The following is a 144,179-nucleotide window of genomic DNA, read 5'->3' as shown; positions in this document are numbered from 1 at the left end:
GGCAGGAAGTGGTTAAGAGGGACACCTCAAAGGGCTTGAGAAAAAAAAATGAGGTGTGCGAAGTGTGCTGTCAAGAGGGCATGGCGGTACATCATTGGTGTCAGTGAGAATAAAATAAACCCCATTATTCGTGTCCGTGGGATAAACTAACTGCTGTCACTGGTGTTAGTATAAGAAAATAAGTCCTATCATTGGTGTCAATGAGAATAAAATAGGTGACATTAGTGTCAGTGATATTAAAATATGTTCAATAATTGATGTCAGTGGGATAAAGTACAATCCATCATTGCAGAATTATAAATACCACCATTAGGGTCAGTTGAAAAAAATGAGTCCCACCATTGGTGTCAGTGGGATAAGTCCCATTGTTGTGTCACTGGGAATAAAACAAGTCCCATCATTGGAGAGAGAGCAAAGGGGGGACAAGAGTGGAAAGTGATAAACAGAGGGGGAAGAGAACTGAAGAGATTGGGGGAGGGGAGAGGAGGCCCCCAAAAGAAGACAAACTATGACTGGGGTAGGAATGGAAAGATGAGCCCACACCTGACTTCTGGGGTGGGGCCCGCTGATCCAACTGGTCATCCAACTGGTCAAAGACAAAATCCCTGTGCACTAGTCATAGATGCATTCCTTTGCTGGTGTCAGGCTCTCCTCTTCCTACATGATATGGATATGGAGCTGTGGTGGGTAACTGGGTCTCTTGGCTTTTCTCCTAGGCTAACTTTTTATCCAATGTGACAGTTCGGGAAGAGGAAGGAGGCGGAGCAGCTGCAGTAGCACCTCCTCTGTGCTTGAACATGGGCAAGAAAACCAGGCAGATGCCCAACGGATGGGGGTGCTTAAAGTGGTTGTGAAAGCAGAAGGTTTTTTATCTTAATGCATTAAGATAAAAGCCTTCTGTGTGCAGCAGCCCCACTAATACTTACCTGAGGTCCCTCTCTGTCCAGTGTCCGAGACTCTCTCTCCTGATTGTCTGAGACACAGCAGTGGCGCCATTGGCTGCTGCTATTGTCAGTCAAACTCAGCTAGCCAATCAGGGAAGAGAGGGGATGGAGCCGGGTCAGGGCTCTGTCTGAAGGGACATGGGGAGCTGTGACTCAGCTCGGGTGCCCCCACAACAAGCAGCTCAACAGAAGGGAGATGCCAGGAGCAGCAACGAGGAGGGACCCAAGAAGAGGGGGGATCCGGGCTGCTCTGTACAAAGTAAAAAACACACACAAGACTAGTGTGAAACTCAGCACTAGAACCCAAGAACTGCAAAGTGGTGAATAATAAAGCCCATGAATGGGCTTTTTATTTGTCCTGCAAGCGCACCGCTCCAGTGTGAAAGCCCTCGGGGCTGTCACATTGGAGTGAATTGAGCGGCTCTTTCAGGGCGCTTTTTTTTTAGCACTTTAGCGCCTGCAAAGCGCCTCAGTGTGAGAGTAGCCTAATGGTAAATAAGTTATAAAGAGTGAGTAACCCTCAGAAAGTTTGTGTAATGTTGGCTGCTGGCGATGGTGAGGCTGCTTCAGGTGCGGGCTGGGGACCCAGTAACTGTGAAAAGAAGAGGGCTAGAAAGGAATAGGAGAGAAGCGCCAAGCCAATCTTAGTTTAGCATCATTTTATTAAATGGTTAAAAAAACATAACAGTGTGAAGTGGGGTATAAATTGCACTCACATAGTGCTCTGTAGGTGAAGGCTTGCCAGGTGCAGCGGTGGAAGAAGCCGCCGGTGGATCCTGTGTTTAGCCAAGAGCGTCGGGTGTCAGCTGTGTCTGCAGCCTCGAGTGGACTCGGGAAGACGCCGGCTTCAACTCTCGGCATGGAGGGTTTCCAGAGCTGTCAACCATGGCGCCGCCCACTGTAGTCTTTCCCCAATCAGAACTCGTTTCGGAGGCAAGGCTTTCCTCTGAAACGCGTTGTTTGGCCAAAGACTGCAGTGGGCGGCGCCAAGGTTGACAGCTCTGGAAAACCTCCATGCCGAGTTGAAGCCAGCGTCTTCCCGAGTCCTCTCGAGGCTGCAGACACAGCTGACACCCGACGCTCGTGGCTAAACAACACAGGATCCACCGGAGGCTTCTTCCACCGTTGCACCTGGCAAGCCTTCACCTACAGAGCACTATGTGAGTGCAATTTATACCCCACTTCACACTGTTATCTTTTTTTAACCATTCATTAAAATGATGCTGCAGTAAAATCGGCTTGGCGCTTCTCTCCCATTCCTTTCCAGCCCTCTGCTCTGTGCAAATCCACTGCAACAGAGCACAAAAGTATAACATGTTTATTATTTTTACAAGAAAAAAAAGGAGACTTTACAATCACTTTAACCACTTCAATACCAGGCACTTAGACACCTTCCCGCCCAGCCCAATTTTCACCTTTCAGTGCTGTCGCAATTTGAATGACAATTGTGCGGTCATGCTACACTGTACCCAAACAAATTTTTTATCATTTTGTTCCCACAAATAGAGCTTTCTTTTGGTGGTATTTGATCGCCTCTGCGGTTTTTATTTTTTGCGCAACAAATAAAAAAAGACCGAAAATTTTGAAAAAAAAGTTTTTCTTTGTTTCTGTTAAAATTTTTTGTAAATAAGTACGCTTTCTCCTTCAATGATGGGCACTGATATGGCTGCACTGATGGGCACTGATATGGCGGCACTGATGGGCACCGATGAGGTGGCACCAATGAGGTGGCACTGATGAGGTGGCACTAACGGGCACTGATGATGGGCACTGATAGGCGGCACTGATGGGCACTGATAGGTGGCACTGATAGTTGGCACTGGTATGCGGCACTCATAGGTGGCACCGATGGGCACTCATAGGCGGCACTGATGGGCACTCATAGGTGGCATTGATTGGTACATATGGGTGGCACTGATGGGTACTTATGGGTATGTGTGGCACTGATGGGCACTGATAGGTGGGCACTGATGGGCACAGATGGGCACTGACAGGTGGCACCGATGGGCAATGACAGGTGGCACCGATGGGCAATGACAGGTGGCACTGATAAAACATTGCTGGGCAGGTCTGGGCATTGCTGGGCAGATCAGTGACATAATGGTGCCAATCAGTGCCCATTTGTGGGCGCTGATTGGCACAGATTGGGCAGATGTGGATAGCCATGGGGTACATACCTGGCCATCCACGTTGCCCCTTCCCTGGTGGTCCTAGTGGCATCCCTGGTGGTCCAGTGTGGTGATCTGAGGGGGGGCTGCGCTGATAAACAATCAGCGCAGACCCACCCTGCCAGGAGAGCCGCCAATCGGCTCTCCTCTACTCGCGTCTGTCAGACGCGAGTGAGGAAGAGCCGATCAACGACTCTTCCCATTGACAGCGTGATCAGCCGTGATTGGACACGGCTGATCACGTGGTAAAGAGCCTCCGCCGGAGGCTCTTTACCAAGATTGGTGTAGCGGTGTGTCAGGCTGACACACCGCTCCACCAATCGCCGCGATGCGCGCCCCCATCCCCCGCCCCCGTCATATGACGTCCAGTCAGGACAACAGAACCACTTTCCGGACGTCAATCCGCTATAGGGCGGGCGGGAAGTGGTTATCCACTTGCCGACCAGCCGCCGCAGTTATACTGTGGCAGGGCGGCTCTATTGCGCAAATCGCCATACCGGTATGGTGCGTCGAGAAATAGATACAGTGGGCATGTGCGGCGCCGGAGCCGATGCGCGTGGTCGGCAGCCATGATGTCCGCCGGCCACCCGCGATCGCTCCACAGAGAGTCAGAACAGGGATCTGTCAACGTAAACAAGGTAGATCCCACCCAACATCTTGTGCCTCTTACCGCCCAATTGTGCTACTAAACAATGACTTTAAAATTCTAACTAAATTACTAGCCCTTCGTCTATATCCTCTTCTCCCCTCCTTTATAGATTCTGACCAAATTGATTTTATGCCCCGTAGATCCACTGATGTAAATCTAAGAAGGTTATTTACCAACATCCATGCACACCACCACAACACGGGGACAAGAGCGATAGCCTCACTCGACATAGAAAAGGCTTTCGATACCATAGAATGGCCCTTTTTATGGGAAACATTACGAAGGATGGGATTTCCTTTAGTGTTCATTCGATGGCTTCAGGTGCTATACAAATGCCCCACCTCGTCGGTAAGATTGGGAGGAGGATTATCTGCCCCCTTTGAGCTGCACAGAGGAACTCGACAAGGCTGCCCTCTCTCCCCGGCCCTATTCGCTTTAGCCATCGAACCAGTGGCGGAGGCGTTACGCACCTCTCCACACATAAGAGGTTTACGTATTGGCCAATTGGAGGAGAGGGTAGCCCTATACGCTGATGACATGCTGCTATTCCTCAATGATGCTGGCCCATCCCTGCAGGGCACGCTGACGGTACTAAATACTTTTACGGAAGTCACTGGACTTAAGGTGAATTGGTCCAAATCCTTACTATTCCTAGTAGATCCAGCGGCTAGGTCTACATCCTCCCCGGACTGTCCCTTACAGTGGGTAGTCACCTTTAAGTACTTGGGGGTTCACGTATCTACACTAGCCTCAGATTTTATCTCTTTAAATCTAATACCACTGCTTCTAGACACTAAAACAAAACTTAATTCATGGCGTAAATTACCTTTATCCGTCTGGGGACGAGTGAATCTTATTAAAATGAAAATCATCCCCAAATACATTTATCTTCTCCGTCACTCCCCACAATGGATACCCAGATCCTTTTTTACAAGACTTAACCAACTATTCACATCTTTTCTGTGGGGTTCTTCGCCATCTAGATACAGATTGACGACCTTGATGAGGCCGACAACCCAAGGTGGTATGGCATTTCCTGATTGTTACAGATATTTCCTGGCTACCCAGCTGGTAACGGTGGCCTGGTGGCTAAACCCTGACAAAACAAATTCATCCACGGCCCTTGAGGCCACAGTAGTGGGTTCCCTGGAGGCCCTTCAGTTTCTGGTTTTTAGAGGCCCTCGTGCCCCTTATCCTCTAACACCCTCTATGTGCACCACCCTGAGAGTATGGCGAGCAGGCCTAGCAATGGAAAAATATAAATTGACAGAAAATTCCCCTAATGCTCCGATATGGCTAAATCCCAATCTGCCACACTTTTATAAACTCCCAGATCCCTATGCATGGACCAAATACAACATAAAAAATCTTTCACAAATAGTATCACAAATGTCCTTATTACCATTATCACAGCTTTCCTCCTTATATAATATTCCCCAATACTATCAATTTCGTTATCTTCAATTGTCTCATGCCTTTGAGGTACAATTTCCAAATTCCACGTGTACCATAGTCCAGTCCGGGCTGGAGAGAACACTTAGAACTAACTGTGACGAGAAACCTACCTCGCATTTATATGCCCATTTGGTCTTAATATCCTTGCCTCCTCTAGATAAACTCTGGACTCGCTGGCAACGAGATATACCCACCTTAGATATTGATGATTGGGATGATGTGTGGGATTTCCCTTTTCGCTCTCTAGTCTCTATACGAGATAGATTAGTACAATTTAAAATAATACACAGAGCTTATTACACTCCACATAGGCTTCACACTATGAACCCTGCCTGCTCCGCTGAATGTTGGAGGTGTGGAATCTCACCAGGAGATATCACGCATATTTTCTGGCATTGCCCTAGAATTCAGAACTATTGGAGGGAGGTACTTGACATGATAAACAGAGTCGCATCAATTACAGTGCCACCAGTAATGGAGGTTTGTCTTCTAGGACTGATTGAAACGCTGATACCGACTATAGCAAAACGCACACTGGTGGGGCTACTTCTTTTTTACGCCCAAAAGCAAATAGCCATGCAATGGAAGAAACCCAACCCTCCCTCCTTGACACAATGGAAACGTTTGGTTAATGGCAATCTTCCTCTTTATAAGGACACATACATGAATAGGGTGTGTCCAATGAAATATGAAAAGGTCTGGAAAAAGTGGTTAGCTGAACCAGATACGGCTTAGCTGGGGCAGAGAAGTATTGTGATGATGTGATTTGAGTCAGTATTTTGAACAGGAGAGGGTATCCAAACATACGAGACTGTGAGTTGGGAATGGGGTGCCCGCACCACTTTGATGACTAATGCTGTTATACCCATCGAATGCCCATGAAATGTACTACTACAGTATGTTTGAAATGTAATACGATTGTATCATAGCACTTGTGTTGTATGTGTTTGTTTGTATTGAAACGCAATAAAAAATAATAATAAAAAAAAAAAAACAAGGTAGATCCCTGTTCTGTCAGGGGAGTACAGTGTGATTGTCTGTTCCTAGTGATTAGGAACAGCGATCTCTCTGTACTCCCAGTCAGTCCCCTCCCCCCACTAAGACATACTTAACCCTTTGATCGCTCCCTTGTGTTAACCCCTTCCCTGCCAGTGTCATTTATACAGTAATCAGTGCATTTTGATATCACTGATCGCTGTATAAATGTCACTGGTCCCATAAAATGTCAAAAGTGTCCGGTCTTTTCACCGCAATATCGCAGTCCCGCTAAAAATCGCTGATCACCACCATTACTAGTAAAAAAAAATAATAATCATAATAATAAAAATTCCATAAATCTATCTTCATATTTCGTAGACGCTATAACTTTTGCGCAAACCAATTAATATACGCTTATTGTGATTTTTTTTACCAAAATTGGCCTAAACTGATGAAGAAATTTGTTTTTTACATATTTTTTTATATTTATTATAGCATTTTTTCAAAAATTGTTACTCTCAAATGCAAAAATAAATGACACCATAAAGCAAAAGAGAGGGCGCACTAGGCGAGTGCATTACCCTTAAAAGATAACTTTATTACTTATAGAGGTGATAAGTATTATAGTCACAAAATGGAAAATTCGTTAAAAGCTCATCATATCGAAAAACAGCAAAATCCAGTCCACGATTAATCATATAACATGGCAGGACAGTTTGACATCCAACAGGCTAATGCGTTTCGAGGACATGCCTCTTCCACAGAGCCAACAAAACAGTTTCCTCCTTCTCCCCTTAAATAGTGCGGTGACATGGCTGCTTGTCAGATATGGGAGTCCATTATCCACCCCGAGGGTAGAGACTGGCCGCCAAACATGTATCTATACCCAACTATCTTCAGAACCCATATGCATTACGGATGTTCTTAGTCAACTGAAACTCATTTTAACCACTTGTCGCCCGCCCACCGTCAAATGACAGCGGGGCGGTGCGTCTCTCGTTCTGGGTGGACATCATATGACGGCGCCCAGAACAGCCACTCTCACGCTCGTGGGGGCGCGCATCGCCGAGAAGGGTGGTGCGGTGTGTCAGTCTGACACACCGCTACACCGATCTCGGTAAAGAGCCTCCCTCTGATGGAGGCTCTTTACCACATGATCAGCCGTGTCCAATCACGGCTGATCACAGTGTAAACAGGAAGAGCCATTAATCGGCTTTTCCTCACTCGCATCTGACAGACACGAGTAGAGGAGAGCCGATCGGCTTCTCTCCTGACAGGGCATCTGTGCTGATTGTTTATCAGCGCAGCCCCCCCCTCGGATGCCCACCCAGGACCACCAGGATGCTGCAAGGACCACCAGGGATTGCCACCACACTGGACCACCAGGTGTACCACCCTAGACCACCAGCGAAATGCCAATCAGTGCCCAGGCAGCTGCCAATCAGTGCCCATCCCCAATGCCTGCCAGTGCCATCAGTGATGCCTATCAATGCCATTTATCAGTGCTGCATATCAGTGCCCATCAATGCCACTTATCAGTGCCCATCAGTGCCCCCTACCAGTGCCCATCAGCGCCCCCTTATCAGTGCCCATCACTGAAGGAGAAAAAAAACTTACTTATTTACAAAATTTTATAACAAAAACAAAAGAAAACCTTTTTTTTTTTTTCAAAATTTTAGGTATTTTTTTATTTGTTTAGCAAAAAATAAAAACCGCAGAGGTGATCAAATACCACCAAAAGAAAGCTCTATTTGTGGGAACAAAATGATAAAAATTATGTTTGGGTACAGTGTAGCATGACCGCGCAATTGTCATTTAAACAGCAACAGCGCTGAAAGCTGAAAAATGGCCTGGGCAGGAAGGGGGTGTAAGTGCCTGGTATTGAAGTAGTTAATGATTTTATGAATTTTTATATATTGGTTCTGAGAGTGTACACAGTGGTTGCGCTATCATCTTCTGTGGTGTGCGCCGAGTCAGATACATACCAGTGGGAGACTACGCACAACTTATACGCACTTCTTTACTTTAACCGCTTAACAACCGGCCCATAGCCAAATGACGGCTACAGGGCGGTTGTTTAACTCTGGGAGGACGTCCAGGGACGTCCTCCCAGAATTCTGCTCTCGCGCGCCCCCTAGGGCGCGCACTCGAGAGCATCCGTGACCGCCGGGTCCAGAGGACCCGGCGCATCACAGATCCCGGTAAATGGCCGCTGATCGCGGCCGTTTACCATGTGATCGCTCCGTCAAATGACGGAGCGATCACATGTAAACAAACCGGCGTCATCTGATGACGCCGGTTCCTCTCCTCCCCTCTGTGTACCGATCGGTACGCTGTGAGCGGAGAGGGGGATGGATGGATGGCTGCAGCATTGTGGGCTGCATGTGTAGTGCCCACAGCGCTGCACAGAGACATCCAGCCATCCATCCATCCATGCTCAGCCATCCCCACTACTATGCATGCCCTGCAATGCCCTCTGCAATGCCCCACAGTACTCTGGTATGCCCCACAATACCCCTGCAATACTCTGCCATACCCTGCAATACCCCTGCAATACTCTGCCATACCCTGTAATACCCCTGCAATACTCTGCCATACCCTGCAATACCCCTGCAATACTCTGCCATACCCTGCAATACCCCTGCAATACTCTGCCATACCCTGCAATACCCCTGCAATACTCTGCCATACCCTGCAATACCCCGCAATACTCTGCCATACCCTGCAATACCCCGCCATACTCCGCAATACCCCACCATACTCCGCAATACCCCGCCATACCCTGGAATACCCCGCAATACTCTGCCATACCCTGGAATACCCCGCAATACTCTGCCATACCCTGCAATACCCCTGCAATACTCTGCCATACCCTGCAATACCCCGCAATACTCTGCCATACCCTGCAATACCCCGCAATACTCTGCCATACCCCACAATACTCTGCCATACCCTGCAATACCCTGAAATACCCCGCAATACACTGCCATACCCTGCAATACCCCCCAATATCCCGCAATACTCTGCCATACCCCGCGATACCCAGCCATACTCAGTGATACCCAGACATACTCTGCAATACTCAGTGATACCCAGCCATACTCTGCAATACTCAGTGATACCCAGCCATACTCTGCCATACCCAGCCATGCTCTGCAATACCCCGCAAAAATCTGCAATACTCTGCCATAACCTGCAATACTCTGCAATACCCCGCAATACCCAGCCATACTCTGCAATACTCGGTGATACCCAGTCATACTCTGCCATACCCAGTCATACTCGGCGATACCCAGTCATACTCGGCGATACACTGCAATACCCAGCCATGCTCAGCCATACTCGGCCATGCTCAGCCATACCCGGCCATGCTCAGCCATGCTCAGCCATACTCTGCCATACCCAGTCATACTCGGCGATACTCTGCAATACCCAGCCATGCTCAGCCATACTCGGCCATGCTCAGCCATACCCAGCCATGCTCAGCCATACTCTGCCTCTGTATGTGGCCAGGCTGTGGAAGTCTCACACATGTGGTATCGCCGTACTCAGGAGGAGTAGGAGAATCTATTTTGGGGTGTCATTTTTGGTATGTACATGCTATGTGTTATAAATATTGTATAAATGGACAACTTTGTGTTAAAAAAAAAAGCGTTTTAACCACTTCTGGCCTTCCGTCATACGACGTCCTTGACTTTGTGCGGGGATATCTGAATGATGGGTGCAGCTACAGGCATCATTCAGATATCATCTTTTTCAGCCGGCGATTCCCTACACCATAAGAATGATCATAGCGGCTGTTACACTGCTTGATCGTTCTTACAGGAGGCGAGAGGGGACGTCCCCCCCTCCCGCCGCCCTCCGGTGCTTCTACCGACTCACCGCTACGATCGATGCCAGGATCTTTTTTTTTTTTTTTTAATTTCAGGCACAGCCTAGAGGTGAGATTTGGGGTCTTATTGACCCCATATCTCACTGTAAAGAGGACCTGTCATGCCATATTCCTATTACAAGGGATGTTTACATTCCTTGTAATAGGAATAAAAGTGATCAAAAAATTTTTTTGGGGGAAAAAAGTGTCAAACTAAAATAAATAAAGTAAAATGAACAATAAAAAAAAAAAAAAAAATTTTTAAAGCGCCCCTGTCCCTGTGTGCTCGCATGCAGAAGCAAACGCATACGTAAGTCCCGCCCACATATGAAAACGGTGTTCAAACCACACATGTGAGGTATCGCTGCGATCGGTAGAGCGAGAGCAATAATTTTGGCCCTAGACCTCCTCTGTAACTCAAAATTTGTAACCAGTAAAAAATTTTAAAGCGTCGCCTATGGGGATTTTTAAGTGGCGAAGTTTGGCGTCATTCCACAAGCGTGTGCAATTTTGAAAGGTGACATGTTAGGTATCTATTTACTCGGCGTAACTTCATCTTTCATATTATGCAAAAACATTGGGCTAACCTTACTGTTTTGTTTTTTTTTTAAAGCAAAAAACATTTTTTTTTCCAAAAAAAACGCGTTCGAAAAATTGCTGCGCAAATATCGTGCGAGATAAAAAGTTGCAATGACCGCTATTGTATTCTCTAGGGTCTTTGCTAAAAAAACATATATAATGTTTTGGGGTTCTATGTAATTTTCTAGCAAATAAATGATGATTTTTACATGTAGGAGAGAAATGTCAGAATTGGCATGGGTGCTCCAGAATGCCTGAAGGTGCTCCCCTGCATGTTGGGCCTCTGTATGTGGCCACGCTGTGTAAAAGTCTCACACATGTGGTATCGCCATACTCAGGAGTAATAGCAGAATGTGTTTTGGGGTGTAATTTGGGGTATGCATATGCTGTGTGTGAGAAATAACCTGCTAATATGACAATTTTGTGAAAAAAAAAAAAAAGAAAAAAAAAAACTTGATTTTGCAAAGAATTGTGGGAAAAAATGACAACTTCAAAAAACTCACCATGCATCTTTCTAAATACCTTGGAATGTCTTCTTTCCAAAAAGGGGTAATTTGGGGGGTATTTGTACTTTTCTGGCATGTTAGGGTCTCAAGAAATGAGATAGGCCGTCAGTACTTCAGGTGTGATCAATTTTCAGATATTGGCACCATAGCTTGTGGACGCTATAACTTTCACAAAGACCAAATAATATACACTAATTTGGGTTATTTTTACCAAAGATATGTAGCGGTATAAATTTTGGCCAAAATATATGAAGAAAAATTACTAATTTTCAAAATTTTATAACAGAAACGAAGAAAAATTAATTTTTTTACAGATTTTTCGGTCTTTTTTCTTTTATAGCGCAAAAAATAAAGAACCCAGCGGTGATTAAATACCACCAAAAGAAAGCTCTATTTGTGTGAAAAAAAGGACAAAAAATTCATATAGATACAGTGTTGCATGACTGAGTAATTGTCATTCAAAATGTGAGAGCACCAAAAGCTGAAAATTGGTCTGGTTATTAAGGGCGTTTAAGTGCCCAGTGGTCAAGTGGTTAAAGTGGTGTTCCGGCCAAGCTTAATGTATTCTAGTAAAGTTAGTCTGTAAACTAAGGTCCATTTTGTTAGTTTATAGCAGTAGTTTGTTATTTTATAAACTTACAGCAGGCCGTGGCCATCTTAAGTGTGGGCATCTGAAGGCAGACTGTATTTCTTCCTGGATCTCAGCCTTGCAGATCTCGCACATGCTCAGTGCAGCACAAGCAGTGTAATAGGTTTCAGGTCAGGTTTCCATAGCAACGGCAGTGTCAAAGGAAGTCGCCGCCCCTTTCTAGAAGGCATTGCAAACAGGAAATGATGCGATGGGCCACGGCCAGGGAGGAAGAAGTGAAAAATGAATACAGCAGATATACAGTAGGTGCTGAGAAAAAAAATAAAAAAATATCCAATTCGTTTACAGTGCACAGTTTAGTGAGGGATGCTGAAGAGTTGTAAAAGTGGGTGGAACTCCACTTTAATTTGTTTTAATATTCCATCATCCTCTCTATTGTGAGTTATTTCCCAAAGTTTCAGTGCAACTCCCTGTCTCACCACTGGGAGCGCACACTCGCAGCCTAAATGAGTCCACATCCCTGCTGTGTATGCAGCATTATTATAGGCTCAGCTTTGACAGTTTTAATCTACTTGAGGCTCCTGTCCTCGCACTGCGCTGTTCTGTTCAAAGTGCCGCTGTCCGCCCCACACTGGAGCGCATCACGTGACCACCGGAGCTTTAGTGGATGTAGTCGGGCAGTCGGTGGTGCTGTTTCCACCTCCGGCCACTGGAGGCTCCAGCTCGGTTGTGGCTCTACATGCCGCTGTGCGTTCCATGCCGGAGCGCATCACATGACCACTGTGGACGGACAGCTGCAGTCTGGTATCCGGAGGTTTTTGGCGTTAGCTGGAACGCACAGTGCGTCGTACTTCTGGCATGGCGGCCCTGGCGTGTGTTACATTTAGTAGTATCTGTACCACAGAGTAATTGCAAATGTGACTAGAGGCCAAATCATTGTACATTACACCTACCTCCCGACTTTACATCTTGAGAATGAGGGACACCTGAGAGAGGACGTGTCCCTACGTGCGCAAAAATGGGTGTGGCCAAATGCTCTGGTGTAACTCTGTTACACCACTTGTACCTACAGGTAAACCCATAATAAGACTGACCTGTAGGTACTGTGAATATCTCCTAAACTGGTCTGGCTTACAGTGCAGGACCTTCAGAGCGCGTGACGTAAACAGCGGCTACCATGCGCATGACGTCATCACGCCCCGGCCACTCGTGTAGCTGGAGGCCGCGAACCCAGAAGGAAGACCAAGGGAAGAAGTCAGCCCCGACATCGGTGACCGCGCGGCGCTGAAGGGCTTCTTTCTAAAGGAAGTTTCTCATAATGTGCTAGTATGCGATGCATACTAGCACATCATGACATTGCCTTGTAGGGACACTTTTTTTTTTAACCACCTGGGATTTACTACCGCTTTAAGAGTGGGAGGGGCTTTAGTTAAACAAAACCCGGGCTTTCTTGTACCTATAAATAATTCTATGATTTCTGTCACAGGCTGGATTCTCACAGACACAATCCCAACACAATCATTTATAAATAAGAATAAAAAGCTTCTATTACAAATGGTTTTACACAAAGTGTGGAAGGATTCAGGGGTGCGTTACATACAGTGTCACTCAGGACATGCTGGGGGTTGTAGTCCTCCTGTCAGTATGGTCATGCTGGGGGTTGTAGTCCTCTGTCAGTAGGGTCCGGCGGCATGATTACTCACTCACCCGCCAGCTCACCTGCTCGTATGTTCTCGGGGGGTGCAATTGCTCCGTTGCCTCCCCCGGATCCGCCCCTGCTGTCAGTATGGTCATGCTGGGGGTTGTAGTCCTCCTGTCAGTATGGTCATGCTGGGGGTTGTAGTCCTCCTGTCAGTATGGTCATGCTGGGGATTGTAGTCCTCTGTCAGTATGGTCATGCTGGGGGTTGTAGTCCTCTGTCAGTATGGTCATGCTGGGGGTTGTAGTCCTCTGTCAGTATGGTCATGCTGGGGGTTGTAGTCCTCTGTCAGTATGGTCATGCTGGGGGTTGTAGTCCTCTGTCAGTATGGTCATGCTGGGGGTTGTAGTCACTCACCCTCTCCCCGGCTTTGGTGATAATGCCCCCTCACAGATTACTCCTGTCCTCGGTGTTCATAGACTGCAGGGTAAGGACCCGGCTCCGCCACACTACTCCTCGTCCTCGGGGTCCTCCACTCTCCTCAGACAGCCGCAGACTAACGACTTTACCGGACTCCTTATGTCACCCGGAGACAACCGCTCCATGGTGGGCGGGGTAAAGAGGAGGGACAAGGCTCCGCGGTGGGCGGGGTCAGGAGGAGGGGCAGGGCTCCGCTCTGTGGTGGGCGGGGTCAGCAGGAGGGGCAGGGTGCTGCTCTGTGGTGGTTGAAGTAAGGAGGAGGGGCCGGGCGCCGGTCTATGGTGGGCGGAGTCAGAAAAATGGGCCGGGCGCCGGTCTATGGTGGGCGGAGTCAGGAGGAGGTAGCGCGCAGGGACCACGGTAAGTTAAACCGAGAAAGAGCGCGAGGAACCCCTGGCATGCAATGCGTGCCTGACAGGAATTGGCGGGAAGAGCTTGGGGGGTGTGGTCATGCTAGCACTAAGTGTGAGGAGAACTCTGAGGTACAGAATTGTATAATAATAAGTACTACCAGGGAACTAATAAAGGTTTAAATCAGAGTCCATCTGACCAGACAGTCTGCATTGTATTCTCCATGTGATGAGGACATTTATTTTTGTATAGACTGCCTAATACAGATCACTGCACTGTAGTGTGAACGGTCCATTGACAGTCATCACCGGAACAGATGTCCCTTGCGGAAGGATTTTCTCTTAATTCCTGTTTAGGTGGCACAAATAAAAAATTAATCAGCGCGAAGTGGTATACAACTAGAACAGCAGCTGAACACTAGGGCCAAAATTCAAATCCCTCAATAAACATCAACAAACAGACAGTGCAGCGCTTAATAAATGAAAAATAAAAATGAGGTAGAACACAATACAATCCACCACAGTGTGTAGACAAAACAGTCCATAAAATCAGGTCCAAATAGATCTTCAAGGTAGAAAGGACTGCATATTTGCAAAAGGTGATTCCAGGAGCCCACCACCACGGAAACAAATGGCCTCTCACCTGATGTTGTGGACCCTTTAATTATAGAGGGTCAGAAAACGCCTTTAGCATATAATCAAATAGTATGCAGCTTAAATGAATCGTCATCAAGGACCCAGTACAGGACACTCCGATAGGGACATATAAGAAATAAAAGTGGCGAAAAATAGTGCTCTCCGTATGCAATAAACTTTATTTCAATGTAGAAAATCATAAAAAACACTCACAAAAGAAGTGCTTGGTACAGGCAGACAAGCAGTGATAACGATCTCCTGTTCCTCCGAACAGCAGAGCAGATGCGCAGTGGCCGCGGGTGACGTTACGACGCTACCTCGTTCTGGACGCGTTGCGTCCCAGTGGGCGGGGACTTCATCGCATCTGCTCTGCTGTTCGGAGGAACAGGAGGTCGTTATCACTGCTTGTCTGCCTGTACCAAGCACTTCTTTTGTGAGTGTTTTTTATGATTTTCTACATTGAAATAAAGTTTATTGCATACGGAGAGCACTATTTTTCGCCACTTTTATTTTGTCTACACACTGTTTTGTCTACACACTGTGGTGGATTGTATTGTGTTCTACCTCATTTTTATTTTTCATTTATTAAGCGCTGCACTGTCTGTTTAGGTGACTGTAACTTTTGGATTCCCGTCACTTGCTGTCCGGGGAACAATGCTCACCGAGATAAGAGGAGGGAATTCATCAAAGTTGGAGCAATTCTACCTGGTAACCAATCAGATTCTACCTTCAGCTTGTATAGATAAACTTTATAAATGAAAGATAAAAGCTGATTGGTTGCCATGAACCTTGTAACTGACCATTGAGGCATTAGGAGCAGACATATTGTTGGAATTCAATCTATACCCAGAGCTGAAACTAGGGGGGGACACGTGGGGGACCCTGGGGGGGGGGGACGAACTGATTCTTTGCCCCGGGTGAAAGAATATCTAGCTTAGCCGCCATGTATACCCATACATAGCGATTTTACCCCCTTGGCACTGTCACCCCCTTCCTGCCCAGGCCAGATTTACCATTCAGCGATGTCGCACTTTGAGTGACAATTGCGCGGTCACGCATGCGCAGTAAGGAATCAGCTGTGAAGCCAAAAGCCTTCACTGCCGGTTTCCCTTAGTGGAGATGGCGGCAGCCGGGAGCCTGTCCAAAAATCAGCTGGGGTCCAGACATTGCAGGCTCTGTGAACAGGTAAGTGTCCGTATATTAAAAGTCAGCAGCTACAGTATTTGTAGCTGCTGACTTTAATTTTTTTTCTCCACCTCTTTAAAGCGGAGTACCACCCAAAAGTGGAACTTCCCCTCATTTGTCTCCTCTCCCCCTCCGGTTCCACAATTGGCACCTTTTGGGGAGGGGGGGGCAGGATACTTGGCTTTGCCAGGTATCCTGTTCCCACTTCCGGGAATCCGCGGCCCATGACATCACCGCTCGGCTCCCTCCTCCTCCCCCTGTCGTCGGGCCAGTAGGAGAGAGGAGCGGTGCCTCACACATGTGCAGTAGAGTTCCCGCCGTGAAGCCATAAGGCCCTTACCCGCAATGGCAGCGGCAGCACCCGACAGCTGATGGAAACATCAGCTGCGGTGCTGACATCGCTGGACTCCAGGACAGGTAAGTGTCCCTATTATTAAAAGCCAGCAGTTGCAGTATTTATTCACCACTAATTTTTTAAATTTTTCGATCGGCTCTCCCGATCAGCGCGAACCGAGGAATGCCATTTACCGCTACTTCCTGGTTCACGCTGTGATTGGTCACAGCTGATCTCGTGGTAAGAAGCCTCTGACAGAGGTTTCTTATCACAATCGGAGATGCGGGGTGTCAGATTGACACGCCGCACTCACGATCGCCGCGCTGTGCGCCCCCCCCGCAGGCGCGCGCCGGGATGTTATCCTGCTGGACGTCATGTGACAATCTGCTATAGGCCGGGCGGGAAGTGGTTAATCGAAATCAAGCTATCTCTCCGTCCACAACAACAACACTACACAGGGCCCCCATGTAGGCAGCCTTATATAGTGTGGGGTGTGGACTTAGTCCCTCTGAGCCATGATTGGCTAAAGGCACCCTGCCTTTGGCCAATTATGGCTCTCTTAGCAGAGGGCGCTGGGACTGGCAAAAGCATGCAGGTCATGGTGCATGCTTTGGCCAATCATCATACAGCAATGCACTGTGATCACTCAGTGCATTATGGGGCGTTCAAATTTGCCGCAAACGCCCCATAATGTTCGCTCTTCTGTGAACGGGCGAACACCTGATGTTCAAGTCGAACGTATGTTTGACCCAAACATCAAGCTCATCCCTACTACTGATCATAAAAGAAAAGGCATATCCACTAAAAGGGGTACAAAGCAGAATTGTGATCGTTTCGTATTCACTGTAGGTCCAGCTTTTGACTCCCCCCCCGGCCAATCACCCCAGACACTGTTCTACATAAATATCAGAAATATTTAGAAACAATCTTACATAGAGTGGATTGTATTGAAAAGCAGAACTGGCCAAATAAGGCTTCATAGAAAAACTTAAAGCTGAAGGTCAGGTATGGATATTTTTCTATAGTTACATTGGTCCTGCCTGGAGTAATGCAAGTATGTGCCAGACCTGGCTGATCTTTGAAGAAGCTGGAAATCATTGAAGTAGGCACATCTACTACACATCTACTACAGTGATTGCTGCAAGATTTTGGGGTCCCCTGCTGCTTAGTGAACACAGGAGGTTGCTTGCTTGGCACAGGCATTGTTCAGAGAACACTTTGCATTTTCTCAATGAATGCAAAGTGTACTCTGGGTACACGAGGTGGAGATTGTGATGTCACTGTCCTGTCTCTCCACCTCGTCCAATCAGAGAATGCTTTGCAATCACTGAGAAAATCCAAACTTTTCTCTAAATGGCACCTGTGCCGAGCAAGCGAGTGACCTCCCGTGTTCACTAAGCAGCAGTGCAGCTGCTTGGCACAGGACCCAGAAACTAATGGGGATCACTGTAATAGTGGTGTAGATAGGTCAGTTGTAGGTAGGTCAGTATACAGAGGCCAGTAGTATGTAGGGCAGTGTCCAGAGGTGAGTAGACTGTAGGGCAGTGTACAGAGGTCACTAGGATGTAGGGCAGTGTACAGGGTGGTCAGTAGTAGGTAGGGCAGTGTCCAGAGGCCAGTAGTATGTAGAGCAGTATACAGAGGTCAGTAGTAGGTAGGGCAGTATACAGAGGTTAGTAGTATCTAGGACAGTATATAGAGGTCAGTAGGATGTAGGACAGAATACAGAGCTCAGTAGTATGTAGGGCAGTGTACAGAGGTCAGTAGGACATAGCTCCCAACTGTCCCTGATTTCGAGGGATTGTCCCTGATTTGGAACAAGGTCCCTCTGTCCCTCTTTCCTCTTCATTTGTCCCTCATTTTGGTCTGATCAATATAGTTGTATACAAAATGTACTTTCAAAAGTATTTTCCAGTGCTAAACCTTTCATCCAGCTTTTAAATTGCTGGATTTGTAACTGTCAAAAGCCAATATAAAGGAATAGTAGTGGTAATAAAAAAAATTTGTGAGTTTAACGAATCATTTTTTTGTATAATTCTCCTTTACGAAAGTGTGACAGGGGGTGTGTCCTATACTTACATACTTTTGCTAATAGGTTTCCCTTGTTTCCATCTCAAAAAGTTGGGATGTAGTAGGATGTAGGGCATGGGCGGATCCAGAGCCTAGTCTCAGGAGGGGCACTGGCAGAAAATACAGTAACTGACCACCATACTACACTAACTGACCACCATACTACACTAACTGACCACCATACTACACTAACTGACCACATACTACACTAACTGACCACCATATTACACTAACTGACCACATACTACACTAACTGACCCCCATACTACACTAACTGACCCCCATACTACACTAACTGACCACCATATTACACTAACTGACCACCATACTACATTAACTGACCACCATACTACACTAACTGACTACCATACTACACTAACTAACCACATACTACACTAACTGACCACCATACTACACTCAGAGCCGGTTCACACGGGGGCGACTTGTCAGGCGACCTAGCCGCCTGACAAGTCGCCTCCCGTTCTGTGCAATGGAACCATTGCGTCGCTCCGACTTAGAAAAAGGTTCCTGTACTACTTTGGGGGCGACTTGAGGCGACTTGCATAGACTTTTATACAGAAGTCGTTTTGCAAGTCGCCGTGGCAGTCGTGTGCAGGTCGCCTCGGTGAGTAGTGTGAACCGACCCTAACTGACTACATACTACACTAACTGACCGCCTCTCTTTCTCTCCCCCCCCCCCCCCCCGGGCCAGTAACAGGACTGTCACAAGGGAGTCTCACTCACCTTCGTGTCTGGGGGTCATGTGCGGAGGTGGGACTTCAGGAGCAATCACGGACAGGCCAGCTCTACGCTTCACGTGACCGCCATACGCCCAATCACAAGGCGCCGGACACTGAACATGGCGGCCAGATCCCGGGGACACAGGAAGATGAAATTAGGAGGAGGCAGCCAGTGACACATACTGGGGCCTCCCTAAATGTCACGCCTGGGACCACGGCACCCCCCACGCTAGGAGCTCACTCACCTGCCAACTCCCGCTGACTGGCCCGCCCGCACACTCGTCCCTGGGCCCTGACTGGCCTGTTCATCACACTAATTTCTCGGAGGGGGCAATTGCCCCGTTGCCCCCCCGGATCCGCCCCTGATGTAGGGCAGTATACAGAGATCAGCATACTTACCATCTGTCCCGAATTTCCCGGGACATTCCCGGGATTTGGACCTTTTTCCCGATTTTAGCGTTTCCCGGGAAATGTCCCGGGAAATGATTTTTTTCCCGATTTTTCGCAGCTCCCCGCCGCCTCCGCTGGTGGTCGGCGGCCCTGCCGGCTGCCATTTTACCGAAGACCAAGAACAAGAGACGGAGCCAGCCCGGTAGCTGACAATATAATTTGAGCTGCGGCACCGCCCACTCCCCGATCCCCTGCCGGTCCGTTTGTGACCTGTTGTGGAAAAGGGCGAGGGGTGGGCGGCGCTGCAGCTCAATTTCTATTGTAGCCACTTTGCCGGCTCTGCCTCTACCTTGATTACCTCGGCCTGTTACTAATAATGTACGGTAATGGCGGCGGAAACTCCGCTGCAGGCACACCGGATGTAAGGAGGGGCTCCGCTGGGGACACCTGATGTATGGAGGGGCCCAGCTATGGACACCTGATGTATGGAGCGGCTCCGCTGGGGACACCTGATGTATGGAGGGGCTCCGCTGAGGACACCAGATGTAAGGAGGGGCTCTGCTGGGGACACTAGATGTAAGGAGGGGCTCCGCTGGGGACACCAGATGTAAGGAGGGACTCCGCTGGTGACACCTAATGTAAGGAGGGGCTCCGCTGGGGGCACCTGATGTATGGAGGGGCTCCGCTGAGGACACCAGATGTATGGAGGGGCTCCGCTGGGGACACCAGATGTAAGGAGGGGTTCCGCTGGGGACACCAGATGTAAGGAGGGGCTCTGCTGGGGACACCAGATGTAGGGAGGCGCTCCGCTGGGGACACCAGATGTAAGGAGGGGCTCCACTGGGGACACCTGATGTATGAAGGAGCTCTGCTGGGGACACCTGATGTATGGAAAAAGTGTTAGAATGAAGGGCCTTCGCGCTACTGTGATGTGTTCAGAAAATGTCTAATATGATAAAATGAAAATGATTTAAGATAATAATAAAATCAATACAAATAAAATCTCCCACAAAATTGTGGTAAGATAATCAAAAGTGCACAATGTGCAATGAAGGTGCAATAAAATACAATAGAGAACTGTCTGCAGCAGGGTCTAATAGCGTTCACATCACACTACCAAAATAAACAAATAGATCTATAATGATCCCGCGCTACAGTAATAACATTGTAAAAAACTATAAAAAGTGCAAAACGTGATACATAAATATATTATTCGTATAATAATTAATACATAAATCCAGGGACATGTGAAATAAAGAATGACAAAATGCCATGTGGTGATTAGAAAATTCTCTTCTACTCAGGCATCTCTCTAATTAATAGTTTGTCCAAATTGCTCTCATAAATAGGTTAATAGAGGTGTATCATCCAGGAAATGAGCTCACAGAACTCTCACCTTAATTTCTTGAATTATCGGCATGTATTCCTACTAAAAGATCTGTTCCGCTTTTCCGACATTAACCACCAGGGGGTCCTCCGTTTCAACATATGGTGTCCTTATATGGATGCTCTAAATCCCCGCCTTCGTAATGCTGTCATACTCCCAGGGGGGAGGAGGGGGGGGGACAGGAGAAAGAGAGACCTCCAATAGTGTAGTATGTTCAAAACCACAACTAATTTTATTAAGAAAACGAGCTGGACTCTTACATCAATACTGAATAAAAACCACTTAAAATCGTAACAATGTGGAGTTAGTATGCCGTTCTCACGTCACTTCCGGTGTTTACTCCATTTCCACTTCTGGCTACTCCCTATGCGTTATGTCATCACGTGACTTCATCAGGGGACTCCCCCCGATTTTAAGTGGTTTTTATTCAGTATTGATGTAAGAGTCCAGCTTGTTTTCTTAATAAAATTAGTTGTGGTTTTGAACATACTACACTATTGGAGGTCTCTCTTTCTCCTGTCCCCCCGGGAGTATGACAGCATTACGAAGACGGGGATTTAGAGCATCCATATAAGGACACCCTCCTCACTCACTAGAGCGCTGGGCTGTGAAGGGGGCGGGAGCAGGACTGCTCAGGACCTCAGCGGCTTGCAGAGAGGCTGAGCCAAGTGCCAGTCCAGGCATATGGGAGCAGATCCTGGCTTCATGTTGCGACCTTGCTCGAGCCTGGGACCGGCTCTGTGACATCAGCCGACAGCGGGCTTCAGCCCACTGTCAGCTGAAAATGGGTCACAGGAGTGCAGAACAAACTACACCCCTGTGATCAACAGGAGAAGTACAGCCAAAGGAGTTTTGGATGTGTGTTTTTTTTTCCTTTTAAAGCCCATCTCCAGATAAAATTTTAAACTGTCAAAACTTGATTGGTCGTGATGCCCTGATTTAAATTGGCACTGAACTCAGCTGAGTAAGGCTTAGGGGATGAAGGTGAGTGGCCAAGCTTGAAAGTCAGCGCTGATGTTCCATGCAACTGAACTGATGACAATGCAAGTGTATGTTTCTAAACGTATGGATGGGTGGACTGTAATTTCTATTTTTTTTTAATCACCTTGTCAAGGGTAGAGGACTCTTCCTATCAGAGTCCCAGATGTGACATAGAACAACAGAATTTATTACTGTGCTAAATAGACATTTTGTAACTAGGAAGGTAAGTAAGATAGTTGAAGTAAAATTAAAACAGACATACAGAGAACAGCATCTCAAGGTCTTTCAAAGGGCACGTATGGTTTTTGACCAAATGATTTACTGACAATATGGGTTGGGAGGATAAGCAATGGATAAGCTTTTTTGGCTTCTAAAGTTTTTATTGTTATTGGATATCACTTTTAAAAAGTCTAGCTTGTTAAAGACTTTTTGGGGGGGGATTTACTAAGACTGGAGCAGGAAATGTAAATACATGCCCCAGAGGAAATCTACTTTTAAATGTACAGGTTTGACTTAAAGCCCATCTCCAGATAAAGCTTTAAACTGTCAAAACTTGGTTGGGATGCCCTGATTTAAATTAGCACTGAACTCAGCTGAGTAAGGCTTGGGATGAAAGTGAGTGGCTATGGCCACGCTTGAAAGTCAGCGATGATGTTCCATGCTACTTAACTGATTACCTCAGATTACATTGCAGCTGTGGGGGGCTCTCTGCATAAAACGCTGGCCCATTGATCCCCCTCAGACCTGCCATTTGCCATTCAAACAGACCGTTAAACTATGCTCATGCATTGGCACTGGCTGACAGGAGTAGAATGGAAATTGTACAGCACACTGGGAATGTGTCCTGAACGGTAGGTATATTTTTCCAATATTTGAGCATTGGACCCTTTAAGGTGAACAGTTTGAAGTCATGGTTGAGTACTTAGGAATTCTCACCCATGCAGGGTGAGGGGTTCTATGGTAGTCGGGTTTGAAAGAGGGGACTGATTGTCATTACTCTCTGAATTGAAATGCTTATCAGGGACCCGGAACTTTGGAGCGTGGAAGAGTCTTGGGAGGGAAGAACCTCCAAACCCTGACTACAAGGATTCTGGACCTGAAGGGGTTAATCTACAGAAAATGGAGTCTTGAAAAGCAGCCACAAGGGATCAGCACCTGTGTCAATAAGGCAGAGTGGATTGGTTCACAGGTTGTGAGCAAGGTGAAACCTCTGGCAATCAAGACGCCTGTTGCTGAACCCCTGTGGCCTGTCCAGCACCCTGATACACAGAGGAACCCTAACCCAGTGTGGGACGGAAAGATTGATGGTGAGCCTGTGATGTGCTCCTTTTTGTACCAGAACTACGCACTGTTTTGTTTTATTTTTGGCTAAAGTTTTTTGAGTTTATTTGTTCTGGAGATACCAATAAAAGGACTGCTTGCTTTTACCAGCTCAACTGGCTGATGTTCCCGGGCTACCTCATATCACAAAATATATGACCTCATCAATCTGCTGCTGCTCTTTCATTGTCTTATCAAAGTGTTGGAGCCAGGGGACAAACAAGCTGCACTGCCTAACTGTAGTAGAGAAAAGTTAGCAATCTACCTGCACTGCCGGCAGTGTAAGCCTTGAGACTAACTGGACAAAATTACAAATCCATTAGCATGGAAAAATGTTCTTGTTTATGTATTTCAATGGTGTATTTAGCTGTTTTACTGCAGTTCATCTAAAGGGCTTGTTCACACCAGCAAGCCAAGTGCAGAGCTGCTGGCGTGCATTGGGAGAAAACAGCAATGAGCCGCACATCGTACTGTTTTATTTTTTTCTTTCTTAAAACTTTATTGAAAAACTTTATTGAAGTGACGTTTCATTCAGTCCTATTTTTCCCAGCAATACAGTGCAAGGCAGTAAATTACAGAGCATCACGTTATGTTGAAAGAAAGTACTGCATGCAGCACTATTTTGCAGTGCACACCTACTACATACTGTAGCTACTGACTTTTAACATTAGGACACTTGCCTGTCCTGGAGTCCGGAGATGTTGGCACCGTTCGGGTGCTGCCACCGCCATTGCGGCTGGGTCCCTACTGCGCGAAGCACGCTGCGCTCTCTCACTGGCCCAGCAGAAGAGGAGGGAGTCTGAGCTGCTGACGTAATTCACCACAGCCCGGTCTCCCAGAAGTGGGCACAGGGTACCTGTAAGAAACGGGTACCCCCCCCCCAAAAGGTGCCAAATGTGGCACCTGAGGGGGGAGGAATCAGATAGGCAGAAGTTCCACTTTTGGGTGGAACTCCGCTTTAAAGAAGAATTCCATCTTTCCACATACTATGTCCCTCACTAATCTGTGAGGCTGCTGGATGTGTGATATAAACTATATGTAGTTGCGGCTACATACAGCATACCGCACTGTGTTCTGGCTGCGAGCCGAAAATTCCAGTCTCATACCCGGAACACAGAAAAGTCTACTGCAGCAGTTCTCAGCCGCTCAAAGCAAGCAATATATTCTATCAATGAATACAAAGCTTCCTCTGATTGGCTGAGTCAGAGAGGTGGGCTGATGACGTCACAATCTCTGACTCAGCCAATCAGAGAAAGCTTTTTATTCATTGATAGAATATATGTTTGCTGTAAGCGGCTGAGCCCCGCTGCGGTAGACTCATCTGTAGACTCTTCTGTGTTCTGGGTATGAGACAGGAAGATCTCAGCTCGAACCCGGAAAACAGTGCTATATGCTGTATGTGGCTACATACAGTTTATACCGCAAACCCAGCGGCCTCACAGTTTAGTGAGGGACATAGTTTATTTGGGCCAGCTTGGAAAGATGAACAATAGATGCCTATGATAGCGCTGGACCAATAGAAGGGAAAATGGGTTCTGATGCATATACTGTAGGGTGCCTTTTCCTTTAAAGAAGCAGATCTGTGATGAAAATATTGTGTGGTTGGACCATGTTCTTGTCTTAGGCTGCTACTTTGATTGCGACAAAGGGAGTACTCAAAAGACGGTAAATTCTTGGATGTGTCCTGAGGAGCGCTTGGTACCATAAAAACTTGAAGGTTTTTTTGAAATGTTTAAAAATGTTAAATACCAGGTGCTCCTCAGCTACCTTTCCAAGAATTGACCATCTGTTGAGCACTCCCTTTGTTGCAATTGTAGGGAACAAAGCTTTTTGCCCCGTCTTGCCTTAGGACTGCGCTGGGCAAAGCTGCCCAGCAGAGTTCCAATGCACCTGGTGTGAACAAGCCCTTAAAGTGTTCCTGATGGTTATAAACAGTAGAGACAGCCATTTTATAGGCTAAGTCCATGTTTTTGAGGCCAAATTACATGCAGCCAGTAACACAATGGAGATATGTATGAATCACTATCTATTTTTACTTTCTACTTTGGGGTTTTCGATTCAACCTTTCAGTGCTTGCAGCAGTGTAGTTTTTATCTATTTAGTGGCGCGGGGATATGTTACTTTCACATGTATGAATCACTGCCTATTTTTAACCTCTGTAGTGTCAATTTCTACTACTGAATTATTCCGTGAAATATTTATTCAACATTTTGTTTGTAGATGGCAGATACACAATATTACATATAAAGGAACAGAGGAGAATGAAAGGTGCTCTAGAGACCTTAATCAGGCTCGTCTAGGCAAAGATCTATATGTAGTAACCAGTAGCTACGAATTATCTTTTATTGACCTGACACTAGAAAATGAAAATCTGGGTTATTACATTTTGCACATCATTGACGCACATCGCACCGCCTTGTTTAATATGCCTGGATGAGATAGATAGATCTCATCAGCTAGAGCCGGGTTGTTAAAAAAATAAGATACAATGAAAGCAGAAGGACAACACAAATGATTCTTCTCTCCTTGCCCTCTCAACCCCTAATAACCCCACACAATACAAATGATTTTCCTCTCCTTGCCCTCTCAACCCCCGAAAAAACCCCATACATGCCATGAGATTTCTCCAGGGATGTTCATGAAAAGCCAGGTGCCTGTTAATAACACAGACCTGGGCAGGCAATTTATCTTCCAGGTTCCTCGGAGATATCCAGAGATAGGAAAGCATCTTAAAATAGGCCATAAACTACAGTCCCAGCTCTACACTAATTAGTTTCACAGCTTAATGCGGAAAACTTTCAGTCTATGAGCACCGAAGACATGAAGCCCCCTCATTACAGCATGTCATACAGCTCCTGATGTGCCTGTAATCATGACGCCCAACAATAAACAACAATAAAAGATACTCCATCTCTCCCATTTTTCTTCTTTTATGTCTTTGAGTTTTTCATGCGGTACAATTGCAGGGTTGTGCATTTTAGATGGGTTTCATATGTATGACCATTTATGCTCATGAAAGGCATGGTATGCAGGAATGGGCTTCAACAATCCAGCAAACCATGGCACTAAAACTCTATATGGCCAATGCTTGGCTAATATTTTTGAGTTCAAGTGTTTCCAGTAAAGGTTCATTTCAATGCTACAGCACAAAGACATTTTAGAAAATTGTGTGCATCTAACCTTATGACAACATTTTGGGGAAGCCTTCTTTTCCAGTATTATTGTGCCCTTGGTCCACAAAGCCAGGTTATAAAGACGTGGTCTGATGAATTTGGCATAGATGAACTTTAAAGCAAAACTTTGCTCTCCCTAACTCCCCCCCCTTTTTTTTTTAACCCCACTTACCTGGTTGCAGGTCCTGCACATTTAAGGTACTTACCTGCCCAGCGGATCCAGTGCTGCCATCTTGTCCTGTGACATCATTGGTAAGCTGCTCGCTCTTCCAGGTTAAACCGCTGGCTTCGCTGATGACATGCCGCCTGACCTCGCCCCTTCCTCTTTTCCCAGTGAAGGACTATGCCTCCTGGGATTTGAGACACACATATCTCAGGAGGCGATGTGCATGTCATTTGCCTAAACGAATGACGTGCATGGGGGGGGAGCCTGCTCACCTCCAAGAATGGGGAGAAGCGCATATACTGTATATCGCCCAGAGTCCCAGCACATCAGAATCAGTTTTTCACTCTTCTTCCCCTTGCTTCAGCTAGCTGCTTCTTATAACTCCTCCACACCGCTCACATATCCATAGCTGGATTATAAAAAAAATATAAGCACAGAAACATAGTGTACACCGCAAAACAAATATGTTTATTTCTACACAGCAAATGCACTTACTAAAAACAAACTTGTACAATGCACCAAAGAAATGATCATCAGCCAAATCAGCAGCCAGGCATGAAAAAGGCATGACGTCAAGGGCTCAGCTCCTCCCTAGATGCGTTGTGCCCTGTGATTGGACTTCTTCAGTAGGTATTCTGTGTGGGAATAAACATGTTTTTTAGCGGTGAACACTATGTTTCTATGCCTTATATATTTTTTTATAATCCCGCTATGGATATGTGAGCGCTGTGGAGGAATTATAAGAATTAAGAAGCAGCTAGCCGGAGCAAGGGGAAAAAGAGTGAAAAGCTGGTTTCAATGTGCTGGGACGATATTCAATGTATGCACTTCTCCCTATTCTGGGAGGTGAGCAGGTTTTTCACCTGGTGAAGGATAAGCACGGAAGTTTGAATATTAATGGAAGATACTGGGGTAGAAAAATTCTCACCGCACAGGCATAGATCTACTTCCAGGTATCAAGTCAGTTGTCTCCCAGAATAAAGAGCCCCAGGTGCTGGCTAATGCTGAGTCATGCTGAAGGTGAATGAGAAAATCCGGACAGCCGCACTCCAGGAAGATGTAATTCAAAAGTTATTATTGTAATAAATTCTTGAGCATACAGCATACAAAGCACTGTGGCAGAAAGTACAGGCAATCAGCTAACGCGTTTCGCGCTTATACCAAGCGCTTACTCATAGCTCATAGATACTGAGGTGTTTGTTTAATATCACCAAGATTGACATGCAGTATTTATAAATATAGATATTTGACAGTGGATATATTTGGCACTTTTGGACTATTGCAGACTATTATAACACATACACTCTTTTTTTTTATATTTTTGTATATTTTTGTTTATGAGCTAACTTGGAAGTTATGTGTGATATGTAAACTTTTTGGGGGAGTTGGGCTACACTATATCTATTTGATTTATCTGCTGTGGGTGAAATTGCCATTTAGTGTTTTAGCTGGCAACCTGATGTGGAGAAAACCTTTTTTCACTTTTTGAATAGTAATCTTTAGAATTTTATTTTGATTGCGCTGATTGATCTGTTTCACTTGATATGCATCCTGATCTAGTTAACCTGGACTCTAAGTCTGTTTAGAATAATTAGTGGGGACTGGTGAGGAAAAGCCCTCTTCAATAGAGAAGTACTATCAGCTCCTCTTTCCTATTGACTAGTACCATCAGCTCCCCTCTTCAAAAGGCAGTACCATCTGCTCCCCACTCTAATAGAGTAGTACCATCAGCTCCCCTCTACAACAGGGCAGTACCATCTGCTCCTCACTCTGATAAAGTAGTACCTTCAGCTCCTCTCTTCAACACAAAAGCTCCCCACTCCAATAGGGCAGTATTCTCTGCTCTCTACTCTGATAGAGTAGTATCAATCATCAGCTCCCCTCTTCAACACAGCACTAGCAGCTCCCCTATCCAACAGGACCATATCATTAGCTCCCCGCACGCAAAGAGCAGTGCCAACAGCTCCCCTCTTCAACACAGTAGTACTAGCAGCTGCCCACTCCAACCGTTCCATATCATCAGCTTGCCTTTCGCAAAAAGCAGTACCATCAGCTTTCCATCAGCAGAGTAAAGACCAGCCGTTCCCTTCCCAATGGAGCAGTACTCTCAGATCCTGCTCCAACAGAGTAATAAAATCAACTCTCATCCCCAACAGAACAGTATCATCAGCTCCCCTCTCCAACAGAGTAGTACCATCAGCTACCCTCCCCATCAGAGAAGTATCATCAGCTCCCCTCTCCAACACAGTAGTCCCATCAGCTACCTTCCCCAACAGAAAAGTTTCATCAGATTCCCTTGCCAACACAGTAGTACCATCAATGTCCCTCCCCAACAGAGAAGTATCATCAGATTCCCTCTCCAACAAATTAGTACTGTCAGCTCCTCTCTCCAAAAGGTCAAGACCAGCAGCTCTCCTCTCCAGCAGAGTAGTACCATCGTCTTCCCTCTCCAACAGGGCAGTGCCATCAACAGTGTTAATTTTGTCGATGAAAATATTTTCATCGACTAAATTAACACTATTTTAGTCGACTAAAACTAAGACAATTCAGATGACTAAAATACGACTAAAACTAAAACTGCATTTTAGTCAAAAGACTATGACTAAAATGAATGTAAAAATTAATACTGCACTACCACATAAGAATGAGTAGGGGGCATCTACTAAGCTGCTGAAAGAAAAAAAAAATAAGAAAAAAGCTTTTCTTATTTTTTTTTTCTTAATATTTAATTTTGGTAATATAGTCAGGAAAATTTGGGCAATGACGTTACAGCCAAAAAAAAATTTGGGTTTTTTTTCTTATATTTTCAGAGTTGCACTTCTGTTTGTCAAAAAGCAATATTTTTGTTTCTTTTTCAAACTTGGTTTTATTTATAAAAAGCGCTTTTGAGGCATTAGCGGTGCGCTTTTTTAAAGGTCACGTGACTCAAAAGAACCATTTTGAGGCGCTTTCAAGCGCTTTTTGTGTGCTTTTCAGGCGATTTTGAGGTGCTTCCCATTCATTTCAATGGAGAGAGGTGCTTTTGAGGCACTTTTATTAGTGCTCCAAAGATGCTGCTTGCAGGAGTATTTTTCACCTCCTCGCCAGCGCACTGCCCCTGTGTGAAAGCATTCATTGATCCTAATGGAAATAGGTTTTCGTGAGCTTTTCAGGCTCTTTTTTTTTTAGCACAAAAGCACCTGAAAAGCACCTCAGTGTGAAAGGGGTCTAATGCCATAAATAATAACGTTATTAGATTTTTACTCCAGGAGTACATAATGAGTTTGGAAATTCTAGAGAAATGCTTAAATGCATTACAATTAAACTAAACACATTAGATTTTAGTCAACGAAAATGTACTGGAGATTTTTGTTGACTAACACTAAAATGGAATTTTTGTAAAAAGACTAAAATATGACTAAAACGGCATTTTGGTTAAAGACTATGACTAAATCGAAATTTGACGTCAAAATGAACACTGGCCATCAGCTCCCCTCTGCAACCGAGTAGTACCATCAGTTCCCCTCCCCAACAGAGTAGTTTTATCAGTTCCCCTCCCCAACAGAGTAGTTTTATCAGTTCCCCTCCCCAACAGAGTAGTGTTATCAGTTCCCTTCCCCAACAGAGTAGTTTTATTAGTTCCCCTCCCCAACAGAGTAGTTTTATCAGTTCCCCTCCCCAACAGAGTAGTTTTATCAGTTCCCCTCCTAAACAGAGTAGTTTTATCAGTTCCCCTCCCCAACAGAGTAGTTTTATCAGTTCCCTTCCCCAACAGAGTAGTTTTATCAGTTCCCCTCCCCAACAGAGTAGTTTTATCAGTTCCCCTCCTAAACAGAGTAGTTTTATCAGTTCCCCTCCCCAACAGAGTAGTTTTATCAGTTCCCCTCCTAAACAGAGTAGTTTTATCAGTTCCCCTCCCCAACAGAGTAGTTTTATCAGTTCCCCTCCCCAACAGAGTAGTTTTATCAGTTCCCTTCCCCAACAGAGTAGTTTTATCAGTTCCCCTCCTAAACAGAGTAGTTTTATCAGTTCCCTTCCCCAACAGAGTAGTTTTATCAGTTCCCCTCCCCAACAGAGTAGTTTTATCAGTTCCCCTCCTAAACAGAGTCGTTTTATCAGTTCCCCTCCTAAACAGAGTAGTTTTATCAGTTCCCCTCCTAAACAGAGTCGTTTTATCAGTTTCCCTCCTAAACAGAGTAGTTTTATCAGTTCCCCTCCTAAACAGAGTAGTTTTATCAGTTCCCTTCCCCAACAGAGTAGTTTTATCAGTTCCCCTCCCCAACAGAGTAGTTTTATCAGTTCCCCTCCTAAACAGAGTCGTTTTATCAGTTCCCCTCCTAAACAGAGTAGTTTTATCAGTTCCCCTCCTAAACAGAGTAGTTTTATCAGTTTCCCTCCCCAGCAGAGTAGTTTGGTACTGTTGCCTCCTCTCTCCAACCAAGTAGTACCATCAGCTCCTCTCTCCAACCAAGTAGTACCATCAGCTCCCCTCTCCAACAGAGTGGTACCAGCAGCTCTCCTCTCTTTAGCAGAACTATACCTTCAGCCCCCCTCTCCAGTAGAGTAGTACTGTCAGCTCCTCTCTCTAAAGCCTTGTACATGCGATCAGATCATTGGACGGATTTTCCTCAGTTTTTTGTTGGATGCTAGTCTCAAATCGAAAGTGAAGAGGGTACTCACCTTTAGAAATTTTCTGACGACAGAATTCAACGTCAGAAGTGATGTAATGTGTTAAATTGTTTTGTATGTGTTCTTTCATTTCTGAGCATGCCTAGTCTTGCTCTTTGGATTTTTTTTTTGGCAGAAAACCGTACTAATGAAAAGAAAATCGGATGTTGTGGTCACATCAGACAAAAATTTTGGAGCCTGCACACCCAGTTTTTGTCTGACGAAAATTCATAATCGGCTGTCAACAGCAGCATACTAACGATCAAAAAAAAACGCAGATCGTTCATCGGATGAAATTTAACTTCAGATTTTCAGACCGTGTGTACAGGCCTTAACAGAGTGGTACCAGCAGCTCTCCTCTCCAACAGAGTAGTATCCTCAGTTCCCCTCCCCAACAGAGTAGTTCTGTACTGTTAGCTCCCTTCTCCAACTAAGTAGTACCATTAGCTCCCCTCTCCAACAGAGTGGTACCAGCAGCTCCCCTCTCCAACAGAGTGGTACCAGCAGCTCTCCTTTCCAACAGAGTAGTATCATTAGCTCCCCTCTTCAGCAGAACCGTACCTTCAGCTTCCCTCTCCAACAGAGCAGCACCAGCCGCTCTCCTCTCCAAGTATTGTCAGCTCCTTTCTCCAGCTGAGCTGTACCAGCAGCTCCCAACTCCAACAAAGCGGTGCCATCAGCTCCCCTCTCAGGAATAATAATTATATACAGTGTCCCAGGGTATATTTCATTTTACTGCAATAAAAGGTGATATTTGTGCGGTTGTTGTGGCTTACACAATCTCTCTTTTTTTTTTTGCACTTCCTTTTTTAAAATGCAAGTTATTTTTTTTGTCTTGTATTTTCAGCACAGAAGAGTCAACTGGACTTTAGTGTCTTATGCCAAAACATGCAGAAGGGTGGTAGCAGTCTCGTTTATGGCCCATACATTGATATTCTTTGGCCTTGGCACATGACAGGTTTTTGCTAAACCTTTTCATTTCTCTCTCAGGTTTATCTTCTCTACAGAGCCTGCTGGTGCTCAATTACATTAATGACACATAGCGCTCTCCTGAGTCCCATATTGGACTCCATTTTATTTAATTGGGTTAAGATGGCAGCTGCAGCAGGGAGTTCCGGGAAACTTTCTGATTGTTCCCATCATATGCTTACCCTGAAAACTGCCATAACAAGGAATTATAGGTTTGCTGTGATCCTGGGTTTGGAGAGGAAGAATAATTGCCACAGGATATTAATACTTTCTTTTTTCCCTGTTTCACCATTGAACTCTTGACCTTCTTGAACCCATGTAGCCTTTTAAAATATTCATACCCCAATTATTTAACATTCCAGAGACACATCTGTCCTTGCAGCTAAAGCTATTCTTCAATCTTCATTACCATGTCAGACATGGAGAATCCAGTTTAATTTATCTGTAATGCATCGAGTAAACTGTTGGAGCTATTTAAATCCTGTATTATATTAATACAAAAAATAAATAAACCCCCCCCCCATAAAACTGTTCTGGTGTTTTGTAACAGTAGCCAGTCTATTTCAAAAGCAGGGCAAGGTTTAAAAGGATACTTGCACTGTACTGACCTCCGTTTGAAAATGCTATTTACATGGCTCTTGCTGTTTAATACTTTGTGGATCACTGATTTGGAACAAGGAGCAAGTCTAGGGTTGCCATCTGTCCAGGATTCACCTGGACAGTCCAGGTTTTGAATCATGTGTCCGGGTTTCAGGCAGACTGAAACCCAGACACATTATTCAGATTGGACTGTGGCTCCCCCAAGTAACCCAGATACTCACACACAAATCTGTTGCCATCCAGGAGCTGCGGGTAGCTGTCTGGGGGCAGGTTTGGCATTACTGGGGGGCAGGGCACTTATCTCTGCAAAAGCAATTTGGCCACACCCACTGCGCTGTGGCATGCTATGCGCACAGCATTACTAATCTCCTTGTTCGGGTTTGGCTTGAAGAAAAGGTAGCAACCCTAAGCAAGTCAGAACTCCTGGGCCAGTGACTCAAAAAGAATAGGGAATAATTTGTTGGTCACCTATGTAAAGTCATAGACAGAAAGGGAGAGGCGTCTCTGGGTGTAGAAGAATAACAAATTTATTGAGCACAAACAGTAGGCAACTCACATTTAGGAGGTTTTAAAAAGGCATAAGGTAAGTCTCAACAGAGTGAGGGGGGGAAGGTTCCATCAGTGGACGGTCTGATCCTGCCTGGAGAGCGCTGTGCTTCCTCGTCTGCCGTTACCTTCTGCACCGCTGATGTAAACAGCTGGCCGTGTTGAGAAGGGCTCAAAACGAGTCTTGGAACACTGGTTTTACCAGCGTTTCAAACTGGTTGGCTTGGAACGCTGGTTTTACCAGCGTTTCAAGCCTAGTTTTGAAGCCCTTCTCAACCACGGCCATCTGTTTACAAAATTTGTCATTCTTCTACACCCAGAGGCGCCTCTCCCTTTTTGTCTATTGCAGTGCACTGGAACACAGTTTTTGTTCCCCTATGATGGCAGTCCTGAGTTGTGGATCCTCCAAATAACACCCCATATCTTTTGGTCTGTGGATTTTTTCCTTTACACCATATTGGACAATTTTATTTATATATATATATATATATATATATATAGATAGATAGATAGATAGATATATAGATAGATATATATAGATATATATCTATCTATATATATCTATATATCTATATATATATATATCTATATATATATAGATATATTGCTGTTTATCTCTTGTACCTGCCCATTTCCACGTGTCCTGTGATTGCACCTGTTTTATATCTGTCGAGACCTGAGGGAAATTTGGTCTCAGTCATTTGCGCCTGAACTTGTCTATAACTTATGTAAAGTCCACCTAAATCTACTAGTATACAGTGACAGCCCATCCATTCGCAATTGTCTTTCTGATTCTCCTCCCGGCCAATCAGGAAGCTGGTCATGAGACCCGATTGGCTGAGAGGAGAAGCGATTGTATTGGCCGCTGTGCTGAGGAAAGGAAGAGGTAAGCCACCGAGGAAGAAGCTGCCGTGAAGCCCAAGACGCAGAGAAGGAGAAGACACAGGAAGGAGCATGGGGTAAGGCCAACCAACTGGGGGGGTGGAGGGTGATGACAGGATGTCTTGTTTGCTGCCCCCCCCCCCCAAAAAAAAAAATCTACAGCACCAGCCGCCACTGCTAGTCCATCTAACACAACCCTCCACACAGGTTGACAATGCAGATGTCCATGGGTGGCTATGTTGCTCCTCCAGAGATACAGTGGAGGACTGGGCGTAGCCACCTTAAAGTGGAAGTAAACCCTCATTTTCAGCCTAGGAAGCTGCCATCTTGGCCTCTGTTCAATCTTGAACTGCCATGATGCTGAACTTGTGATCAGTTATGACACCAGACATTGAATGGTTTAACAGTTTGGTTGTGAGCACAGTCAATGTGATAGTTACATTCCCGGCACGTGCCGGGAATGTAACGTTTTTTTGAAACTGATGAGTTTACTTCCGCTTTAAGGCTGGGTACATATATATATATATATATATATATATATCTATATATATATATACGGTGCGTGACACCACATGTGATTTGATTAGGAATCTTGCCGCATTCCTATTCAAATCACATGCAGTACGATTTGAGCCATTCATTTGTTTGGCTCAAATCGCACCAAATACACACAAAAAAAGGTGCAGGACCCTTTTTTTCCCACACTGGAATCAGATCGTATGGGTGCTCACAACTATGCAATCCGATTCTGTCAATCGCACTGTGTTTTGCAAACTGTTTTGGGGTGTCATTATTATAATACAGGATTTATATAGTGCTGACAGTTTATGCAGAGCTTTACAACATTAGGGCAGACAGTACAGTTGCAATACAGTTCAATACAGGAGGAATCAGAGGGCCCTGCTCGTTAGAGCTTACACTCTACGAGGGAGGAACAAGGGATACAAAAGGTAATAACTGTGGGGGATGGGCAGATGGAGAAAATAAATGTACAGTTGTTAGGTGGGGGCCAGATGGGCCTCACTGAGGAGATAGTCTGAAAGCGGACAGAGTAGGAGATACTCATACAGATTGGGGTAGGGAGTTCCAGAGGATGGGAGAGGCTCTGGAGAAGTCTTGGAGGTGAGCATGGGAGGAGGTGACAAGGGAACTAGAGAGCAGGAGGTCTTGGGAGGAATGAAGAGAACAGATAGGATGGTATTTTGAGACTAGGTTAGTGATGTAGATGACAGTGTTGTGGATGGCTTTGTTTATTGTGTCGTTAACTTAACATTGACACTCCCTGCAGTTCCCATGAACTCCCTGTGATTTCCCACACCGCATATATGTGTCCTGAGCCGTAGAGAGGAAGAATGTTACTGGCCAGATCACCTGGTGATCCTTAGAGCCCCCCTGCCCCAAAGCAAGGTGCTCGCTCATCCCCTCCCTTTCCTGACCTGCCAGGCTGCATGCTTGGATATGGGTCTGGTATGGATTTTAGGGGGAACCCCACAGAATTTCTTTAAAAATGTTGGCGTGGGGTTTCCCACCAAATCCATGCCAGGCCCAAGGGACCCGGTATAGATTTGAAGGGGAGGGGGCATGCCGTTTCTTTCCTGTTTGTTTTTTTTTTTTTGCCAGCAATTCTTTTTTTTATATTTAGCTGTCAGTGGGGAACCCCGCTGACAGGTATTGACTCTTCGGTTGTTAAGGACACAGCAGCCGGATTTCCAGCCCTTTGCTAGCAACCAGCTATATATAGCATATAAAGAGAAAAAAAACGCAGAAACGCATACAAAAAAGGGGTTCAAAAACGCACTGCACAGCATGCCAGAAAAATACATCAAGCATAGATGTGAACCTAGACAAAAAAAAAAGTGGGTATGGATTTTGTTGTCTTTCTCGCATTCCAAATCTTCAATCTTCCTTAGTAGTAAAGTCTAGCCAATAGAACCAGGTGGCGTGGAACCTCTTTCAGTACCCTTTAGGAGCACTAAGATCCTTCATATGTTTAATATAATTTATTCTGTGATAAATACTGTATATTATTTATCATTGTATTAATATACATTTTACTTGAGGTTTGCTTGGGTTTGATCAATTATTTTATAGGTGTGAAGAGCATATGCCGAAATAACACATGCGATAAGTTATTGGTGCCAATCACATATATATGCGTATGAGCTTCACCTACCTAGCTGTGCATTGTGGCAGAGGTGTGAATCGCAAGACTGGCTGAACAGATTGCTAATTATTTGGCAGGTAATGCAGTTTATATATCTATATTTTAACTGTGCATTTAGCAGTTTGCCTAGAGTTCATCTCTAATGATGTTCATTATAGGAGAAAGCTGGTCTAATTAAAAAAGCGGCTATTTTAAAGTGAAGAAATGTGGAAATCACTAATTACCAGTATTTAACACTTTCATCCTCTTTTCTACCACATCATGTTAGGGTTGCCAACCTCCCGCAACATGTTTTACTGACAAAACATGGAAAATTTACTGCCGGAGCACATTTTTTACTGGCAACCTGAGAAATTACAGAACTCCTATTGAAAACTAACACAGTGAATATTTGAACAGTATAAACATGATATGGAAACACTGACAATACCTAGAACAAAGTAATTTGCTTGATTTACACTTAAAACATCAACACAGCATGAAATTATCAGCCCCTGATATTTACTGGCAGTTGTAAAAAAAATCACAGATTTTTACAAACTGTCAGTAAATTTACTGGCGGTTGGCAACCCTACATCATGTTGACAGCATAGGGTACCTGGAGCTGACCTTTTATTTTTCAGGTAAGACCTATGTAAAGGCTATGTAACTATGACCTGCTCATCTATAATATAGAGAGGAGAGAGACCAGCACAGTTTAAGCCCAATTCCAGCTTTGTATTTGAAAATAAATGCTGCCTATATCTTTTGTAAAATTAAAAAAGTATTTTTTTCTGTAATATATACACATCTCATTCTGTCACCTGCATTACTATGGAAGAGCCCTGGGGCCATCATAAAAAAAAAAAATGAATTCTGACTTTGAAACTCAGAATTCTGAGATTGAAATTCAGAATTGTAAGTTTAAAAAAAAAAACAGAATTCTGAGATTCAAAGTCAGAATTCTGAGTTTGAAAGTCAGAATTCTGAGATTCAAAGTCAGAATTCTGACTTTCAAACTCAGAATTCTGAGATTCAAAGTCAGAATCGTGAGTTTAAAAAAAAAAAAAAATCTAACAAATTCTGAGATTAAAAGTCAGAATTCTGAGTTTCAAAGTCAGAATTCTGAGATTTAAAGTCAGAATTCTGAGTTTCAAAGTCAGAATTCTGAGTTTCAAAGTCAGAATTCTGAGATTAAAAGTCAGAATTCTGAGATTAAAAGTCAGAATTCTGAGATTTAAAGTTAGAATTCTGAGATTTAAAGTCAGAATTCTGAGATTTAAAGTCAGAATTCTGAGATTAAAAGTCAGAATTCTGAGATTAAAAGTCAGAATTCTGAGTTTCAAAGTCAGAATTCTGAGTTTCAAAGTCAGAATTCTGAGTTTCAAAGTCAGAATTCTGAGTTTCAAAGTCAGAATTCTGAGTTTATAAATATAGTAGTCTCTATTAGGAAGATTTTAGGACCAATGAGCAATAATGTAGTAACACCCACAGATCATTATTCTGCAGACATACATGTCTTCTGATCTGTATATGGACATGTAAATCTATCTTATTAACAGCACACAGTACAGGGAAGCAGGCAGTGCTGGGTTCTCTGGTTCTACGACTGTACTAATAGTTCCTCTGTTTGCTGTCTTATCCTTCTTCTCTGTGATCTGCTCTAACATAAAGAGCCATGCTGAAAACGTGTATTGTGTGTGAGTGGGGGGGACACAGCTTCCATAGATAACAGAACACAATGGCCAGCACACCTCTGCACCCCAACTTGTAGGAAACATTGCACTATTGCCCCTACATTGGGGAATTGTGAATCGCTAGAAGGCAGCAGGACAATGTGTGTCTATGGTTATAACGGATTAATCATAGCAATCACTTGTCTGGACTAATAGAGGTGTTTCACACACAATTAACCTCATATTAAACGTAAAAGCATGATCAAAACAACTAATGAGAGGTAGTGTAGTGGTTAGAGCAGCAGGCTTACAATGGTGAAGTTGTGGGTTCTAATCTGGGGGAGACTATGTTTTTTATCTAAATATATTTTAAAATAAGGGATTTGCGAGGGCTTAAATTGTATTTGGGCTTAAATTGTATTTTATTAATATATCCAAACTGATCCCAATAGAACACAATGGCCAGCACAGCACAGCTCTGCACCCCAACTTGTAGGAAACATTGCACTATTGCCCCTACATTGGGGAAATGTGAATGACTAGAAGGCAGCAGGACAATGTGTGTCTATGGTCATAACGGATTGATCATAGCAATTACTCGTCTGGACTAATAGAGGTGTTTTACATACAATTAACCTCATATTAATCATAAAAACAAATAAAAACAAATAATGAGAGTTTAGTGTAGTGGTTAGAGCAACAAGCTTATGTTGTTGAAGTTTTGGGTTCTAATCCTGCTGAGAGTATGTTTTTTATATAAATATATTTTAAAATATGAGATAGTGAGGGCTTAAATTGTATTTTATTAATATATCCAAACTGATCTCAAGGTATATTAACAAAGACACACTGATATATTGAGCACACAAAGTTATAGTATATGCTGGCTACTATAAATTAGAGTAGAGAAAAGAAAAAAGTGTGTATATATTATTAGGGTGATCAGATGGGATCGTTAGGTGTCATCTTCAGTTTCCCCTGGGGGGCAGTTCACAATTTCAGGAGACTGGTCATAATGGATTGATCATAACAATCACTTGTCTGGACTAATACAGTTAGTACACAGAGAATTAACCTCATATGAAACATAAAAAGCCATATTAACCACTTGCCGACCGCCTCACGCCTATATACGTGAGCAGAGCGGCACGGGCAGGCAAAATCACGTACCTAGTACGTGATTGCCTTCCCGCGGGCGGGGGGTCCGATCGGACCCCCCCCGTGCCAGCTGCGGTCGGCATTTGGTTGGGAGCGATGACAGACGAGGGGGAGACCATCCGATCGTGGCCCCCCCCCTCACGATCGCTCCCAGCCAATGGGAAACATCCCCTGCCTCTGTATAGTACACAGAGGCAGAGGATGTGATGTCATCTCTCCTCGGCTGGCCAGTTTCCGTTCCAGCGCCGAGGAGAGATGACATGTAAGTAAGTGCACAACACTCACACACAACACAGTAGAACATGCCAGGCATACATTACACCCCCGATCCCCCCCCGATCGCCCCCCGATCCCCCCCCAATCACCCCCCCCCCTGTCACAAACTGACACCAAGCAGGTTTTTTTTTTTTTTTTTTTCCTGATTACTGCATAGTGTCAGTTTGTGACAGTTAGCAGTGTTAGGGCAGTGAGTATTACCCCCCTGTAGGTCTAGGGTACCCCCCTTACCCCCCCTAATAAAGTTTTAACCCCTTGATCACCCCCTGTCGCCAGTGTCGCTAAGCGATCATTTTTCTGATCGCTGTATTAGTGTCGCTGGTGACGCTAGTTAGGGACGTAAATATTTAGGTTCGCCGTCAGCGTTTTATAGCGACAGGGACCCCCATATACTACCTAATAAATGTTTTAACCCCTTGATTGCCCCCTAGTTAACCCTTTCACCACTGATCACCGTATAAGTGTTACGGTTGACGCTGGTTAGTTCGTTTATTTTTTATAGTGTCAGGGCACCCGCCGTTTATTACCGAATAAAGGTTTAGCCCCCTGATCGCCCGGCGGTGATATGCGTCGCCCCAGGCAGCGTCAGATTAGCGCCAGTACCGCGAACACCCACGCACGCACCGTACACGCACCGTACACCTCCCTTAGTGGTATAGTATCTGAACGCATCAATATCTGATCCGATCAGATCTATACTAGCGTCCCCAGCAGTTTAGGGTTCCCAAAAACGCAGTGTTAGTGGGATCAGCCCAGATACCCGCTAGCACCTGCATTTTGCCCCTCCGCCCGGCCCGGCCCACCCAAGTGCAGTATCGATCACTGTCACTTTTTTTTGTAGCGTTTTGGTGAACTGGCAAGCACCAGCGGCCTAGTACACCCCGGTCGTAGTCAAACCAGCGCTGCAGTAACACTTGGTGACGTGGCGAGTCCCATAAGTGCAGTTCAAGCTGGTGAGGTGGCAAGCACAAGTAGTGTCCCGCTGCCACCAAAAAGACAAACACAGGCCCGTCGTGCCCATAGTGCCCTTCCTGCTGCATTCGCCAATCCTAATTGGGAACCCACCGCTTCTGCAGCGCCCGTACTTCCCCCATTCACATCCCCAACCAAATGCAGTCGGCTGCATGAGAGGCATTTATATGTCCTCCCAAGTACCCCTACCCAACGAACCCCCCCAAAAAAGATGTTGTGTCTGCAGCCGTTATTATTGTCCCTCCTGTCCTGACAATCCTGGTCTTTGCATTGGTGAATGTTTTGAACGCTACCATACACTAGTTGAGTATTAGCGTAGGGTACAGCATTGCACAGACTAGGCGCACTTTCACAGGGTCTCCCAAGATGCCATTGCACTTTGAGAGACCCGAACCTGGAACTGGTTACAGTTGTAAAAGTTACAGTTACAAAAAAAAAAGTGTAAAAAAAAAAAAAAAAACACAAACAAAAATAAAAAAAAATAGTTGTCATTTTATTGTTCACTCTCTCTCTATTCTCTCTCTATTGTTCTGCTCTTTTTTACTGTATTCTATTCTGCAATGTTTTATTGTCATTATGTTTTATCATGTTTGCTTTTCAGGTATGCAATTTTTTATACTTTACCGTTTACTGTGCTTTATTGTTAACCATTTTTTTGTCTTCAGGTACGCCATTCACGACTTTGAGTGGTTATACCAGAATGATGCCTGCAGGTTTAGGTATCATCTTGGTATCATTCTTTTCAGCCAGCGGTCGGCTTTCATATAAAAGCAATCCTAGCGGCTAATTAGCCTCTAGACTGCTTTTACAAGCAGTGGGAGGGAATGCCCCCCCCCACCGTCTTCCGTGTTTTTCTCTGGCTCTCCTGTCTCAACAGGGAACCTGAGAATGCAGCCGGTGATTCAGCCAGCTGACCATAGAGCTGATCAGAGACCAGAGTGGCTCCAAACATCTCTATGGCCTAAGAAACCAGAAGCTACGAGCATTTTATGACTTAGATTTCGCCGGATGTAAACAGCGCCATTGGGAAATTGGGGAAGCATTTTATCACACCGATCTTGGTGTGGTCAGATGCTTTGAGGGCAGAGGAGAGATCTAGGGTCTAATAGACCCCAATTTTTTCAAAAAAGAGTACCTGTCACTACCTATTGCTATCATAGGGGATATTTACATTCCCTGAGATAACAATAAAAATGATTAAAAAAAAAAAAAATGAAAGGAACAGTTTAAAAATAAGATAAAAAAGCAAAAAAATAATAAAGAAAAAAAATAAATAAATAAAAAGCACCCCTGTCCCCCCTGCTCTCGCGCTAAGGCGAACGCAAGCGGCGGTCTGGCGTCAAATGTAAACAGCAATTGCACCATGCATGTGAGGTATCACTGCGAAGGTCAGATCGAGGGCAGTAATTTTAGCAGTAGACCTCCTCTGTAAATCTAAAGTGGTAACCTGTAAAGGCTTTTAAAGGCTTTTAAAAATGTATTAATTTTGTTGCCACTGCACGTTTGTGCGCAGTTTTAAAGCATGTCATGTTTGGTATCCATGTACTCGGCCTAAGATCATCTTTTTTATTTCATCAAACATTTGGGCAATATAGTGTGTTTTAGTGCATTAAAATTTAAAAAAGTGTGTTTTTTCCACAAAAAATGCGTTTGAAAATCGCTGCGCAAATACTGTGTGAAAAAAAAAAATGAAACACCCACCATTTTAATCTGTAGGGCATTTGCTTTAAAATAATATATAATGTTTGGGGGTTCAAAGTAATTTTCTTGCAAAAAAAAAAAAATTTTTCATGTAATCAAAAAGTGTCAGAAAGGGCTTTGTCTTCAAGTGGTTAAAAGAGTGAGTGATGTGTGACATAAGCTTCTAAATGTTGTGCATAAAATGCCAGGACAGTTCAAACCCCCCCAAATGACCCCATTTTGGAAAGTAGACACCCCAAGCTATTTGCTGAGAGGCATGTCGAGTCCATGGAATATTTTATATTGTGACACAAGTTGCGGGAAAGAGACAAATTTTTATTTTTTTATTTTTTTTTTTGCACAAAGTTGTCACTAAATGTTATATTGCTCAAACATGCCATGGGCATATGTGGAATTACACCCCAAAATAAATTCTGTTGCTTCTCCTGAGTACGGGGATACCACATGTGTGGGACTTTTTGGGAGCCTAGCCGTGCACGGGACCCCGAAAACCAAGCACCGCCTTCAGGCTTTCTAAGGCCGTAAATTTTTGATTTCACTCTTCACAGCCTATCACAGTTTCGGAGGCCATGGAATGCCCAGGTGGCACAAACCCCCCCCCAAATTACCCCATTTTGGAAAGTAGACACCCCAAGCTATTTGCTGAGAGGCATGGTGAGTATTTTGCAGCTCTCATTTGTTTTTGAAAATTAAGAAAGACCAGAAAAAAAAATTTTTTTTTTCCTTTTTTCAATTTTCAAAACTTTGTGACAAAAAGTGAGGTCTGCAAAATACTCACTATACCTCTCAGCAAATAGCTTGGGGTGTCTACTTTCCAAAATGGGGTAATTTGGGGGGGGGGTTTGTGCCACCTGGGCATTCCATGGCCTCCGAAACTGTGATAGGCTGTGAAGAGTGAAATCAAAAATTTACGGCCTTAGAAAGCCTGAAGGCGGTGCTTGGTTTTCGGGGTCCCGTGCACGGCTAGGCTCCCAAAAAGTCCCACACATGTGGTATCCCCGTACTCAGGAGAAGCAACAGAATTTATTTTGGGGTGTAATTCCACATATGCCCATGGCATGTTTGAGCAATATAACATTTAGTGACAACTTTGTGCAAAAAAAAAAATAAAAAAATAAAAATTTGTCTCTTTCCCGCAACTTGTGTCACAATATAAAATATTCCATGGACTCGACATGCCTCTCAGCAAATAGCTTGGGGTGTCTACTTTCCAAAATGGGGTCATTTGGGGGGGTTTGAACTGTCCTGGCATTTTATGCACAACATTTAGAAGCTTATGTCACACATCACTCACTCTTTTAACCACTTGAAGACAAAGCCCTTTCTGACACTTTTTGATTACATGAAAAATTTTTTTTTTTTTGCAAGAAAATTACTTTGAACCCCCAAACATTATATATTATTTTAAAGCAAATGCCCTACAGATTAAAATGGTGGGTGTTTCATTTTTTTTTTTTCACACAGTATTTGCGCAGCGATTTTCAAACGCATTTTTTGTGGAAAAAACACACTTTTTTAAATTTTAATGCACTAAAACACACTATATTGCCCAAATGTTTGATGAAATAAAAAAGATGATCTTAGGCCGAGTACATGGATACCAAACATGACATGCTTTAAAACTGCGCACAAACGTGCAGTGGCAACAAAATTAATACATTTTTAAAAGCCTTTAAAAGCCTTTACAGGTTACCACTTTAGATTTACAGAGGAGGTCTACTGCTAAAATTACTGCCCTCGATCTGACCTTCGCAGTGATACCTCACATGCATGGTGCAATTGCTGTTTACATTTGACGCCAGACCGCCGCTTGCGTTCGCCTTAGCGCGAGAGCAGGGGGGACAGGGGTGCTTTTTATTTATTTATTTTTTTTCTTTATTATTTTTTTGCTTTTTTATCTTATTTTTAAACTGTTCCTTTCATTTTTTTTTTTTTTAATCATTTTTATTGTTATCTCAGGGAATGTAAATATCCCCTATGATAGCAATAGGTAGTGACAGGTACTCTTTTTTGAAAAAATTGGGGTCTATTAGACCCTAGATCTCTCCTCTGCCCTCAAAGCATCTGACCACACCAAGATCGGTGTGATAAAATGCTTCCCCAATTTCCCAATGGCGCTGTTTACATCCGGCGAAATCTAAGTCATAAAATGCTCGTAGCTTCTGGTTTCTTAGGCCATAGAGATGTTTGGAGCCACTCTGGTCTCTGATCAGCTCTATGGTCAGCTGGCTGAATCACCGGCTGCATTCTCAGGTTCCCTGTTGAGACAGGAGAGCCAGAGAAAAACACGGAAGACGGTGGGGGGGGGCATTCCCTCCCACTGCTTGTAAAAGCAGTCTAGAGGCTAATTAGCCGCTAGGATTGCTTTTATATGAAAGCCGACCGCTGGCTGAAAAGAATGATACCAAGATGATACCTAAACCTGCAGGCATCATTCTGGTATAACCACTCAAAGTCGTGAATGGCGTACCTGAAGACAAAAAAATGGTTAACAATAAAGCACAGTAAACGGTAAAGTATAAAAAATTGCATACCTGAAAAGCAAACATGATAAAACATAATGACAATAAAACATTGCAGAATAGAATACAGTAAAAAAGAGCAGAACAATAGAGAGAGAATAGAGAGAGAGAGAACAATAAAATGACAACTATTTTTTTTTATTTTTGTTTGTGTTTTTTTTTTTTTTTTTTACACTTTTTTTTTTGTAACTGTAACTTTTACAACTGTAACCAGTTCCAGGTTCGGGTCTCTCAAAGTGCAATGGCATCTTGGGAGACCCTGTGAAAGTGCGCCTAGTCTGTGCAATGCTGTACCCTACGCTAATACTCAACTAGTGTATGGTAGCGTTCAAAACATTCACCAATGCAAAGACCAGGATTGTCAGGACAGGAGGGACAATAATAACGGCTGCAGACACAACATCTTTTTTGGGGGGGTTCGTTGGGTAGGGGTACTTGGGAGGACATATAAATGCCTCTCATGCAGCCGACTGCATTTGGTTGGGGATGTGAATGGGGGAAGTACGGGCGCTGCAGAAGCGGTGGGTTCCCAATTAGGATTGGCGAATGCAGCAGGAAGGGCACTATGGGCACGACGGGCCTGTGTTTGTCTTTTTGGTGGCAGCGGGACACTACTTGTGCTTGCCACCTCACCAGCTTGAACTGCACTTATGGGACTCGCCACGTCACCAAGTGTTACTGCAGCGCTGGTTTGACTACGACCGGGGTGTACTAGGCCGCTGGTGCTTGCCAGTTCACCAAAACGCTACAAAAAAAAGTGACAGTGATCGATACTGCACTTGGGTGGGCCGGGCCGAGGGGCAAAATGCAGGTGCTAGCGGGTATCTGGGCTGATCCCACTAACACTGCGTTTTTGGGAACCCTAAACTGCTGGGGACGCTAGTATAGATCTGATCGGATCAGATATTGATGCGTTCAGATACTATACCACTAAGGGAGGTGTACGGTGCGTGTACGGTGCGTGCGTGGGTGTTCGCGGTACTGGCGCTAATCTGACGCTGCCTGGGGCGACGCATATCACCGCCGGGCGATCAGGGGGCTAAACCTTTATTCGGTAATAAACGGCGGGTGCCCTGACACTATAAAAAATAAACGAACTAACCAGCGTCAACCGTAACACTTATACGGTGATCAGTGGTGAAAGGGTTAACTAGGGGGCAATCAAGGGGTTAAAACATTTATTAGGTAGTATATGGGGGTCCCTGTCGCTATAAAACGCTGACGGCGAACCTAAATATTTACGTCCCTAACTAGCGTCACCAGCGACACTAATACAGCGATCAGAAAAATGATCGCTTAGCGACACTGGCGACAGGGGGTGATCAAGGGGTTAAAACTTTATTAGGGGGGGTAAGGGGGGTACCCTAGACCTACAGGGGGGTAATACTCACTGCCCTAACACTGCTAACTGTCACAAACTGACACTATGCAGTAATCAGGAAAAAAAAAAAAAAAAAAACCTGCTTGGTGTCAGTTTGTGACAGGGGGGGGGGGTGATTGGGGGGGGATCGGGGGGCGATCGGGGGGGGATCGGGGGTGTAATGTATGCCTGGCATGTTCTACTGTGTTGTGTGTGAGTGTTGTGCACTTACTTACATGTCATCTCTCCTCGGCGCTGGAACGGAAACTGGCCAGCCGAGGAGAGATGACATCACATCCTCTGCCTCTGTGTACTATACAGAGGCAGGGGATGTTTCCCATTGGCTGGGAGCGATCGTGAGGGGGGGGCCACGATCGGATGGTCTCCCCCTCGTCTGTCATCGCTCCCAACCAAATGCCGACCGCAGCTGGCACGGGGGGGGTCCGATCGGACCCCCCGCCCGCGGGAAGGCAATCACGTACTAGGTACGTGATTTTGCCTGCCCGTGCCGCTCTGCTCACGTATATAGGCGTGAGGCGGTCGGCAAGTGGTTAATATGGCTTTTTATGTTTCATATGAGGTTAATTCTCTGTGTACTAACTGTATTAGTCCAGACAAGTGATTGTTATGATCAATCCATTATGACCAGTCTCCTGAAATTGTGAACTGCCCCCCAGGGGAAACTGAAGATGACACCTAACGATCCCATCTGATCACCCTAATAATATATACACACTTTTTTCTTTTCTCTACTCTAATTTATAGTAGCCAGCATATACTATAACTTTGTGTGCTCAATATATCAGTGTGTCTTTGTTAATATACCTTGAGATCAGTTTGGATATATTAATAAAATACAATTTAAGCCCTCACTATCTCATATTTTAAAATATATTTATATAAAAAACATACTCTCAGCAGGATTAGAACCCAAAACTTCAACAACATAAGCTTGTTGCTCTAACCACTACACTAAACTCTCATTATTTGTTTTTATGATTAATATGAGGTTAATTGTATGTAAAACACCTCTATTAGTCCAGACGAGTAATTGCTATGATCAATCCGTTATGACCATAGACACACATTGTCCTGCTGCCTTCTAGTCATTCACATTTCCCCAATGTAGGGGCAATAGTGCAATGTTTCCTACAAGTTGGGGTGCAGAGCTGTGCTGTGCTGGCCATTGTGTTCTATTGGGATCAGTTTGGATATATTAATAAAATACAATTTAAGCCCAAATACAATTTAAGCCCTCGCAAATCCCTTATTTTAAAATATATTTAGATAAAAAACATAGTCTCCCCCAGATTAGAACCCACAACTTCACCATTGTAAGCCTGCTGCTCTAACCACTACACTACCTCTCATTAGTTGTTTGATCATGCTTTTACGTTTAATATGAGGTTAATTGTGTGTGAAACACCTCTATTAGTCCAGACAAGTGATTGCTATGATTAATCCGTTATAACCATAGACACACATTGTCCTGCTGCCTTCTAGCGATTCACAATTCCCCAATGTAGGGGCAATAGTGCAATGTTTCCTACAAGTTGGGGTGCAGAGGTGTGCTGGCCATTGTGTTCTGTTATCTATGGAAGCTGTGTCCCCCCCACTCACACACAATACACGTTTTCAGCATGGCTCTTTATGTTAGAGCAGATCACAGAGAAGAAGGATAAGACAGCAAACAGAGGAACTATTAGTACAGTCGTAGAACCAGAGAACCCAGCACTGCCTGCTTCCCTGTACTGTGTGCTGTTAATAAGATAGATTTACATGTCCATATACAGATCAGAAGACATGTATGTCTGCAGAATAATGATCTGTGGGTGTTACTACATTATTGCTCATTGGTCCTAAAATCTTCCTAATAGAGACTACTATATTTATAAACTCAGAATTCTGACTTTGAAACTCAGAATTCTGACTTTGAAACTCAGAATTCTGACTTTGAAACTCAGAATTCTGACTTTGAAACTCAGAATTCTGACTTTGAAACTCAGAATTCTGACTTTGAAACTCAGAATTCTGACTTTGAAACTCAGAATTCTGACTTTGAAACTCAGAATTCTGACTTTGAAACTCAGAATTCTGACTTTGAAACTCAGAATTCTGACTTTGAAACTCAGAATTCTGACTTTGAAACTCAGAATTCTGACTTTGAAACTCAGAATTCTGACTTTGAAACTCAGAATTCTGACTTTGAAACTCAGAATTCTGACTTTGAAACTCAGAATTCTGACTTTGAAACTCAGAATTCTGACTTTGAAACTCAGAATTCTGACTTTGAAACTCAGAATTCTGACTTTGAAACTCAGAATTCTGACTTTGAAACTCAGAATTCTGACTTTGAAACTCAGAATTCTGACTTTTAATCTCAGAATTCTGACTTTTAATCTCAGAATTCTGACTTTAAATCTCAGAATTCTGACTTTTAATCTCAGAATTCGTTAGATTTTTTTTTTTTTTAAACTCACGATTCTGACTTTGAAACTCAGAATTCTGACTTTGAAACTCAGAATTCTGACTTTGAAACTCAGAATTCTGACTTTGAAACTCAGAATTCTGACTTTTAATCTCAGAATTCTGACTTTTAATCTCAGAATTCTGACTTTAAATCTCAGAATTCTAACTTTTAATCTCAGAATTCTGACTTTGAAACTCAGAATTCTGACTTTGAAACTCAGAATTCTGACTTTAAATCTCAGAATTCTGACTTTAAATCTCAGAATTCTGACTTTTAATCTCAGAATTCGTTAGATTTTTTTTTTTTTTAAACTCACGATTCTGACTTTGAATCTCAGAATTCTGAGTTTGAAAGTCAGAATTCTGACTTTGAATCTCAGAATTCTGACTTTCAAACTCAGAATTCTGACTTTGAATCTCAGAATTGTGTTTTTTTTTTTAAACTTACAATTCTGAATTTCAATCTCAGAATTCTGAGTTTCAAAGTCAGAATTCATTTTTTTTTTTTATGATGGCCCCAGGGCTCTTCCATACATTACCACCCCTCCAGGGCAGGCCCATCATTGATCTTTTTCTGAGTTAGGTGACGCCCAAGAGGACCCCATGAGTCTTATGACCAGACTGAAGACACCTTGCAGAAGTTAAGTGTACAGATATTAAAAATAAAATTCTGTGGGGGATGGTATTGTAATCTAATAATCATGATAATACTACAATGTAGATTGTAACATGGGCAAGGACTTCCAGGGCACAAGAATGTTTTACATTGTTGGAGAAGAGCTCTTTGTTGTAATGACATTTCATTAAAGGTTATGTAATGTATTCATTTTCAATGCTAATATTGGATAGCAGAGTAGGTAACATTCCATCCGTGTATCTGTAACTTCTGGGTTAACGTCATTAAAATAGAGAGAAAAAAAAATCCAGTATCGATCAGCAGCTATAATAAAAGCCTGTGCTATAATGTGTGGCAATACATAGCTAATTGATTTGCAGAAAGAAATACAACACAGCTATTAATCAGGTGCTGGTTACCCCAGATATTAGATTATTGTGAAGAGAGAAAAAGGGGGGGGGGAGTATGAGGAGAAAGAGGGTAGAGAGGGAGGAGGGGGAAGAGGAGAGAGAAATAGAAAGCGGGCGATGGGGGGGACAAGAGAGGGGGGAAGAGGAGAGAGGGGCACAGAGAGAGAGGGGCATAAGAGGAGGGAGAGGAGAGAGAGAGAGAGATAAAGAAGGAGGAGGGAGAGGGGGAGAGGAGGGAGGGGGAGAGGAAGAGAGAGAGGGGGTAACAGGAGGGAGGGTGAAAAGAGGCAGACAGAAAGAGAATAGGGAGAGAGGAGGAGGGGGGTAAGAGGAGAGAGGGGGAGAGGAGAGACAGAGAGAGACAGACAGGAAGGGGATTGAGGGGGAGAGAGGGAGGTGAGAGGAGGAGAGAGAAAGAGAAAGGGGGGGGGGAGAGAGGGAAGTAAGAGGAGAGAGGTGGAGAGGAGAGCGAGAGAGAGAGAGAGAGAGAGAGAGACAGATAGAGGAGGGGGTTTGAGGGGGAGAGAGAGGGAGGTAGGGGGAAAGAGGAGAGAGGGAGGTGAGAGGAGGAGAGAGAGAGAAAGGATGGGGGAGAGGAGAGAGGTAAGAGGAGAGAGGGGGAGAGGAGAGAGAGACAGACAGACAGAGGAGGGGGATTGAGGGGGAGAGAGAGGGAGGTGGGGGGATAGAGGAGGGGAGAGAGGGGGGTGAGAGGAGGAGAGAGAGAGAGAGAGAAAGGAGGGGGGAGAGGAGAGGGAGGTAAGAGGAGAGAGGGGGAGAGAGACAGACGGGGGGAGGAGAGAGGGGGGTAACAGGAGGGAGGATATTAGGAGAGAGAGACAGAAAGAGGGGGGGGTGAGAGGGAGGTAAGAGGAGGAGAGGAAGGAGAAAGAAAGAAGGACAGAGGGGGAGAAAAAGAGAGAGAGATGGGGGGAGGTGGGGTAGGGGGAGAGAGTATAGCCAGTGTAGTGTCCCCCCTAAGGAGCCATAAGTTGAATGGGATTCCCCACCCTGCACAGCCAGGCACACCGAATTTTCACAGTAACTCCAGAGTCAGAGAACAATTTGTGACTTTATTTTTTTGTTTTATTGAGGGATTAGAACTTTGATAGGGATTTAAAAATGATGGGATGCCCACAAACAACTTCAGGGACAACTTCCCCTTTTATACAGTCCTATATACAGTCTCTACATACAGCTCCTCTTCTTCCTCCAGCACACTCTTGCTTGCAGAACATTCCCAGCACTTGCTCTCCTTGATCACTGCTCCCAGCACCACCTCTTCAGGCCCTGCCAGCACCCCTGGCTGCAGCTTCCCATTTCACTAGCCTCCCTGGCTAACTTCTCCCCACAGACCTCCAGACTAACACTATACTAAAAATCGGCCGAACCCATTTTCGAAAAATGAACATTCGGCCGTGAGCGCAAACGATAGTACAATCATGTAATGACTGATAAATCGTTTAGTGGACATAGTGTTTTTTTACATATACCTAGTGCAGACAGTTCGGACGGGAAACACATTAACCTTTCAATTTATCGTTCGTTCGGCAGAAAGTTTCCAAACTTGTCCTTTGTTTTTTCGGCTCAAAAATGTCCCAAGATTATCGATTTTGTGCCCATTAACTGGCCGAAAAACAAACAAACTGTCTAAATGACCAAATTTCGGCCGATTTTTCGTCTAGTGTACGACCAGCATAACACTCTCTCCACATTCCTCCAGACTGACACTCACCAGCCCACCCAGCTGACTCTCAGGAGACCTCCCGGATGTGCTGACCTGCTCCTGCTGTCCTCACACTTTCTTCCGTGCCTCCAGGAAAGGATCCCTCTGTGTGTTGTAAAGGGTCCCTCTAGCGAACCCGAGCCCCAGGCCCCAAAGTCACCCCTTAAGGGCCACCGACAGCCCCCTCACCAATCCATCTCCACTTTCCACCAGACAGCCCCTGCTGGCATGACTAATGCCTATTTATGAGGTGCCTATCCCCTTCCAGCCCACTTGCTGGGGATTGGTCAGGGACCTCATAAATATGCCGAACAGCCCCTCCTAGCTTCCAACCACTACATCTAGAACCTTCTCCAAGGTTCCAGAAAACAGGAGGAGGCAGAAGAGCTGTCTGCTGAGTCATCCAGCCTCCCTGAGTCACTTAACCCTGACCCAGATTCAACCCAGGCCTGGCTCTCAGCCAAACCAATATACCTACACTAACAGCTAACTATATACACCTAGCATGCTAGCAAGAGGGTGCTACACCAGCTAAAGACAAGGCTCCTTTTAGATATCATACGGCATATGGATCACATGAATTGTGACACTCCTTTATTTAGGATCCACTTACTTTCTGTTGTGCCTGAGATGTCACCCATTGAGCAATGTTTGGGATGCTCTGGATCGGCGTATACGACAGTGTGTTCCAGTTCCTGCCAATATCCAGCAACTTCGCACAGCCATTGAAGAGGAATGGACCAACATTCCACAAGCCACAATCAACAACCTGATCAACTCTATGCGAAGGAGATGTGCTGCACTGCGTGAGGCAAATGGTGGTCACACCAGATACTGACTGGTTTTCAGGCCCCCCCTCCAATACAGTAAAACTGCACATTTTATTGTGGCCAGCCTAAGGCACACCTGTGCAATAATTATGCTGTCTAATCAGCATCTTGATATGCCACACCTGTGAGGTGGATGGATTATCTTGTCAAAGGAGAAGTGCTCACCAACACAGATTTAGACAGATTTGTGAACAATATTTGAGAGAAATAGGCCTTTTGTGTACATAGAAAAAGTCGTAGATCTGAGTTCAGCTCATGATAAATAGGGGCAAACACAAAAGTGTTGCGTTTTATAATTTTGCTCAGTGTAGCTCAGCATCTGCTTACATAGAGATTGCATTCAGCCTCTACTCAGCCCAAAATGACTGATTAGAGCTAAGATAGTTTGTACCCAGGACAGTACATTTAGACCCCTTTCACACCAAGGGCGTTTTGCAGGCGCTATAGCGTTAAAAATAGCGCCTGCAATCCGCCTTCAAACAGCTGCTCCATTGTCTCCAGTGTGAAAGCCCGAGGGCTTTCACACTGGAGCGGTGCGCTTGCAGGGCGTCAGGAAAAGTCCTGCCAGCAGCTTCTTTGGAGCGGTGGAGGAGCAGTGTATTTACCGCTCCTCCACCGCTGCTCTCCATTGAAATCAATGGGACAGCACTGCGATACCATTGCAGGCGGTTTTAACCCTTTCTCGGCCGCTAGGGGGGGTAAAAGCGCCCCGCTAGCGGCCGAAATGCGCCGCAAATCCAATGTTAAAACGCTGATAAAAATAGCTGCGTTTTACCGCCGACGCTATGGGCGGCTCGGTGTGAAAGCCGTCTTAAACTGATTATATACCGTACAATTAGATCATTTCAGTTCTCTTAAAAAAAATAATATTAATGTCATGTGAAAATCATTATGTTTGCATAAATATGCTAGAATTAAGAATTTAATTAGACTTCAATTGGAACCAGAGTCATATACAAAGCTTGGTCTGATTGAGTGGTTTTGTGTAGACTGCATTTTAGAATGCTATTAATGAATCTTACATGCATACGTTATAGGGGTATAGTATAAACATATGTAAATTCATACCACTAGTATTTTAAATAGTTAGAACTGAGGAAACATACGTATTACGTATGTGTATGTAGGATTTCCCTTGTTCATGCATGCATTATATGTTTGCTGTGTGCTGGTGGCTTTTGCGCGGTTTGAGGCCTAGTTGAAATTCAGAGCATTGTTCCCAGGAGGCGGTTGCTAAGCAACAAGGTCCCCTCATCACATCCCAGCCAGATGCAATAAGCTGACATGGATGGGATGGGGGGGAGGGAATGCTGTAAAGGGCCGGGGGTGTCCAGCAGGACAAGGGAATCCCAGTGTTTTGTACGCTCTAACAAGTTATTATTGCCCTTGCCATATTGACACCCCCCATCTATATTACCAATTCCTAGAAAACGTGTCATTAACCCATTTATAGAATGGCATCCTTTTAAAGCAGTATAACTCCTTCATTGCCGGCATTTATTGAATGTGGGCTAAAATGAATGCCTTCGTGTTCACCGGATTATGGTGTCATTTATACGTATTGCTGTACAACTGCTTCTTGTAGTATAGCGAAGACACCAGGTACATGGGGTCTATTGTCTTTGCACATATCTTCCCTGTAACACATTCATTGGCAGAGTAGCTGCATTGTGTGGTTTATACTATTGATTACGTATGTTATAAAGAACTACCTCTTTATAAACCAATTTAGATTGATTTCCTCCATTTTGCTAGTCTTTTCAATATGAAATCGCTGCACTCAGATAAATGCTTAGGTCCGGGGAAGAGATGTGCAAGCTCTTAATAGGAGAATCAAATGGGGGTTAGTGATTTGTCATTCTGTTGGCTTCCGTTAGAAATGGTGGAGCCGTATAACAATGGTTTACTGAAAAACAGGGCCACAGCTTTAAAAAAAAAAAAATGTGAGTACACTTATTCTAAAATAATCCTTATGCCCCGTACACACGGTCGGATTTTCCGACGGAAAATGTTTGATGGGAGCTTGTTGACGGAAATTCTGACCGTGTGTAGGCACCATCGCACATTTTCCATCGGAATTTCCGACACACAAAATTTGAGATCTGGATCTCAAATTTTCAGACAACAAAATCCATTGTCGGAAATTCCGATCGTGTGTACACAATTCTGGTGCACAAAATTTCACGCATGCTCGGAATCAAGCAGAAGAGCCACACTGGCTATTGAACTTCATTTTTCTCGGCTCGTCGTACGTGTTGTAAGTCACCGCATTCTTGGCGATCGGAATTTCCGATAAGATTTGTGTGACCGTGTGTATGTAAGACAAGTTTGAGCCAACATCTGTCGGAAAAAAAACATGGATTTTGTTGTCGGAAAATCCTATCGTGTGTACAGGGCATTATAATAAGAGATAGAGTTACACCAATCTTATCAATGGTGAACACAAACCATCTACATATCACCTAGTTCCAAATAGCCAAAGTGTTTCTCATTCACATGCAGTTGTACAAGGGCTGTACCACACATGATGATGGAGATGGAAATGAACATGGAGATGAAGATGGAGCTGACACCATTGACACGAGTCACTATTGAAAAGACATTGCTCTTGTCAATGGAGTCATCTCCGTAAATACTCACTAGACTAGCCCTGGCGAAAACGTGAACACTTTAGTGTACATTTTTCCCTACGCGCATGGTCTCCATGTGTGCAGTTTACACCTCTAAGGCTACTTTCACACTGAGGCGTTTTTGAAAAAAAAAAGCCTCCCCTGCCTCTCCAGTGTGAAAGCCTGAGTGCTTTCACACTGGAGCGGTGCACTTGCAGGACGGGAAAAAAAAGTCCTTCAAGCAGCATCTTTGGGGCGTTGCGGGACACCGCTCCTAAAACGCCCCTGCCATTGAAATCAATGGGCAGCGATGCCAAAGCGCCTCGGCAGGGGTGCTTTGCGGGTGCTATTAACCTTTTTTTAACCCGTTAGCAGGGGGTTAAAAACGCCCCGCTAGTGGACGAAAAGCGCAAAAAGGACAGTAAAGTGCCGCAAAAAAATAACGGCGCTTTACCGCCGACGCCCGCCTGCCCCAGGGTGAAAGTGCCCTAAGACCCCTTTCACACCAAGGCGCTTCAAAAATGCCCTAAACCGCCTTAGCGTTATTACCGCATTTTTAGCGCTGCAGGCGTTTTAACAGCGTTTTTCAAGCGTTATTGAAGCATGTGTTATTGATCCTATCTTTCTGCTTGCATGTTTATCCTTTGTGATATCATGTAAAATAAGCAGTGTCTTGTTTTGCTTCAAATCTTCATTTTTCTGGGATTAATTCTTTTTTTTGGCACTTTAATTTTGTTTTTTTGGCACTTTGATGGTCTGTTTAATCATTCTGACCTTCCCACAAGTTCAGTCCTGTTGTTGTAGATGCTCTTTTACCTTTTTGTGAGATCATGTGAATTTTTTACAGCTCGGGGCAGATTATAGGCGTTATACAGGCGTTTTTACAGCGTTTTCAATTCATTTCAATGGAGAGGGGCGTTTTTAAAGCGCTTTTTTCAACACCCAAAAGCTGCTCCAAAGATGCTGCTTGCAGGACTTTTCTCAACGTCCCGCCAGCGCAACGCCTCAGTGTGAAAGGGTCCATTGAGATGCATAGGGAGCGTTTTATGAGCAAAAACACCTTGGTGTGAAAGGGGTCTTAAGGGGTTTATACTTTGCCTGTGATATACAGTATCCAATATTATTTCAGACAATATTTTATTATTAACTGTGGCTTTGTGTAAAAAAAAAAAAAATGTTTAATGCAGAAAAATAAAAATTGGAAATATTTTATCTTGTGTATATGTGCCTTCAAAGTTCATGATTTTTGAGCTTTCAACACAGTGTTCCGATTTATAGGACGCAGCACAGTTTTTCAAATCGGGTACCCATGGGCCACCAAATGGCTACCATGCCTATTTTCCCAGCCCTCTGTGGATGTCAGACAGCCTGCACCTCTTTGTCAATAACTCAATGATGGCACGTTGCTGCTGCATGGTAACCATTAGTTGCTTGCAATGAAAAATAAGTGGAAAGGTTACTATATACCACTGCTCTCCAAACTGCCACCCGTGGGTCGGATGTGGCCCTTTGCTTGCTTTTATCTGGCCTTTGGGGCACTATTCCTCCCACTGATACGAGACACTATTCTGCCAACTGGCATCAGCAATGGGGCACCATTTTCCCACTGACACCAACAATGGAGCACTATTCTTCCCACTGACACCAACAATGGGGCACTATTCCTCCCACTGAGACAAATGATGAGGCACTATTCCTCCCACTGACACCAACAATGGGGCACTATTCCTCCCACTGAGACGAATGATGGGGCACTATTGTTCCCACTGACACCAACAATGGGACACTATTCTTCCCACTGACACCAACGATGGGGCACTATTCCTCCAAATGATACCAACGATGGGACACTGTTCCTCCCAATGATACCAACGATGGGGCACTATTCCTCCAAATGATACCAACGATGGGGCACTATTCCTCCAAATGATACCAACGATGGGACACTGTTCCTCCCAATGATACCAACGATGGGGCACTATTCCTCCAAATGATACCAACGATGGGGCACTATTCCTCCCCGTAATACCCACTGATGCCAGGAAAATTTCCACTTCCAGTCTGCCCCCCTATAATCCGAAGGACAATGAATTAGCCCTTTGTTTAGAACTTTTGGAGACCCCCGCTATAGAGGAAGAGTTACTTTACCAACATGTGAGAGTTGAACAACCTATGTTAGTAAATATAAAAGTTATGCCCACTTTTGTATCATACTTTTGGTACAGCCATCATATGGGAGGGCACATGACACATTTTAGATGATTCCTGCTTCGTTGACCTTGGCTGTAAGACTCATTGGGGTTGGTTTACTAAAGGCAAATATACCGTTTAATTTGTGAGGGAATTTGGCCCTTAGCTTAGCGAATGTGGTGAAGCTTTACTCTGCAAAGAACACCCAACCACGTACAAGGAAAAGAAAAAACAGCATTTTTGCTTGTACATGATTGGATGATGGAAGTTAGTATAGCTTCACCTCATTCACTAAGCTCTGGGAAAAATTCCCTTGCAAAGTGAAGTCTTTTTGCCTTTAGTAAATTAACCCCATTGCCTTTTGCAGCAGAAGCATTGTTTATAACCAGCTGGCTGCCAGTGTCCTGCTCTCTTAGTAACCAAGCTCATTGCCATTCTCCTCCTACTAGCCCCTAGAGTCGCTTTAAATTGTATCTGACACAAACTGGTTTCTTGAGTAAGACAATGCAAAGTAAACAGTAGTCTTGTAGTCATGATTTAAAGGCCAATGCCACCTAAAACTGGTGCTTTAGGACTCATTCACGCCATTTTTTTTGAATAGCACCCCAAAGATTCTCAATCCACCCAAATTGCAGTGCACAGTAATGTACGGTAATGCATGACCAAGCCTTGTGGCGCACTGCATTGTCAAAAATACTGCATGTGTGATTTCTTTATTATTTTATTATTATGCAGGATTTATATAGTGCCAACAGTTTGCGCAGCACTTTACAAAGTGAGGGCAGACAGTACGGTTACAATACAATTCAATACAGGAGGAATTGGAGGGCCCTGCTCGTTAGAGCTTACACTCTAGAAGGGTGGGTCAAGTGATACAAAAAAGGTAATAACTGTGGGGAATTATTTCAGTCTTTTGTAGTGCACTAGCAGCTCATTCGTGGCATGGCAATGAATAGGCCCTTATTGTTGTATGGCTAGGTAAAGTATATGTAAACCCTTCCTGAATATGTAGTTCGCAAAAGCACTGAGAACCATAAACATCTGGCAGCTTTTTAAATAAAATACTTTATTTCTTTTTTTTTCATCCTTTGTTGCACTTTAGTGCTGGAGATCTCCTGAAGCCTCTTTGCAACCAATTCTGATCTACATGCATAATAGTGATGGCCACATGGCATTTCTCAGGGCGGGTTTCCTGATGGTGACAACAGTAGATTAGTGATATTGCAGATTAAAAAAAAAACACTTTATCTGCTGTTGGGGAAACCATCTTGGGAACACTCAGTAGAGAATCATACTAGGGTCGCTTTTTAGACAGGAGCCAATCAACCTGCCAGCATGTTGAACATGCAAACTACACAAAGATAGTGTCCTGGATGGAATTCAAACTGGGGATACTAGTGCTGCAAGCAGGGTCGGTACAAGGGGGGTGGGGGGGGGGTGGGCGGGAGGGGCGGATGCCCTGGGTGGCACAATTTCCTGGAGGAAGGGAGGCGCGGGTGAAGTATCAGCAGTGTGCTGCTAAAACCTTGCTGTACAACAAGCACATTGTGACTGATTACTGCAATACTGCAAAGCCGTAGCTCGCTGCAATGATGATCCGCGTGCGTTCCTGCATCTGGCACAATCGTAGAACCAGCCCTTCACTTCCCTGTCAGGCGGAGCCGCGGAGTAATCTCCGCCCAACAGGAGCTTCCTAGTCACGGCAAGGCACAGAGGCCTGCCGGGAGACGGGATGGAGAGGACCATAGAGTGCTGCTGATGAGAACCATAGAGTGTGACCCAGAGGAGGAACCAACCGTGCAGTGTATCGAACAAGTATGCAGGCATATGCAGATTAATTAGTTAACTCTCAGGGGGGATGGGAGCTGAGGGGGCTAATTAATTATGAATGGTATTTGTAATATGTAGCAAGAAGGGGGTTAATGTACTACACATTATTAGCACTGATCACTGTATTAGTGTCACTGATGATGTCAGTGGCAGTTCGTGTCACCATTACAGTCCCACTATAGGTCACTAATCACTTCCATAATATATATAAAAAAAAAAAAAAATTTTAAAGACATGTAGCAGAATACATTTTGGTAAAAAATTATGAAGATTTTTTTTAATATTAATAATTATTATTATTTTATTGGGTATGTTTTATAGCAGAAGGTAAAAAAAAGTACAAAAACAGATATATTTTTTTCAAAATTGACATGTTTTTTTTTTTCCCAATCAAATTAAACCAGATGTAATTTGTAGTATTTTTAAGTAATTTCTTGTTTTTAAATGACACGGATTCTTTCTTTGCATCCGGAGGGGAGGGGGGGGGGGGTTGCCCAGTTTGCCAACTTCGCCCTGGGCACTAGATGACCTTGTCCTACACTTGCTGCAAGGCAGAAGTGCTAACCAAAAAGCCACTGCACAAGGGAGAGGCAGGTACTGTCTAATTATGGAAGGTGCCTGAATAAGTGCAAGTTATTTTATATATATATATATATATATATATATATATATATATATATATATATATATATATATATATATAGTGATGGTGTTTACATATACTCTAAATGACATGTGGTTTCTCATATCTCTCTGGGTTGTCACTGGCAAGATATGTCCTCCAGAATTCCTCTACCCAGCTGTTCTAACCTTCACAAAGACTGAAGATAGTGTCACACTCCCTCAAAAGACTCTCCTCAATGTAGAATAAACCATCAATTAGGAAGCACTGCTGTCTGAGGAACACATTTTGTTATGATCTTGTGGATGGGGCAGAGTGATAAACTACAGAAGAGACATCTCACCACGAGGGTCTATTAGAGACATAAACACCAGAGGCTGATTCAACCCATCAGAGTTTATCCAGAACTGGAATATAAGTTATAGATAGAGTTGGCATTTAAGATAAAGAAATAATTTTTATTGGTTGCTAATGGTTACTAAAAGTTGTATATCATCACTGCCTTTTTGCACTCCTTTGATATAAAAGCACAAACATATCTATATATGAGTTCTATTGAGTCTACTAAGGACATATTTCAGAGACTTGCTCAGTGGGCTGGGTATCTGCTTCCTGAAGCCTGCTCTGTGTATCCTATAGTCAGCCTTTCTCAACTTTTTACCCTAAAGAAACCCTTGAAAATATTTTCAGGTCTTGATGAACTCTTGCTGAAACCAATTCATTGGGGGTCAGTGGGAAAATGCCTCTTACATTGAAAGTCAGTCTGAAGAATCCCGCCCTTACGGTGGTGGTTAGTGTGGGAAGAATGGAACCCTTACATTGATGGTCAGTGATAATAATGAAAGTCTTATACCCCGTACACACAGTCGGATTTTCCGACGGAAAATGTGTGATAGGCCCTTGTTGTCGGAAATTCCGATCGTGTGTAGGCTCCATCACACATTTTCCATCGGATTTTCCGACACACAAAGTTTGAGAGCAGGATATAAAATTTTCCGACAACAAAATTCGTTGTCGGAAATTCCGATCGTGTGTACACAAATCCGACAGACAAAGTGCCACGCATGCTCAGAATAAATAAAGAGATGAAAACTATTGCCCACTGCCCCGTTTATAGTCCAGAGGTGCGTGTTTTACGTCACCACGTTTAGAACGATCGGATTTTCCGACAACTTTGTGTGACCGTGTGTATGCAAGACAAGTTTGAGCCAACATCCTTTGGAAAAAATCCTAGGATTTTGTTGTCGGAATGTCCGAACAAAGTCCGACCGTGTGTACGGGGCATTACAGTGGTGGTCAGAATTCAACCCTAATAGACCTATGTCAAGTGGCATTGGCTCTGGCATTAATCTCATCAGATGGAAGGCCAATCAACAGCTCAAAACCCCTTAGTAACCTCTGTCTGGAGGAACCCTAGTTGGGACCGGCCACTCTAGTTTCCCTGGCCGCTGTATCACTAGTTAGATTCAGTTCAGCTGCCCTGATCCCTGGATCTACTGATGTTTTTAATAGGCTTTATTTTTTATCACCATCAGTTTGCACTGGCCATTGACAGGTTTACTTTAATCTTTAATTGTTCTGACTGATGAAAGATGGGATATAGCTGTTATGGGTTAATCAACATTACACCTTATCACTGCTCCATCCATTGTCTAATTGTATAATGCTAAACATGTGAACACATGACGGGGTAAAATTTTCCAATATGGTAAAAGTGCAAAATATGTACAGTAGCTCACAAAAGTGAGTACACCCCTCACATTTTTGTAAATATTTTATTCTATCTTTTCATGTGACAACACTGAAGAAATGACACTTTGCTACAATGTAAAGTAGTAAGTGTACAGCTTGATAAACAGTGTAAATTGGCTGGCCCTTCAAAATAACCCAACACACAGCCATTAATGTCTAAACTGTTGGCAACAAAAGTGAGTACACCCCTAAGTGAAAATGTCCAAATTGGGCACAAAGTGTCAATATTTTGTGTGGCCACCATTATTTTCCAGCACTGCCTTAACCCTCTTGGGCATTGAGTTCACCAGAGCTTCACAGGTTGCCACCGGAGTCTATGGCCTAAATGAGTAGTTTTAGTCTAATGCCGCGTACACACGGTCGGACTTTTCGTCTACAAAAGTCCAACAGACGCCGACGGACTAAAGCTGGCTGGTAATCCGATCGTGTGTGGGCTTCTCCGGACTTTCAACTGACTTTTTTAGCCTCAAATCCGACGGACTTTAGATTTGAAACATGCTTCAAATCTTTACGTCGTAACTACGACGGACCCCGAAATCCGCTCGTCTGTGTGCTAGTCCGACGGACAAAAACCCACGCTAGGGCAGCTATTGGCTACTGGCTATGAACTTCCTTATTTTAGTCCGGTGTACGTCATCACGTACGAATCCGTCGGACTTTTGTGTGGTCGTGTGTAGGCAAGTCCGTTCGTTAGAAAGTCTGCTGCAAGTCCGCCGAAAGTCCGCCGGAAGTCTGTCGGACAGGCTGTCGGACTTTTGTAGACGAAAAGTCCGACCGTGTGTACGCGGCATAAGGGTGGAGGAATCTCCCCTGCCGGGTACAGTAATCTGACAGTCAGCTGTCAGAATACCCAAGCAGTCTTGTCTATATTCCCATCGCACACGTTTCTGGAAACAAGGCTCATAAATAGCGGGTGGTGTAGCGACTACCAGCTGGCTGCTGGAAACATCACAGATAAATGCACATATTTGCCAGCACACCAAGGATCCTCAAATGTTGTCCAAAGGCTTTTATTGCAGAAAGATCACATCACAAGAACAAGTGCAACATTTTGAAGCCGCGCAGGAACCCTACATCTAAAACATTGCACTTGTTCTTGTGATGTGATCTTTTTGCAATAAAAACCTTTGGATGACATTTGAGAATACCCAAGCAGTGACCACATCTGATTGGATACAGTCACTGCTCAGCCTACAATTTTCCTCCTGGTTTCTGGGTGTGTAGGCAGGTTAAGGTGGGACCCACTAGGTGGCCTGAGTGACTGTTGTGCACTGTCGTTCTTCGGTAAAGAACTTTATCTACATGCGGCCCCTTTGTGAGTTCCTCATGTTATACAGTAGATGAAGTGAATGAGTAAAGTTACAGTGATGCCACCTGGCTGTCAAGCCCTGGGAAAATTTGGCCAGTGTCCTGATACCCCTGGGAGTGAGGGGGTACACCGGTGCAACCAGAAAAGTGGGCAAACAGGAGCTGCCAAAAATGACGCCCACGGCTTGATTTTTAACCAATTTAGCATTGGTCAAAATTTGAGCTGTCTATGGCAACCTTTAACCGGTTCCCGACCAGAATGGCACGGGTGGGCGAAAAAACATTACCTTACGCCGCACGTGTCCGCGATGCCAGAGCTGATGCGCGTGCCCGGCGGTCGCAATGGCTGCCAGGCACCCGCAATTGCTCCACACAGAGACAGAACGGAGATGTGTCAATGTAAACAGACAGATCTCCGTGCTGTCAGGGGTGAGGAGAGCGAACTGTTGTTCATATTAAGTATGAACAACGAACAATCCCCCCCACAGTTAGAATCACTCCCTAGGACACACAATTAACCCCTTGATCACCCCTAGTGTTAACCCCTTCCCTGCCAGTAACATTTACACAGTAATCAGCGCATTTTTATAGCACTGATCGCTGTAAAAATGCCAATGGTCCCAAAAGTGTCCGATCTGTCCCCCACAATGTTGCAGTCCTGCTAAAAATCACTGAACGCTGCCATTACAAGTAAATAAATAAATAAAGATACTATAAATGTTATAACTCTTTCCCCTATTTTGTAGATGCTATAACTTTTACGCAAACCAATCAATATACGCTTATCAAGATTTTTATTACCAAAAATACGTAGAAGAATACAAATCAGCCTAAACTGAGGAAAAATTAGCTTTTTTTAAAAAAAATTGGGGATATTTATTATAGCAAAAAGTACAAAATATTGTGTTTTTCAATATTGTCGCTCTTTTTTTGTTTATAGCGCAAAAAATAAAAACCACTGAGATGATCAAATACCACCAAAAGAAAGCTCTATTTGTGGGAAAAAAAGGACGTCAATTTTGTTTGGGTACAACGTCGCATGACCGCGCAATTGTCAGTTAAAGTGATGCAGTGCCGTATCGCAAAAAATGGCCTGCTCATTGAGTAGCCAAATCTTCTGGGGTTAAAGTGGTTGTAAACCCTTCCATACACCCCCCCCCTCCCCTCCTTCCTCCACACAGCACACAGGAACAGAGCTCAGGCTGTCAATCTGCTGGAGGTCCCTCCCCTGTCACCATTTTTGTCTTGGTGTCAGGAAAACTCGTCAGAGGTAGAGGAATGAAGCAGCAGGCAGAAATAACATTTAGTTCTCTGGATTAACACAAGTACACACTATAGAAGGGTATGATTTATTCATACAGTATTTCATGTCTGAGGATTATACAACCAATTTATTTGTCCTGGGACTCTGGGATGAATCCAGGCAAATGCATTTCATACATAATGAATATAATGTTGACCATATGCAATCCAACTGGCAATACATGATTAAAACAAACATTGCATCCATAAACTGGATGCGTTTTGTGACTTTGTTCATTGTTCAGGGGTAGATGCATGTATAGTATAAATCGGCTATATGACCATATATCCAAATGGTGATTGCCAGGGGAGTCTCACCCAGGAGCTGTGGAAGTGCTCATAGCTCTTGATTCATGCAACTACTTTGGGTGCCATCATGGATTGCCCACCCACATTAAATCTGATTCCTGCTTGTTTTTGCTAAGTCACCCTTCCACATACTGTATATTTATTGCATAATTATCCTAGAAAATCGTTTTATTTTCCAAAAGTTTCCAAGATGCTGCATGAAAATTGCCGCAGCCCACTAATGGTGTGAAATTCGAATGAAAATTCTTAGATAAGATGTTTGAAAGAAAATTCTTTTGGAATTCGACTGTAATGTATGGCCGGTTTAAGACTGAATTAAAAAATAGACTGCAATGTTTGTGGCAAGCTTTACAGTTGGTTTAGATCAAATAGAAAAAAATCAGCTAATCTAATTACTTAGGCTGGCCATTAAACAATTGTCTTGTATAATTTTCCTTTAGATTTAGTAAAACCATATAATATGAAGTCAGTCCTAAAGACTTTCCGTTTGTATGCAATCAGGAGACCCATAGTTGAAGGTAAATCTAAAGGAAATTGAATAAGAGAATTGTACGGCCCCTTTCACACGATCGGACCGTTCAGGTCCGCCTGTCAGTTTTGACGGCGGACCTGAACGGGCGCTTCATGTTAGTCTATGGAGCGTCGGATGTCAGCGGAGACATGTCCGCTGACATCCGACCCCGTCTGATCCGCTAAAAGCAGACGGATGGCTCTACGTCCAGGTCCGTCGCTGGCGGATCGGATCGGGTGAGATCTGACGAAAACGGACATGCTGTCCGTTTTCGTCCGATCCCTCCATAGGCGGCAGCGGCGCCTGACAAGCCCCTCCCCGCTCAGTGAGCAGAGAGGGACCTGTCATCCGCCGGCTCAGCGGAGATCAACGGACTGATCTCCCGCTGAGCCGGCGAACCGAGGCGGGATCCGTACTAACGGAGTCCGCCTCGTGTGAAAGGGGCCTTAAATGTATGGCCAGCCTTATCCTACTAGAGCTCCATCTAAACTTAATTGATCATCAGTTCGTTTGTAGCATGACTGCGAGCTTAACTACCACTGTGCTTTATTCACCAACTTTGTGATTAGATTATCTATCCTACACAGGATAAATCAATGACTCTCCCTCTACCGTGTCCTCTTTTGTATAGTTTTTTGCTGCTTCTGCCTCTTGCAGGTTTGTAAGACTAAAAGCTGGCCATACACTGATAGAATTTGAGAAAACTGCTGCTGAATCCGACAAATTTGTTCGGTGGGCGGCACTGTCAACGTCACCCAGCTCAACAAAAGTAAATTTTTCAATTGGCTTTTGTTGAAGCAGTCGTTCGGGGAAATTCTCAGCTGCACAGCACCTGCATCCAATCGGTTGTTAATCCGTGGTTAGTGTGGAGGAAGGAATCTGTTGGCTGCAGGTTGAACAAATGAAATCTGTGTGTATATGGACAACTTTAGGGCTCTTTCAGCTGGGCCATTAGGGAGCAGTAAAAATGAATGGCTGAGCCACGGCACTGCTTGTCAAACATGCCCATTGAGTTCAATGCGACAGTACTGCAAATGCATGCAATTACAGCATGGTAGTGTGACATTAATGGGGTAAATAAGGTGGTGATGAGGTGATATAACACCTCCTCACCGCCTGTCGAATGCCCTCCGGAAAGCAATCTGAACGCAGATCGCCCTTCTGAGGGAAATGCACCCCACCATGAGTGTGAAAGAGCCCTTAAAGAGGAAGTAAACCCTGGTGGGTTTTACTTCCTCTTTGTTTCCCTACAAAGGTAAAGCATAATGGGCTACTATGCATCGCATAGTAGCCCATTATGTGACACTTACCTGACACAGGAGCCTGCGATGTCCCCGATTTCCTCACTGGCAGCGAGCGTCCATCTTCACCCTTCTTCCTTCCAGGGCCGCGAACTCCGGCTCTGTGACTAGCCGGAGTCGCATGACGTCACTCCCGCGCATGCACGCGGGAGCCGCCAGTCACAGCATGATCCCAGCTTTGAAACAGCACAGCGTGCCCTTTCAAGAGTGACAGAAGACAGCATTGTTCGGGGAAATAGTAAATATCTCCTAAACCGTGTGGGTTTAGGAGATATTTCAAGCACTTACAGGTAAGCCTTAATATAGCTTACCTGTAGGCGAAAGTGGTCTGTAATGGTTTACAACCACTTTAATGAAATGAAAAGTATACCTTGTTAGCTCAACAGAATTGTTGTGGTTATTTGCTATGTTGGTGGTTATCTGCTATAAAGGGGTCCCCTGGTCAGATTTTACATCGGCATTTAGTGACTTTTAAAGTGGTAGTAAACGGCAAAAAAAATTCCAACAAAATATTCCCCTGCAGGATAATCGCATACTAGCACATTATGAAAGACTTACCATAGAACAAAGCCCTCCAGCAGCGCGCTGTCACCACTGAGAAAGGCTTCCATCTTCACCCGGTCTTCATTTTGGGTTTCGCGGGTTTCAGCTGTTTGATTGGCCGAGCCGTGATGACATTACTCCCACACAAGCACACGGGAACCACGGCCACTGCTGTTCCTTGAGAGCGCAGTGTGCATGCGCCATTGACATCACCATCTGTTATATAGTAAATATCTCCTAAACGATGCATGTTTAACCGCTAAAGATCTGCCCTATAACAGTTTTACATATAGCGGGAGCCCAGCCTTGGGTATCGCGGACTCGATGTCTGCTGACCCCCTCCAATCATCGAGCAGAGAGGCAGAACAGTGGTCTGTCTATGCAGATCACCGTTCTGACAGGAGGGAAGGCATGGATCCTGTGTCTCTGCAAAGCAGGGATATGGATCCATGTCTTCCCCTAGTAAGAGCAACTTCCAAAGTACACAGAAACACTGGCTAGGCACACAGTTAACCCTTTTATTGTCCCTGATGTTAACCCCTTATCAGCCAGTGTCATTAGTACAGTGACAGTGCATATGTTTTAGCACTGATCAATGTATTAGGCCTCATGTACACTGCTGCTGGTAAACGGACGTTTAGGAGCAGTTGTGCGTTTTTTTCAGCTGCACCTGAACTCTCCTCTATGTTATCTTATCAGTACATGTACACAGGGTCATTTATAGTAGTTTCTAGGCAGTTGAGGTTATAAGCATTTTTTGGAAAGCAAAAAAATGCATTCAGGACGGATGTTCAGAGGCATTTGAAACGCCAAACACCTGTAACAGCTTGTAAACACGTGTAAACGCGGTAACGGGCGTTTAGCTGTGTTTCGTTTACAGGCATTTTTAATGGAGAAACATTTCTGACCATGTGCAATGCAAAAAACGCTTCTAAACGCAAACGTGGCTAAATGTGGCATGTAAACATGGCACAACGGACGTTTTTAAACGTCGATTACAAGCTGTCAAGTTTCATCGTTCAGGAGAGGTTTTAAAACATTCCATGTACATGAAGCCTTAAGGCCCATACACACGATATGAAAATCGGATGGAAAAATTTGTACGATGAGCTGTCTACCGATTTTTGGTCGTTAGTACGTTGCTTTTCGACAGCCGATTTCACTTTTTAGGGCAGACAAAAGCTGGATGTGTAGACTATAAAATTTTTGTCGGATGTGAACTCAACGTCTGCTTTTCGTTTTCATTAGTACGGTTTTCATACGAAAAAAATCGTAAGAGCAAGAGTACACGTGCTCAGAAATGAAAGAATACATACAAAACTATTCAACACATTATGTCACTTCGGACGTATTCTGCCGTACGAAAATGTTTGTATTGTGAGTAACCTCTTCACTTTCGACATGAGACTAGCATGCCACAAAAAACGGACGTTCGGTCGTCCGAAAATCTAAGCAAGTGTACCAGGCTTTAATGTCACTGGTCCCCAAAAACAGTGTCAGTTAAACCCCTTTCACACTGGGGCGGTTTGCAGGCGTTATTGCGCTAAAAATACCGCCTGCAAACCGACCCAAAACAGCCGCCGATGTTTGTTCAGTGTGAAAGCCCGAGGGCTTTCACACTGAAGCGGTGCGCTGACAGGAGAAGAAAAAAACTCCTGCAAGCCGCATCTTTGGAGCGGTGAAGGAGCGGTGTATTCACCGCTCCTTCCCATTGAAATTAATGGGGCAGCGTGGCTATACCGCGGCAATACCGGGGCTATAGCCGCGCTATATGAGCGGTTTTAACCCTTTTTCAGCCTTTTTCGGCCGAATACCGCGGTAAAGCAGCGCTAAAAACAGCGCTGTTTTACCGCCGACGCCCCCTACCGCCCCAGTGTGACAGCAGCCTTAGTGTCAGAATGTCCGCCCGCAATATCGCAGTCCCGTTTATAAGTCGCTGATCGCTGCCATTATTAGTAAAAAAAATAATAAATAAAAATATCCCATAGTTTGTAGACACTATAACTTTTTGCGCAAACCAATTAATACATACTTATTGGGATTTGTTTTTACCAAAAATATGTAGCAGAAAACATATTGGCCTAAATTTATGAAGAAATTCGATTTTTTTTCAATTTATTTAGTGGATATGTTTTATAGCAGAAAGTTAAAAAAACATTTTTTTTTTTTTCAAAATTGTTTTCTGTTTATAGCGCAAAAAATAAACGCAGTGGTGATCAAATACCACTAAAAGAAGGCTCGATTTGTGGGAAAAAAGGAAATTCATTTCATTTGGATACAGCGTCGCATGACCACGCAATTGTCAGTTACAGTAACGCAGTGCCGTATCACAAAAAATGGCCTGGTAGTGAAGGAGGGTAAATCTTCCAGAGGCCAGGTGGTTAGGAGATATTTACTGTACCTACAGGTAAGGTAAGCCTTATTATAGACTTACCTTTAGGTACAAGTAAGCAACAGGGATTTGACTACCACTTTAAGCCTTATTCACACCTGAGTATTTTGTTGCTTGAAGTTACAAAATGCTGAACATTAAATATCACATTGTTTTAAATGGCGCTTGTTCATAGGAGGTGCCTGTTCCACAAAAAAAGCACAGGAGCATCTATTCAGGCAGATTTGCGCATTTTTGGCCCCACAGATGTAAATGGGAGCACCTGAAAAAAAAAAAATTGTGAAAATGCATGTTATGGGCAATTTCAGATGCCCCCATAATAAAAATCTATGGGGCCAAAAATGCATGACCCGCCCAAAAGAAGCTCCAGGACGGCACATTGATTCTAAAAACAAAAAATGCCTTTAAAATTGCCTTTATACATTACACTCCAATGAATGTAGCCTTGGTTTTACCTCTGCACTGCTAGCTATGTATTTGCTACAGGACACAGATCTCTAGGTATTTGGAAAGCAGGGGCAGCAGCCAGCTTTGTGGTCAGGGCACATAAGCCAGCACAAGGGTAAAGGCACAATAGATGGATGAGGCTCCCTGCAGACAAGAGAGTTGGGTGTATCATGCACAGATAATAGGGGGGATGGAGAACAACATATAATAAGTAGTAATTGTGGGAAGAAGGGCAGCGAGGTGGATGGAAGAGACAGAGGAGGAGGACTGAAAAGGGAGGAGGATATTAAGGAGAGGAGGGGAGGGGAGCCGCACTTTCCAGGTTGGAGAAGAAGGAGAGAGAGGTACAATACAGAAGAGGATGAGAAGGAGGAAGAGGAGATTTGGGGACAGGGTGAGAGGGGTGGGCAGCATGTGAGCTAACAGACTGAGGAAAGGGGGAATTATCTGAAGAAAGAGAAGGAAAAGGAATGGGAAGCATTTGTTAATGAACAGGGAGACATTTGGAGAAGAAGAAGACAGCATGGAAAGCAAAGCAGAAGATACAGCCTGCTGAATGTAGATGTGACAAGGATGGCTTGTTCTGGAGACCAGTGAAAGCAATCATAGAGCATTTGTCGTCTTCTGCTCAGACGGTGAAAGGATCTAATTGCGGTCGACTAGAGACACGACCACCTGTGTGACTGTGGAGCTTGGAGCTGTCCTGGGTACCTAAATTTTAAGCGTTGGGACTGATAACGCTTCGTACAACGCACTCTGTCTGGATCGCTCAAGAGGAATCAATTATCCCTAAACCAGGAAAAACGATCAGACGGAGCGTGCTTTTATTCACATAGACATTCAAGGGTATACGGCTGGAGTGTCAAATAGGACATGCAAGAGTAGGTAGCTTGAATAATACATGGATTCATACCCTGGATGTGTTGCACTGAAAGGTTTACGTGCATGCAGCAATCCGAAAACCTGGCCTGTGAGCGGAAACCAAAACAAATCCATGGCTGTTATGTTGTATGGAGTTTGCGTGGCCCTCTCTGCCTCCTACGTGTGTGCAGGAAGATTCTGACCCTAAGCGTTTACAATACTTCAATACCTTGGGCTACCTGTGCAAAGGGACAGTGTCACTTGACTCAGTTGCGTATTAGGGATTTCTGATGGTCTTTGAGATATTGGACACTTGCACACTTCATCGTGCTTCTGTTTTATCTTCTTTTGGCAGGAGAACTTTGCTGTGAGCTTGTTTTACCTTAATTTTTCCAGAGAGCTTCATCCTGAACCTGTTTTACCTTCACTTGTAAGAAGAGCTTTGTCCTGAACTTATCTTACCTTCCTTTGTCAGAAGAACTTAATCCTGAACCTGTTTTACCTTCATTTGTTGGGAGAGCTACATCTTGAACCTGTTTTACCTTCACTGTAAAGAGAGGTTCATCCTGAACCCGTCTTCCTTCATTTGTTGGGAGAGCTTCGTCCTGAACCTGTTTTACCTTTGTCGTAAAGAGAGCTTCATCCTGAACCTGTCTTACCTTCATTTGTTGGGAGAGCTTCATCCTGAACCTGTTTTACCTTCATGGTAAAGAGAGCTTTTTCTGAACCCGTCTTACCTTTATTTGTAAAGAGAGCTTCATCCTGAACCTGTCTTGCCTTAATTTGTAAAGAGAGCTTCATCCTGAACCTGTCTTACCTTCATTTCTTGGGAGAGCTTCAGCCTGAACCTGTTTCACCTTCATTTGTCAGGAGAGCTTCATGCAGAACCTATTTTACCTTCCTTGGGTCAAGAGAACTTTGTTCTGAACCTGTTTTATCTTCCTACGTCTGGGGAGCTTCATCCAACTACTATTACCTTCTTTGGTCAGGAGAGCAGCTTCATCCTGCATCTCTACTACATTTTTGCTTTCTGTAACACCTCCTTCTGTACCTGTCTTGCTATCTTTTGTCAGGAGCAATTCAAAATCCAGTTATATCCTTCTTCTCTCAAGAGCTAGTCATCTTGCATCCCTTTTACCTTTGCCCCTTAGTGGTACTTCCTCCTGTATTTCTTACTAGTTTTGGTGAGCATCCCTTTATCCTACACCAATATTGTGACAAAGATTTTGTAACTTTTCTATAAATCGATATTACTGATCCATAAGACGCAGCCAACGGAGTTCCAGCTGAAGATTTTTAGCCATTTTCCAGAGGTCGTCAGTGCATCTGCAGGAAGACATGGCTGCACCTCTGTTTGTATTTGATTTATGAGAGATTACAGTTAAACTGTTTACCTTGACAAGGGATTAGCGGGTTTAATGTCAAATTTGTTTACATTTAGTTAATATTCTTTTGCACGACTGATCTCCACCGTCTGACCAGATATGCTGAACGCTTCCAGGCTTGAAAGTAGAGCGTCTTCTACTGCATCACATCTGGAGGAAATGGTATGAGCTCAGTTTTCATATCACAAAGAGGACCCTCATAATGGAGATACCTTGCACATCCCCCCACCCTCCTCTCCAGATGTTGTGATATCTGGCCCAGGATTAGGAGATTATCTTTGTATTCTGTGGAGTTTCTGAACAAAAGAAGAGGATTGGCGAAGTTTTCCTGGCCACATTTTGCCTGTGAGAAAAGAAGGAGGAGGAGAGGAGACCAGCTGCTCCAGTGGTATCTGTTCCCAGAAAGTGAAGCTGCGCATGGTAGGTAGTCAGTGCTCACACTTTATATGAGAAGCATTTGTGTTGTGTTTGACAATTATTCTGATCTCTCACTACCTTGGCATGTGTATGTGTTGTATGAGGAAAAGTGAGACTCAAATCTGAGGTATAACTTGCACAATTTAAACTAGGGCCCTGTCATACAAAAACCTTTAACTGTCCCATTCGGCTTTTAAGGTGGTATTGTTCATTAAATGTTGTAACGTATAACATTTATTTAAGCCTACCTGCATATCACAGACATAGAAAAAGCTAGATAAAGATTTCCACATGGCAAGGTTCATAGCTGGTAAAATATAAGTAGCCATCATGTTTGGGCCCCCTTACCCCATGGGCTCAGAAACCACTGCACTCTTGCATTCCCTACCCTGGAGAATGTCTATACTCCAGTGGGCCTCAGTACTTCTTTTATTGAGAAATTTATGGTAACAATTTAATTATTCAATATTTACAACAATTTTTTTTTTCAATGAATCAGGTTTGTGTCCTAATATTGCTGCGAAATGTGGCAATGGGAGGTGCAGGAGTAACATGTATGTACTATTGGTTACCGCTAACACAATGGGTGTTGCGGCTTGACTACTTGCAGGCCAAATGTAGCCCAACCAAATCTAAGTTTTACTTATGGCCAGTGTTATTGTACTCTAAAACCGCAGATGTTTGTGACCACACATTTCTATTAAAATAAACTAAAATAAGCTAAAATAACTATCTACCACACATTTTTCTTCTTGAAGACATATATAACAAAGCCATGTGAAAGAATAAGGCGAAAAGGGGAGGTAAGTCTACCAACACCATAAAATCTTGCTTACCTAGGCCCTGACCTTTGTCACTCTTTTCCAAATGAGCCCTTGGTCTAGGTCAGTGGTCCTTAAACTGTGGCCCAGGGACCGGATGCCGCCCTTTGCTTGCCTTTATCTGGCCCGTGGGGCATAATTCCTACCACTGACATCAACAGTGGGGCACTATTCCTCTCACTGACACCAATGATGGGCCACTATTCCTCTCATGGACACTATTGATCGGGTACTATTCCTTTCACTGACACCAATGATGGGGCACTATTCCTCTCATTGATACAAATGATGGGTTACTATACCTCTCACCGACACCATTGATGGGGTACTATTCCTCTCATGGACACCATTGATGGGGTACTATTCCTCTCATGGACACCATTGATGGCCCACTATTCCTCTCATGGACACCATTGATGGCCCACTATTCCTCTCATGGACACCATTGATGGGGTACTATTTCTTTCACTGACACTAATGATGGACCTCTATTCCTCTCACATACACCAATGATGGGTCACTATTCCTCTCATGGACACCATTGATGAGGAATTTTTTTTTTTACTGACACCAATGATGGGCCACTATTCCTCTCACAGACACGATCGATAGGGTACTATTCCTCTCACTGACACAAATGATTGGGTACTATTCCTCTCACTGACACAAATGATGGGCCACTATTCCTCTCAGGGACACCATTGATGGGGTACTATTTCTCTTATGGACACCATTGATGGGGTACTTTTCCTTTCACTGACATCAATGATGGGGTACTATTCGTCTCACTGACATCAATGATGGGGTACTATTCGTCTCACTGACACCAATGATGGGGTACTATTCCTCTCACTGACACCAATGATGTTATAGACGCTAGGACATTTTCTGCTCCTACTGGCCACAGCCCGGCCCCTCTAAAGTCTGAAGGATAATAAACTGGCCCTTTGTTTAGAAAGTTTGGAGACCCCTGGTCTAGGTTCTGATATTTTCCCTAGTGTGTAATGTAATGCATTAATGTATGACCAAATAAAACACAAAACTACAGATCAAAGGATTTTCTGATCCAGGTGCAGTCAGCATTAGTAGGGCCTGCATGATTTGTAAAATTAATGTGGTAAGCAACACTGACTGCACCAAAATGGATCTCAACCATGGATATGTATAAACATGACGTTGTCCCCAATAAAATTAATCATAAATTGCTTAAGAAACCATCCATCATTTCGGCATATACAGTATACTACATGGTGTTGGCATTACCTTGTTAACGTATACATACCCTTATGGTGATTTTAGAAACATTGATATGCATTTCAATTTAAGGCCAGGGTACAATACAATACTCCACAGTATGCACAGGCTCTAATTAAATTTAAAGCTGAACTCCAACCTCCGCAACCAGCTAAACACACACATTTTATATATATTAGCTATTTTACCTACCAAGGGATTTGTATTTCTGTCCGTCCAGTCCTACGATTTACAGAGCTCTACCATACTGCACAACCCTGTCCGGTAGGGGAGGGGAACCTGATCTTTCTCTTCTGTGGTCATACGTTCACATGGGCGTACTTAAAGTGATTGTAAAAGATCATCTTGTAAACCAACCTATTCAGTTTAAAATAGAAATGAAATGCAAAACATTTTTGTATAGATATAAAAAAAAATTATAAATATCTTTTTTCCATTTTTTATAAGTGATCACATTCCTTCGGTTAATAAGAGCCGGGGGCGGCAAAACAGCAGCTTGCCAGTGACAGGCTGTACAGCGGGGGGCATGTCAGGTCTGATCATTGGAGGAGAGCAGGCTGAGTTCCCAGCATAGCTAGAGAACTGACCCCGCTGTGCTCTCCTGCCTAGTGTGGTCAGTTTTTAATAGAAAAGCAAGGGGACTAGCAGGAATACCTGGGATTTCACACAAAGGAAGAAATAAGTAGAACATGAAACTTTCTCATAACAAACAGCTGGGGGTAATAAAAACACAACTCAACTGTGTGGTTTTACTGCCCCCCAATCCCACGTGTGAACGAACCCTTGGTTCACATCTGTGCGGCTGCGTGTGGGGCATCCCATTTATTTCAACGAGTTTCCCTACCCGCAGGAACACAGGAAAAGAAGTCCTATTTTAATATAGCGCCACACCATACCATTAAGAATGAATGAGACCCCCACCCCCCCATTTTGTTATTTTGTGCCCCAAATTGCATACTTTACATTATTTAATGACTTTCTATTCTTTATCAGCAATCCTCATATACCCAAATAGATTTGTTTATTTCCATTTTTCTGGGGAACCGATGCTCTGATGTGTTATATTTATTTGATGCAATGGTATAAAGGCAGTTGGTTTTGCAAATTTAGGGTCCATGCACACTGGGATTAAAAAAAACTCTAGTTCTTTTGGCAGAATAAAAACGCTCACATTTCAGCATTTTTGTATAGGTGTTTAGGAGCATCTAGCGTTTTCTTCTCCCCAGGGTTTTTATTTCTTAGAGAATAGCTGCAGGAACTCCCTCTTTCTGAGTCACCTCTTTTCTCCACCTCCTACCTACCCCTGAGCACCATTCCTTGGTTCCACCCCCTACCCACCTTCCAGTTCTGCCCTTTTGGACAATACAGAACCTAGTACAGTAAAACCTCGGATTGCGAGTAACGCAGTTTACGAGCGTTTCACAATACAAGCTGTTTTTTTTGTTTTTTTTAAATTCTGACTTGGTTTGAGAGTGTTGTCTCGCAAGACGAGCAGGATTTAAGGCTCTGGGGGTGTGCAGTACCACATTTGGCCAGAGGTTCGGGGGTGCTGGTGACGCTCGGAAACACTTGGTTTCACGCTCGGTTTCCAAGTGTTTCCGAGCGTCTCCGAGTGGTCTCCAATCTTCTCTGAGTGTTTCCGAGTGTCTGCGCCCCCCACCTCTGGTCACATGCGGTACTGCATAGACAAGCAGTGGCTGTGGAACGAATTATCTGAGTTTCCATTGATTCCTGTGGGGAAACTCGCTTTGATATGCGAGTGCTTTGGGTTACAAGCACTCTTCTGGAACGGATTATGCTCATAATCCAGAAACTATTGTATCATTTTGTGGTGCTTTGTATGGAATTTGGTAATTATAACAAGAAAAGCAGTAAAATAGATCCCCCTGCAGCCAATAACAATAGAGCCCCCGCCAGCAACAATAGATCCCCCTAAGAACAATGGACCACCCACCACAAAATCCCCCCCCCAGCAGCAATAGGCTCATGGCAACAACAACAGATCTCCCCACAGCCAGCATCAATAGACTCTCCAGCAGCCAGCAACAATAGACCCCCTCCCTCAACAGTAGATCTCTCCCAGCAACAACTGAGCCCCCAGCAATATAAGACTCATCCCCAGCAACACTAGAACTCTTCAGCAACAATAGACCCCCCTGCAAAAATGGATCCCCTCCAGCTAGAATAGATCCCCCAGCGAGTATCAATAGACCCTGCAGCACACCCTAGGACCCCTTGGCATTACATACCGTCAGCGCTGGAGGTGCCAGAATTGCGTTCCCGCTGAAAAAAAAAGCCCAGCTTCTGCCAGAAAACTGCTCTTAAAAACACAAACAAGCAGGTGTTTTTTTTTGCCTCTAAAAGCTGAGCTTAAAATACGCCTCTAAACGACTAAGGCTTCGTTCACATCTCCACGTATGGGGGGCAACAATCGCGATAAAAACGTGCAAATAGAAACGCGGGACGCCCATCGCCCAAAAGAAGCTCCTGTATTTCTGTTTGCGCGGGAAAATCGCACCGCGTTTGGGGTGCTATTAAAATCAACAGGCAATACACGGGGAATGCAAGGGTGTCCTGCGATTTGCCGCTATTGCGAATCGCGGGCGGATTCGCAATTCGGAACGCGGAGATGTGAACGGAGCCTTAAGCTTTGTACACAGGATCGGATTTTCGGCCGGGACTTGTATGATGACAGACTGCCTAAAATCCGACCGTTACGCTCCATCAGACAATTGTTGTCAAACTTTCGGCCAACAAATGTTGGATGACAGGCTAGTAAATTTTTGGCGGACAACGGTCTGTTGTCAGATTTTCCTATCGTGTGTACACAAGTCTGTCACACAAAAGTCCAAAGTACAGACACGCATGCTCGGAATCAATGCTCACCAAACACGACATTAGCAGAAGGTGCCCAAAGGGTGGCGCTCAAGAGCTGAAATTCCACGTAGTACGTCACTACATTCGTGTTTGTTGGCCGACAATTGTGTGCCGTTAGTATAAGCAAGACAAAATCCAGGCACACGCCCTTCGGACAAAAGTCTGACTCTGTCTGCCAACAATCCGATTGTGTGTACGAGGCTTAAATATTCATGGACACATAAGAGAAGATTGGCTGCTTCTACAGGCAAAACGCTAAACTCCTCTAGAAGCTGCGATTTAAAATTTTTTTTTTTTTAAGGCAGTGTGCATGGACTCTAAATGTCGGGTTTCTGAACAACACTTCAGCATAGCATATACAGTAGATATGCCAATGAAAACACATGTACACGTGTACAATGTGAAATATTTTACCTGCCAAATGCTTTTTTTTTATTCTGCTCATCTGCATCAGCAGCTGATTTGCACACTGCGTAGCCAGAAAGACGACTCTGATATTTCTCTGTCGGGCTTTACAGCTTCCTGTGTCACTGGCCTGCTTTTTGCACGCTCTTTTATTCATAGAGCACACTGAAGGAAAAAAGGTGGAAAGGGATGATGTAAAGCCAGAAAAAATAGGGTGTTCCCTGCCTGGCTGCACAGTGTGGAAGATGTTTGGTCCTCATAAGATTGGCTAAAATGACATTTAATTGAACCGTATATTGCTGTTTGCCCGGAGTCCAGGTTTTAATGAAGCTCTTGTAAATAGAAATCTGCTCTAATTAAAAAGCAGGATATTATTTTAGGACATGTTAAAATTGCTAACCATTTAACAAGTTTATATAGTCACTTTGCAATGGAGGAGAAGCTAATTCATGCCAGTACCTGACAGCCTGGAAAATGTTGTGATTGCACCCACCCTTTCCATTACACTGCAAAGACCTGCAACTGATGATATGATCATGTACATAACTATAAAGCACCAAGGGAAGATTTTATATACATACAGTATACAGTATATACAATATATTGTCAAAAAGTATTGGGACACCTGCCTTTACACGCACATGAACTTTAATGGCATCCCAGTCTTATGCCCCGTACACACGGTCGGACATTGATCGGACATTCCGACAACAAAATACATGGATTTCCGACAACGGATTTTGTTGTCGGAAAATTTTATAGCAAGCTCTCTTTGTGTGTTGGAAATTCCGATGGAAAATGTGTGATGGAGCCTACACATGGTCGGAATTTCCGACAACAAGGTCCTATCACACATTTTCCGTCGGAAAATCCGACCGTGTGTATGGGGCATTAGTCCGTAGGGTTCAATATTGAGTTGGTCCACCCTTTGCAGCTATAACAGCTTCAACTCTTCTGGGAAGGCTGTTCACAAGGTTTAGGAGGGTGTCTATGGGAACGTTTGACCATTCTTCCAGAAGCGCATTTGTGAGGTCAGGCACTAATGTTGGACGAGAAGGCCTGGCTCGTAGTCTCCAATCTAATTTATCCCAAAGGTGTTCTATCGGGTTGAGGTCAGGACTCTGTACAGGCCAGTCAAGTTCCTCCACCCCAAACTCGCTTATGAATGTCTTTATGGACCTGTTCCAACATGACACTGGTGCGCAGTCATGTTGGAACAGGAAGAGGCCATCCCCAAACTGTTCCTACAAAGTTGGGAGCATGAAATTGTCCAAAATGTCTTGGTTTGCTGACGCCTTAAGGCTCGGTTCACACAGGGGCAACACGATTTTAGCGCGACTTTGTATGGCGACTTCAACGTGGCTTCAACGCGACTTCAGCGCGACTTCAGCGCGACTTTAAGCAAATTACAACGCAACTTCAAGTCGCCTCCAGGACAGGCGACTTTGGCTGTGGCCAATCACAGGATAATCAGCTCTCTGGGAGGGAGGGGTTTGCCTGGGCAAACTAAATTTTTTCCCTGCAAAGTCGCTTGACTGTAGAGAGAGATCCGACTTGGAGGCGACTTCCATTGACTTCTATGGTACAGGTTGCCTACCAAGTCGGGTCCAAGTAGTACAGGGAGTACGCTCTGAAGTCGGAGCGACTTCAGTAGTGTCTATTAAGATGCTCCCATTCACTGTAATGTGAATCTCTTTCTGGGGCGACTTGGGGCGACTTGAGGGCTTACACGTCGGATCCCAAGTCGTCCTAGTGTGAACCGAGCCTAAGAGTTCCCTTCCCTGGAACTAAGGGGCCAAGCCCAACCCCTGAAAAACAACCCCACACCATAATCCCCCCTCTAGCAAATGATTTGGACCAGTGCACAATGCAAGGTCCATAAAGACATGGATGAGCGAGTCTCGGGTGGAGGCACACTCACCGGCCACTTAATTAGGTACAGCTGTTCAATTGCTTGGTAACACAAATTGCTAATCAGCCAATGAGCCAATGACATGGCAGCAACTCAATACATTTAGGTATCTAGACGTGGTGAAGACGACATGCTGAAGTTCACACTGAGCATCAGAATGGGGAAGAAAGGGGATTTAAGTGACTTTGAACGTGGCATGGTTGTTTGTGCCAGAAGGGATGATCTGAGTATTTCAAAAACTGCTGATCTACTGGGATTTTCACGCACAACCATCTATAGGGTTTACAGAGAATGGTCCGAAAAAGAGAAAATATCCAGTGCGCGGCAGTTGTGTGGAGGAAAATGTCTTGTTGATGTCAGAGGAGAATGGGCAGACTGGTTTGAAATTATAGAAAGGCAACAGTAACTCAAATAATCACTCGTTACAACCAAGGTATGCAGAATACCATCTCTGAATGCACAACACATGGAACCTTGAAGCAGATGGGCTACAGCAGCAGAAGACCACTCCGGATGGCACTACTGTCAGCTAAGAACAGGAAAATGAGGCTACAATTCAGACAGGTTCACCAAAATTGGACAATAGAACATTGGAAAAACGTTGCCTGGTCTGATGATTCTCGATTTCAGCTGTGACATTCAGATGGTAGGGTCAGAATTTGGCGTAAACAACATAAAAGCATGGATCCATCCTGCCTTGTATCAACAGTTCAGGCTGGTCGTGGTATAATGGAGTGGGGGATATTTTCTTGGCACACTTTGAGCCCATTAGTACCAATTTAGCATCGTTTAAACGCAACGGCCTACCTGAGCATTGTTTGTGACCATGTCCATCCCTTTATGACTACAGTGTCCCCATCTTCTGATGGCTACTTCCAGCAGGAAAATGCACCATGTCACAAAGCTCAAATCATCCCACCACTGGTTTATTGAACATGACAATGAGGTCACTGTACTTCAATGGCCTCCACAGTCACCAGATCTCAATCCATTGGAGAGATTTGCATCATGGAAGTGCAGCCGACAAATCTGTAGCAACTGTGTGATGTTATCATGTCAATGTGAACCAAAATCTCTGAGGAATGTTTCCAACATTTTGATGAATCTATGCCATGAAGAATTAAGGCAGATCTGAAAGCAAAGTGGGGTCCAACCCGGTACTAGCAAGGTGTACTTAATAAGGTGGCCGGTGAGTGTAGTTGTAAAGCACAAAGGGAAGACTTTGGATACAGATAAATGGTCAAGTCAATAGATTGAAGCAGCCTTTCTCATCCAGGATACCATGGATGGAATCCTTGGGTTCCTTGAGAGGTTGCTAGGGGTTCCTTGAGTAATGATCACTTATCTTTTTAGAGGGGGGCGTGTCCAAGATGGCAACAGGAGAGGACGCTCAGTAACAGAGCTCCTGGGGTCCGGCCACTAATCCTGCCTTTATCCCGCTGCCTGGGCTGAAATTTGTAGTGGAAACACTCCAAGGACACAGCAGGGACTCCGGGCAATACCCAGTGGTAAATCCCGGAGGTCAAAGTCAGCAGCGGCTCCACTGGACAGGGCCAAGACCAGAGGCCAAGCCACCATCACTGCCCACATGGCGTCCCAGACAGAGACCGCGGACTCCCCTCCAGCAACAGCGGCAGACCTCAGGACCACCATACAAACAATCGCCACAGGCCAGGCAGCGCTGATGGATAAGATCGATCACCTGTAGATGAATGTGGACTTCATCCATGCGGAGGATGCCGAGAACCGCAATCGGCGCAATAATCTGCGCATCGTTGGCCTCCCAGAGGGGTCAGAAGGTGCCGACCCCACTGCTTTCACTGAGCGCCTTCTTAAAGAGTTGCTGCCATGGGTGCATTTATCCCCCTTCTCCACCATTGAGAGGGCTCACCGCATGCCAGCTACTAGTAGGCTGCAGGGCTCTCCCCCCGCACATTCATCTTCAAGCTCCTGCACTTTAAAGACAGAGACATGGTGCTGAGGGAGGCCAGGGCACTACAAAAGCTGAAATTTGAAAACGTATCTTTTTAGATATCTTTAAGGTGGGGTCCTTCCCAATTACCACAGATGTAAGAAGCATTCTTCCCGGTGACCATCACAGCAATGTACCGTGAGCAGCCGGTAGATACACTATAATAAATAGTAACAAGGTGTTCACTGAGACCATAAAGGTTCCTCTGTGTAAAAAAGGCTGGATTAAAGAGTAACCCTAAGAAGCACTATAGTTATTTAAAATTACAGCATAACATAATATTTTAGGGATCTCTAGGCCTTTTAGTGCCAGTTCACACAGGGGCGGCACAACTTGCAGGTCGACTCACCGAGGCGACCTGCACGCGACTTCAGTGGCGACTTGCAAACCGACTTCTGTATAGAAGTCAACGCAGGTCGCCTGAAGTCGCCCCAAAAATACTACAGGAACCTTTTTCTAAGTCAGAGCAACTTGCATCGCTCCTATTAGAACGGTTCCGTAGTAGAGAACGGGACGCGACTTGTCAGGCGGCTAGGTCACCTGACAAGTCGCCCCTGTGTGAACCGGGGCTAAAGGTGTCCATCTGTTTTTTGATCCATCTATTCAGTTTTGCTACATTTCCAATATTCCAGTCAAATCTATGAAACATCTAAAGCTGGCCATAGACGGACTGGTTTTCTTACCTGCAACCATGGGTCAGTCAGTATTGATGGGGGAATCCCTCCTGCGGAAGCCATTGCGTTCTCCTGGCAGAGGGGTGGTGGGAGCCGTGGAGCACACTCTACTGCTAGCATCTATAATAGCCGCTAGAATTATTCTCTTGTAAAATTTGACTGGCTGATTGTACCAAAATTAATCAACCGATCTACTTGGGTACATTCAGCCTGCCCATACATGCCTCCAATCTCGGCAGGTTCAGCAGCATTCGAACCGTCTATGGCCGGCTTAAGTAAGGGCATTTTAGCAATTCTATTTGACCATTTGGATTCAAGCTAAATCAAAATGGAAATACTGTATAGGATTAAAAAAATGTTGACTGTTTTTTTAATAAGATTAATTTTTTTAAGTAATCTCTTAGACTATTGGATAAATTGATAATATACATACTGTAAATCTAATTTTAATGCAGTTGATCACCTGTGGTTTCCAGTGGGAATTTCAATGGATTTGAATAAACAGCAGACACGTGGCACCATGAAAAATGCACATAGCCATGTTTGAATTATTTGAATCTGCAACTCTCGCTACTTTATATGTTTAATACATTTTATAGGATAACTACATAATACTATATCCCTAGCATTCCTGCGGATGTGCACAAACCTGTTCAAAGTATGCCCCCTAAAAATGGCTTATTTACACTATATAGCCAAAAGTATGTGTAAATCCCTTAAAGGGGTTGTAAAGTCTCATGGTTTTTCACCTTAATGCATTCTATTCATTAAGGTGAAAAACCTTCTGTGCTGCAGTTGCCCCTGAGAGCCCCCCCTTTTCTTACCTGAACCCGATCGTTCCAGCGATGTGCATGAGACCAGTGACTCCAGCCGCTGTCTTGGGTCCTCATTGGATAGATTATTAGCAGCAGGAACCATTGGCTCCCGCTGTTGTCAATCAAATCCAGTGACACGTGAGCCAGGGGAAAAAACACAAACTTTTACAACCACTTCAAAAATTAGGGAGTTCAGGTGTTTCTAGTGATGGATAACTAATCATACAAAGACATTTAAAAAATGGTGTGCTTCCAACCTTGTGGTACCAGTTTGGTGAAGGTCTTTTTCTGGTTCATCTTGACTGTGACCCTGTGCATAAAGTCAGGTCCATAGAGACATAGTTAGATGGGTTTGGGGTGGAGGAACTGGAATGGCTTACGCAGAGTCCTGACCTCAACCCTACCAAGCACCATTTGGGATAATTGGAATGCCAATTGCTCTTTTGGCTGAATTGACACAATGTCAACAGATGCTCCACAATCCTTTGGAAAGCCTTCCCAGAAGAGTGGAGGCTGTTCTAGCCACAAAGGAAAGGAGGATGGAAGGGGGAGTACCTCGATTTTAATGCCCATGTTTTTCAAATAAGATATCCAACAAGCTCATTTAGATGGTCAGGTGTCTACAAACCTTGGCTATGTAGTATATATTCACACCGATGACTGTCTGTTTTAAAGCTTTGACAGCCAAAGCTCTATCAGATATTAGCTGAACTTTTATATGTAACAAGATGCTTATGATGCTGAATTTCACAAAACCCAGAATTCCCTGTGCTGTGTTGTGTATACTGAGTAATCATGCTGACACATGGACATGGTGACATAAACACCTCATCTGTCAGGATGCTGAGAGTCGGAGATCTGATCGTTTGCTCCTCATCAGCTCTCCTGGGACCAGGAAAACAAAACGAAATGAGACACAATTATAATTAGAGATTTCTCCAGCTCCATTATTGTAGTCTATATGCAGATTCTCTCTTAGGGCTCATTCGGTGACTTCACTGCATGCATTTTGCTGCATTTTCCACTGAAGGAAAGACACAAGAATATAAAACCAATCCATTTTTTTCCACTTCACATTAATGTGCTACATTGAGTGTATTGAAAAAAAAGAACTTTCCTTGCTATATTTTTGGTGCATTTTTTTGTCAAGTCAGTTCAAACTGAGCCCTTCAAAACATAATGCCAGACATTTGAAACAAATATCAATGCATGGTAATACATGTATTCTGATGTAAAAGAGGGCTTAAGCCAGAGTACTAAAGCATTTTAAATAGTCACCTTTGTTAAACGAATTCTTACAGTGCTGTGAAAAAGTTTTTGCCCCCGTCCTGATTTTTAATTTTTTTTGCATATTTGTCACACTTTAATAATTCAGATCATCAAACAAATTTTTTTTTTTTTTTTCAAATAGCAATTTTTTTGGTTTTCTTAGTATGTTAACTTGCATAAACCAAAGCATCAAACTCAATTTTTGGGGGGCGTGACCGGAAGCGGATGGCGGTGTTAGTCGGTATGGAGTGAGCGTGTGTGTGTCCACCCCGCTCTCCCCGCTTCATGAACGAGTCGCCCCGGGGGTAAACGCTGCAGACATTACCCATGTGGCGAGGTGAGCTGCAGTGACTTGTCTGCCTCTTCGGTCCCTCCTCGTTCCCATGCCCGGCGTGCCCGGAAACGAGTGTGTGGGCATTCTCTCCGGGATCTCCTAGTCCACAGCTTGTGACAGGTAAAGGCGTAGTACAAGTGAAGTCCCGCGAGAACGGGAAGGAGAGGAGGGAACTCAGCTGCGGGAACAAACTGACGACGGATGCCTGCTGCGGAGACTCCAGCAAGTGTACTTGGACTCGGTACACTGTATACGCTGCCCAGAGGAACATGAGGAGGTAGAGTTATCTGGAAACAGGAGTAAGTGCATACAGTGGTCCCTGCAGCGCAGCTGGGAAGGAAAACAGTGTGACTTGTCAAGACCGGCAGGACGAGGTACTGAGCTCTTTCTCTCTTTGTTTGTTATCTGGCTATAAAGTGGAGGAGGACAGTAATGACTCCAGGTGAACGGAACTTCTAGTGAACTGCAAATCTTTGCTATTTGTTTGCTATGGTTTGATGGGCAGGATAATATCTGAATTGCTGGTTAAACTGACTGAGGTCCCTAACATTAAAATTTATTTTTGGAGGCAAGGAAAAAGGGGTCTAAAGTGGGCCTAATATGAACACCCCCACATGCATCTGCTGTAAATGAACGTGTCATCATTTTTTCCATTCCTTTTCCTAACTGTTGCAGCTCCCAGCGTTAATAAATAGACAGGGCAGGAGGTTTAAACTTGGAGTTAATTTTGGAGGTAATTTAACACTGCCTTTTTGACTCTCTGGGAACCTGATCTGCTGCCTTACATTAATATCTCCACAGTAGGATAGATATGATGTCAACAAGGAGGAAAGGTTATGAGCAAGCTAACCATGAAAACGTGGGAGTTCAATCCCTTCGTTCGGCCAAAGACAAGGAAAAAGGAGCTCAGTCCACTGTGGCGGGCGCAACTGCAGCAGCTGTCGCAGCAACCGCTAAGCTAGAGAGAATGATCCATGCCATGGATCATACACCAAGCAAAGGGGGGCAGCAAACTCAAGGTAAATCAACTGCGGACAGAAAGAGTCAGGGACACCTGAGTATGTCCACAGGGACCACTGGCACTAAAAACCTTTCAAGTAAAGGGTCAGGAACAGTTGGGAAGGAAACAGAAATTTCTATCAATCCAATACCTCCAGCAGAAGGAGAGCCCTCCCTGAAAGATATCTTCATGGCAATTAATGCATGTAAACAATCTTTGAGTGAATTAAGTAACCAAATGGAAGATATTAAAGGGGAGCTAATCATGGTAAGGCAAGAACTTAAGGAAACGGCGGAAAGAGTAACGGAAATGGAGAAGAGAATAAGTCTGATAGAAGATGATTTGTACCCTATGAAACAAGAATCCAAGAAATGGAAAGAGAAAATAGATAAACTCACGGAAAAATTTGATGAAATGGAAAATAGACTTCGTAGGGACAATGTGAGGGTGCTGGGGCTCCCCGAAAAGTGTGAAGGCTCAGACCCAATAGCATTTTTAGAGAAGTGGATGATTGAAACTTTTGGAGGAGACTTATTCTCACAGCAGTTTTCAATCGAAAGAGCACATAGAGTTCCCTTTAGGCCCCCCCCTCAAGGAAGGTCCCCGAGACCGCTACTAGTGAAATTTTTAAATTATAAAGATAAAGTAAAACTCCTTAGGAAGGCCAGAGAGATGGGGAATATTTCCTTCAATGGGGCTAGGATATCAATATACCCGGATTTCTCTCCTGACCTTCAGAAACGTAGTCTTCAAAAATTTGACATTACTTATGCTCTCCTTTACCCTGCCAGGCTTCGGATAAACGCACTCGGAGGAAGTCAGCTTTTTGACAAGCCTGCGGATGCGTTAGCATGGCTAGAAGATAAAAGAGACCAGCTGCCAATGAAACTATAGGGAGTCTGGGTTGAAGATGTTATAGAGAATGGGGCACAAATATAATAAATTATTTCATTTTTGTTTTTTAGGGGAAGGGTGGGGTGGAGAAATGAAATGGTAAATGGATCTAGGTGTAGGAAGGAAGGGGAATAAAACTGATGTGTCTGGGGAGGGGGGGGGGGCGGGGGGAGGGGAGGTGAGAGTGTGATTATCAAAGAGTGTGAGACGGTTATTAAAAAAGCCTCTAGGGGTAACCTAGAATGGTGTGGGGTGGGGGTGGGGGGGGGGGGGGGGTAGGGAGGGGGGGTTTTTTGGGAGGAGGGGGGACAGGGTGGGAGGGGGGGGCAAGGGTTATAGGAAAAGAAATATATTTAGTAGGAGAACTTATGGTACACGGAATCACAAGGAGTTTTATCGTACAGTGGAATATAGGATAACACATTGGGCACTGGTTAAACAAAATATAAACGGCACATTAGAATATAGGATAATACATGGGGCATTGATAAAATATAGATAGAACATGAATGTTTACAGTACACAAATATGGGTTTTTTGTAATCACGGGGTAGATACATTTTTTGACACAGAGGGGTATAATGATAAATATAAAACATTTTTTTTTTTTTTTTGCCTCTGAGATTAGCACTAATAGATTCCCTATGGATAACTGGGTATACCTCCTTGAAATTATTAGGATCTAGCTTTTGCCACTACCTTTTGGTTTTTTTTTCTTCGATAGATGTTATATAAAAAATCAATGGTATTGAATATTGGATCATGGAATGTTCGTGGGTTGGGTACCTCGGCCAAAAGAGCAGCTGTATTCGATATGTTGGATATTTTCAAAATAGGAATTGCCTGTCTGCAGGAGACATACTTGACTCAAGACACTAAATCTCAGGTAAGAAACAAGAGATTCCAGTGCCAATTCCACTCTGTGCACACCACCTATTCCAGGGGGGTGTCAGTGTTAATTGGGAGAGGGGTGGTTTTCACCTGCAGACAGAGCAAAATAGATGGGGAGGGTCGGATCATTTTTTTTGCACTGTATAATAGAAAACCAGGAATATGTGCTAGCAAATGTTTATATCCCTCCACCTTTTAAACTAGATGTCTTGTATGATTTATTAGAGTTTATAGTAGACAAGAACAACATACCAATTATAGTATTTGGGGATTTTAATGTGGTAATAAATAAAAAGATTGATAGGTTCCCCCCAGGTAACCAGGGACAGACGCCACAGGGAAACCGTATGAGCCATTTCCTTCAGGAAGCTGGTCTATTGGATCTATGGAGAATACGGAACCCTGGGACGTTACAATTCTCATGTTACTCGGGTTCCTATTCTACACTTTCAAGAATAGATCTTGCATTGGGTAATGAGCTAGGTTCCCAAACAATTAAAAATATAACTTACCAACCTAGGGGTGTATCAGATCACTCGCTCCTAACGATTTTGATAAGTATTAAAAATAAGAAGGTTGATAGGTTATGGAAAATGAACCCAATATGGTTTGGAATTATAGAGGATCAGAATGGGATAATAGCCAAGGTAAACGAGTTTATAAGGTTTAATACGGACACCACAACAAGAGGGATGATGTGGGATGCACTGAAGGCTTATTTGAGGGGTTTATTTATACAACAAGTTTCTAAAATTAAAAAATCTTCGCTAGATTGGGAGGATAAGGTTAGGAAAGAGGTAATAACAGCAGAAAGGGAGTATGTGAAGGATCCAACCCCGGACAAACAAAGTAAATGGGAAAATAAACAACAAATATATAAGGATGTAATGATTAGGAAGTCCGAACATAAAAGATTATTTCAAAACCAAATAGTATATGGGGAGGGGGAAAGGGTTGGGAAGATGTTGGCTCATTTAGTTAGATCTGGATCCTCACCCTCCATGATACCCGCCATTAGGACAATGAGTGGAGAGATCTCATCTCAGGTAGATGAGATTACAGATACATTTAAAAATTATTATGAAGAATTGTATACATCCAGGGGGGCCGTGGAGGGAGAGGAGTTAGATAAATTTTTCGGGGACATTGAGATGCCCTCCCTTACAGAGTCTGATAGTGAGGTACTAGAAGCCCCAATAACTCTGGAGGAAATCAAATTAGCCGTAACAGAAATGAAAAATCAGAAATCCCCTGGTCCTGATGGACTCCCTGTTGAAACTTATAAAAATTATGGGATGGTGTTACTCCCGGAGCTTCTTAAAGTATTTGAGTGGGTAAAGAAGGAGGGGAAGCTTCCCATATCAATGACCGAAGCCACGATAATAGTGCTGCACAAAGAAGGGAAAGATCCTTTAGATCCCGGGTCCTACAGACCTATCTCCCTACTATGTTCAGATGTGAAAATCCTATCAAAGATCTTGGCTACCAGACTAAAGAAAATAATCCATAAACTGGTCCATCCCGACCAGACAGGTTTTATACCCCAAAGATCAACCAGTAGGAATATCAGAAGGTTATTTCTGAACCTAAAAGCGTTTGACAGTCTTGAATGGGGGTATATATGGCGAGTAATGAAGGAGTTCGGATTCGGGCCTTCCTATATTAGCTGGGTTAAAATTCTCTATAACAACCCCAGGGCAAAGATCAGAGTGAATAATGTTCTTTCGGACGGATTCCGACTTGAAAGGGGTTCTAGGCAGGGTTGTCCCCTGTCACCTCTGATCTTTGCTCTGGCAATAGAACCAGTAGCCATTGCAGTAAGGCAGGACAGGATTATGGAAGGGTTCCGGAGAAGGGACAGAGAAGAACGGATTGCGTTATATGCGGATGATGTCCTCATTTTTCTGGGGGATACAGAGAGATCGCTTAGACAGGTGATGGACATCTTTTCGAGGTTTGGAACACTCTCAGGTCTTACCATAAATTGGGGAAAATCAGCATTGTTACCAATAGACCCCATTAGAAAGAGTTCCTGTTCGGAAAATATCCAAGTAGAAATAGTAGAGAAAACAAAATACTTAGGCATTTATATAACAAATGACCCAAATAATTATATAAATAATAATTTAGTCCCTCTGCTATCCAAATTTAAGAATAAGAGCGATATATGGAAGGGACTCCCTTCATCAGTAGTTGGTAGATGCAACCTGATTAAAATGCTGTGGTTGCCCCAGTTATTGTATCTGCTGCACAATTCACCAATTTGGATACAAAGGAAATGGTTTAAAAAAATAGATACTTTATTAAGAGCTCTTATATGGAAAGGAAGACAGCCTAGAATAGGCCTCCAGACCTTACAACTGCCAACGCAGGAAGGGGGTCTGGCAGTACCACATCCGCGTAGTTATTTTTTAGCAGCCCAATTACAACATCTGGTATCAGACACTGATCCCAAAGGGAATAAAAGTGGGGGACTGATGACTGTAGATGCACCACATAAGACATTAGTGGAGGTCTTGGAGGCGAATTCTTTTGCCTATAGACCCCCTACGGTTAAGCTAATAATAAAAGTGTGGAGATCTATAAAGGATTTGAGGGGTATGTGGGGTATGGTTAAAGGAGCGCCGCTCTGGGATAACAAGAACCTACAAGAGTTAAGATCAATGGGGAAAATAAAGATATGGGAAATAAAGGGTATAATTAGCCTGAATCAACTATATAATGGTAGCTCCCTAAAAACGTTTACTGCGCTAAAAGAGGATTTTGATATACCAAACAACTCATACTATAGCTATTTGCAAATCAAACACGCTTTAAAAGCTCAGTTTGGGGAACAAGGCCCGGTGTGGAGTACCTCCCCCATATATGAAAGAATAAGTAGGTCTGATGGACCTAATGGATCCATAGCGGAATTCTACCCACATATATGCAGAAACAGTATTATGAGTTCAGAAAACCTTAAGTGCAGAAGTAAGTGGGAAAGAGATTTGGGTAGAATTCCAGATGACCAATGGAAAAAGATATTGGCGGGGGGGGAACCAAGTTTCAGTTTCGCTAGCCCAGAAGATGTCATACCTAATGCTCTTCCATAGAACATACTATACTCCTAAAAAACTGTTTGAATGGGGGCGGACGGGGGATGCTAAATGCCCTAGGTGCCAAAATACCGGGGACCTGATCCACATGATTTGGAAATGTCCAAAACTATACCGTTATTGGACGGGAATATTAGATACCATAAATAAGATCTTTAAGCTGTCACTCAAAATGCACCCAAAACTGTGTATTATGGGATTGGGAGAAAGGTTGGGGAATATTAAAAATAAAGTAGTGCTAAGGTGCCTGTTCCAGGCAAAGAAATTAATAGCACAGAGATGGCAGGCAGAGAAACCCCCCTCTAGAGAAGACTGGTTTAAAACAGTAACGGAAACAATATGGAAGGAAAAGGTAGTATATGCAAGGAGAGGAAATTTAAAGGAATTTAAAAAAATTTGGTTGCCTTGGCTAAAGGAAGTGGGTTATCCCATGTAAAATGGATGAAGGAAGAGATAAGGCAATGGATGTGGTAGTAATGAGGAGTAAGATAGGGGGGAGGGTATGATGGGGACAAAGAGGGGGGTGGGTAGGGGGAAATTGGATAGTAATGTTTTTTGTTATTATATATATAAAAAGCTCTGTATAAGGTGTATTTAAGAATTGTTGTAAAAAAAAAAGAAAAAAGAGAAAAACCTCTTTTTATATATTTTGGAAAATTGAATAAAGATTATTTAAATTAAAAAAAAAAAGCATCAAACTCATTTTAATATCATCAATCTCAGCTCTTATAATCTGCCCTGTGGGGAGGTAGGTGTCCACAAGAAAGGTACTCATAACCTCCATGCTTCTGTGGGGAGAGGGCACTGCAGCCAAATGAAGGTGTAGAACATCTCAAGGATGATCAGAAGAAATGGACAGCACCTGAGTTAAATACCGTATTTATCGGCGTATAACACGCGCCGGCGTATAACACGCACCCCAAGTTTAGGAGAGCATTTTAAGGAAAAAAGCTTTTAGGAGGGAAGTTTAAGGAAAAAAAAAAACTTACATTTAAATGCCCATCAATGCAGCCTCATCAGTGTTCATCTGTAGCCTTGTCCATCATTGCAGAATGATCAGTGTCTATTTTCAGCCTTGCCCATTGTCATAAGCAGCCTTGCCCTTAGTCATATGCAGTCTTGCCCAGTGCAGCCTTGCCCAGTGCAGCCTTGCCCAGTGCAGTCTTGCCATGTACAGCCTTGCCCAGTGCAGCCTTACCCAGTGCAGCCTTGCCCAGTGCAGCCTTACCCAGTGCAGCCTTGCCCAGTGCAGCCTTACCCAGTGCAGCCTTACCCAGTGCAGCCTTGCCCAGTGCAGCCTTACCCAGTGCAGCCTTGCCCAGTGCAGCCTTACCCAGTGCAGCCTTACCCAGTGCAGCCTTACCCAGTGCAGCTTTGCCCAGTGCAGCCTTGCCCAGTGCAGTCTTGCCATGTACAGCCTTGCCCAGTGAAGCCTTGCCCAATGTAGCCTTGCCCAATGTAGCCTTACCCAATGTAGCCTTACCCAATGTAGCCTTACCCAGTGCAGCCTTGCCCAATGCAGCCATGCCCAGTGCAGCCTTGCGCTGTTCGCGCCATTTAAATCTGCCGCCGATTGACAGAGCCTGTGTACTCGGCTCGTCACGCTGCCCCGCCTCCCTGCTGAGGATGAGAAGCGAGCGCTTCCGAAAAAGACCGAGCCGAGTATACTGTGTACTCGGCTCGGCTCCGATCGCAGTCCCGCCCAGTCCTGCCATTGGACGGAGTGTTATGTCCATCAAAGGAGCTGGGCGGGACTGCGAGCCGAGCCGAGTACAGTATACTCGGCTCGGCCTTTTTCGGAAGCGCTCGCTTCTCATCCTCAACAGGGAGGCGGGGCGGCGTGACTGCGAGTGGAGCCGAGCACTCAGCTCGGTCTTTTTTGGCGGCGCTCGTTTTTTTCCGTCGGCGCTCGTTTTTTTCCGTTGGCGCTCGGTTTTTTCGCGGCGCTCGTGGCTTTTTTGGCACACAGAGAGTGGGGATCGGCGTATAACACGCACCCACGATCTTCCCCTGATTTTAAGGGGAAAAAAGTGCGTGTTATACGCCGATAAATACGGTATATGAGTGTCACAGCAAAGGGTCTGAATACTTAGGACCATGTGATATTTCAGTTTTTCTTTTTTAATAAATGCAAAAATGTCAACAATTCTGTGTTTTTCTGTCAATATGGGGTGCTGTGTGTACATTAATGAGGAAAAAAATGAACTTAAATGATTTTAGCAAATGGCTGCAATATAACAAAGAGTGAAAATTTTAAGGGGGTCTGAATACTTTCCGTCCCCACTGTATATATGTATATCTATATAGATATATATAACGATAGATAGATAGATAGATAGATAGATAGATAGATAGATAGATAGATAGATAGATAGATAGATAGATAGATAGATAGATAGATAGATAGATAGATAGATAGATAGATAGATAGATATGCATTATACCTATGTCCGATTATCAAAGCAGCTCTACTGTTGTTCTTTCAACAAAATGGATCCCTTCAGCCTCCCCTCCAGAGTCAGTTTTTGACTTTTCTTGTTGTAAGGAGGAGGGCGAGGAAGAGGAGGAGTCATCTGTGCATGCAGAATCAAACTCAGAGGAGGCATTCTCTACTGACCTATCCCCTAAACTAATAGATATCATTTCAGTCCTTGATAAGGTGCATTCCTACCTTGCCTTGGAGCAGCCTGGGTTAAACTACTCTAAGGTCTCTGACTTGGCTCCCTGAAACTTTTCAGACTTCCTAAGACCTTTCCTATCAACTCTCTCTTAGAGCCAGTGTTTTATGGTGACTGGCCTAAATCTGAAAATATTTTTACACCTCCCAAATGCTTTGGAAGCAGCCATCTCTAACCTGAACAAAACTTCTTACCTTAACCGTCCCTGTTGAGGATGTTCCTGCTTTTAAGGACCTGGTGGGAAAGAGGTTAGAAACCCTCTTTAAGGCATTGTTTGCTCTCATTGGTCCCATTACGTAACCTGCTGTAGGATCCATGGCAATCTGGCCTTGCCTGGCTGTCTGGGCCTAAATGTGGGCATAAATGACCCTTTGTGTATTTTATGCACCCTAGAAACTCTGCCTGTGGCCTTACGACACTGCACAGTTGGCCTGGTGGATATACTTTGGCAAGTATCCAGGATGAGCATCCTTTCCATTCACATAAAGAGGATCTGGTGTAAATGCTAGTTAGCTGAACATCCATGTAAGAAGTTCCTCAAGAGGATGCCCTTTGAAGCAGAATGCCTCTTCCATTCCTCCTTGGACAAGTACAATACATCAAGGAGATCACTGGGGGTACTCTCTTCCCACAGAAAAAGAAGACGCATGCTCCTGCAAGTAGGTCTCCTACTTTCATGTCTAAGAAGGGTTCCTCTAACTGTAAGCCTCCTCCCCGCTTCATGCTTTCCAATTTGCCTTCCTCTCTGCAAAGATAGGCAGATCTACAATCTGCTCTTCAGTAGCTCCTCACACAGAGTTATTGCACCAGTTCCAGTTGGGAATTTTTTTTCAGGGGTTTTACTTCAGCCCATTCACTGTTCCCAAGGAAAAAATTGAGGTGTTCACTCCATTCTGGATCTCAAGACCCTTAAACTGTTTCTATGAGTCACATCATATATATATATGTGCTCAAACTACTGTGCAAAATGCCCACCAAATAGTCACAAGCCGCACCTTTAGGTGTATAGCAGATATTTTTAAAGTGTGTCAGGTGCGTGTCATTAGCCACAGCCCCAAAGAAAAAGGACGCATATGTGTCCAATGAACCATATGTGATACCCTAAAACTTCCCTAGTAATAAACACTCCAGCTATCAGGATGTGAAATTTTGTGAAGATAATATTAGATAGAAATAAAAATAAAAATACAAATAAAACTCGCATTTGTTGACATGTATAAGTGAAAAAACAACCACAATCAAGGGTGTACCATGTGCATATCAAATCATAATGCAGAAAAAATAATAATAGATGTGTTAGCATAAGGCCATACTAGGCTAACATCATAAATGCTTATAAATAAAATAAAGCTAGGGTAAGAGTTCATATATATATATATATATATATATATATATATATATATATATATATATATATATATATATATATATATGAGTGACAGTCCATATGGTGTACGTCTGATGCTCCTTGGATGTATAACAGGAAAAATATATTAGGCGACTTGAGTGCTCGCAGTGTCCACAGGTGACTTCTGTGCTCCCCCTCAAGGGTCCCCACTCACCAAATCCAATCACCCCACTGGGGCAATGCACATGTGGATACAATCAGTGCTACCAATCCTCCACTAAGACTGCCAGTGTGGTTCCAAGGAGAGAGCTCTATCTTCAAGTAGATGCCAGCGTGATCTTTACCGAATCCCTCATACAAGAAAGCATATAAGAACTTCCATGGTGTAGTAAAACCAAGTTAATTTATTGGGCGACAGTAAAAATCCAAAACAAACAAGAACTTTTTCAAAAGAACATTCCAATAGCATATATATATGCAGACTGTGTGGAGGCCAGCTCCTGTCACCAGTAGTCAGGCCACACAACAGATAACAAGAGGTGGACGCAGATTGGAGACAGTAGCGGTCCACTGCGCTCCAGCTGTGTTCCACCAGCTCGAAAAAACAGGAAGTGACGTAGCGTGCGTGGCGCCGTCCTCCACCTACGTCTTGTTATTCTTGTTAGTCCTGCTATTCTTATCATTTTTGCCAGTAGGTAGCACCATATTCCCCATCCTTTTGTCTTTTACCAAGCTCTAGCCCAGTCCTTGCTTTGCTTCACGCTCAGGGTATCCACATTGTGGGCTACCTAGACGATCTTCTGTTAAAAGAACCAAATCTGCTCAGACCCTGTCAGTCAATGCTCAGGGACCACTGCAGACTGGTTAGAGCTTCAGATTGTTCCACAATGTCCAGAAGTCATCTCTGAAACCGACTACTCCACTGGAATACCTGGCCCTAATATTGGACATGTCCCTATTCAGGATCCTCCTGGCTCAGGACAAACTCCTGACATTCCCCCAATTTGATCATGCATGAAGCTTCTGAGTCTCATTCAGGATGATGCCATATATCCACTTTTACTTGAGACTGTTACAACTCAATATTCTGGCTGTTTGTGACCAACAAACTCTGGACCACCCCATTCGACTCTCCCTGGACTGGAAGATTTCCAATCTGGCACTGGAGTCAGGGAAACCCTTTCCTGCAAAGACTTAGACAGTTTTCATGATATATGCTAGACTGTTGGGCAAGGGTACAGCCCTGAATGCCATCTTGTGCAGGTCATTTGGTGGTCTGAGGAAGCCCTTTCCAATAATGTCTTGAAACTGAGAAAAATTCAGTTGTCCTTCCAATGCTGAACCTCGCAGCTGCAAGGTCACTCAACCAAAAGCCATTTAGACAATACCACTGAAATTGCTTACACTAACCAGTAGAGAGAAACCAAAAGTTAGGCCACTCAAGGGGAAGCAGATCTGATGCTGTCTTGGGAAGAAATGCGTGTTTCACACATTTCATTCACATACCAGGTGTGAAAAATAGGCAGACTTCCTCAGTCATCTGCCTTTTAATTCCAGGGGAATGGTCTCTCCACCCCAAGGAGTTCCAAGTAATCTATCACAAGTGGGAGACACTGGACCTCAATCTTCTGGTGTCCAGGTTCAAGAATAAGCTGGACATGTTTGTCTCCAGGTTTAGGTACCCTTAAGCTTTCACAGTGGATGCTGTGGTGAATGGCATGGCTGTTGAAGTTCAGGTTCTGTGGAACGGGGCCTTTCAGATTTATTTATTCCTATGCTACTGAATGCTAGGAAGTCGACTTCTCACAAAGTCTATCACACATGGAAGGCCTACTTTACGTGGTGCAATTCTAGGAAGTTTCAACTTAGTAAGTATTTGTGGGAGGCATTCTGTCTTTTCCTCAGTCTGGTATAGACAGTATTTTGGGCTTAAGTACTGTCCCGGGACAAAACTCAGCCCTGGCTGTTCTATTTCCAAGATGATTTGCCTCTCATTCCTTAGTTAGGGCCTTTGTGCAGGGCATCAAACATATTCCCTTGTATGATCCCCATTGATACTGTGGGACCACAGCCTGCTTTTCTCAGCCCTTCAGTGGCTGCTCTTCGAATCTGTTAGGAATATTCCCTTATCTGATCTTACCTGTAAGGTGGATTTTTATTATTGCTATCTGAAATGCACATTTGAGTTAGCGGCCTTATCCAGTGTAACACTATGCATTGTTACTGAGAATGCAGAACTTTATTTATCCACAAGATGGCAGCATTCAGTACTTTTTCCTGCCATAGCCTTAACAACTTCAATACAGGGCACTTAGACACCTTCCTGCCCAGACCAATTTTCAGCTTTCAGTGCTGTCACAGTTTGAATGACAATTGCGCAGTCATGCTACACTGTACCCAAACTAAATTTTTATCATTTTGTTCCCACAAATAGAGCTTTCTTTTGGTGGTATTTGATCACCTCTAGGGTTTTTATTTTTTTCGAAACAAATATAAAAAGACTGAAAATTTTGAAAAAAATAAAAGTTTTGCTTTTGTTTCTGTTTGAAAATTTTGTAAATAAGTAAATTTTCTCTTTCACTGATGGGCACTGATAAGGCGGCACTGACAGGCACTGATAAGGCGGCAGCAATGAGGTGGCACCAATGAGCGGGCACTGATGGGCACTGATGATGGGCACTGATATGCGGCACTGATGGGCACTGGTAGGCGGCACTGATGGGTGGCACTGATATGCAGCACTGATGGGCATTGATAGGCGGCACTGATGGGCACTCATGGGTGGCACTGGTGGGCACTGATGGGCACTGATGGGCGACACTGATGGGCACTGAAAGGCTGCAAAGATGGGTTCTTATGGGTGGCACTGATGGGCACTGATAGGCGGCACTGATGGGCACTGATAGGCGGCACTGATGGGCACTGATACGCGGCACTGATACACGGCACTGATAGGCATCCCTGGTGGCACTGGCAGTGGTAGGCATTGGAGTGGGCACTGATTGGCAGCTGCCTGGGCATTAATTGGCAGCTGCCTTTGCACTGATTAGTATTTTCCTGGGGGTCTAGGGGGCATACCTGGTGGTCCAGTGTGGCTGGTTTCCCTGGTGGTCCTGGGCGGCTCCCCTGGTGGTCCTGGGTGGGATCCGAGGGAGGGCTGTGCTGGTAAACAATCAGCACAGACCCCCTCTGTCAGAAGAGCAGCCGATCGGCTCTCCTCTACTCACATCTGTCAGATGTGAGTGAGGAAAAGCCGATCACCGGCTCTTTCTATTTACCTCGTGATCAGCCGTGATTGGACACGGCTGATCACGTGGTAAAGAGTCTCCGTCAGAGTCTCTTTACCTAGATCGGTGCTGCGGGGTGTCAGACTGACACACCGCAACAGCGATCGCCGTGATGCACGCCCCCGGGGGCGCGCAGCGGCTCAATATCCTGCGGACGTCATATGACGCCCAGTCAGGATATTGAAACCACTTTGCCGCCATCATTCTGCTATATGGCGGGTGGCAAGTGGTTAAAGTGTTTGTTAACCCAATCATATCACTACATAATCCTGCTGGTTCCCTAATGCTAGCTGCTCCTGTCTCTGAAACACCTCCCTAGGAGACACTTAACCCCTTGATCACCCCCTAGTGTTTAACCTCCTCCCTGTCAGTGCCATTTATACAGTCATAAGTGGCTATTTTTAGCTCTGATCACTGTAATAATGTGAATAAATGTAAAGTGTATATCCACACTAGGAACTAAAATTTAATAAGCAGCTGTGCACTATAACCCTGACACAAGGCACAGACAATATATGTAAAAAGAGTGCAGCGCTCAAAAATAAAAAAAATATATATAAAGAGCAATCAAACAATGCAAACAAATATATTAATATGCAGACAATCAATTATATATAAATAATAACTGTGAAAAAAGTCTGAAGACACATATGCAAAATTACATCACATATGAATCAAAGCAAGTCCCATGGGAGAAAAGAGTGTTTGGAAATGACGATCATACCCCTGACAGCGTGACACCCATCACCATAATCAAAAATGGAGGCTTATCAGAAAGCTTACTCAGAGAGGTCACACAGCGCTTGGTTGGATCTCTGATCCGCTGAGAAGGAAATCTGGACGTTCCTCTCCCATGGCCGTGGATGGTATACACCAGGAGGTTCATAGCAACTCAGGATACAGGATGCAGTATTAGGAAACCTCGATAGCAGAATATTTAAGAGACAAAAAAGACTCCACATAGTGTCATACTGTCTCAACATCCAGTTTATTAAACATTACACTTACAGTACATAAAAGTCCAAGCTATGATCATGTCACAATCCAGAGATCAGATAAATTCCTTGTGAGTTTCAAGCAGCGATCGCACAGGTGCAGCAGCATGTGCACGTGACTATCCCGCCGATCCTTTAGTCATAAATGACATCATCAGAGGTACTGTACTGTACTGTATTCCCAGTCAGTACACTCCCCACACAGTTAGAAACACCTCCCCAAAGGACACTTAACCCCTTGATCGCCACCTAGTGTTAACACCTTCCCTGCCAGTGCCATGTATACAGTGATCAGTGGCTATTTTTAGCTCTGATTACTGTAATAATGTCACCGGTCCCAAAAAAGTATCAAAAGTGTCTGATCTGTTGCAAACTCAAAACTTGCCATTTTGTTTTTTGCTGAAAGTAATGGCTTTCTTCTGGCCATTCTGCCATAAAGCCCAACTCTATGGAGCGTATGGCTTACTATCATCCTATGTACAGATACTCCAGTCTCTGCTGTGGAACTCTGCAGCTCCTCCAGGGTTACCTTAGGTCTCTGTGCTGCCTTTCTGGTTAATGCCCTCCTTGCCCGGTCCGTGAGTTTTGGTGTGCGGCCGTAACTTGGTAGGTTTGCTGTTGTGCCATGTTCTTTCCATTTGGTTATGATAGATTTGATGGTGCTCTAGGGATCATCAAAGATTTGGATATTTTTTTATAACCTAACCCTGACTTGTACTTCTCAACAACATTGTCCCTTACTTGTTTGGAGAGTTCCTTGGTCTTCATGGCAGTGTTTGGTTATTGGTGCCTCTTGCTTAGGTGTTGCAGCCTCTGGGGTCTTTCAAAAATGTGTGTATATGTAATGACAGATCATGTGACACTTACATTGCACACAGGTGGACATCATTTCACTAATGATGTGACTTCTGAAGGTAATTGGTTGCAACAGAGCTTTTTATGGGCTTCATAACAAAGGGGGTGAATACATACGCACATACCAATTATCATTTTTTTTATTTCTAGTTTTATATTTTTCTAATTTTACTTCACCAACTTAGACTATTGTGTTCTGTTCCATCAAATATAATGCAGATTAAAAAAACATTGAACTAAAGGCTGTAATGTAACAAAATAGTTAAAAAGCCAAGGGGGTGAATACTTTTGCAAGGCACTGTAAGCTTATTGTGATCTTTTTTTTTACCAAAAATATGTAGAAGAATACATATTGTTCTATTTATTTTTTGGGATATTTATTATAGCATAAAGTAAAAAAATATTTTATTTATTTTCAAAATTGTCGGTCTTTTTTGTTTATAGCGGAAAAAGTTTCCTACACACTTAGGGGAAATGAGGAAGTCAAGCTGGAGCCTTGTGAACTGTCTAATGCGACTGATACTCTCATTCCTCCTACTAACACATCAGGGAGAGAGGGACAGTCCCTGAACCGAGGCCAGAGCCTGAAGTAGGACCAGAGCCTGAAGTAGAGCCAGAGACCGAGGTACAACCTGAACCGGAAGCTGGATGCAGTTTTTGGGAAACAAAACAGAAACCAGAGTCACTGGAAGACATACATTCCCGGTTGAGACAGAGGATATGTCCCCCAAATAGATTGTCTTATGATATTCTAGGTGAAAATTCTGATGAACTTATCCCCACTACCCAACGTCCCAGTCAAGCACTTGCCTCATTTACCGAGCCTTTAGTAAAGGATGACCTTGATCCACCCTCTGACACTACTGGGTGGGCCACTAAATTATTACTGGCCAGTCATAAAATCAATCTGACTTCTCCTGTTGATGTATTTAATTTGCTATCAGAAGACCCTTCATTAAGTCAGTTATTAGCTGTTGCAACTTCTAGTTTGTTAGAGGGTTAATTGTTTAGCATTCATGATGCAGTAAAGTGATTCAGCATGTTTTGCTCTGTCTTTAGGGACCAAAAACTTTCAAGTGGGGGGAGGATGTAGCAATATGGACTACAATCATAAAGCACCGTACCTTCCAGTATCTCAAAGCATTGTCTGTCCCTCTAGTGATCAGTGTATCAGGTGACATCATATTTGTGTGCCAAACAAAAGGATTGTGGGATGAATAGTCCTCCTGTCAGATAATTACTTTGCATGACTATGTGCCAGGACTACATATCCCAGGGATCGTTGCTGCCATCTGGAGATTGCTGGGAGTAGCTGTAAAAGAAGCAAAAGCCTGCGCGGAGCTCTCTTCCTCCTGGGCCTGACACAAGATGGACCTCTCTGTGCAACAGGGAAAGAGAGGTCGCAGCCTACCACGGAGTACCACCTTCCAACCCGTAACCTGAGAGGCCTAATTCTGCCGTTTGCTATCGGACATATTTCCAGCACCACTCCAGACGCCTGCCATTCGGTGTGTGTCAAGCTTCACGTCGAGAGATCGAAACAGCGGATCCGCTGCATGAGTGTCGCTACAGTTCCTGTCCGGAAGACATCGGGGCAGTCTGGTTGTTGGTGAGAGGGCAAATTGCTCAACCTATATCCATTCTTTGTCACAGTTATGCTGCATACATACGATCAGACATTCCGACAACGAAATCCTATGATTTCTTTCCGACGGATTTTGTCAGAAATTTCAATCGTCAAGAACGCGCTGACGCACAACCCGTACGACGGCACTATAAAGAGGAAGTTCAATAGCCAGTTCGCCACCCTTTGGGTTCCTTCTGCTAATCTCGTGTTAGTAGAAGTCTGGTGAGAGACGATTCACGCTTTTCAGCCTTCTGCTTTTCAGACCGTTACTGCTCTTCAGTTTGTGCTTGTGGGTTCGTATCTGGTTTTCAGTGCGTGTAGTTAGTTTGCATCTGGTTTTCAGTGCGTATTTTTATAATACGTTGATTTTGCAGTGCGTTCTTGTCCGCTCGTTTCTGATTTTCAGCTCGCTCTTCTCAGGCCTTTCTGATTTTCAGTGCTTTCTGTTAGTTCGTTCTGACCAGCCGACTGTTTTCTAGCCATGTTGCGGGTACGTACTTCATCGTAGAGTTCGTGCTGTGCAGGGGCTTGGTGTTGGGGTTCTTACTTTGACCCAAGCCCAGTCCATGAACAGGGCGGGGAGGAGTTCATGGACAAAGAATTGGTTGCTCCAGCGTGACCAATTCTCACACATGCCTTTGTTGCAGGAGATACGTGAGAATAATCCTGATGAGTTCAGGAATTACCTCGGATGACGGACCCCATTTTTCACTGTTTGTTGGCTTTGCTGCCCCTTTAAATTACAAGGTAGGGCACCTGCATGCGGCAAGCCATCACTCCCGAACAGAGGCTCGTCGCCATGTTGCGATACTTGGTGACAGGGAGAAGTCTGCAGGACATCAAGTTCTCAACAGGCATCTCCCACCCAGGCTCTGGGGATCATTATTCCAGAGACCTGTTCTGCCATCATTCAGGTCTTGCAGAAGGACTATATTAAGGTAAGATTTCTCCTTTAACATCACATTATATGTATTTAATGTTTGCTAATGTATTGTATTTATTTCATCATTCCCTAATTACCATGATTGTAATATGCTGTGAATGTCCTCTTTGTCCTCATGCATACTGGAAGTTTTTCAAGTTTGTTTCTTGTCCTTCATGCATATTTGCCTTCCTTAACCTCCCCAGCATGCTATCCTGGGCCCATACACACCTAGCGTAGTCACTTAACAATGTATTTTGTCAGCTCCATAATAGTGCTTTACCCTAAACACCTCCTAAAATGTGTACAAATGTTATTTGTGTCCTTAAATTCAGGCAGAGTGCCAGAGGCTTTTTTTGGGGGTCACAAAATCATTTGGAACCGATACCAATCCTCTATCTGCTGACTTTGACAAACCCATACACACTATACCTACCTCTTTTGTGTTCATATTTATGGATGAATTCACCAAAGCATGTAGTGAAAGGGCCCGCCTGAATACTTTCAAATGGTACTGTTTAAAGTTTTGTTCTCCTATTATATTGACAAGTAATTGTAGAATGTAAAAATGTGCTTCAATTTGTACAGTGTGTATTTATATTTTTGTATTATGACATTTCTTACCTGTCCAGTGGGCTGCCAATAGTTTAAGTAAGGAGGGGCTGGCCAAAGCAACACACACATTATTTATGCATTCAGCTCTCAATGAAGTGGAGAGGGTTACCTGTCCAAAACATCTGCCCCCCCCCCCCCTAAAATTTTTACAATGGGCCATCAGAGAGGGTGAGGAATCTGATAAGTGAACCTTAGATTTTCTTTTGGAAATACTCCTTCAAATAAATGTTATACTGATGTTGGCCAAGAATGTTTGTGTCTAATCTGCTTGCAATGTTATGTGCAAAAGTACTCATTTTTCTTTTTCTTGTTTCACTCCACAGTTTCCTTCAACGCCACAGGAATGGCAGACTATGGCTTCCCAATTTGCCCAGCAGTGGGACTTTTCCAACTGCGGAGGGGTAATAGATGGGAAACACGTCCACATAGCCCCCCCCCCCCAACTCGGGGTCATACTATTACAACTATAAGGGGTTTAATAGTATTGTGATGTTGGCGGTGGTGTCGGTGACATATGAGTTTCTCTATGTGGACGTGGGGAAGAATGCCAGGATGTCGGATGGTGGAGTCATCGCCCAGACCGAGTTCTATGGATGGCTCCAGAGTGGTGGCTTGGGATTGCCACCTCCGGAAGACAATGTGGCTGGTCTGCCTTTCGTCTTTGTCGCTGATGAAGCTGGGTGATCACCTGATGTGGCCGTTCCCCATGAGGACCCTCACCCCGGACCAGAGGGTTTATAACTACCGGCTGGCCAGAGCTAGAAGAGTGGTGGAGAATGCTTTCGGGATAATGGGCAGCCGGTTCCACCTATTCCTTACACCAATCAACATGGTGGAATATAAACTTAATCATATAATACTTGCATGCTGCATTCTCCACAACTTTTTAAGGAGAAATTCTATGAACTATGTGTCCTCAGTTGGGCCTGAGGCCGGATTTCAAGAACAAACCCTGACGGCGCTTGAAGCTGGCCGTCCTGGCTTGCCCCCCCAAAGCGCCCCGAGGTCCGTCTAAAATATATGGAGTACTTTGCGGTTAGAGGGGCCATTGATATGCCAGACATTAACAAACATTTTTTTAAGAAATTTGTATTTTAAAATGAAAAATATTTCCTTTGATTTACTGCTTGTGTTTCTTTTAGCTGTCTCCTAGGTTATCCAATGAGCTTATTTTTTTGGCCATTTTCTTCAATAGTGCAAACGTAATTTATTTGATATGTAGCGCTGGTAGATTTTCAATCTACTGCTTATAGGTAAATTTAGTGGGTTATCTGTTCATACATAGTCAGATTTGCCTCTGTTCCAGCTTGGCTGAGTTGCATGTAGTTTCATACTGTGCCTGTGGGTGTCGTTGTCACCATAGGCTGGTGTTGGAAAAGCAACACGCTGAAGTGTATGAGTGCTCCTCTGTCCGGGAAATAACTCGATGGAGGTGGTCCTCCAAGTTGCATTCTGGGAGAGGGTATTTATGGGACAGACGCCATGTTTTAGGGTTCATTTTCATTCCACCTGCTGGCCCTCCTGGCCGACAGGTATGTGCTAGGAGTACTACCTCGTGGTCCTCCGTCCGGGAGGCCCACATCGCTGCAGCATGTGGGTGGGCCCAGAAGCCTGTCCGGGGCCTACCACAGCGGCAGAGGAATGGTCCTGAGCTGTCTGTCCTATGGGAAGAAGCTGGACAACTGAGAAGATCCCAGGGGAGGACCCGTCATGGAAGGATCATGCAGAGTGCTGGTCTGGAGAGGGGCCTGGTGGCTCAGTTGGAGGACGCATCCTAAAGTAATCTTACCGCATAGTACTGCCAGGTCGGCTTAAAGGTTCTAGTGCTGTGTTTGCTATTCACCGTAAACCACTACATCCTGTGGCAGAGGATCGTACGGGTTTTGTTCCAATCAAGTCTGTGGCAGAGACTTTTGTTCGTGCTGCGTACTGGCTGCTAGGTTAGTGAGAGAAACCTATTCAGGCGGGCAAATATTCAACTATAAAGAGAGAGTACATTCACCTGCAAGCTCTTAATTCATAATACTACACCAAGAAAAGGTATTTGAACGTCCCTGCAACTCTCCTTCTACCGCTTTCCTGCTACTTCCTTCTATTTACGTTTATTAAAGCATTGAAAAAGATACTCAAGTGTCCGGTGCCTACATTGTCTGGTATTAAACTCAACGGGACCCTAGACCCAGTTCTGGTGAACTAGAGGTAACGAAGGTGATGGTAACAGCCTGCTTTAAACCAGTAGCTCCACCGTGAGTTATTGCTACAGATACATGAGGTGACAATCTGTCATAAACCAGATGTGACCAGAACTGTGTGACTGCAACAGAGTGAACCAGACATAAATAGGTGAAAGTAGTTTATTAACCATTTCAGCCCCGGAAGGATTTACCCCCTTCCTGACCAGAGCACTTTTTACAATTTGGCACTGTGTCGCTTTAAATGCTAATTGCGCGGTCATGCAATGCTGTACCCATACGTAATTTGCGTCCTTTTCTTACCACAAATAGAGCTTTCTTTTGATGGTATTTGATCACCCCTGCGGTTTTTATTCTTTGCGCTATAAATGGAAAAAGACCGAAAATTTTGAAAAAAAATGATATTTTCTAATTTTTGTTATAAAAAAAATCCAATAAACTCAATTTTAGTCATACATTTAGGCCAAAATGTGTTCGGCCACATGTCTTTGCTAAAAAAAATGTCAATAAGCGTATATTTATTGGTTTGCTCAAAAGTTATAGTGTCTACAAACTAGGGTACATTTTCTGGAATTTACACAGCTTTTAGTTTATGACTGCCTATGTCATTTCTTGAGGTGCTAAAATGGCAGGGCAGTACAAAACCCCCCAAATGACCCCATTTTGAAAAGTAGACACCCCAAGGAAATTGCTGAGAGGCATGTTGAGCCCATTGAATATTAATTTTTTTTGTCCCAAGTGATTGAATAATGACAAAAAAAGAAAATTACAAAAAGTTGTCACTAAATGATATATTGCTCACACAGGCCATGGGCATATGTGGAATTGCACCCCAAAATACATTCTGCTGATTCTCCTCAGTACAGGGATACCACATGTGTGGAACTTTTTGGGAGCCTAGGCGCGTACGGGGCCCCCGAAAACCAATCACCGCCTTCAGGATTTCTAATAGCGTAAATTTTTGATTTCACTCCTCACTACCTATCACAGTTTTGAAGGCCATAAAATGCCCAGATGGCACAAAACCCCCCCAAATGACCCCATTTTGGAAAGTAGACACCCCAAGCTATTTGCTGAGAGGCATATTGAGTCCATGGAATATTTTATATTTTGACACAAGTTGCGGGAAAGTGACAATTTTTTTTTTTTTTGCACAAAGTTGTCACTAAATGATATATTGCTCACACAGGCCATGGGCATATGTGGAACTACACCCCAAAATACATTTAGCTGCTTCTCCTGAGTACGGGGACCCCACATGTGTTGGACTTTTTGGGAGCCTAGCCGCGTACGGGACCCCGAAAACCAAGCACCGCCTTCAGGCTTTCTAAGGGCGTACATTTTTGATTTCACTCTTCACTGCCTATCACAGTTTCGGAGGCCATGGAATGCCCAGGTGGCACAACCCCCCCCCCAAATTACCCCATTTTGGAAAGTAGACACCCCAAGCTAATTGCTGAGAGGCATGGTGAGTATTTTGCAGCTCTCATTTGTTTTTGAAAATGAAGAAAGACAAGAAAAAAAAATGTTTTTTTTCTTTTTTCAATTTTCAAAACTTTGTGACAAAAAGTGAGGTCTGCAAAATACTTACTATACCTCTCAGCAAATAGCTTGGGATGTCTACTTTCCAAAATAGGTTCATTTGGGCGGGGGGGGGGGGGGGTGTTTGCCACCTGGGCATTCCATGGCCTCCGAAACTGCGATAGGCAGTGAAGAGCGAAATCAAAAATGTACGCCCTTGAAAGCCTGAAGGTGGTGCTTGGTTTTCGGGGTCCCGTACGCGACTAGGCTCCCAAAAAGTCTCACACATGTGGTATCCCCGTACTCAGGAGAAGCAACAGAATGTATTTTTGGGTGTAATTTCACATATTCCCATGGCATGTTTGAGCAATATATCATTTAGTGACAACTTTGTGCACAAAAAAAAAAAATTGTCTTTTTCCCACAACTTGTGTCACAATATAAAATATTCCATGGACTCGACATGACTCTCAGCAAATAGCTTGGGGTGTCTACTTTCCAAAATGGGGTCATTTGGGGGGGGTTTGAACTGTCCTGGCATTTTATGCACAACATTTAGAAGCTTATGTCACACATCACCCACTCTTCTAACCACTTCTAAGCCCTTTCTGACACTTTTTGTTTACATGAAAAATTTTTTTTTTTTGCAAGAAAATTACTTTGAACCCCCAAACATTATATATTTTTTTAAAGCAAATGCCCTACAGATTAAAATGGTGGGTGTTTAAGTTTTTTTTTTTCACACAGTATTTGAATTTTGATTTTTCAAACGCATTTTTTGGGGGAAAAAACACACTTTTTAAAATTTTAATGCACTAAAACACACTATATTGCCCAAATGTTTGATGAAATAAAAAAGATGATCTTAGGCCGAGTACATAGATACCAAACATGACATGCTTTAAAATTGCGCACAAACGTGTAGTGGCGACAAACTAAATACATTTTTAAAAGCCTTTAAAAGCCTTTACAGGTTACCACTTTAGATTTACAGAGGAGGTCTACTGCTAAAATTGCTGCCCTCGATCTGACCTTCGCGATGATACCTCACATGCATGGTGCAATTGCTGTTTACATTTGACGCCAGACCGACGCTTGCGTTCGCCTTTGCACGAGAGCAGGGGGGGACAGGGGTGCTTTTTTTTTTTTTTATTTATTATTTTTTTGCTTTTTTATCTTATTTTTAAACTGTTCCTTTCATTTTTATTTTTTTTAACTTATGGGACTCACCACGTCACCAAGTGTTACTGCAGTGCTGGTTTGACTACGACCGGGGTGTACTAGGCCGCTGGTACTTGCCAGTTCACCAAAACGCTACCAAAAAAACTGTTAGCGATCGCAGGTATCAGGCCTGACTCTACGAATGCTGCAGTTATGCGTTTAGTGTTTTGTAAGTGACAGTGATCGATGGATACTGCACTTGGGTGGGCTGGGCTGGGCGGAGGGGCAAAACGCAGGTGCTAGCAGGTATCTGGGCTGATCCCGCTAACACTGCATTTTTGGGAACCCTAAACTGCTGGGGACGCTAGTATAGAACTGATCGGATCAGATATTGATCCGTTCAGATACTATACCACTAAGGGAGGTGTATGCTGCGTGCGTGGGTGTTAGCGCTACTGGCGCTAACCTGACGCTGCCTGGGGCGACGCAGACCCTATCTGACCCTAAAACCTAAGTTATATCACCGCTGGGCGATCAGGGGGCTAAACCTTTATTAGGTAATAAACGGCGAGTGCCCTGTATATGAGGGTCCCTGACGCTATAAAACGCTGACGGCGAACCTATATATTTACCTCCCTAACTAGCGTCACCAGTGACACTAATACAGCGATCAGAAAAATGATCGCTTAGTGACACTGGCGATGGGGGGTGATCAAGGGGTTAAAACTTTATTAGGGGGGGTTATGGGGGTACCCTAGACCTAAAGGGGGCTATCACTAACTGCCCTACCACACTAACTGTCACAAACTGACACCAATGCAATGCAATAAAAAAAAAAACTGCTTGGTGTCAGTGTGACGGGGGGGGGGGGGGTGATTGGGGGGTGATCAGGGGGTGATTGGGGGGTGTAATGTGTGCCTGGCGTGTTCTACTGTGTGTGTTGTGTTGTACAACTCACTCAGAAGTCTTCTCTCCTCGGCGTCGGAATGGAAAATACCGATCCGAGGAGAGATGACATCACTTCCTCTGCTGCTGTTTACTATGCAGCAGCAGAGAAAGATTTTCATTGGCTGGGAGCGATCGTTATCGTTGGCTGGGAGTGAAATTATCATGGCCCTCTGGAATACAGGGCAGGGCCAGCTCAGTACAGATCTTGATCAAAGGCTGCACCTCCCCAAACAATATATAAGCCTGATCGACCAGGGAGTGAGCCAAACATATAGTTGCAAACAACTGGTCACTAGACCATCCTTTCAAAGCCTGGCGGCACTAATCACCACTTTGCCAGCAGAGAAAAATAAATAACCTCATCAGTATTCATGTTTGCAACCAAACTGTATCAAAATGGTTCCCCTGTGCAGCCACTTTCGGTCAGGGATGGCCCTGGTATTCTGTCATAAACCAAATGTGACCAGAACTGTGTGACTGCAACAGAGTGAACCAGACATACATAGGTGAAAGTAGTTTATTAAGGTAAATGCATATACATGTGAACACACCACCAATACAGAGTGAACAAACCAAACAACCAAACAGTGATAATAAACCAACCAGCATTTGTAGCAAAAGGGAGTACCAGAACTGTAGTCAGGCCAGGCCTGGGTCATAAACAGGAGATCAGTAGATGGGGGGCCAGGAGTAAACAGACAGGGAACAAGATGGAAGGGATCAGGCTATCGGGCAAAGATTCAGAGATACAGGAACGGATATAGCAGGTTCAGGATATGGGATACAGGAATCAGGAATTGGAATCAGGATCAGGATAACAGGTAAACAGGCTGCAGGTCAGGGCACAAGGACAATACCAGGGCAGGGCGTGTGTGCACTTGCCGGGTATTTATACAATAGCTGCTAACGAGGTCAGGTAAAGCCTGATTGCAGAAGGTAATACCTGCTCCACACTGCCAGGATCCCTCCGCTGGTGGACGTCAGTACTGCGGTCTAAAGATGACATAATACCAGCAGGGAAAAGCTCTTCTGACAGCTCCAAACTACCAGGAGACACCTGCTGGTGGGCCTCAGTACTGCACGCCAAATGATTGATATTACCAGCGGAGAGAACCTTTCCTGACACTAAGGATAAAAATATTCATCATTTTCAGCACCATGATTTTATTTTTTGGAGTGACGAAAATGGCCTGATTGTTGCAAATTATAAATCACTGTGGGTGTTATTTACTAATGCAAAATCCACTTTGCACTACAAGTGCACTTGAAACTGCACTGAAAGCGCACTTGTAGTTCAGAGTGTATTATCCTTTAGTAAATAACCCCCATTCTCACTGTAAACACCTACTTACTCCAAAAACTGCTATTGAGCATTGAAAGAAGCCGCACATTGTTGAGTATAACATTTTTTACTCTGTGCACATTCACATGTGCGTTTAGAAAAGGGTTTTTTGAACAAACCAACATATTTATAGAAGAAATTTTTTTTTTACACATTAGAAATATCCTTGTTTGTGGTAATTAGGCATGTTTTTAAAACCATAAAACAATACACAACTCAGGAACTTACAAAATTCAACTTTGATAAATTGAAGTCAATATCAGACATTAGTATGTCCAAACTGTGTTGATATTGCCTTCATCAGATGGGGTGATGTCACCCCTGTGAAAGCCAAATTTTAAAGATGCACACAAATTGAGAGTCAAAATGGGGATTGTCCTGATCCCATGCCTAAGGTCAACATGTGCTAGCTCCCATCATGGGGAATCAATGTACGTGTTTCGGGGGGTACAACCCCTTCCTCTTAGCTACTTGAGTTGCAAGGAAGGGGTTGCACCCACAAAACGCTTACATTGATATCCTGTGATGGCAGATAGCACATGTTGACACACTGTGTGCATCTTCAAAATTTATTTGGCTTTCATAAGTTTTAGAAAAATTCAAAAATATAAAATTAATTTTTAAAATTTTGGTGTGCTTTATATTCTGCCTAAAACATCAATGATGTTTTTGAGTCTTTTTTCAACATCATTGATGTCTTCCTTGATCTTCTGTAAATCCCTATTGCACGCCATGATCTCCCCGATTAGGACATGTGCACTTGCATATTTGTAAAATGTGTTTCGTCTTCCGAAACATCCACCAGGGCAAAAACACCACAATGTATTATAAATATGCATGCCTACATCTATTACCTGAAGCTGTGGTCTCAGACATTCACCTGTCGTGGTCACTATTGCGCCCAATTCAAAAACCTCTCCTTCCTCCACATCCTGTGGTTGTGGTGTGGGGATTTTCCCTTCTTTTGGAGGTTGGGGGTCCCTGGTGTCCTCTAATGGCCCGATTCTTTTCTCCTCTATGTGAATAAAAAAAGGTATACTTAGCACACAGATATTTGAGGGCAGAAATAGGAATATGAAACATTGCTTGGAAGTGTCGTACAGTTGTCTGTTTTGGCAGAGGTCCAAGCTGAATACATGATATTTTACCTTTCTTAAAGCTGGAATACTCAACTTTTTGGGTAAAGTATCACACATGTAGAGACCCCTAGTATCCACTCGAGCACCCGTGTGGGACACCCTAAAAAGTTTGTTTTTGTGTCCCACACTAGTGCTCCTGCGTCCAGATGTGTAAACAGCTACTGGGTCTCCTGGCTCTCCTTTCACTGAATCATGTTTGCATTTCATTCTAGTTACAAACTCATCTAGACAACAATGTACTAAACTTCTTTGAATACAAATAGACATGACTAAATGTAGATAACCTGCATCTGCCAAAAACATCGTATTAGTGAGCGAACGAACGATGTTTACTACGAACGATTACTGTACCCATGAACCTGAAAGTTGTCATTTTAAACTGTACAACAGTAAAAAAAAGCACAAGGAGCAGCACTAAAGTAATAATAATAATAATATGAACACACAACTACTTACTTTTTAGAAGCAGTTTCCTTATCTTTCTGTACTGATCCTGCTCCCTCAATTTTAGGTCTGACCAGCGTTTTGATCATTGGATCGTCGTACCCAAAAATTCCTGTTCAGACTTTTCACAACTTTAGCCATGATCTTGGCCTTTCTCACATTTGGGTTTGGGTAAAGTCCAGGGCAGGCGGAGTTTGATGCATGTGCAGTGTATAAAAAGTGGAACACGCGTGCGTCGTATGTACAATCTGTGAGCGAAGGAAGGAGTATTGGAAGCGCCGATCGTTCTAACGAAGGTACAATTTTAACTTGGGGCATCAGTGGCCTATACTGCTTAGAGATTGAGGACTATATTGGGACAACATTAGGAGAGTTTAGCCTGACATTAGGGTTTGTCTTGTGTTGTGTCTTGCAGCTAAAATGGATCGATTCAACGATCATGATTTCCTCCCCCAATTCATTGATTTGTACTGTGGCGGACAAAACACCCCTTTTATACAAACCGACTAAAGAGGAAGGCAGCACTGGATAAAATGCTTGAATTTGTGAAGCCACAGATCCCCATGGCAGACCTCAACCATTTGAAGTGAAATATTGGTGGCCTGAGGAGCACTTATAATAGGGAGCCCAAGAAGGTCCAGGATTCCCAGAGATCAGGAGCAGCAGCAGATGACATTTATTTACCCAGGCTGTGGTACTATGACAGACTGTGATTTCTGTCAGACCAGACTGAAACCAGGCCATCACTCTCAACCCTTCCTTCCACTCTTCCTTCCACCCCAGCTGAGGCTTCTGATGTCCAACCTGGGACTTCCACCCAGGAAGAAGATGTGGAGGAGCCCAGCTTGAGTCAGGTATAGCACTGTTCAACATATTTTGCAAAATTGTGTGTGATTGATGAACAATAAACTAAAACTATGTCCCTTTTTCATACACAGGAAAGCCTCCGCCAGGAGGAGGCTGTGGAAAGTGGCAGCCAGGAGGTGGCAGGGGAAAGTGGCAGCCAGGAGGTGGTGGGGGTAAGTGGCAGCCAGGAGATGATGGGGGTAAGTGGCAGCCAGGAGGTGGCCGGGCTCAGTAGCCTAACCGAATCCCAGGTCCCTCCCCTCCGCCTTCAAGAAAAAAGGCCCAGGAAGGGGAGGAACGTGAAGGAGTCAGCACTTCGGTTAATTCGGCAGGCTTCTGCAGCCCTCAGAACCCCCCCAGTCTTCTTGAGGCCTATGCCTGCATGGCTGCCAACAAAGTGCAGGAAAATGAGGTGAGCCAATGCCTCTTTTGTGAGGAAGTGATATATATGGCCCTAAATATGGGTTTGAGGGGCGAACTCACAAGCAAAACCCTCCTGTGTGAGTTGGACCATCCTCCTCCTCCACCTCCTGCCACAACTCCAACACCAGAGCCACAGCCTGGAAGCAAGCGTGGAAGTAACACAAGAAAGTGATGGACTGGGTTCAGTCTGGTCTGGCAAAAAGATGCAGGCTGTTGTATGACCAAAGCCTAGGGACATATGTGTCATCTGCTGCTGTTCCTGATCTCTCGGAGTCCTGGACCTGATTGTGCTCCCTATTAAATGGACTCCTCAGGCTACCAATTTTGCATGTCAAATAGTTGACATGTGCCCTGGGGTACAAAAGCTTCGCTAATTTCACCAGTTTATCCAGCGTTGCCTTCCTCTTTATTTTGTTATGACCCCTTAATAAATGTATATTTTTTTGCGCAAATCACTGGCTATGTGTTTGAATTAAAAAAGAACACCAACACCAACCAACCTCCTTGAGGTTAAAAAATACAAGATCATAATGGTGTTGTGGTAAATTGACACACAACTAAATAAAAAAAATATTATGGAGATCACTAGAAAAAAAAAAAGTAGATCACTAGAAAAAAAAATAGGAGATCTTCATAAAAACCAAAAAAAAAAAAAAGTAGATCACTATAAAAAACAAAAATAATAAAATGGAGATCTTCATAAAAAAAAAAATCACTATTAAAATAAATTCTAAACATTATTATGGAGATCTGACGAAAAAAAAAATATTATTCAGGAGATCACCAGAAATAATAAATAAATCAGTTTGTGTGAATATCAGCAGCAAAACAACTTCATTATTCTAGCATTATAAAGAAGAAGAGAATGCGCCGCATTGAAAGATTATTAAATTTGCAGTGTGACGAATGTGCTATCTCCATTACGAACGCTAGTTTTACCAGACCGAGCGCTTCCGTCTCATACTTGATTCGGAGCATGGAATTTTGTGCGTCGGAATTGTCTACACACGCTCGGAATTTACCAGAATGGATTTTGTTGTCAGAAAATTTGAGAACCAGCTTTCAAATTTTTGTTGCGGGATATTCCGACAAAAAATGTCCGAAGGAGCCTACACACGGTCGGAATTTCCAACAAAAAGCTCCTATCGAAAATTTGTTGTTGAAATGTCCGATCATGTGTACGCGGCATTACATTGAGACACTTTGCACAGACATCTCTACTCCAGAAATACTTTACTGAATTTATCTGAACACTGTGCTTAGGCATCTTTAGCCTTCCTCACTACAAGAAATTTACTGTTTCCCACAGTACAATCGGATTACAGTTAACGAGCTCCTACATGCCGGTGAAGAACATCACATCTGCAATGTGGACTTTATTGCCATTACTGATAGAAAGGCCCCTATATTATCATTTCTAGATCTGCTCTCCCTTCTTAGGATAGCATTATAGGCTGGCTAGGTCCCATCTCTTACAGAGTGTCAGTATAATCAGTTAGCTTAAATATCCATCTAGGGAGAAACATCATTTCTCAAGGAAGTGTGTACATATTATTGTCATTGTTAATATTTGTCTTGGGCCTTTTGGAGGAATACTTTTGCTGAGTTGGCGCTTTTGCCTAGATCTCAGCAGATCTATTACCTCCTCTTTGTGATAATGTTCCCCCTTATTGGTTCAAGTAAAATATTCATAGAACCTAAATACGTAGCATTGTCTGATTATTACGCTACAGTGATACAAGAATGTCTGAAGCCAGAGTGTCAGGTGGGTTGGAATGTTCACCAGGTCATGGCCGTGCAGATGAGCAGGTAATTCTAAGCAGTCCTCTACGGGGCCATGCTACAGGTGAAAAGTAATTACTTTTTGTCCTGAGGGGTCATAGCTCTGCTTGCAAAAAACATCCAAATGACTTGACATTCCATGACTAGGGTAGTTCAGATGTAACCACCCCAATATACTTACCTACCCTCCCAAACTCCATCCCCCAATTATCAACCAAATAATACACACTTAGTCTGAAGTGGGTTAAATGGCCAAAAGGCTTTATTACCAAAACATAACAATAAATAACCATAAATAACAAATTTAACATTACATTATAAATCACCAAGAAATTTTTGTCTGTGGCACCATTTTCTAAACAAATAAATATGCCCCCAGCCGAAAGACACTGCCTCAGTCACTGTTATTGGACCACACCCACCAGAGGAACCATACCAACCAATGGGTCCCCACTATCACAACAGATTTTTAACCCCTTCAAGAGGTCCCAATTGCCACACCAAAAAAAGTATCTCACTCCCACTGACATGGCAAAATACCAGGGAGGGAGGGACATTCATACGAGGGTTTCAAGACTCCAAGAGTTACAGGTCCACCCCTCTCTGCAGTCAAAACTTCTACGCTCCTCCCCATCACCCATCTGCTCAGCCAATCATGTAAGTACAACCTTCCTACAAAAACTTTAAAACATTAACCCTGTGCTCCCTGGTTCCCCTTCCATCCAGTCATGTAGGCCCTGTGCTCTATGCGTTCCCTTTGGCTCCGGGCCTTTCTTTTAAGTCTTACATGATAAATGAACAAAAAGAAATTTGCAAATACATAAGCCTGTGTCATTTTAGAAGGGTATGATGTATGGAATATGGAATATGTAATGAAAGATATATCTAATGAAATGTATCAGTGCATGTGATGCATCAATTTGTGGCAGTTCTTTAAGCCGAGCAAACATCTTTAGCAGCCTTCAGGCATGAAATCTGAACTGTTTGACAGTTGGGGATTTGAGTACAGCTCTCAGGGGACAGAAGGGGAAAGGGAAAAGTTGAAAGGTCATATCTGCTTAATATGGCTAAACACACTAAGGAAGCTATGGTGTGTTAAAAGACAAATGATACATGATGTAGAATACATTGTCATGTTTTTGACAACCTGCACACACACAGATATTAATGTGGCAGTGTTACCTATATATACACACAAGTTATGTAAATTGTCTAATTATTCTTCCCTTCCTCTCCAGGGATAGGTCAGCTCATACAAGGAACAGACCAATGTGAAAATGATTCCAGGGGGGCGACGAGAAGGAATGAATCCTGGAAGGTCATCAGAATCCAAGGAAGACCGCGAGGAACGAATTTTAGCCATGCTGGGCATTATTGGAACCATCTTAAACTTGCTGGTTGTCATCTTTGTGTACATATATACTACCATATAGAACCAAAAGGACTTATTTACCCCCCCCCCCCCCACCCCAACTGGTAGCAATGAGGACAATTTCATTGTCAAATCCTTTTTATGAAGAAGTTTGGTATCTACCATGTTACTCTATAATACTGGATTAAAAAACCCGATGAGTTTATGGAATGGTGCTGCAAAGGAGCTTAGTGTTTGATTCAGCTGGAAGTCCCATAATGCACTTTTTGTATACAGCGTAGGTTTAATACTATAGGTAACACGTACAAGCACACGTAGGATGGAAAATGCAGCCTACTGCCATTCAGCTCAAGTTACCTGCCTTTACTCTGGGGAAAAACATTTTGCTGCAATATGCCCTCAGTCTGCTGTTTTATGGTATAGAGGACCAGTCAGCAGTGTCTCATGGACTCCATCACCAAGCCATGCAGAGTCTCCTAACCAACGAGATAAAAACCGGGACGTCTTAACTACACAGATGTGAGCTTACATTGAGATGGCTGAAAATGGTCCACGTGAGTTGGTTCACATCATGTACACCAAAAGCTTCATAATAGAGAGATCGGATTATTGTCCAAGGCATATATACATTTTGTCTACATTGCTTGGAGATTTTTTTTTTTCAAGCCTCACCATACAACAGATTTGAGACAAGGAGCTAAGGTATATAATATATTTATTGGAGATTAAAAGTCTCACATTAATGAAATATGAAGTGGTAACCTCGGATTTAGAAATGTCAATATCAAAGGTCTCATACAGATTGGATATGAATTCAGAAAAAAGTGAAATTTCTAACAAAAAAGTGAAGGAAATGAATTTTTTACAGTTATTTGAAGAGGTACATCCTGGCCCCCCAATCGTGTCCCGTCCATCCCCCCCAGCCACAATATATATTTAAGTTACCCCCCCCTCCACAACTTCAGAGCTCCATGGTATAAACCTTTATTTTACTAGGATTAAAGTCAACAAAACATTTTACCTATTGCAGGGAAATGTGTGATAAAAAGAATAAGCAGATGCTTAATAATATTCTCTTTACCTAGGTGTAGGCTCACCTAGCCCTCCTGGCACTAAGCATCTATGAAATCTAGTACAGTAGCAGCAAGTCAATTTAGAGTTCACTTTCCCTAACTTATCTCCAATTTAGGATGTGGCACTGGTGATCATTGTTTTCCATCCACAGTACTACCCTGTGGTGATGCCTCTCCCTGAAAATTTAGCAGCAAGAGTCACTGACAGTGACAAAACCAAGGAATTATGGGGAACTCTAGGTGAGAATTTGCTGCTTCTTCCACATTCATCTGAACCTATTTAGCACCTAAAAGCACCATGTATTCTGGTTCCTCTAACTTAATGAATGTCCCTCTCAAGAGAATTAATACGATGTAAAAGGCCATAGCGTTGGCCAAGTTCATTGGCTTGTGAGTCATATATAACTTTCAGCTTCCTAATATGTTGTTTGTAGCAGGCGCCTGACAACTGCATTTTACACTTCAAGAAAACATGGATACAAGCAGAGTTTGCTAGATTAAAGTATAACTGAAGGCAAAACTTTTTATTAGTATTGGACAGAATGGAAAGGAATTAGACCACCTATCGTGATTTTATTGCTTTCTGTGTCCCTGTGAGGGAGATTCAGCCTCTCTGTTTGTCATGTTTACCATTACAGGCAATCCCCGGGTTACGAACAAGATTCTGAAGGTTTGTTCTTAAGTTGAATTTGTATGCAGGTTGGAACAGGTACATTTTTTAAGTGTAACTCCAGCCAAAAAAATATTTTTAAGTTTTGGATAGCATAAGGAAGGATTGACTGGCCATGCAGTGATGTGGGATTGCTGGCAGGTCTGCGGAACAGTAGGTGAGCAGCAAGATGGCCGTTTCCCAGTTTCTAGGCACAGCGGAAGTAAACTCACCTATTTAACAGTTTCAAAAAACAGTTGTACATTTCCGGGACACGCCGGGATTGTAACTGACACATTGGTTGTGCTCTCGACCAAACTGTCAAACCATCCAATGGCTGGTGTCATAACTGATCACATATGCAGCATCATGGCAGTTGACGATTAAACAGAGGTCATATGTAAATGTTTGTAACTCGGAGAATGCCTGTATCATCAAAAATAAAGATTAAAAAAAGTAAAAGAAAAAACCCACAAATTTCGGGTTGTCTCCAGAACAGTAAAAGAGGGGAAATTTTCCAATGGGGACACTAGTTCTGGTGACCCTGGGTACAACCAGGGATTCCCTTACTTTGGAAATATTTTCTCTAACTTCCTGTTTTGGCTGTAGGACAGGAAGCGCAGAGAACACTCCCACATAGGATACAGATAGCAAAAAAATAATAGGTTTTAACCTTTCCTTACTCTATCCAAAATGAATAAATAAAAAAGTTTTGCCTTTAGTTCTACTTTAAATAATGTATTAAAAACATTATTAATAAAGCTACAATACAGGAAAATTTTAAACTGAAGAGAATCTGTCACCAACAAAAGAAGAGTTTGCATATGGTACAATTATTTCATTAGATATAATATTATTCTTTGCCTGTGTCCGTTATCATCTGGATTAATGTACTGTGCAGAAATACATTTACTGTGGGTGCTGCCATGTTGAATAATTCATGCAGTGTCTATACAGATGCACACTTCTGATTACTCAGTAGCAGCAGCTGGAATTTCAAAAGTAAAAGTGACTTTTGCAGTGCCTCGTACTGCACCACAAGGCTGGGATCTTGCCTCCCATGTTCCAGACTCCCTTTAAACCAGGGTATGCCAGAAATAGATTAACTGCCCAGGGCTTTGGTTTTTCAATCAAGGCCTAGCTATAATGCAACAATTCTCCCTGTTGCTTAAAGTGATTGTAAACGATCACCTTGTAAAACAACCTATTCCGTTTAAAATAGAAATGATAGGGAAAACATTTGTGTATAGATATAAAAAAACATTATAAATGCCTTTTTATCCTTTTTTATAAGTAATCACATTCCCTCTGTTCTCAGCTGCATAAGAGTTGGGGGAGGAGAAGCAGCAGCACACTGGTCTTCCCAGTGAAAAGCTATGCAGGGAGGGACGTGTCAGGTCAAGTCTGATCATTGGAGGAGAGCAGGCTAAGTTCCCAGCACAGCTAGAGAACTGACCACAGCGTGTTTTCCTGCTTAGTGTGGTCAGTTTTTAATAGGAAAGCAGAGGGACTGGCAGGATCACCAGGGATTTCACACAAAGGAAGCAATACAAATAGAACAGAATATTTTTTCATACAAGTACATGGCACAGCAAGTACATATCAGGAATATGAAATGTTGGGTGTACATACTGTTTAAAACTAAAGTCCAGGCAAAAATGAAAACCCTCCAATTAAAAGTGCAAGTCACTTGTAATGTTGAAATATGTGGCTCACCTGATTCACCATTTTATCTTTGAGCAGGTGGACCAGATTGTGCCTTGTTCCCTCTAAGCCATTTTCGGTCTGGCCCACAAGTCCATTGGCTGCCTGTGTAAAGCAATTCAGAAATGTGTACGCACCCTACTATGATGCTGGTGAGGAGAGTCAAGGAATGTATACTATGGCTGTCCCACCCATGAAAACCTTTGCACACTGATTACAGAAAGATTTATAAGCAGTACTGTTGCTTGCGGTTCACTGATGTATGTCGATGAGGAGTTCTTACTTTATTCTGATTTCAATGGCTGAAGATTTAACCTATTTCACGCAGTGAACATTTTCAGATGGATATCAGCAATTGTGGGCTTCATTCAGTACAGGTTTCCTTTCAGAGGTCCTGGAGTTTAGCTTTAAAATTATCTTCTTGCTTCCCATTTGATGGGGTAGAGCCACCAGCTGTTCAACCCTGTGAATGTGTAGGCCTGGCATTATGGATAGTATGGAAATATTTACAAACTGCCAAACAATCTCTCTTAAACCACGAGAGCTATCTATAGCTATCTATAGATATATATATCTATATATAAATATATAAGATCGTTCATCTACACAGCGTTTTGGAGGAAAATAGTCTAAAGCCAAAACATTCCAATTTAGCAATTTAAATGATCCTCCACTATAGCTCCAGCAATGGCACATCCTAAGGCCTCATGTTCTTAAAGATTGTTGCATCTTCATGCTAATTCCAGCAGTCCTCCATAGTATAGTCGGAGGTTTGTTGATAGCTAAAGTGTTGTTTTCCTATGCTTGTTAAAGTATAACTACATTATTCAAGCCAGTATACGAAAAAAATTAGATAAGCTTTAGTGAAAAACAAAAGAATCAATAGGCAAACTGAATTTATATGCAAATCAAGAGGGTTTTCTCCAAGAGTCAACCTAAGCATTGTCCCCTCCCACCTTTCAAGCTGCCCATCGTTCATTCAATGTGACAAGCCATCTCCATGGCCAACAGGGAGGCCAAGCCCAACTTTTTGAGGAAAGATTTATACATATCTTCTGCTGTCTATATCTCTGGATTTTCTGATTGTTGAGGTAAAATACCTCTAGTAAAGGAACCCTTTGTTTCTCCATTTGTTCACCAGTTTAAATTGTCCAGAGCTGCGTGAGATACAAACAAGCTCTTACCACTATGATCACTTATGTCTACAGTCTTTCTCAATCTTTTGAATACAAAGGAACCCTTGAAATAACTTAAGGCCTCAGGAAACCCCTGCTGATAATTACTATAGCTATAGCTCCTGGCACATTACTGTTATCAATAAACTGAGAAATAAGAATAAAGAAAAAAGTATGCTGCTTTCAGCTTCACAGCCGGCTGCCCACTGTGAATGATCCCGCAGTCTGAGATCTGTGGTGTGTCCCAGAAGACTTTGGGGAGAGGGGGAGAGAATTTGTTAAAACTAGGTACCCGCTACCCCCCTCCCTATAAAAAAATATATGCCGAATATGGTGGGGGGGGGGGCCTAAAGGGGAAACTCCCTTTTGGGGGAAGTTCAGCTTTAAGGAACCCCTAACAACTTCTGGAGGAGGTTGATAGAACCCTGATTGAAAAAGGCTGGTCTACAGAGAGCTGGAATTTTGATACATGGCTAAAAGCTATTGGCTGTTCAGACAGAACTGTGGAATAATGAAGCTGGTTGCAGATCATCCACTAGGGCAAGAGCCATAGCTGAGATCCTCATTCTTAGATGAGCAATACTTCTCCTAGCACTTAGCTAGGCAAGATTTCTCATGGCACCTAGGGAAATATTTATTGCTCTGTGTAGCACAGGCACCTTACCTACATTAGTCATTTTTAATCCAGGCTTTTGGTCCACCAGGTTTCTTTTCTATTGCCTAATGCTTAGAATAAACCTCTCATAAAATATAATGTGTTAATGTTGTTTATTTTCCAGCTGTTGTGTTCTGACAGCTGGCATGCACATGGGCCAAATGTTGACCGTTTTTTTTTTTAACTGGCCAATGTCGCCCAGCATTCGGCCCATGTGTACAGGGCTTTAAGAAGTCCATCATTGTCACCTATAGTAAGTTGTCCATGTAAATTAGCCTTTCTCAACCAGGGGTAGTTAAAGGCCTTGAACAGTCTGCAATGGTTGAATAAATCACCCCCCTACAATGACCACCAAAACTAGGGGGCAGTTTTCCATCCAACACCAATGTAGGAGGTTACTGTACTTCTACACTGACCACTAACCTTAGGGGACACTGTAATTGTCACTGTTTGAATTTCTTTTCTGTCATTATTTATTTAATTTCAAGATTGTTATTAAAAGTTACTAATCACGGTAGCATACAGTGAGCTGTAGGTATAATAATTTTTAGCTAACAATTATTTCAAATGTTCCTTGAGCGAGACTGATCTAAATTGTAGAATATATAATAGGGGTATCCAAACTTTCTAAATAAAAGGCCAATTTACTGTCCCTCAGACTCAAGGGGGGCCAAACTGTGACCAGTGGGAGAAGAAAAAGCCCCAGCATTAGTGGGAGTAAAAATGTTTCAGACTTGGTGGTCAGTAGGAGTAAAAAAAATTACATAGCACCCTTGGTCAGTAGGAGAACGTATAGTGCACACTCATTGGAGGTATAGTGCCCCATCATCTATGTCAAGGGGAAGAATGGTGCCTCATTGTTGGCATCAGAGGGTGGAATAGTGCCCCATTGTTGGTATCAGTGGGAGGAATAGTGCACTACTGTTGGTATCAGTGGGAGGAATAATTACCCATTGTTGGTATCAGTGGGAGGAAGAGTGCCCCATTGTTGGTATCAGTGAGCGGAATAGTGCCCCATCACTGGTGTCATTTGAAGGAATAGTGCCAAATAATTAGTGTCAATGGGAGGAATTATGCCCCACTGTTGGTGTTAGTGGAAGGAATAGTGCCTCATCGTTGGTATCAGTAGGAGAAATGGTGCCTTGTATCCAGTGGAAGAAATAGTGCCCCAAGGGCCAGATAAAGGCAAGCAAAGGTCCAAAGTTTGGAGACCACTGATATACAGTGAAAGAATGATTTACTTTGAAAGATGACAAATGTTTCTTGTGAAATGATAGGCTGGATAGTGGCCCAGAGCATAAAATGGCTGCCTCCATTTAGCAAAAGTGACAAGTACACATTAAATCCAAGGGATCTGACAGTTTTATATATGTGTCGCCCTATTTCACCTACATTTTCAACAGAACAATTTCACAGTCACTGTGTTTTTGTTGTCATTTACCCTTTAAAGTGATGGCATTTTATCTGGGCCACTGTTTAGTCATACAGACCCTTCAGGCAGCCCACCCCTGTGTTATGTGACTCAGTGTATGTTGCTTTTTTCCAAATGCTCATGGTTTAATGCCAGCCATGGCTCTCCTGTAGTTTTACGCCCTCTGATAGCACAGCACCCTCCTGGGTAGAGGAAGATTTCCAGTCTTAACCAGCTTACACTAACCACAGAATTATTTTTACATAAGGCAGATCCATTAGCATTCTGAGTTCACCCATGCCGTAAACGATCAGATTAAGAACCAAAGCACATTCTGGTGTTTAAAATGAATATAGAATGTGTTTGTGACCCTTGCTAGCTTTGCTCCAAAGATATTGATCTATAAACCACGATAGTAGAAAAAAAAAGGAGAGGTGCAAAGTACAATAATTCATAGCAACCAATCAGTTTCAATTTCACTTTTCATAAGTTGGATTAATTAAAGGCTCTTGCTAATTGGTTGCTGACTTGGGACCCTCTTTATCGCTTCTGCACTTCGGCTTGAGTCAGCCAAAAGTCCGCTAAGATTCCCATAAGGAAATTCATAAAAATTTAAAGAAAGTTTGCCTTCATTGTGGTTTAGTTGAGCCCCATTTTATCTTGCTGTCCTAAACATGGGGACTTGGGTGCCTTATGATAAATACGACCCTGGGCTTTAGGGCAGGACTGGACTAGGGGGTGTATAAGAAGATATGATAAGCCATTGGCCCTGAGTGGAGATACTTCACTATTATTCAAACAGAATGCCACCTACAGACAGAGGCGCACAGTAGGCGTTACCTGATTCCTGTTTAGATCCGCAATCACATTTTCTGCATAGGGAAAGTCCTCCAGCACTGACTTTGTTCCCAGCTCTCAGGAACTATGCTCCTATGACACTCCAATGTATATTAAACTAGGCAGTGCAGCATAAGGCTGACTATATACTATACAATCTGATCGTACAATCTCCCTTAAATTTACCATATGCTATGTAGTACAAGGGCCTGTCTGCGTTGATACTTATTGCATGGATTATTTAGGGTTTAGGGATTTTAAAATCAGATTGTAAATGGTATGGTCAGTTTAAGCCATACTCCTATTAATAACATCCTGCCTCCTTGGCCTGTTATATTGCAGAAGGCAGGTACACTGCAACTGTAATAAGGGCATATAATAATGGGGTTCCTACTGATAGAAGACAGGAATGCCACTTTATATATTTTTTATTACAAGTACTTATATAGCGCCATCAATTTACGCATTGCTTTATATATATATATATATATATATTATACATTCACATCAGTCCCTGCCCTCAAAGAGCTTACAATCTAATACATGGAGCAAAATTCTTTCCTGTAACCAAGGCTAGCAGGGAAAAAAATTGCTTGATTCCCCCATCAACACAGTGTTGACAGTGGAATCCCTCCCACCATTCTACCTACCATTGTATACTCCCAGTGGGGGTAGGGTAGAGGGGGAAGAGGGGGGGGAGCGGAGGAAGCCATCCTTGCGGGAGAAGACAGTGGTTATTACTAGCGGCTATACCAGCTGCTAGTGATAATCGTTTGCAAAATCCGGCAGGCTGGTTGTACCCAAGTTCATTTTTGGTACATTCAGCCTGCCCATACATGGCTAGAATCTTGGCCAGTTCCTGCTAAACTCCTAACTCCTATTTATACATACAGATACTAGGGCCAATTTTCCTACCAGCACGTCTTTGGCACAGGGAGAACATGCAAACTCCAGGCAGGTAGTGCCATGGTTATGATTCGAACCGACGACCCTAGTGCTGCTAGGCTGAAGTACTAACCATATATATAAATATATATATATATATATATATATATATATATATATATATATATAGATAGATATATAGATATATACACACACATACAGGAAGCACTGTGGGAGATATATATATATATACATATACATACAGGAAGCACTGTAGGATCCCCGACAATGAACAGGAGGAGTACAACAAAGAATAAAACTAACAGTGAAGTAGAGAAGTTAGTAGAGATACCCTCACTTGGGTTGATTTCTAAAGATAGGCAACTCCTTACGAATATTTATGACTTTCCCCATGCAACTTGTCTTGAGGTTGGTAGACATTTACCTGTGTGCTGCAAGAACCAGACACTTGCAATGCCAAGGCATGGTAAGGAAAATTAGCAAGGTTGGTGACCTGCCTGAAGTTTCTCTACTGCAGTTATGCAATGCAGCAAGGTCACTTTCCTGTCTGGGTATATAGATGATTCTGCCTTCAATTCAATTTTAATTACCATCTTGTCTGATTGGGTAAATGGGTTCAGGTGTCCCCCACATCCTGGGCATATTTGTGCTCCACAATGTTTGGTGGGGCAGAAATATTCCAGCCTATATATAGTAGTACTTGATCTATATCCCTGGTGCCCAACCTGGGGCCCTTTGGTTTTTTATATGCGGCCTTCAGGTTCCCAGCAGTCAGAAGTGGGAGAACTGATTTGCAAAGGGGCCTTGAAAAACAATAATCTCTAGCAGTTTGATGTAACGCCCATAGTCACTGACTGTCCCTACAGCATGACGTCAGTCACCAACCAGTCCTGTAGAACAGTCTCTGACCATTTACTCTATCAAGTCTTCAGACTATGACTGTCTTCTGTAGCACTATATATAGTAAATATTATATGCAGCCCTTTGGAGAAATCAGGGGACATATTTGAGTCCACCTATATGTTGTAAGTTGACAACCACTCATCTCTACCATAAACATAAACTGTACAGTACATAATCCTTGAATTTGACTTACCAAAAGCGGCTACTGGCTATAGACACAAAATTTAGGCTTCAACCAAAAGTATGTGAGCTCAAATCCCATGTGGGCTGAAGGACCACCTATGCGAGAAAGGGCCAATGCCACAATTCATTACCTTGATCATTTAACAGTCTATCACATACCTTATTCCCATCTACTAAGTGAGCCTCTGATAGGGCAATAGTCCTTGCTGTAAAGAAGAATAATTTATGCCAGGTAAGGAGGTAAAAATGGTTCCTGCTTAGATTTTGTACCAAGACTTTAGGTCTATGTTCTACTTCTAAACTACTTCTGCCATACTACTGCCTGGGAGCCAGCATCACTGGGATCTAGTCGTGCCATTTCTGCTGGCTCTATATCTACAACTGTCCAAACTTTTCACACACTCATCTTTACATGGAGGGGATGCCCAACGCCAAAATCTTCTCCCCAGAATATAATTAATTTGATCTCAGTGTGGTCATATGAAGCCCAAAACTGCAAAACCAGACAGGAAGACCTTGCGATTGGCCAGTACTGTCTCTCATAAAGGTATTGATCATTGATCCATTGCATGATACAAAGCTGATGGTAATAATACAATCCTGGCAAAGTGTGTATCCTGGATTGACACCATCACAAATTTCCTCCAGAGCGAAAAAACTATCCCAGGAAAAAAATGTTTACATCTGTTACAAGTTTCACAGGCAGGAAGTTCAAGTCCAATACTTTCCTACGACATGATCCCTCAGGATTTTTGAGAAACACATGGGGATGGATTGCGGAGAATAGAAAGACAGAACTGCCTCTGTATCTTCCTCAGTGACAATATTGTATAAGTGCTAAAATGTTTCCTTCTTCCAAATTCTTTCTGATTTCATTGGCGTAATTTTTACCTCTGATGCAAAAAAAGTTAAGAAGAGTTTCAAAAAATTCAGTGTTGGTCTTCCATGTGGCTTGTACAAAAAAAGGAAAAACTTTTTACTCCAAAAAAGGTGGACAAGATACTTTGTTAATTCAGAAGGCTACCCTCAGAAGAAATGTATTTTCTATGTATTTCTTGATAAAAAAATAAATAAACAATAAAAAAATGAAGCTTGAGTTTGAGTCAAATTTCTATGTACAGTATAAAAACTGAATTTATTTTTAACTTTCTAAGTAACTAACTGCTACAAACAGACCCAAGGTATATTGTAATGATCTCTAACCTGGCTATCAAAATCTGTTAAAGGGTTATTTCACCATTCCCAAAATATTTCCTACGCAGGGGCACCTGTAGATGAAATCCAACTGTGCAACGTTGTTTAAAGCTGAATAATGCCCTTTCTGTATGTCTAGGACATTTATATACCACCCAGAGCCTGATTAAAAAACTCTCAGAGATGGTGTCCCCCACCCTGCCTTGTTGCTTGAAGATTGCGAAGATGATCCCTGACGTTACTGCCCACGCCCACTATCACAGGAACAAGCTCTCTGATTAAAATCTCTTTGCAGCCATCACAATTCACTTTTTGAGTTCAGTTCCACTTTAACATAGAACTGTGGCAAGGCATTGAAATTCAAATATTTACATTGTCCTAACAAGCAGTCAATAAGCTTTAAAACAAGCCTTCATTGAACTCTGTAGCTACAGGTACTGTGGAGTAATTAGTTCTCAAATTTACAGCAGTATTGCTTTCACTTTCAATTTCTCTTAGCTGGAGCCTTCCAGTCTTCTAATCCCCCATGCAATGTTTGGGAACTCTTTTTCAGCCACAACACGCTTTAAAAGTACGCAAAATCTTGTGGCACATTAGTCCAAAAATCAGTGGCGTAACTAGAAACCTCAGGGCCCCGGTGCAAGAAATCATGAAGGCCCCCCCCCCAAAAAAAAGCATGATTTTGATACTATATATATATATATTTTTTTTTTTTTTTCCACTGGTACTGGAGGGGGCGGTGGAGGTATTGGAGGGGGGGTGGTACTGACTGGCGGGGGCGTGGTACTGACTGGAGGGGGGGTGGTGGTGGTACTGGAGGGGGGTGGTGGTGGTACTGGAGGCAGGCCTGAATTTATTCCCTTTGCCGCCCCAAGGCTGGGTCTTTCAATGCCGCCCCCCTCCCCCACACACCACCATTCTTGTCCTTTATCGATGACTGCTACAATAGATCAATTAAAAACATAGCTCCACACACGAAAACACTGAAAATAACTGGCTTTAATTGTGGAATGTGTGCGATGGGAATATGGACTGTGGGTGTGATATCAGGGGGTCTAAACAGACCTCTGATGTTTCATCTTTGAAACAGAGAAATGAGATTGAGGACACAGCCCACAATCTCCATCTCTGCAGCCTCAGCTCCACAGAATGAATGGACAGAAATAGCTCCATACAGAGCTTCCTGTTCATTCACAAACGGAAGCATAGTAAACACAGTTTACTATGCCTCAGTTATAAATGAACTGGGTTCTATTCATTAAGACATGGGAGGAGCCGGTAAATTAAACATTTATCGGCCCCTTCCCCACTCTCCATCCAGAAAGCATTCCCCCCGCAGCAGCCGGGAAGGAGAGGAGAGAGGGGAACCCGACAGCACTGTGGGGGATGAGGGGGGCCAAAGAGTACACAGGAGCTTGGGGCAGCAGGTGGTGGATAGCGAGGGGCGGCATATAGAGGAACAGTTCCCCTTAATTTTCCTCCTGCAGCCTTTCAGCTGCAGGCTGCAGGCTGCAGGAGGAAAATGAAGGGGAATTATTCCTCTATATGCCGCCCCTCCTATCCAGGGTGTACAGGGGGCTGCACGGGAACCCTGGAGCATGCAATTGTGACCCCAGCAACTCCTGTACATACACCCCTGCTGGTGGGATGGGATGAGTGACAGTGTTGGAGGATGGGATAAGTGGGATTGCTGGGGGGGGATGAGTGCCAGTGCTGGGGGGAATTGGATGAGTGGCTGTGGTGGGTGGGTGGGATGAGTGGCAGTGCTGGGGGGAATGGGGTAAGTGTCAGTGCTGGGGGGATGAGATGACTATGCTGGTGGGGGAGGGGTGGAATGAGTGTCAGTGGTGGGGGGGATGAGTGTCAGTGCTGGGGGGATGAGTGGCTGTGCTGGGGGGGTGTGGAATGAATGTCAGTGCTGGGGGGGGCGGGATCAGTGTCAGTGCTGGGGGGGTGAGTGTCAGTTCGGGGGGGTGGAATGAGTGTCAGTGCTGGTGGGGGGGTGGAATGAGTGTCAGTGCTGGGGGGATGAGTGGCTGTGCTGGTGGGGGGGTGGAATGAGTGTCAGTGCTGGGGGGATGAGTGGCTGTGCTAGAGGGGGGGTGGGAGCAGTGTCAGTGCTGGGGGATGAGTGTCAGTGCTGGTGGGGGGGTATGAGTGTCAGTGCTGGGGGGGTGGGATCAGTGTCAGTGTTGGGGGGATGAGTGTCAGTGCTGGGGGGGTGGAATGAGTGGGGGGGTGGTGGGATCAGTGTCAGTGCTGGGGGATGAGTGTCAGTGCTGGTGGGGGGGTATGAGTGTCAGTGCTGGGGGGGTGGGATCAGTGTCAGTGCTGGGGGGATGAGTGTCAGTGCTGGTGGGGGGTATGAGTGTCAGTGCTGGGGGGGTGGGATCAGTGTCAGTGCTGGGGGGATGAGTGGCTGTGCTGGTGGGGGGGTGGGATCAGTTTCAGTGCTGGGCAGAAGGGATGAGTGGCTGTGGTGGGATGGAATCAGCAGTGGTGGTGGGGACTGGGTTCACTGGCAGCGCTGGGTGCCGGGATCAGAGACAGTGGCGGAATTATCAGGGTCACTGCAGTCGCACTTGCGACTGGGCCCTGTAGTTCCGCCAATTCAGGGGGGGCCCGCCGCCCGCCAGTGTGAGAAGCCCGCCGCCCGTCCGTTCGCTCTGGCTGCTGTTATGAGGGCAGCATGTGTCAGTTTGTTCCGCCGCGGGGAGGGGGGCTTTCGCTGAGCGGAGAGAAAGAAGGCAGAGGCAGCACTGATACTGTGGACCGCCCCGCCCCCGCCTATCCAGAGACAGAGAGAATGTAGGGAGGCGGACACTGCTAACATCAAGTAAGAGAAGGTGGGGGAGGAGCTGCAGGAGGTCGCGGCCGCTGTGTAAGGACTGGAGTAGAGACAGTGACACGTGGAGCGCAGGGAGCCAAGAAAGACACGGAGCAATGCAGGGGAAAATGAGTGAACACTGACAACACCTTCTCTTACTTGATGTTAGCAGTGTCCGCCTCCCTACATTCTCTCTGTCTCTGGATAGGCGGGGGCGGGGCGGTCCACAGTATCAGTGCTGCCTCTGCCTTCTTTCTCTCCGCTCAGCGAGCGAAAGCCCCCCTCCCCGCGGCGGAACAAACTGACACATGCTGCCCTCATAACAGCAGCCAGAGCGAACGGACTGGCGGCGGGCTTCTCACACTGGCGGGCGGCGGGCCCCCCCCTGAATTGGCGGAACTACAGGGCCCAGTCGAAAGTGCGACTGCAGCGACCCTGATAATTCCGCCACTGCCAAAAATGTAAAAAAAAATCTAATATTTCTATCAACGGGGAAACCTGAGCCTGGGGTGAATCACACAAATGTTGGCATGTGAAATTCAGCAGCACATAGTCCTAAACTGCTCACATGCTCAGTCAGTGTCTGTGCCCCTTTCTTTGGTGGTCAATGTGTTTGTGCCCACTTATATTGGTGGTCAGTGTTCATGCCCCTTACTTTGGTGGTCAGCGTTGTGCTCTTTCATTGGTGGGCAGTAAGTGTGCCCCATACATTGGTGGCTGGCATTGTGCTTCTACTATGGTGATCACTATTGTCCCCTTACATTAATGGTCAGTGTTGTGCTTTTACATTGCTGGTCAGTGCCTGTACCCCTTTGGTGGTCAATGTGTCTGTGCCCACTTATATTGGTGGTCAGTGTTGTGTCCCTTCCATTGCTAATCACTGTCTGTGTCCCTTATTTGGTGGTACGTGTTGTGCCCTTTACGTTGGCAGTCATCATTGTGTCTCCTTACATTGGTGGTCAATGCCTGTACCCCTTACATTGGTGGTCAGTGTCTGTACCCCTTCCATTCCTGGTTAGTGTCCGAGCACCTCACATTGGTGGTTAGTGTCTGTGCCCATTATGTTTGTGGTCAGAGTCTGCGCTCCTTTCCATTGGTGGTCAGTGTTGTGTGCCTTCTATTAGTGGTTAGTGTCTGTGCCCCTTACTTTAGTGGTCAGTGTTGTGCCCCTTATATTGGTGGTCAGCATTTTGCTCCTACATCAGTGGTCAGTGACTTTGCCCCTTACTTTGGTCATCGTTGTTGTGCCCCTTACATGGAGGTCAGCATTGTGCTCTTACATTGGTGGTCAGTATCTGTTCCCCTTACATTGGTGGTAATTGTCTGTGCCCCCTTACATTGTTGGTCAGTGTCTATACCCTTTACATTGTTAGTCAGTGTCTATGCCCCTTACTTTGGTGGTCTGTGTTCTACCACTTACATTTCTGTTCAGCATTGTGCTGTTACATTGGTGTTCAGTGTCTGTGCCACATACAATGGTTATGAGCATTGTTCTACTACTTTGGTGGTCTGTTTTGTGCCCCTTACTTTGGTGGTCAGCATTGTGCTCTTTCATTTGTGGTCAGTGTCTGTGCCTTTTAAATTGGTGGTCAGTATTGTGCCCCTACTTGTTGTACCCCTTAAATTAGTTGTCAGTGTTGTGCTCTAAAATTAGTGTCTGTGCCCCTTACATTGGTGGCCAATGTGTCTGTGCCCACTTATATCGGTGGTATTGTTTCCACTGTGTACCTCCTTGCTGCTTATTGGTGGTCAGTGTCAATCCTCCTTGCCACTCAGTGAACCCCTTTTTCATTGGTGGTCATTGGAAACAGTTTTACCCACAGGATTAGGAGGAAGCATAGGCAAAGGAGAACGGGGAGTGTATTTAAATATAAACACATGCTGGGTTTACATTTGTGATTGCTGTTATTGGCTCTGTGACCTTTGCCTGCGATCCGCTGAAATTCATGACAACTGACAACAGGTATTGTGTGCGGGCACCCGTGATCACTTGGCACCCCTGATGAGCCCAGTTGAGAAAGGCTGCTCTAGTATAATCACAGAGCAGTTGTGCTTGAAGAGGAGAGCAGAGTGCTTCCAGCGCCCAACTTGAATGACCTCAATGCATTCTTTGTAAGTTTTGAGGATGAATTGCTCCACATTGCCTGCTGCTACAGAGGCCAGTGAGGGTTTTTACGGCTTGTAAGTATATGTAATGAAGCAAAGCTCAGTTGCTCCCTGTTAAGAATATTTTTTATATAGCCATGTCAATTTACGTAGCGCTTTACATATTATACATTCACATCAGTCCCTGCCCTCATGGAGCTTACAATCTAAGGTCCCTAACTCATATTCATACATACACATACTAGAGCCAATTTAGACAGGAGCCAATCAACCTACCAGCATGTCTTTGGACTGTGGGAGAAAACCGGAGAACAGGCACAGGGAGAACATGTAAACTCCATGCCATGTTGGTTCAAACCAACGACCCTATTGCTGCCAGGCGGAAGTACTATCCACTTAGTTCACTGTGCTGCCCACACATAGCCCATAAATATCCAAATGCCCATAGCCTGACCATAGTTCTACTTTTCTTTGCTATGAAATCCACTGCAACCAGATTTTATAGACCCGCTTACCTGTGAAGTGGGCACATCTGCTTCCTGGAAACTTCTTCCTTCTTTGCTCCCCTGTGCAAGTTAGATTCAACTTTCTAAGACGGACTATACCTCTACAATCTGATTGTACAATCTCCTTTAGATCTACCATCAACTATGAAACATAAGGGCCATTTTAGTTGGATATAAATGGAATGGATTGTTTAGGTTTATCCTCATATTACATAATTCTGGTAAATTTTAAAGAGACAGTATATACAGTAGATTGCACAATCAGATTGCATTGTGCATGGCATCCATAAGACTGATTTGATTCTGCTTTGTGGGTCTGAGACATTTCCAAAGCTGACCATGCACATTGCAATCTGATTGGACTAGCTCTTTTAGGATGAATATACACCTTACTATCGGATTATGCAATATTTATACAATCTCCTTTAAATTTACCAAAGCTATGTTATATAAGGACAAACCAGACAATGCAATCATATGGCATGCAATCATGTAGGCCCCTATACTACATAGCTGTTGGTAGATCTAAGGAAGATTGTACAATAAAATTGTATTGTAGCATGACCCCCTTGGGGACTGCTTGGATCTACCTGCTCATCTGCACGCCCATGACCTTGTGAACATTCCAACCCACCTGACACTCTGGGTTCAGACATCTTTGCACCACCTTAAAGTAATAAAGCAAACAACTCAGTGCATTTATATTCTATTAACGTTTACTGGAACAATTCAAAGAGGATATTGTGACACAGGTGAGGCAACAGATCTACTGAGCTTTGGGTAACAGTCCTAGCTCAGCAGAGGAATGCCTCTAGAATAGCACAAGGCAAGATAATTTGTAGATAAACAGTATATTATATACACATATGTACAGTAGAATACCACTTGAACCTGAAAGGATAAGCAAAGGCAAACTTCTAAAGGGGGAACCCAGGCCGGCCTATTAACCTTTAATCCTAATGAGAGATCAGGCCTAATAGAAATGGTATGAGGACCCTTTAAGCAGTAATGACAGCAATGTCCCCATTGCAGGCCTGATGGTCTTCAACGGCAGTCTGAGCTTTTTAACTATATCAAATAAGGTGCAGTAACAAGCAAAGGAATTGCTTGAAATTGAAGAAGCTAAAGATGTCTATGTACAGTGTCCAAAGTTAGGTGCAGTAATATATTCCCAAGGTAAAGCTGTCTATCAGTAGTGTCAGGAGGTGGATCAAGGTCATCCTTTACTAAAGGTTTGACAAAGGAGGCAAGTGCTTGACCGTTGGTATAAGTTTGTCAGCATTTTCTCCAAATGTATGATACGTCAGTCTTTTTGGAGGGCATATCTTCCGTCTCAACCTGGAGTAGATATTTTCCAGTGGTTCCGTTCCCCGTTCTGTTCCCCAGAAACTACATCTGGATCCAGGTTCAGACTCTGAATCAGGTTCTGGTTCATAAACAGTCTCTCTCTCTGCTGTACTAGTAGAGGGAGTGGAAGTCTCCATCACACTAGATACTTCATTGGATTCCATCTTGACTTCCTTGTCTCCCCTTCATGAGTGAAGATCTGGTGTTTCAATTTCCTGCAATGGGGGACATGTCTTCCTCCTAAAGGGTGTCCCCTGACTGGTTCAGACTCTGAATCAGGTTCTGGTTCATAAACAGTCTCTCTCTCTGCTGTACTAGTAGAGGGAGTGGAAGTCTCCATCACACTAGATACTTCATTGGATTCCATCTTGACTTCCTTGTCTCCCCTTCATGAGTGAAGATCTGGTGTTTCAATTTCCTGCAATGGGGGACATGTCTTCCTCCTAAAGGGTGTCCCCTGACTGCCTTCTTCCTCAGTCCCAGGGGTGATGGGATTGTCTTCCAAAGGAGAAACCCACAACCAATCAAGAGTTAATTCTTCGTCATCGCTTTCCTCTTCAAGGAGCAGGGGTGGGCAAGTTTTCCTGACCCTAGGCCTCAGCATAGGGGACTGATAGGTCTCTAAGCAAGTGGATGGGGGTACTCGGAAAGCCTCAGATATGGACAACAAATGGTTTCGATGCCAGGTCTTCAGTGGGCCAGTCTTCCCTTCAGGCCGAATCTGGTACACAGGGAGCACAAGTAGTCATTTACAGACAATGTAGGGTTGAGAATGCCATTGATCCGCCAGCTTATGTTTCCCAGGTACCCCTAGTTTCCGCAACTACACTCTATCTCCAGGTTGTAAATCCTGAACCCTCACTCTGAGATCAAAGTTTTTCCTTTTCCTCTGTTCTCTGATGGTAGAGGCTTCCTTGGCTTTCTCATAAGCCACTTTTAGATTCTTCCGAAGTCTGTCAATATACCCCCGATAGGAGACCTGAGAGGTGTGATTAGGTGTGATCTAATGATGTTCCAAAGGCCAGATCCACTGGTAAACAAGCTTCTTTTCTGAACATTAACTGGTGGGGAGAGATCACAGTAGAATAATTCGAGCTGCTATTGTAAGCATGAACCACTGCAGCCATATGGTCCCCCTAATGCTGTTTCTTCTCCAAAGGAAGGGTTCCCAACATGTTGAACAGGGTACTATTGAAACACTCAGGTTGTGGATCCCCTTGAGGATGATAGGTAGTAGTTCTGGATTTCTTTATACTTAAGAGTTCACATAATATTCTGATCAGCTTGCTCTCAAAATCCCAACCTTGATTTGAATGTAGGCACTGAGCCAACCCTTAACGAACAAATAACTTCTCCACTGGAATTTTCGCTACAGTACTGGCTTGTTGGTCCCTAGTGGGGAAAGCTTGAGCATATCGGGTTAAATGATCTGTCACAACCAGGACATTACTGCGTCCACTCAGGTCAGGTTCCAAACACAAGAAATCAATGCACACCAACTCCATTGCTCCCTGGCTTTGAAGATGGCCCATTGGGGCTGCCCTGCCTGGTAAGGTCTTCCTCTGAATGCATCTAATGAGAGAGTGACGGTAACTTTCCACCTCCGTTCTCACGGACAGCCAGTAAAATCGATCCCTGACTAACTTAAAAGTTCTATCTGGGCCTAAGTGACCGTGATCATCATGAAAAGCGGTCAATGCAATTAGTCGGTGTTTCTCAGGGAGGAACAATTGATGAACACCTCCTGGTTCCTCAGATGGACCTCTTCGGTATATGACTCCATCTGCCAACCGCATTCGTTTCCACTCTCTATGGACTACTTTGGCTCCCTCAATGGGGCTATTCAACAGTATCTGAGGATAACGTTTTTCTTATCAGACTCCCCAACAGATCTTTTTGTTTGTCCCATCTCATATGCTCCCTGTCAGCTGAGGCAATTCTTGGCTGCGCACTTGGATCAAATCACAGTAATATCTTGGTACTCCCACAGGGGTGACTCCCACAGCTTTGGCTCCTATGGCCCCTCTGTGTTTATGCTCTACTCCTTGACACACAGCCTGTAATCCCTCCAAGGCTAAATGGACCCAACTCTTCTGGCCAGCGCTGGTGAAGTGAGGCCTTCGAGAAAGAGTGTCACCGTCTCGGTTTCCCACTCCTGGTCGGTATTTCAAACTGAACTGGAATTCACACAGGGCTGCCAATCACAGATGCCCAGTGGCATCTAACTTGGCAGTGGACAGTAGGTTAGTTAAGGGGTTGTTGTCAGTCTTCACCACAAAGGTAGCTCCATACAGATAGTCACGTAGCTTATCTACCACAGCCCACTTGAGGGCCAGGAACTCCAATTTGTGCACAGGATAGTTTTTCTCGGGGGGTGAGACTGCGATTCACATAGGCCACCAGACAGAGTCTCCCCTCCGACTCTTGATACAACACCCCCAAGGCCATCTCTGCTGGCATCCACGTGCAATTCATACGATTTAGATGGATCAGCGTAGGCCAACACCGGTGGTTCAACCAGGCTCTCCTTCAGTCGTTCAAAAGCCCTTTCACACTTCACTGTCCATTGCTCTTAAATAGACTCTTAGGACTTCCTGGGCCTCCTTTCTGAGCTTTCTCGTGATCCCCCTCAGTTTGTTTCTGTAACAGCTTGTTCAACGGCCAGGCAATCTGTGAGAAGTTCTTCACAAATCTTCTATAGTAAGAGCAGATACCCAAAAACAACCTCAACTCAGTGATGGTGTTCGGGTGAGGCCAGGAAGTAACAGCCTCCAACTTTTGAGGGTAACTTCTTCCTCAGCTGACACTACACTCCCCAGGTACGTGATCGAAGTCTGGTAGAACTAGCACTTCTCTAACGACAGCTTCAGCCCCTCGGTATGTAGTCGTTGGAAAACTTTCTCCAACCGAGCTGCGTACTCCTCCAACTTTCTGCCGAACACATGATATCATAAAGATACACTAACACTTCTCCCAAGTTCATATCACCCACAATGTTCTCCATTAATCTCTGGAAAGTGGCAGAAGCCCCTGTTAATCCTTGTGGCATTGGGTCAAACTCAAAAAACCCTAGAGAGCTGATGAAAGCCGTTTTGTCTTGGTCATCCGGATGCATGGGTATCTGGTAGTATCCACTCTTTAGATCCAGCACACTGAACCATTTAGCCCCTGATAAGCACTGCAGGGTCTCTTCTATGCGGGGGGTTATGTACTGATCTGGGATAGTCCTTCGGTTCAAGGTTCAGTAGTTGATGCACATCCGAAGGGACCCATTCTTCTTTCTCACTACCACCATTGGGGAAGCATAAGGGCTTCTGGACTCCTTAATGACCCCTGACCTCTTCACTTTAGCCAGATGTTCTCGAAGATCCTCCAGATCACACAAGGAAATTCACCTGGCCCTTCCACAAAAAGGCGTATCTTCAGTTAGCCGAATTCGTTGTCAAGCACTCCTGGCACAGTCCACATCAAAGTCATTCTTGAAAAACATCTTCTCCAATTGGGCTCTCTGAGCTTTGATCCTCTCCTCCCATCTGGAGAGCAGTGGACAGTAGTCCCTCTTCCATCTCCTTTCTGAACTAGCTATCCCCCGCCACAGGAGTGGCAGCACTCACTTTTCCAATCACCATCTGGGGCTTTAGGGTGATTGGGTGACCAGTGATGCTCCTCACACTGACAGGAATTTGCCCCCGCTTCTCAGTAATGCCCTAGTGGGTATGATCTCCAGGACCAGTTCTATTCCAACCTCCTCCTCTGTTGAGTCAGCTTCCACCACCACGTAAGGACCCGACTGGTCCCATGACAGCTTGACTGTGGCTTTCAGACAGGCCCTCTCCCCAGGCTGCAACACCCTTTCATGGGTATCCAATCGCCAGTCTTCATACCCCTTTTCGCAGGTGCCTTCTTCTCCTGCAACACTCGCTGGAATGCCTGCCTCAGATGAGGATGAATCTTCCCTACTGGGGCACCCTGTAAGGCCAGTGGAGTACGATTAAATTGATTATGTCACCATGGCATGGCTACCATGGACATAAAAAATTATACACTGTGCCTCATCCCTGAGTAATTTAGCAGAGAAATAGAAACCACAGTATATGGGACTTTTTAGGCACTGAATCAAAAACAGAAAAACATATAAAAGGTAAATATTGTCTTTTATTAGATAATAGATTAAAAACAGATTAAAAACATTCACAATATTAACCCAAACTGCTGTGTGAGCATACCCACCCCCTTTGTACAGGTAGGGAGCCTCCAACGTATTGACAATGGCAATTATGCAACAAAACAAACAAGGTCACCAAGAGCCGAAAATAAATGGGGGGTCTATGGCTGCAGAGGGGTGCGTAGCCTCACACTAGGCGGACAGTGATGTTCTCAACATGTTTTGCGTTGAGAATTAATGCTGCTTCGGGAGCGTGAAGGGTTAATTACACCAATATTAAACACTGTTCAGGAATAAACAAAGACAGAGTTCAATAATGACTATTTAAAGAGATATAACATACTATATACTAAATAAATTAACCTGGGTATTTACAAGGAACATATGTGGATCACAGAGAGCGAGGAACAGAGGCAGTGGCAGATATGACCCCCCATGAATAGGTAGATATGAGGATAAACCTAGGTGGGTAGCATATAAAATATAGTGTTTTTTAACATATACAGACACAAATGTTTCTTACAGTACAGTATATGCACAGACTCTGCACTGCATAATAGAATCCATAATTCCATGTGACACTTACGGTAAAATGTTATTTTGTATAGATTTACGAAGTATATTGGAAGCTTTGACTGCTTCTCCCCGTGGTGCAAGATATATCAATTGAATTGTCCAAGGAGAGTGCATCTGCTGTATGTGTCACTGATTGTATGCAGCCTCTATCCCACATGCAGTATCGCAGCTTGTTCCTAACGTGATTAGGGCGAATACACAGGCATAGCCATCCCCTTGGGCTTCCTAGAGTGCATAGACAAAGAATATAGAGGCATGTATTATAGGTTGTAATAAAAGCTCCCGGGGGAGGGGACAAAGAGACACTAGGTTACACCAAACAGGGCAAAACTTACATTGTCCTCTGTGTGTGTGTTCACCTCTGCTCCTCATCTGCTGTCTGCTAACCCACAAATTGAGATGATCAGCGGGTCTATACAAGACCCTGCTGGTCATCTCTCCCTATAAAGTGCATCCCGACCGCCATGCCAGGTGCGTGCAATCAGCTCTCTACCTGAAGTGGAGCGGCCCGGCCAAAGGTGCACGTCCAATTTCAACCTGAAATTTACATTACCTTACAACTGTCACAAGATCACGGTCACTTTTTTGGACCGTGAGATATTTGTGGACTCTGATCAGTGTTTGGCCACTGACCTTCACCGGAAAAAGTCAGCAGGTAATACCTTACTTCATGCTAACAGTGCCCACCCACCCACTCTAATACATAGTATACCATATGCGCAGTATTTGCGTTCGAAACGAAACTGCACACTATTGGAAGACTTTAAAAAGTAGGAGGCCCAACTACGGTCTCATTTGCTACTTAGAGGATATAGCAAGTCACTGCTTCGTAAAGCCTATAATCAAGCTTTGCTCCAGGACAGAAATGACTTGCTGTATAAACCCAGAAATGATAACAAAGCCCCCCCCCCAGTGAGGTTCATCACCCGGTTTTCAACACAACAACAAGAATTACGCTATATCCTTGGAAGACATTGGTACATACTTCTAAATGACCCCTACATTTCCAAATACATCCAAAACTATCCTGAGATAGTTTTTCACAGAGCACCATCTATTCGAGACCGACTGACATCTAGTCACTACATACCCAATAGGGACCATCCATGTGCATCTCGGGGCATTGCCAAATGTGGTAGATGCGACATGTGTCCGTGGATACATCAAGGCACAGAATTCGTGCTGCCGAATCCACCCCGTTTCCACGTAGACGGCAACACAACAGGTATCGTCTATTTGATGACCTGTGTGTGGAGCTTTCAATGTTGGAAAGACCATCAGACCCTTCAGAAAAATAATTAATGATAACATGTACTACTCATCAAGTTGCAAAATGATTACACCTGTCAGTAGACATCTTGATCTGTACCATGGCTTTGATACCTCGCTGGTGACATTTATAGCCCTAGAAAAGGTCCCAAAAGACCCAAGAGGGAGGGGGATTGGGATAAAAAGATTCTCCATAGGGAAACACTCTGGACAGAGACTAAGTGCTACTCAACTGGTAACAAAATGAAATTTGTTCCTATAAACCTTTCATCTAATGATCCATTGTTTCCTTCCCCAAATATAGCTATTTACCACTTTAATCCTTGTTCTCGATGTATTCAACTCTCAGACTGCTGGTTGGAAGCTAAACAGTGGGGACCTTGAGTGGAGAGTGTGAACAAGTTTTGCTTTTGACTGTATGTGATTGCTGGGTTGCATTTTTAGGTTCTTTTGGGGCTTTTCCTTGTAGCTTAACACTTTTTTCTGTCACTTTTTAAATAGCTTCTTTTTTTTCTTTGCTTCCTTCAGCCTACTAATTAGGGGAGTGGTTAATTGGTCACAGATGCTTGAGGCCTATATAACTTTCTGTACCACTCATTGTGAGCCTGCTCATCTTTGAGCTTGCTGGAACTTAGACCAAGTGGTACTGGACTGTGGTGAGTTAAAAAACCAGAGTTGAAAACAAGAGGTTATAACAGGGGTCAAGTACCTGTGTAGGGTGAGTGTGTACTTGTGTATTGTAAGTACATGAGTGTTGCGAGTACACGTGGGCTGTATTGAGTATTAGTGTCAGGTAGTACCTTTGTATTGTGAGTACCTGAGTGTTGTCTGAGTAGTGTGTGTGGATCGTTAGTACTTGTGTATTGTGTGTGTGTGTGTGAGTGCACGTGGGTCAGCGAGTGCACGTGGGTCAGCGAGAGCACGTGGGTCAGCGAGTGCACGTTGGTCTGCGAGAGCACGTGGGTCAGCGAGTGCACGTTGGTCTGCGAGTACCTGTGTAGTGTCTTGTTGAGTATTAGTGCCAGGAAGCTAGTTGTTAGGTAATTTGGACAGGGTATAATCACCAATCCTCATTAAATTAATAGGTACGATGCCCGGTGGGTGTGGAGATGTGACTCGGTGTACATCTTGCGGCATGTATGCGTTCCTTTTTTTTTTCAAAAAAGTTTTTTATTGAGCATATCAAAAAGTTACAGCACAAACATCAGGTAGTTTGGATTCATCTATATCAGTACATCCAGAGTGCTTTATTCTACTGTATCATCCTTAGTATTTCTGGTGATAGACCTTCTAAAATCACATTCCAACTCTCTGACACTATTTATGCTCTCTTTTTTTTTTTTTTTAAAACAATGTCAAAACAGTAGACACCAAACATAGAAAGAAAGCCTCAGATATTGAGATAAGGTGCAGCCCCCCCCCCCCATTCAGTCTTGATATTTCCAGTGTATTATACACATACTCTCGTCCTCTGTTGTAATGTCTCCCGCTGACCATTTCTCTTACCTACGTTTGTTCGTTGCTCTGTTCCCCATTCTCCTCTAGGGTATTCTTTGAGTCATTTCACCTAAACCATACCTTCCTAAACTTCTTGGGAGCCCCCCTCACCTCATATGTCATCCGATATAAAAGCACATCAGCATTTACTATCTTCACCCTAATGTTAGTTGTTCGTCATATATCCATCTCCGAGCGATCAGTTTCCGCACTCCAAAGTATAGAAGTCTGAGGAACAATTTAGTATGTACATTTACCTCCTCTTGGTCAAAGACCCCCAGGAGGCATCGTAGGGACCGTATTTCACCAACCCTGGAGGTGCCCCTAAGGATCCTGCACACATGCCCCAGCAGTCCAGGTCAAAATGTGAGCGTTTTGCTCACAGGATCTCGGCAGAATCAGGAACCTGCAGAGAGAGCTCTGTCCCTGCCATCCTCACATGCTGCGCGCCGGCTCCGCCCCCATGTATGCGTTCCTTGATCATCTGATCGAGGGCAAATACTGTTGTGCAAAATGTAAGCACATTGTTTCCCTGGAAGCCCAGGTTCTGAATCTGGGGAAGCAACTGTCAGCACTGAGAAGACCCTCCATACTAAAGGAGAGCCAGGAACGTACATGGAAGGGGCTAGCACAGAGGCGGGTGGAGACAAAGAGGTGCAGGCAGTAGGAAAGAGTAGATGGGTGACAGTCAGGAAGGGTAGAGGGGGAAGTGCCAGGGAGGTCGATCCAGGGCTGGAGCATCCCAATAAGTACGCTCCATTGAGTGACATTGGTGAAACCAATCAGGGACCAGCACTGCTGGAGCTGAGGGACTCTCCTAGCTGCCGGGGGAAGAACTCCTCCAGTGAGAATGGGGGGGAAGCGAAGGGAAAGGAAAGACAGATTCTGGTGGTAGGCGACTCGATTCTTAGAAGGACATAGAGGGCAATCTGTAACAAAGCCCTGAAGCACCGAACTGCATGTTGTCTACCGGGCGCTCGGGATCGGCACATCACGGATCTAGTGGACAGATAGTACTGGGAGGGGCTGGGGAAGAGCCGGCTGTCATGGTGCACGTTGGCACCAATAACAAAGTCAGAGGCAGATGGAGTGTCCTAAAGAACAATTTTAGGGACTTGGGAGCTAAATTGAGGAAAAGGACCTCCAAGGTAGTATTCTCAGGAATAATACCGGTACATCAAGCCACACCAGAAAGGGATATTAGGGAAGTAAACAAGTGGCTGAGGAACTGGTGTAGTAAGGAGTGGTTTGGGTTCCTGGAGGACTGGGTCGACTGCTCAGTGGATCACCAGTGCTATAGAAGAGATGGACTGCACCTAAATGAGAAGGGTGCAGATCAGCTGGGAGTAAAGATGGCCAAAAAGTTAGAGGGGTTTTTAAACATATTCCAGAGGGTAGTATGGGGGCATTAGTGGTAGGTTGACTAAAGCACATAAACCCAATGTAAGTATAGTAACAAGTCCTAGTTGCAATCTCGGAACACCCAAAAAGAGGATAGTATGCGACCGTTCTAAACTACGTGGCATGTTCACCAATGCCAGGAGCCTGGCGGACAAGAAGGGTGAACTAGAGATACTGTTGTATGAGGAGGATTTATTTGGATTTTGTGGGTATTTCAGAGACCTGGTTTAACAGCTCTCATGACTGGGCTGGCAACTATTCAAGGGTATACCCTTTATCGCAGGGATAGAGAGGGTAAAAAAAAGGGGCAGGGGTATGCCTATATATCAAGAATAATGTACAAGCGAATGTGAGAGATGACATCACTAAGGGAGCTAGGGAGGAGGTGGAATCCTTATGGGTGGAGCTCCAAAGGGATGAAGCTAAGGGGAAAATAATACTGGGAGTATGCTATAGGTCCCCTAACCTGAGGGAGGAGGGGGAGACGGATCTCCTATCACAATTTGGATTAGCAGCAAGGATGGGAAGTGTTATCATAATGGGGGATTTTAATTATCCAGACATAGATTGGAGGGAACCACGCATTTGTCTAAGGCTCGCCAGTTCCTAAATGTCTTGCAGGACAATTTCATGGTTCAGATGGTAGACGCACCAACTAGAAATAAAGCGTTACTGGATCTACTGATTACCATCAATACAGACCTGATCACGAATGTGGAAATACGGGGCAATTTAGGAAACGGCGATCACAGGTCAATTGGCTTCAGTATAAATCACACAAATAGGAAACATAAGGGGAATACAAAGACAATGAATTTCAAAAGAGCCAGCTTCCCTAAACTACAAACCTTGCTAGAAGGCATGAATGGGGATAAAATCTTAGGAACAAGGAACACAGAGGAGAGATGGGTTTGCTTTAAGAGCATATTAAATAAGGGCATTAGCCAATGCATTCCATTGGGTAATAAATTTAAAAGAGTAAACAAAAGTCCTGGATGGCTTAACTGCAATGTAAAAATGCATATAAAAAAAAAGGAGAAGGCCTTCAAAAAATACAGGGTTGAGGGATCATCATCAGCATTCAGACTTTATAAAGAATGCAACAAGAAATGTAAGGGTGCAATTAGGGTGGCTAAGATAGAACACGAAAGACACATAGCGGAGGAGAGCAAAAAAAATCCCAAGAAATTCTTTAAGTATGTAAATAGTGATCACAGGTCAATTGGCTTCAGTATAAATCACACAAATAGGAAACATAAGGGGAATACAAAGACACTGAATTTCAAAAGAGCCAACTTCCCTAAACTATGAACCTTGCTAGAAGGCATGAATGGGGATAAAATCTTAGGAACAAGGAACACAGAGGAGAGATGGGTTTGCTTTAAGAGCATATTAAATAAGGGCATTGGCCAATGCATTCCATTGGGTAATAAATTTAAAAGAGCGAACAAAAGTCCTGGATGACTTAACTCCAATGTAAAAATGCATATAAAAGCAAAGGCATTCAGACTTTATAAAGAATGCAACAAGAAATGTAAGGGTGCAATTAGGGTGGCTAAGATAGAACACGAAAGACACAGTGGAGGAGAGCAAAAAAAAATCCCAAGAAATTCTTTAAGCATGTAAACAGTCAAAAAGGGAGGACAGACCATATTGGCCCCATAAAGAATGAGGAAGGACATCTGGTTACAAAGGATGGGGAGAGGGAGAAGGTATTGAATTTATTCTTCTCCTCAGTCTTCCAAGGGAATAGGGGGGCTTCAGTAACCAAAACTGCAGTGTTTATCCTTATGACACATCACAGGAAGCACCTCCATAGTTAACAGAGGACAGAATTAAAATTAAACTTGGGAAGCTTAACATTAATAAATCACCGGGACCAGATGGCTTGCATCCGAAGGTACTTAGGGAACTCAGTCAAGTAATTACCAGACCATTGTTCCTAATTTTTACTGACAGTCTACTGACTGGAATGGTATCAGGTGATTGGAGAAAAGCCAATGTAGCACCAATATTTAAAAAGGCCCCAAAATACATCCCTGGGAATTACAGACCAGTTAGCCTAACATCAATAGTATGCAAGCTGTTGGAGGGGATTATAAGGGAAAATATACAAGATTTTAGTAATGAGAACGGTATCATTAGCAGTAATCAGCATGGATTCATGAAGAATCGTTCTTGCCAAACCAATCTATTAACCTTCTATGAGGAGG

General features: G+C 44.0%; 1 long non-coding RNA gene across 1 annotated transcript; it reads left to right on the top strand.

The window, feature by feature from the left end:
- The first annotated feature begins 69,022 nt into the window (after positions 1–69,022).
- Positions 69,023–126,168, top strand: LOC141107631 (uncharacterized). The gene is made up of 2 exons (XR_012235939.1): positions 69,023–71,875; positions 115,449–126,168. It is a non-coding gene; the product is annotated as an uncharacterized lncRNA (long non-coding RNA).
- The last annotated feature ends 18,011 nt before the right edge of the window (positions 126,169–144,179 follow it).

This window comes from Aquarana catesbeiana, linkage group LG09 (genome assembly GCF_042186555.1).
Source record: "Aquarana catesbeiana isolate 2022-GZ linkage group LG09, ASM4218655v1, whole genome shotgun sequence".
Lineage (NCBI taxonomy): Eukaryota > Metazoa > Chordata > Amphibia > Anura > Ranidae > Aquarana > Aquarana catesbeiana.
The sequence above is the reverse complement of the archived record's forward strand: the minus strand, read 5'-3'. Positions and strand labels throughout refer to the sequence as shown.